Below are 144,179 nucleotides of genomic sequence, written 5' to 3'. Positions count from 1 at the left end.
TCTCAGGTTGTGGTGTCCTGTGGTGTTCTGAGATGTCTCTGGTAGTGGTGTCAGAGGACCTGGGTGCAGAAGATTTCCTGGGATGCCTGAGAATGCGGTATCAAATGCTCAGAGTGCAGCAGTTTTTGGGTATGCCTTAGGATATAGTCTTTTCTGGGGAGCAGACTAGCTAGCATTCTGTCCAAACAGAAAGGACAGGGAGGAAAAGGAGTGGTATGGTGGGCAGTTTTGGGGTATGGTGGGTCCCTGGGTCCACTGGGCTTACAGTGGCTGCTAGGAATCAGGAGGATTCTTACCAAATGTTCTGAGTAGATTGGAACCTCTGCGATGCCTCAGTATATGGTGTCCTCCAGGCAGCAGACTAGCTAACAGTCCTTCCCAGCAGAAAGAACCGGACAAAACGCAAGTTCATCTCTTATCTCTGGCCTTTTTATTCCTTCTTGGACAAAACGTTCTTTAGAAAAAGTACCTCATAGATAAAATGTTGCATAAGATTGGGGTAACAGAAAGATATCAATGACACGTTCAATGCAGTGTTTCATACCACAAGCTCATTATAAATTTAAAGGAACAATTTTTAAAAGTCATTGTCTTATCACAGTGCACATGTGTGGTTTCATCCTTGAACATAAATCTTTTTCCTTGAACACAAATTTGTCCCAAGCCTATTTATTCTCTTACTATAATTATGAAAGCTCAGTTTTTTATTATACAGTCTTTACTTACTGTATTAGGACTGGCCATATTTTATTCTTGACTCAGTCTGTATTACATATTTTTAGCAAAGCATCTGTATCTATCTCTTAAAACTTTCCTCTTAATGTTATTTGAATCAAATCAGGAATCTTATTGAATCATTATTTCTTCTAAAAAGCATCAGTTCATCTTTATGCTAATCTGTAGGAAATCTTAACATTAGGGTGGGCTAATGCCCAGAGACTGTTGTATTAATTTAACTATGACAGTGAAGGCATTTCATCTGCAAGGATCAATTCTGAGATGCGGTATCTTTGCGCCATTCCATAGAGATCACTTATAGCAAACCTGGCACAAATGGTTGGCTTTAACTTATTCTGAATGGCTACTAACACTGGTGGGGTTGCATACTAGTAAAAACACTCTGGAAATCAAGCTGGCAGTTTCTCAGAAAATTATAAATAGTTCATCTGAGGACCATACCATTCCTGGACACATACCTAAAAGATGCTCCATTATTCCACAAAGACACTTGCTCATCTATGTTTATAGCAGCTTTATTTATAATATGTATAACATAGAAACAGCCAAGAGGCCCTACAATAGAAGAATTTATACAGAAAATATGGTTAATTTACACAATGGAGGACAATTCAGCTATTAAGAACAAAGATATCATGAATTATTTTTTCAAACAAATTGATGTAACTAGAAAATACTGTCCCGAGTGAGGTAACCCAGACCACAAAAGACATGAATTGTGTGTATTCATTGATATGTGAATGTTACCCATAAAACACTGGATACCCATGATATATCATACAGATCCAAATAAAGTAAACAAGAAGAAAGTCTTAAGTGAGTATGCTGGACTTTAACATAGAAGGAGGAATTAAATAGTCACAGAAAGCAGAAGAAGGAAATTGGATAGGAGATGGGAGCAGGAGGGGAAAGGAGAGCAATGATCAGATATGGAAAGAGACAGGAGACAGAGCCAGAGGGCCAGAAGAATGAATGAATATCTGCTACTGCCTGGGGTCAGAGTATGTGGGTAATCTCTAGGAAATCTCAGAGATCTAAGGCTCCCAGGAGTCAATGTGGGTAACTTTAGCTGAGCTGATTAACAGTACAATTAACAATATATTGAACCACTTTCTGTAGTAAGACAGGAAGGGCAATGGAGAGATAAAGACACCAACCCAACAGAAACTTTTAGCCTAAATTTTCCCTGTCTAAAATAAATGCAGGGACAAAACTGAGCAGAACAAAAAGACTGAAGAAACGGCTAAGCACTAATTATTTCAACTTGAGACCAGTTCCATGGACAAGCATCAATCTCTGATACTCTGTCATTCTTATAGTAGCTAGCATACTGTCCCCTGAGAGACTCTACTCAGCAGCTTACTGAAGCAGATACAGATACCTACATAAAAACATGGATGGAGATCTGGGACTCTTATCTAAATGTTAGTGTAAAAACTGAAGAGCCTGAATGTAATAGAAACTCCACAGGAAGACCAACCGAGTCAACTAATCTGGATCCTTGGGAGTTCTGAAAATGAGCTACCAACCAAAGAGCATGTAGAAGCTGTACCAAGACCCCCAACACATATGTATCAGATGTGCAGTTCAGTATTCATTTAGGTCTCCCAACAACTGGAGTAGAAGCTGTCTCTAAAAGTATAAGCTACCTCTAATATTTGTTCTCAAATAGAGCTGCCTTGTTTGACCGCAGTGGTTGAGGATGTGCCTAATACTGTAGAAACTTGGTGAAACAGGTAGAGGTGATACCCTGGGGGATACCCTCTCAGAGGAGAAGTCTAGTGGATATAAGGGAGGAGCTTCATGAAGGAGTCTTGGAGGGGGCCAATTTTGGGATGTAAATAAATAAACAAATAAAAAACTTAAACTATCTGCAGTGAAAAAATAAATCAGGAGGACTTGATTGTAAAGTAATGTCAGTGCCTCTAAAATTTTAGAAACTGAGGTTACATGGATTTCTATATTCTGGACAGGCTATGTGATGAATAATCACTATTTTCTTTTTACAACTTTATTTAAAAAACATATGTACATGTACAGATCATTAAAATCATTTTAGCATAAAACTATATGGATATATTTTGTCAGTACTTGATTTTTTAAAGGATTGATAGTATGCATTGAAGTCTTACTAGTTACAAAGAATATAAAGTATATGTAAAACAAAACTTAACATGGAAATAGTAAAAGTAATCATTAATTTTGAATCATTAAATAAGTATCTTGCTCAAACATGTTTATAATATTAGGTATATCACTTGAATTAAGGGCAATTAGGGGGAACTTAAATGATTTTAAAATACCTGTCATTGGTAATTTTTCTCTGTGAAAGGACTCTTAGAATGATTTACTTAATCAACAACTAATTTGATTAGTTAAATCAATGAAATTGTTAGAGATAAAGAAGATAAAATTTTTAAAGTTGATAAAAATTTAGAAAATGTTGCGCATGATATTGGTATATAAACAAACAGGTTCATCAATGGACTTGTATCAGTGATACAGAAATAAAACCAAACACCTATGAATGCATGATCTTTGTAGCCAAAATTATACAATGAAATAAAGGAACCTTCTTCAAAAAATGGTTCGGGCCTAACTATCTGTCTGCATGCAGACATTTTAAATAAACCCATATTTATTACCATACACAACATTATGTACAAGTGGATTAAGGACCTTGCCATTAAACCAGATTCACTAAATATGATAGCAGGGAATCTTGGGAATGACCCTAACTCATTGATTTGGGAGAAAACATCATGAGCAGAATACCAATAGCTAGCCACTAAGATCAAGAATTAAAAAATGGGTCCTCATGAAACTGAAAAGCTTCTGTAAGGCAAAGGACACTCTCAATAGAGCAAAACAGAAATCTTACAGTTTGGGGAAAGCTCTTCATTGACACTACATTCAACAGAGGACTATTATCCATAAAATATAAATGGCCCACTAAGTTAGATGCCAACAAACCAAGCAGCTCAATTTAAAAATGTAGTACAATCTAAAACAAATAATTGAAACAGGAATTTTTGATAATCAAGGGGCACTTAAAGAAATGTTCAACATCCTTAGTCATCAGTCAAATTCAGATCAAAATTATTCTGAGAATTCATCTTAAACCCATAAGAATGTCTCAGGTACCTTTATTTACTCCCATGAGTGTTTTTTTTCTCTTTTGTTAGAAGGATTGAGGCATCCAACTTCTGGTATTCCTTCTCTTTGAGTTTCATAAGTTGTGTGAGTTGTTTTTGGGGTATTCAAGCTTTTTGGGTTAGTATCCACTTATAACTGAGTGCATACCAAGAGTGTTCATTTGTGCCTTGGTTACCTCACTCAAGATGATACCTTCAAGTAGAGGAGCAGGGATTGGAGAAAAGATCATCCAGAGGTTGCCTCACTAGGGGATCCACTTCAGATGCAGCCACAAAACCCAGGCACTATTGCTGTTACCAAGTAATGCTTACTGGAAAGAACATGATATGAATGCCTATTCAAAGCCTTTCCCAGAACCATACTGATACAGAGGACAATGCTTGCATCTATCCATCAGACTGAACAAGAGGACCCCAATGAAGGAGCTATAGAAAAGATTGAAGGAGCTGAAAAGTTTTGCAACTCCATGGGAAAAACAAAATTATCAACTAACCGAACTCACCACAGCTCCCAGAGACTAAAACACCAACCAATGAGTTCATATGGAGAGAACTATAGCCCCAGGTGCATATGTAGCAGAGGATAACTTTCTCTGCCCTCAGTGTGAGGAAAAGCCTTTGGTTCAGTGAGGGTTCATTTTTCCAGTGTATAGGAATGTCAATGTGCTGAGGTGCATTGTTGGTTATGAGAGGGAGCACCTTCATGGAAGCAATATAAGTGGGAGGGAGGAGGGGATTGGTGGAAGGAGATACCATCAGAAACATAAATGCAAAAAATATCCAATAAAAAAGAAGAGAAAGAAAAACAAAAGAATGGCTAAGGTCAGAAACTCAATGACCTGCCCATACTGGTAAGGATGTGTAGTAGTTGAAACCTTCCTGCATTGCTGATGGAGTTCAAACTTGTACAACCTCCCTGGAAATCAATTTTCAATTTCTCAAAAAACTCTGAATAATTTTGTTCCAAGACCCACCTATACCACTCCTTTAATGGGTGCAAAAGATGCTCTGCCATAACACAAGAATAATTGTTCAAATATGTTCATACTAGTTTTATTTATACATATAGAAACTAGAAACAACCTAGATTTTCGTTCACCAAAGTATGATTATACAAAATGTGACTCATTTACACAATGGAATACAGCTATTGAAACCAAAGGCATCATGAAATTTGCAGGCAAATAGATGGAAATAGAAAATAATCATCCTGATTGACGTTAAAAAAAAACCCACAAAGACATGCACAATATGTTCTCACTTGTAAATGGATATTATTCATAAATTCCAGGAAACCCATAGTAAAATCCACAGAACCAAAGCAAAATAACAAGAAGAATTCAAGTGAGGATGCATGAATCAGGATACAATAAGAATAAATAAATAAATAAATTTAGAAAAAACAGAATCTTTTGATAATAATTACCTGTTTTATAGAGCATGCTCAGGTCATTTTTAAATAAGTTGAGAAATATCCATTTTACCCAGATTCTAAACAATATTGTTTAGAAACAGCAATGTAAATTTTACTACTATTCTTTTAATAATAAAAGCTCCCTCCCATTAATGAGTAGAACTCTCAGTTTTAAAATAACACATTGGTAATGCACAAGAGCAAAATCACAATAATTAGCCCACAATGTTCAAAAATGTTTCATTACATATGTTTCAAATAGTTTCAAATGCATGAACTTTAAAACTGAAACATCATCTAATCTAAACATCAAGTGTCACAGAAACTTTAAAACACCAATATGAAAATCAAAGAATATTTTGTCTTAGGCGCTTCGTTTTTGGCTCAATTATCTTAGTGTATTTCTCCTAATTTCCAAAAAATCCTTAAAGAAAATTAGGCATAAATTCATGTCTTTAATTTATTAACAATGAATATTAGGTACTATTTCTTCATTGGAAAAACTGCTTTTTGATATCAAATATCCATAAAATGAATTTCCTTGCATAAACAATTGTATACTACTAGCTTTGAGCTATGCTAATATGTCTGTGTCAGAAAATATGAGTCATCACTCTAGAAATCAGAAAGCTCATTAATAGAAGAAATATAGGGAATAAAATAGGATTTGTTGGATTAATGCCCATAATTGAGGTATGACCAGAATAATTTAGATATGTCTTATAAGGATTATTGCTTGTGTCCTATGATGGCTAGAGAAAAACTAAGGTGGAGGTATTATAATAAGATTGTGAACCACCATTTCAAAGAATATTACAGAGAATACTAAATAACCATGACTCATGTAAGGATTATTTAAATATTAGAATGTTGAATACACAGGTCCCAGCTTTAAATAAAAAGCAAAATCGCCATTGGAAATATTTAAGTAAGTGTTGCATGTATAAGAAAGTTGAACTAATTAGGTTTTATTATTGACATAAAAATATAGTGAGCATTATGAACTTTCTTTTATTGTCACAACTGTATGTAAATTTTGGAAAGATATTTTATAACTGCGATGTTTGTCCATCGTTAATTAATAATATCACAAAGCACATTATTAATATTCACAGAAATATTCATCTTGTTGAAAATATTGCTTACTTTTGATTATTGCATAGACAATTTGTGCTTGACTTAGAAATGAACTAATAATAATCATTACAAAAGTGCCTGTCCCTAAACTTTGGAAATGGCTCAGCTAATGTGTTAATGGTAAAGGTGCTGAAAATCAGGTTAAAGTGCTCATGCATCTGCTCCACATCCATTCTTTGTCTTATTCAGGTGATGCTGACATGATCAAAGGTTCACATTTAAAAAGACTGAGACAAAACAGTGAATGAGGCTTTAATGAAATGAACTTGAGGTTTCAAAGTTATCTCACTTTGGTCAGATGGTTGAGGGTACATTTATGCAATAACAATTATTATGGGCAAGAAAACATGTTTTCTTCCAAACAAGCATGATAGATTTGAATCAACCTTGGTTTCAGTCCATTGGCAGCCATTTCTTCTTTTTTTTTTTTCTAGTGAAGTCTCTCCATATAATCTGATATTGTTTTCTACTTTTCATGCATCAATTCAAAAATATATTTTGTTTTTAATAAAATAAAATTCATTTTACAATATGAGATTTTATAAGAGAAATGATTTTCTTCACTTTTGCATTATTAAAATGTAAGTAGTCTCAATGAAATATTGAAAATAAAATGCATAACTCAACTTGCTGCTATGCAACACCCATCTGAAATTGTTATCTCTTTTGCAATTTAATTTCTTTAAGACAGAGCTTGGGGATTATCTCAATATAAAAACTTCTTTTTAAATTGAACAACTTTATTTTAAAAAACAAAGATAAATGTACAGATTTTAACCATTTTGCATGAAAGTATATGAATACATTTTTGTCAGTACTTGATTTTTTTAAAGATTTGATAGTATGCATTAAAATTTTACTAGTTACAATGAACATAAAGTACATGCAAAACAAGATGTAACCCAAAAATAGTCAAAATTTACTTGGTGTGTAAAAATTAAGCATAATGTTTTTTCATTTTCTTTTTTTCTTGCATAACTCTATTATCGTTACAAAATTTTCACATTTGCACTGCCATAAATGATTGTCACCTGAATGTATGTATCCTATTATTAATTTTTAAACCTTCACATGGCACATCATATTTAAGGATAAATGTACCAAAATATATATTTAATCCACTCAATGGTATATCATGCTATAAAGGATCTTTTAAGATATTGATTAAATATATAGTAAACAAATGCAAAGAGGTATGTATTTAACTATAAACTACAATTTTCTGAAAACTTGGATCTTCTGTCATGTTTGCTTAGTGATAACATACCTTGCATATAGTAAATATCAGTTTAAAATATCAATTTATATAACATAAAATACACACAATTGCACACAGTTTAGATATATTGTCCAATGGTTTACTTAGTATCCTAAAAATAAATCAATAATTTTTTAAAATATGTCTTTAATTATTGTGAGGACACTATTACCTATACATTTCTATAATTAAAAGGACACTTGAATAAAATTCCCATTGAAATATCTAGTGTAAGTTTATTAGTTTTAGAACCATTATTCAGAGAAATACTACTAAGTAAAGACTGGAGGGGGAGGGGGCTTAAGACTCTGAAAAATAATTAAAACTGAAGAGAAGCTCAATGTCATTAATTAAGATTCTATTTAACTACATTATGTAAGTGTACTACATTTTCTGTATCCATTTCTCTGTTGAAGAAAATCTGGTTTCTTACAAGCTTCTGGTTATTATAAATAAGGCTGCTATGAACATGGTAGAGCAAGTGCCCTAATTACATGTTGGAGCATTTTTGGGGTATGTGTCCAGAAGCTGTGTCTTTAGGTAGTACTATGTCCAATTTTCTGAGGACCCACCAGACTGATTTCCAAAGTGGTTGTAGCAGGTTACAACCCCACCAACAGTAGAGGACTGTTTCTCTTTCTTCACATCCTTGCCAGCATCTGTTGTCATCTGAGTTTTTGATCTTCGCCATTCTGGCTAGTGTGAGGTGGAATCTCAGGGTTGTTTTGATTTGCATTTCGCTGATGACTAGGGATATTGAACATTTTTTAGGTGCTTCTCAGCCATTCAATATTACTAAGTGGAGAATTCTTTGTTTAGCTCTGCAGCCCATTTTTAATAGGATTGTTTGATTCTCTGGAGTCTAATTTCTTGAGTTTTTGTATATATTGGATATTAGCCCTCTATGAGAATGTAGTATCTGTAAAGATTCTTTCCCAATCTGTTGGCTGCTGTTATGGCAAATGGATGAAACTAGAGAATATCATCCTGAGTGAGGTAACCCAGTCACAAAAGAACACACATGGTATGAAGTCACTGAAAATTGGATACTAGTCTCAGAAAACTGTGAATACCCAAGAAACAATTCACAGACCTTAGGAAGCTCAAAAATAAGTAAGGCCAAAATGTTGAGGCCTCAGTCTTTCTTAGAAGGGAGAACACAGCATTCTTGGGAGGAGATACAGGGTCAAGTAAAAGAGGAGGGGTTGAAGAGGCGATCTTTCAGGGGCTACCTCATCTGGAGATTCATTTCATGTTCATACATCTGGACCAAGCATTATTGCTGAAGTTGAGAGGTACTTGCTGGAAAGGAACCAGATAGGGCTGCCTCGGAAGGGGTTCTGCCAGAATCATGCAGCTGAGCATGCTTGCAGCTAACCATCAGATTGAGCACAGAGACCCTGCCCAGGGTGCTGGTGTGAGGTGCAGGAATGAAGGAGTTGAAGGGGGTTGCAGCCTCATGCTAAGAAGGACTATGTTGACCATTGAAATTCATCACAGCTCCCATGGACTAGATCACCAGCCATCAATTAGGCACTAAAAAGCCCATGGTGTCAGCTGCATATGTAGAAGAGAGTAGCAGTGTGTGGCATTAATGTGAGAAAAAACTTTTAGTCCAATGAGTGCATGTTTTCCCAATGTAGACATATGCCAAGGACTAAGGTGGAGAGGGTGATTGGGAGATAGGGCACCTTCTTGAAGACAAGTGGGGGGGGGGATGGGAGCGGGGTGGGTGAAGGGGATAATATTTCAAATGTAAATATAGAGTATCTAATAATCCCAGGAACGGATCTTGGATATATATTCTTTTTTTCCTTTTTTTTTTTCTTTTTTTTCTCTCTTACAATTTTATTTTAAAAAGAGGGGTACATATACAGATTTTTGAGGCCTTTTGGCATATTACTATATGAATATTTTTAATTAAACAACTTTATTTTAAAAAACAAAGATAAATGTACAGATTTGAAGCATTTTTGCATAAAAGTATATGAATACATTTTAATTAGTACTTAAATTTTTAAAAGATTTGGTAGTATGCATTAAAATCCTGCTAGCTACAATGAGAATAAAGTACGTGTAAAAGAAGATATAACCTGGAAATAGTCAAAGTCTTCTTGGTGTGTAAAGATTAAGCATAATAGTTTTTCATTTTCTTTTCCTTTGGGGGGTTTGTTTTTCTTGAAATTCATACAGTCTGTGAGTTGTTTCTGAAGTGTTCAGAGCTTTCTATGGTTAGTATCCAATTATCAGTGACTGCATATTATATCTGTTCTTTTGGGGTTTTTCTGTAATCTCTTTTAATTGAACAACTTTATTTTTTAAAAAAACAAAGATAAATGTACAGATTTTAAGCATTTTTGCATTAGAGTGTATGAATACATTTTTGTCAGTATTTGGTTTTTTTAAATGTTTGATACTGTGCATTAAGATCTTACTAGTTACAATGAGCATAAAGTACATATAAAACAAGATGTAACCTGGAATTATCAATGTTTTTTTGGTGTGTAAAGATTAAGCATAATGGTTTTTCATTTTCATTTTTTTCTTGAACTTCATATAGTCTATGAGTTGATTCTGGGGTGTTCAGAGCTTTCTGGGGTTAGTTTCCAATTATCAGTGACTGCATATTATATCTGTTCTTTTGTGACTGGGTAATCTCACTCAGGATGATATTCTGTAGTTGCATCCATTTTCTTAAGAATTTCCTTAAGTCATTGTTTCTGATAGCTGAGTAGTACTCCATTGTGTAAATATTCCAAAATTTTTGTATCCATTCATCTACCGAAGGACATCTGGGTTATTTCCAGTTTCTGGCTATTATAAATAGAGATGCTATGAACATTTTGGTGCATGTGTCTTTGTTGTATGTTTGAGCATCTTTGGGGTATATGCACAGAAGTGGAATAACTGGGTCTTCAGGTAGTACTACGTCCAATTTTCTGAGGAATCACCAGACTGATTCCAGAAAGGTTGTACCAGTTTACAACCCAACCAACTGTGGAGAAGTGTTCATATATCTCCGCATCCTCTCCAGCATCTGTTGTCATCTGAACATTTGATCTTAGACATTTTGGTTGGTGTAAGGTAGAATCTCAGGGTTGTTTGATTTGCATTTCCCTGATGGCTAATGATGTTGAGTACTTCCTTAGATGCTTTCAGTCATTCGATATTTCTCAATTGAGAACTTTTTGTTTAATTCTGTACCCCATTTTTAATAGGGTTGCTTGATTTAATGGTGTCCAAATTCTTGAGTTCTTTATATACCTTGGATATTAAGCCCCTATCTGATGTATGGTTGGTAAACACCTTTTCCTACTCTGTTGGCTGCCAGTTTATTTTCTTGACAGTGTTCTTAGCCTTACAGAAACTTTGCAATCTCTTTAAGTCCCATTTGTTGATATTTGACCTTAGAGCAAGAGCCATTGTTTTTCTGTTCAGGAAATATTCTTCTGTGCCTATGTGTTCTCATAATCCACCATATAAACAAACTCAAAGAAAAAAAAACACATGGTCATCTCACTAGTTTCTGAAAAAGCATTTGACAAAATTCAACATCCCTTCACGTTAAAAGTCTTGGAAAGAACCGAAATCCAGGCCCATGCCTAAACATAATAAAAGCAATATATAGCAAACCAATAATGAACATCAAACTTAACGGTGAAAAACTTGAAGCAATCCTACTAAATTCAGGGACTAGACAAGGCTGCCTACTCTCCCCCTACCTATTCAACATAGTACTGAAAGTCCTGGTGGGAGCAATTAGACAGCAAAAGGAAATAAAAATGATACAAATTGGAAAGGAAGAAGTAAAATCATAACTGTTTGCAGATGACATGATAGTGTACATAAGTGATCCCAAAAATTCAACCAGAGAATTCTACAGCTGATAAAAAAGTTCAGCAAAGTGACTGGACATTAAATTAACTCAAATATATAGCCTTCCTTTACTCAAAGGACAAAAATACTGAGAAAGAAATTAGGGTAAAGATACCCTTCACAATTGTCACAACCAATATGAAACACCTTAGTCTGACTCTAACTAAGCAAGTGGAGATACATTCTTGTCCATAATTCTACTCCAAAAGATCAGACTGCCATCTAGTTTTAATGTTATGAAAGAAGGGAACTGAAGCCTAGAGGTATAGAAAACAAGGACAATAAGCTTTGGGAATTAATTACAGTATAATTTTCTTTTTGCTTTCCTCTTTCAACTTCATTTTTTTAAAAGAGAGAAACATGTAGATATTTTAAAGGCATTTTGGCATAACACTATATTAATATATTTTTCTCAGTACTTAATTCTTTTAGAAGTTTGATAGTTTGCATTAAAATCTACTAGTTACCATAAGCATAAAGTACATGTAGAGCATAACATAACATGGAAACATTTAGAGTTTTCTTGGTTTGTATAGATGAAACATAATGATTTTTGAATACCAAAAATTTCCACAAGGCTATATTCTTAGCTCTTGAATTATTATTGACTTAAGGTCCAGGAGTACCACACTCTGAGATGGTGCTATATACTTATTTTTTTTTTCCTCAGAAGTACTAATGCTTTTGCTTTATGGCCTTTGTTCATCTTGAGCTTCCTATGGCCTGTGAGCTTTTTATGGGGTATTGAGAGCTTTCTCGGGATAAAATCCAGTTAACAGTAACTGCATGTTATTTCTGTTCTTCTATGACTTGTTTACCTCAGGCAGAATGATCTACTCTAGATGCATCCATTTTCCTAGGAATTTCATAAAGTTATTGTTTCTAATAGATGGGTAGTACACCATTGTTTAATGTCCTTCAATAGATGAATGAATACAAAAATTGTGGTACATTTACATAATGGAATACTACTCAGCCATCAGAAACAATGACTTAACCAAATTCTAAAGAAAATGGCTGCATCTAGAGAATATCATCCTGAGTGAGATAACCCAATCACAAAAGAACAGACATAATATGCAGTCACTGAAATTGGGATGCTAACCCCCAGAGACTCGGACTGCCCCAGAAACAAGTCACAGACTGTGTCAAGTTCAAGAAAAAAAGAAAAGAAACCAAAAAAAAAAAACAAACAAACAAAAAAAGTCATGCTCAATCCTTACACTCAAAGAACACGTTGACTACTTCTGGGTTACACCCTGTTATACCTGTACTTTTTGCTCATTGTAAATAGTAAGACCTTAATGCAGAGTATCAAAACTTAAAAAAAAGAAAAAAAAGTCAAGCACTGACACAATTGTATTTGTATACATTTATGTAAAAATGTTTAATTTTTTTTCTTTTATCTTTGTTTTTTAAAATAAAGTTTAAAAATAAAATACTACAGGGACACAAAGTTGAGTGGATGGGAGTGGGAGAAAATCTGGGTAAATAAGAGTAGATATGATCAAAATATATTGTATAAAATTCTCAAAAAGACAATATAAACACTTTTAATTAAAAAAAATAAAAATAAATATACCACAATTTTTGTAATGATTCATCTACTGAAAGACATCTGGGTTTCTTTTTGGGGGCACTCAAAACAATGAAATTTCGTCTTAGTACTACATTCATTGCATCCCATAGGTTTGGGTATGTAGTAATTTTATTTTCATTGAATTCTTAATTTCTATCTTTATTTCTTCTTTGACCATACTATTGTTGAGAAGAGTATTGTTCAGCCTCCAAGTGTATAAAGGATTTTTGTTGTTTTTGTTTTTATTAAAGACTAGCTTTGGTCCATGATGATCTGATAGGATTCATGGGAATATTTCAATATTCTTATATATATTGAGGCTTGTTTTGTGACCGACTATATGGTCACTTTTGGAGAATGTGCTGTGAGGTGCTGAGAAGAAGGTGTATTCTTGATTTTAGTGGGATTGCTTCAAGTTTCCCACCATTAAGTTTGATGTTGGCTGTTGGTTTGCTGTGTATTGCTTTTATTATGTTTAAGTATGGACCTTGGAAACCTGTTCTTTCCAGGACTTTTAACATGAAAGGGTGTTGGATTTTGTCAAATGCTTTCTCAGCATCTAGTGAGATGACCACGTGGTTTTGTTCTTTGAGTTTGTTTATATGGTGGATTACATTGATGGATTTCCTTATATTAAACCATCCCTGCATCCCAGGGATGAAGCCTACTTGGTCATGATGAATGATCGTTTTGATGTGTTCTTTGATTCGGTTTGCAAGTATTTTGTTGAGTACTTTTGCAATAATGTTCATAAGTGAGATTGGGCTGAAGTTCTCTTTCCTTGTAGGGTCTTTGTGTGATTTAGGTACTAGGGCTATTGTAGCCTCAAAAAATGAGTTAGGTAGTATTCCATCTGATTCTATTTTCTGGAATAGTTTGGAGAGTATTGGTGTTATGTCCGCAATAAATGTCTGATAAAATTCTGCACTGAACCTGTCTGGACCTGGGCTTTTTTTGGTTGGGAGGCTTTTGATGATTTCTTCTATTTCTTTAGGTGTTATCGGGTTATTTAGATGGTTTACTTGGTCATGGTTTAACTTTGGGATCTTGTATCTGTCTAGGAATTCGTCCATTTCCTCCAGTGTAGGAAGCCCTTGGCGCCAATAGATGGCACCAGCTTCCCGCCCATTGTACAGCCTACAAAAACCTTTCCCCTCGTGTTGCTTGGCTACCACATAAGTCATAGCCCAATCTCGGGGCACGTGAATGAGCTACTGGAGGCTGCACCAATCAGGTAACAACACAAGTCTCTTAGGCATATATAAGCAGTGCATTTCTTTCCCAAGTGGGAAGAATGCGGGAGATCCCACGTGGAGAGAGACTCGGTAAGAGAGATGGCAGAGAGATCCCACGTGGAGAGAGACCAGATAGGAGAGATTGTGGAGGGATCACACGTGGGAGAGAGACCCAGTAAGAGAGATCGCATGAGGAAGACCCGGTGAGGGGAGATCCCATGAGGGGAGATCACACGTGAGAGACAGAAGACCCCGGTAGGGAGTCCCCTGCTCAGAGAGAAGTTTCCTGCTCAGGAAGTCCCCTGCTCAGAGTGCTGTACAAAAAAGGTTGTCCACAGAAGAATCTTGTGTTGTTGCACGCCTGTTTCTGCCAGCGAGACGTGAGGCGCGGGACACTACATATTTTCCAATTTTGTGGAGTATAAGTTTTTGTAGTAGGTTCTGATGATTTCTTGAATTCCCTCAGTTTCAGTTGTTATGTCCCACTTTTTTTCTGATTTTGTTAATTTGGATACTCTCTCTTTGCCCTCTAGTTAGTCTGGCTAGGGGTTTATCAATCTTGTTGATTTTCTCAAAGAACCAACACTTGGTTTTGTTGATTTTTTCAATGGTTCTTTCTGTTTCTACTTGGTGTATTTCTGCCCTAGTTTTGAATATTTCTTGCCTTCTACTATTCTTGGGTATATCTGCTTCCTTTTGTTCTCAGGATTTTAGCTGTGCTGTCAGGTTGCTGATGTAAGCTCTCTCCAGTTTCTTTTTGGAAGCACTTAGGGCTATGAGTTTTCCTCTCAGTACTGCTTTCATTGCATCCCATAGGTTTGGGTCTGTTGTGTTTTTGTTTTTGTTGAATTCTAGAAAATCCTTAATTTCTTTCTTTATTTCTTCTTTGACCCCGCTATCGTTGAACAGAGCATTGTTTAGTTTCCATGGATATGTGGGCTTTTTGTTGTCTTTGTTGTTATTAAAGACCAGCCATAGACCATGGTGATCTGAGAGGATGCCTGGAAGTATTTCAATCTTCTTATATAGATTGAGGCTCGTTCTGTGTCTAATTATGTGGTCAATTTTCTAGAAGGTGCCATGGGTTGCTGAAAAGAAGGTGTATTCTTTTACTTTAGGATGATATGTTCTGTATATATCTATTAATTTTAGTTGGTTCAAAGACTCTACTAGCTTTGCAGTGTCCTTGTTCAGTTTCTGTTTCCATGATCTGTCCATTGGTGACCGTGGGGTATTAAAGTCTCCCACTATTATTGTGTGGAGTTAAATGTATTTTTTGAGCTTTAGTAGGGTTTCGTTTATGAATGTGGGTGCTTTTTTATTTGGAGCATATATGATAAGGATTGAGAGTTCCTCCTGACAGATTTCTCCGGTAATGGGTAAAAAGTGTCCTTCCTTATCTTTTTTAATAACTTTTGGTTGGAAATTTAGTTTATTTGATATTAGAATAGCCACTCCAGCTTGCATCTTGGGGCTGTTTGCTTGGAAGTTTTTTTCCCCACCCTTTTACTCTGAGATAGTGTCTGTCTTTGTCTCTGAGATGAGTTTCCTGTATGCAGCAAAAGGCTGGATTTTTTTTTATGTATCCAGTCTGATAGCCTATGTCTCCATATTTGGGAGTTGAGTCCATTTATGTTAATAGATATCAAGGAATATTTGTTTCTGTTTCCTTCCATTATTGCTTTTGTGGGTTGAGTTGTGTCTCTGTCTTTTCTTCTTTTAGTTTTTTGTTTAGGAGTTTTCTTATTTTTACTAGGCTGTAATTTCCCTCATTGTATTGGGTATTCCACCTATAATTCAATGTAGTGCTGGGTTTGTGGTCAGATATTGTGTAAATTTTGATTTGTTTTGAAATATCTTCATTTCTCCATCTATGGTGATTAATAGTTTTGCTGGGTATAGCAGCTTTGGCTGGCACTTGTGCTCTCATAGGGTCTGCATGATGTCTGTCCAGGCTCTTCTGGATTTCATAGTCTCTGTTGAGAAATCGGGTGTGATTCTGATTGGCCTGCCTTTATATGTTACCTGACCTTTTTCCCTTACTGCTTTTAGTATTCTTTCTTTGCTTTGGGCACTTGGTGTTTTGACTATTATGTGTCAGGGGGTATTTATTTTCTGGTCCAACCTATTTGGAGTTCTGAAGGCTTCTTTTATGCTCGACAAGGCTACCCTCTCACCCCCTACCTATTCAACATAGTACTGGAAGTCCTGGCTGGAGCAATTAGAGAGCAAAAGGAGATCAAGGGGATACAAATCAGAAAGGAAAAGATAAAAATATCACTCTTTGCTGATGACATGATAGTGTAGATAAGTGACCCCAAATATTTACCAGAGAACTCCTACACCTGATAAACAAGTTCAGCAAAGTGGCTGGATACAAAATTAACTCAAACCAATCAGTAGCTTTCCTATACTCAAAGGACAAACATGTGGGAAAACAAATTAGGGAAAAGGTACCCTTCACAATCGGCACAAAATCTATGAAATACCTTGTTGTGACTCTAACTAAGTAAGTGAAGGGCCTGTACGACAAGAACTTCAAACCTCTAAAGAAAGAAATTGAGGAGGATCTCAGAAAATGGAAAGATCTCCCATGCTCATGGAGTGGAAAGATCAACATTTTACAAATGGCCATCCTACCAAAACAATCTACAGATTTAATGCAATCCCCATCAAAATTCCATCATAGTTCTTCAAGGAATAGGAAAGATCAATGTGCAATTTCATATGGAATAACAAAAGACCTGGAATAGCTAAATTCATCCTCAACAACAACAACAAAAAAAAAAAAAAAAAAAAAAAAAAAAACATATGCGGGAATCACTATCTCTGATCTCAAGCTATATTACAAGGCAATTGTGCTGAAAACTGCATGGTACTGGTACAGAAATAGGCATGTGGATCAATGGAATAAAATAGAAGATCCAGAAATGAGCCCTCATTTATATGGTCACCTGATTTTTGAAAAAGGAGCAGTAAACATTCAATGGAAAAAGGACAGCCTATTTAACAAATGGTGCTGGTCCAACTGGCACTCAGCATGCAAAAGAATGAAAATAGACCCTTTCTTATCTCCTTGTACAAAGCTCAAGTGTAAGTGGATCAAAGATCTCACATTAAAACAGATACACTGAAACTATTAGATGAGAAAGTAGGGAAAACCTTAGAACACATAGGCACTGGAGAAAATTTCCTGAATAAAACACCAATGGCTCAAGCTCTAAGGTCAAAGATTAACAAATTGGACTTAATGAGATTGCAAAGTTTCTGTAAGGCTAAGGACATTGTCAAGAAAACAAAATGCCTACCAACAGAATGGGAAAAGATCTTTACCAACACCACATCAGAAAGTGGCCTAATATCCAAGGCATAAAAGGAACTCAAAAAGCTAGACACCAGAGAATAAAATAACCCGATTAAAAATGGGGTACAGAGCAAAACAAAACGTTCTCAGTTGAAGAACACCGAATGGCTGTGAAACATCTGAGGAAGTGCTCGACATCCTTAGCCATCAGGGAAATGCAACTCAAAACAACCCTGAGATTCCACCTCACACCAGTCAGATTGGCCAAGATCCAAAAATCAGATGACAGCAGATGCTGGAGAGGCTGCAGAGAAAGATGAACACTTCTCCACTGTTGGTGGGGTTGCAAACTAATACAACCACTCTGGAAATCAGTCTGGCGATACCTCAGAAAATTGGATATAGTACTACCTGAAGACCCAGCTATTCCACTTCTGGGCATATACCCCAGAGACACTTTAATACACAACAAAGATATATGCACCACAATGTTCATAGCAGCTCTATTTATAATAGCCAGAAGCTGGAAAGAACCCAGATGTCCTTCAGAAGATGAATGGTTACAAAAATTGTGGTACATTTACACAATGGAATACTACTCAGCCACCAGAAACAATGACTTAACCAAATTCTTAAGAAAATTGCTGTATCTAGAGAATATCATCCTGAGTGAGATAACCCAGTCACAAAATAACAGACATAATATGCAGTCACTGATATTGGGATTCTAACCCCAGAGGATTGTACTCCCCAGAAACAACTCACAGACTTTATGAAGTCCAAGAAATAAAGAAAACAAAATATATATATATATATATATATATATATATATATATATATATATATATTTACAAAACAAGAAGACTTTGACTATTTCCATGTTGCGATTTTTTTTTTTTTTTTGCATGTACTTTATGCTCATGGTAACTATTAGGTTTTCAATGCATACAGTCAAGCCCTTAAAAAAAATCAAGTACTGATTAAAAAATATATTCACAGTTTTATGTAAAAATTATTTTAATATCTAAAAAAACAGTACTGACAAAAATGTATAATTTTTAGCAAAAAATGTTTAAAATCTGTACATTTATCTTTGTTTTGTAAAATAAAGTCGTTTAAAAAAAAGAATGAAAATAAACCCTTTCTTATCTCCTTGTACAAAGCTCAAGTGTAAGTGGATAAGAGATCTCCACATTAAACAAGACACACTGAAACTATTAGATAAATAATTAGGGAAAGCCTTAGAACACATAGGCACAGAAGAAAATTTTCTGAACAAAACACCAATGGCTCAAGCTCTAAGGTCAAAGATTAACAAATGAAACTTAATGAGATTGCAAAGTTTCTGTAAGGCAAAGGACATTGTGAAGAAAACAAAATGGCAGCCAACAGAATGGGAAAAGATATTTAGCAACTCCACATCAGATAGAGGCCTAATATCTAAGGTATACAAAGAACTCAAAAAGCTAGACACCAGCGAATCAAATAACCCTATTAAAAATGGGGTACAGAACTAAACAAAACATTCTCAGTTGAGGAATATTGAATGGCTGAGAAATATCTGAGGAAGTGCTTGACATCCTTAGCCATCAGGGAAATGCAAATCAAAACAACCCTGAGATTCCACCTCACATCAGTCAGATTGGCCAAGATCCAAAACTCAGATGAAAACAGATGCTGGCGAGGTTGTGAAGAAAGAGGAACACTTCTCCACTGTTGGTGGGCTTGCAAACTAATACAACCACTCTGGAAATCAGTCTGGTGATACCTCAGAAATTTGGACATAATACTACCTGAAGACCCAGCTATTCCACTTCTGGGCATATACCCCAGAGACACCTTAGTATACAACAAAGATATATGCACCACAATGTTCATAGCAGCTCTTTTTATAATAGCCAGAAGCTGGAAAGAACCCAGATGCCCTTCAGAAGATGAATGGATACAAAAATTGTGGTACATTTACACAATGGAATACTACTCAGCCACCAGTAACAATGACTTGACCAAATTCTTAAGAAAATGGCTGCATCAAGAGAATATCATCCTGAGTGAGATAACCCAGTCACAAAAAATCAGACATAATATGCAGTCACTGATAGTGGGATGCTAACCCCCAGAGGCTCACACTGCCCCAGAAACAACTCATAGACTGTAGGAAGTCCAAGAAATAAAGAAAACAAAACAAAACAAAAAAATCTTAGACAACAAGGAAACTTTGACTATTTTCATATTACATTTTGTTTTGCATGTACTTTGTGCTCATTGTAACTATTGGGTTTTCGATGCATACTGTCAAACCTTTAAAAAGATCAAGTACTGACTATTCATATAGATTTATGTTAAAATTATTTTAAAATCTGAAAAAAAAGTACTGACAAAAATGTATTGTATAATTTTATGCAAAAATGCTTGAAATCTGTACATTTATCTTTGTTTTGTAAAATAAAGATGTTTAAAAAAAGAATGTGTATTCTTTTGATTAATGGTGAAATATTCTGTAGATGTCTATTAATTCCAATTGGATCATTACCTCTGCTAGTTTCACTGCATTCTTGTTCAGTTTCTGCTTTCATGATTTCTCTATTGATGAAATTTTGGTGGTGAAGTTTCCTATAATTATTGTGTGGGGCGTGCAGTGTATGTTGTGAGCTTTAGTAGTGTTTCTTCTATGAATACGGGTGTTCTTGTATTAGGAGCATATATCATAAAGATTGAAAATTCCTCCTGATTAATTTTCCCTGTAATGTAAAAAGTGTCCTTCCTCTTTCTTTTGATAACTTTTGTTTGAAAATCTACTTTATTCAATATTAGAATGGCTTTTCCAGCTTGTTTTTTTGTGGCTGTTTTCTTGAAAGATTTTTTTTCCCCCAGGCCTTTTTTTACTCTGAGATAGTGTCTGTCTTTGTCTCTGAGATGAGTTTCCTTTATGGAGCAGAAGACTGGATATTGTTTATTTATCATGTCTGATAGTCTATGTCTCCTTATTGGGAAATTAAGTCCATTTTTGTTAACAGATATTTAGGAATAGTGGTTGCTGTTTCCTGATATTTTTGCTTTTAGACTTAGAATTATATCTGTGTGTCTTTCCTCTTTTTGTTTTTTTGTCAGAGAATCAAAAAAATCCCATTAAAAATGGGGTACGGAGTTAAACAAAATTTTTTCAATTGAGGAATATCGAGTGAGTGAGAAGGATCTAAGTAGGTGCTCAACATCCCTAGTCTTCAGGGATATGCAAATCAAAACAACACTGAAATTCCACCTCACATCAGTCCGAATGACTAAAATCAAAAACTCAGATGACAGCAGATGCTGGCAGGAATACAGAGAAAGAGGAACACTCCTCCACTGTTGGTGGGGTTAAAAGCTGGTACCACCACTCTGGAAATCAGTCTGGCTGGTCCTCAGAAAATTGGACATAGTCCTACATGAAGACCCAGTTATTCCACTTCTGGGCATATATCCCAGAGATGCTTCATCATTCAGTGAGGGTACATTCACCACAATGTTCATAGCCACCCTATTTATAATAGCCAGAAGCTGGAAGTAGCCCAGATGTCCTTCAGTAGATGAATTTATACAAAAATTGTAGTATATTTACACAGTGGAGTACTTCTCAGATATTAGAAACAAAAAATTTATGAAATTTCTAGGAAAATTGATGCATATAGAGTATACCATCCTGAGTGAAGTAACCCAGTCACGGAAGAATATACATAATATGAAGTCATTGATACTTGGACACTAGCCCCTGAATGTTACGAATACCCCATAAAAAACTTACAGGCCATGAGAAGGTCAAGAAAAACAAAGACCAAAAAGTGAAAGTCTCAACCTTTCTTAGGAAAAAAAAAAGTGTGTAGGACCCTCTCAGTGTGTGGTATACCTGGACCTTAAATCATTAATAATCCAAGAGCTAAGAATATAGCCTTGTGGGATTTTTTGGTTCAAACATCATTATGTTTCATCTATACTCCAAGAAAACTCTGTTTCCATGTTATGTTCTGTTATACATGTACTTTATGCTTAGGGTAACTGGTAATATTTTAATGCATACTATCAAATCTGTAAAAGAATTCAGTATTCACAAAAATACATTCATATAGTGTTATAACAAAATACTGTTAAAAATCTATACATGTATCTCTTTTTTAAAAAAATAATGTTGTAAGAAAAAAATTGTGGTTCATTTATACAATTGAGTACTACTCAGCTATTAGAAACAATGTCTATACAAACTTTCTATGTAAATGATGGAACTAGAGAATATCATTCTGAGTGTGGTGACTCAGATATACAAGAACATATATGATATGCAGTCACTGATAATTGGATACTACTCCCAGAAACCTCTGATTACCCAAGAAACAATTCTCAGACCATATGAATTTCAAAAAGAAGTAATGCAAAAATGTGGAAGCCTCGGTCCTTCTTTGAGAAAAAAAAAGAAATAAAGAAACAGAAAATGTTTATTAATAACAGCAGGTAATAGGCCAAGTTTGTTTATAGTAATTGATTTTATATAAACAAATGAGTGAAGATGAACATTAAAAAAGCATAAGATGTGAGCCAAAAAAAGAAAATAAAAAGACTGTTAAGAGAATATCATGAGGAATAGCTTAATGTATTGTATCATATGGTTTTACATACATACATACACACGTGAGTGTGTGTGCGTGTGTGTGTGTGTGTGTGTGTGTGCATCACAGTGCATGGTAACAAACACAATTTGGGTGATGCTGTGTGAATGATGATATAGCTAATCTTGAAATAAATTCTAAGCCTGCAGTGGGGCAGGGTGCTAGATAGGTGGCAAAGCAGGCAAATGCACTTGTTCTTGTACAGAAGCTAGATTTAATTTTTAAAACCAATACCAGGCTCACAATTGTCTGTAACTCAATTTCAAGGGAAAACAAATTCTCCTCTGACATCTGAGTACCTTAGTCATTAACATGACATGCAAAAAAACCCAAGGAGTTCTTTTTAAGGAAATGATCCATATTACAAGAGAACATGCAGAAGTCTCGATTTCTAAACCCACCTTTACTTGCTGCAGTTAAGAAGAATGGAACTCAGAATACAGATTGAAAAATTCTGGCCCTGGTAGTTGGGAAATAATGTATCTGATTACTCATAAGTTTTGTTGTGATATAGGTTTCAACAAAAGATCTGCAGCTGTGGAAGTTTTATGATTACCAAAGTTCTTCACAGGTCAAGCAAAACTGTAGGCAAATGACTGTATATCAGTCTAATAACTGAAAATGATGAATGAGTTTTTGAAAATTAGATGATTTGAATGGTCACTGATGGTCCTAATATGTTCACTCTAATTTGTAATATAATGACCTCTTCATCTAAAATAATGCCTTAGTAGTCTTATTGAATTTGAACATAATGTCAAGGATAAAAAAGAAATTCTCATTATATTAGCAAGGTGAGTCTAATTTTATTTGTAAAGCCCTTAAGAATCTTCTGATATAAATTTATATTGACAGCAATATTTAACAGGAAATGTATAAGTCCTTGTGTTCTCTAAACAGGTAGACAAGGAAACACTTTGAAAATTATATATTGAAAGTATACCATAAATAAATTCAGCCTTAACTTGATTTTATAAATATCACCCAGTGTTAGGAGAAGGATGAAGAGAGGGAGGGGATATGGCCCATGGAGATACAGCAAGGCCTGAAGGTTAGAGAGATGCTTCTAGGTATCCATGTTGGGAATCCCTTCTCCCTGAGGCAAAAGTCATAAGATGGTATGGTGTAGAATAAAGTTTATTTAGGTCATAGGGGTGTTAAGAGGATAGGAGAGAGACACACACACAGAGAGAGAGACAGAGACAGAGATGGAGACAGAGACAAAGAGAGAGAAAGGAATACAGGAGTTGAGTAGAGGTTGGCACGAGCATGTGGCACAACAGGGGAGAAGGGAAGGGAAAGAGGAGGGGTATGGGGGGAAAGTAAGAAAGAGAGGAGGGTGCAAGAAGCCCTTTTTATAGTGTCAGGTCATGGGGCAGTGTATACCGGGCACCTGCCAGGTAACTGAGTGGTGGCAAATACCTGGCTGTTTCTAGGTTACTGAAAGGTAGGGTCTACAGAATCGTAACACCCAGTAAATTGCTTTAATTTAAAAAATTAAAAAGAGATGGACCTTAGTAACAGTGAGGGAACAAACATAGAATTCATTAACTTTTTCATTTTTAAAAAAATTACCTGAATACTTATATAAATATTATATTAGGCAACTTTTAAACAATATGGTAATGAATAAATATTTTTACTAAGGAATAGTTCATTTTGAGAAAATACCATAAAGACAAACATTATAAAACAGTATTAAAACTTATCTCAAATAAAATTCACAGTCTTATATGAAAAACTGAAGATTCTAACCTTAAATTTGTTTATAAGTACAATGACAGCGTATGCTGATAGTGAGTAATATATAAAATGTTCCAATAAAAATGTTTGGTTAAATCAATTGTGATTTCTTCTGTTGATTGAGGTTATTAAATTAAATCTAAAGAGTTATTTCAATATTGGTTTACATTTTCCTGATGAATAGCGATATTGAGCATTTCTTTAGGTGTTTCTCGGCCATTCAATATTACTCAGTTGAGAATTTTTGTTTAGTTCTGTACTCCATTTTAATAGGATTATTTGATTCTCTAGAGTCTAGTTTCTTGAGTTCTTTGTATATATTGGATACTAGACCTCTCTATCAGATGTAGGATTGGTAAAGATCCTTTCCCAATCTGTTGGCTGCCATTTTGTCTTCGTGATAGTGTCCTTAGCCTTACAGAAGTTTTGGAATTTTATTAGGTCCCATTCTTCAATTCTTGGTCTTAGAGAATAAGCCATTGGTGTTCAGTTCAGGAAATTTTTCCTTGTGCCTGTATGTTCTAAGCTCTCCTCTACTTTCTCTCCTAATACTTCAGTGTACCTGGTTTTATGTGGAGGTCTCTGATACTTGTACTAGATCTTTGTACAAGGAGATGGGAAAGGAACAATCTGCATTCTTTTGCATGCTGATGGCCAGTTGAACCAACACCATTTATTGAAGAGGCTATCGTTTTTCCATTGAATATATTTAGGTTCTTTGTCAAAGATTAAATAGCCTAGGCATGTGGTTTTATTTCTGGGTCTTCAATTTTGTTCCAATGAACTACCTGCTTTTCTCTGTACCAATAGCATTCAGTTTTATCACAGCTGATTTTAATGTAGCTTGAGATAAGGGATGGTGATTCCCATGAAAGATTTTTTTTTTTTTTTTTTTTTACTGTTGAAAATAGATTTCACTATTCTAGGCTTTTTGTTATTCCAGATGAATTTGCAAATTGCTTTTTCCAACTCTATGAAGAATTTAGTTGGAATTTTGATGGAAATTGCACTAAATCTGTAGATTGCTTTTGGAAATATGTTCATTTTTACAATGTTGACCCTTCCAATACATGAACATGGAAGGTCTTTCCATCTTCTGAGATCTTCAATTTTCTTCTTTAGGGTTTTGAAATTCTTGTCACACAGATTCCTCACTTGCTTGTTTAGGGTCACCCCAAGGTATTTTATAGTCTTTGTGACCACTGTAAAGGGAGTTGATTCTTTGGTTTCTTTCTCAGCCTGTTTATCCCTTAAAAGAGGAAGGCAGTTGATTTGTTTGAATTAATTTTATAACCAGCCACTTTGCTGAAGTTGTTCATTAGCTGTAAAGTATTCTGGTGCAATTTTGGGGTCACTTAAATATACTGTCATATTATTGGCCAACAGTGATATTTTGACTTATTCCTTTTCAATGTGTATCCCTTTGACCTATTTTTGTTGTCCAATTTCTATGGCCAGGACTTCCAATACTATATTGAACAGATAGTGGGAGAGTGGGCAGCCTTGCCTAGTCACTAATTTGAATTGGTTTGTTTCAAGCTTTTCTCCATTTAGTTTGCTGTATATTGCTTTTACTATATTTAGGTATGGGTCTTGGATTCCTGCTCTTTACATAACTTTTAATGCAAAAGAGTGGTGAATTTTGTCAAATGCTTTCTCAGAATCTAGTGATAAATTTGTGTGATAGGTTTGGTTCTAAAATAGTGTTGATAAACATTTAAACATTTGAAAGTAAGAAACAATTAAACAAATAAAACCTAGGAGCCATGCGTAACTTCTAGATATGGTCTCTGTAAGTTATCTCTACCATTTGTAAGGTATTTCACCTAATGTGATCCTAGTAAATTTCTGGAAGCCTCTAACTTTCCTGGCATCTGGGACTTTATGGTGGCTACTCCCAATTATCCATCCTTCGTTGCCACACACCTTTGTGCAGTTACCTGTCCCTGTGCACATCTCCTCTGTCTCCTATCATAACTAATACTGCTCCCCTTTCCACCCCCCTGCTCCTTTCTTCCCAAGTTATTGGCACCCTCTACTTTTCATGATCATTATGTTTCTCCTAAGTATGGCATGCACACTTTGGTCTCCCTTCTTTTTGATCTTCATATGATCTGTGAATTTTCTTGTGGGTATTCTGAGCTTTTTGCATAATATCCACCTATCCATGAGTATATACCGTGTTTGTTCTTTTGTGACTGGGCTACCTCACTCAAGATGGGGCTACCAACCTATCTTCAAACTTTTAACCCAGTATTGCTCCTGTCTAAGAAAAATGCAGGAACAAAAGTTTGGACCACAAACTGAAGGAGAAGCCATCTAGACATTGCCTACCTGGGGATCCATCCTATATGCATCCACCAAACCAAGATACCATTGCTAAAGCCAAGATGTGCTTGCTAACAGGAGCCTGATATATCTATCTCCTAATAGGTTTTGTCAGAGCCAGAACAATACAGATGCTGATGATCACAGCAAACCAACTGACTGAGGATGGGGACTCCAAATGAGGAGTTAGGGGAAGGATTGAAGAACAGGAAGGGATTTGAAACCACATAGGAAGAACAACAATACCAACAAACCAGAATCCCCAGAGCTCCCAGCGACTAAACTACCAATCAAAGAGTACATATGAAGCTACCCATGGCTCCAGCTGCATATGTGACAGAGGATGGCCTTATCTGACATCAGTGCAAGGGGAAGGAGGCCCTTGTTCCTGTCAATACTTCATCCCCCAGGGTATAAGAATGCTAGGGTGGTGAAATGAGAATGTGTGGGGAGCACCCTCATAGAAGTAGGGGAAAGAATGGTATACAGGGTTTACAGAGAGGAAACCGTATATGGGGATAATTTTGAAATGTGCATAAATAATATATCCTACAAAAATAAAAACAAACAAGCTATCAAGAATAATGATATCATGAGTTTTGCAGGCAAATGGATGGAACTAGAAAAAAAATCATTCTGAGTGAGATAATTCAGACCCCAAAAGATATGCATCATATGTACTCACTAATAAGTGGTTATATAGAAAAGAACAGATTACCCAGGATATAATCCACAGAACTCAAGATTCCCAAGCAGACGAGCCAAGTGAAAATGCTTCAAACTCACTTTGGAGTGAGAAGAAAGCAATCACAGTAAGGAAAGGGGAGGGAGAGACTTAGGACAGAAAAGGGACAGGGAGAGAAAGAGGAGAGCAAGATCCTGTGTTAGGTGAGATAAATGGGGGAAAACAGGAATGAAGCCCGGAGGGCCAACAGAAAAATGGAAACTGGACACCTCTAGAGGTGGGAGGTATGGGGACTATCTAAAATGTATCAGAGACCTGGGAGGATAAAGACTCTCAGGACTCAAAGAAAGGGGCCTTAGATAAAATGTCCAACAATGGGGAGAAGAAACATGTAATGTCTACTACCAGAAAAAAAACAGGGCATGAAGTGGAGAGATGAGTTTGCTATACCACAGTCAAGAACTCTGACCCAGAATTGTTTCTGTTTAAAAGCACTAACTCTAGGAAAAAATGGAGAAGAGTCTGACGAAAAGGATATCCAGTGACAGGACCAAATTGGGATTCAGCTCAAAGGAAGCTCCAAGACCTGACTATATTATTGATGCTTTATTGTACTTACAAACAAGAGTTTACCTAACATGACTGCTCTCAGAGACTCCCAACAGCAGTTGACCTAGACAGGTGCAGATACTTTCATCCAGCCAATGGGCTGATGTGGGAACTTCTGGTTGAATTAGGAAAAAGTCTGGAAGAAGTTGAGGAGGAGGACAACCCCATATAAAGACCAATAGTTTCATCTAACATGGACATCTGAGATCTCTAAGATATGGAGCCACCAACCATGCAGCCTATAATAGCTGGTATGAAGTTCTGGAAACAAATTCAGCAGAGGACTTCTTGGAATGACCTCAGTGAGAGAAGATGCACCTAACTCTGGATAGACTTGAGGCCCCACGGGAAGAGGGGAGTCCTTTGGAGTTAGGGTAGTGTGGAGGGGCTGAGGACATTGTCTTAAAGATGGAGGAGAAGAAATAGAATGAGAAACTATCAGCAATCAGATCTGGAGGGGGATAAAACCTGAACTGTAATAAAAAAAAAAAAAAACAGATTAAAGAGAATTTAAAACAACTACAACAACAAAAATCAAACAAGAAAAAAAGAAATAAAAATACATTCCACTCCATAACTTAAATTTTGTTTGAGCAAAAGTTATATACTAGAATTTCACCATTTATGAGAAGTTATAGATGAGTATAGATGATAACAAATAGTTCTCTCTCTTACTCTCACAGGCACACATACAGCTGTGTGTATTAGATTGACATGTATAGGAACTTTAATAGTGCTTTTAAAACCTGAATTGGCTACATAAGTTAGGGGTGGCTAGATAACAAATCTATGATTTTTTTTTTGTGATTTTGTATATGTATATATATATATACATATATATATATATGTATATACATAAAGTACTTAAAGTGTAAAGTATAAATACATACAGATATACTGATTGAACAATACAAAATATTCAAAATACTTGTTAAAGTGCAAAAATGAAGGACAACTTGACATCTGTGCAATTTTAAAGGAGTCAGATATTAGCATGCAATGTCTTTGCATATATATACTATAGTTAAGGAATTATGGGTATGAAGATCAGTGTGAAATAAATAAAACATTATGAGGGTCTGGGTGAGGTTCCAGAAGGTTGTGCAGGGCAAAGAAAGATATATGTGAATAGTAAATATGTAGTACCTTTCTAATACATACATACATACATACATACATACATACATACATACATACATACATACATATATATATATATCACATACTCTATATCCTATATCCACTTTCAGGCATCATATGCCATATATGTTCATATGTCATATATATATGAGTTAACTTCTAATGGGAGAATAATACTCTCATATATAATGTAGTCTACCAAACAAAAATATAGTTTTATATATATATATATATATATACATATATATATATATATATATATATATATGTATATATACACTATTCAATTGGAAATTTTTATAGGTAGGTTCCCATAGATCTCAAAATATTATAAGCTTTTTCATTGTCCCTGGTTACACTAGAGAACTTAATGTTGAGACTAATGACGAAGACAACACAGCCATAAAACTTGGAGAAAGGAAGGTTGTACTCATAAAGTTCTTTCATTGTTAGTTAGATTTCACAATGATAACATCTGTAATTGAAAAGGAAAAGTAATCAGAATTTTAACCCATCTGTGGTAACTAACTGTGGAGAATGGCTGGGCATGATGTATCCACTGCTGCGATACCTGTGTATCTGCCAAGGTATGGTGTGCCTTGGGCATAACCTAATTTTTTTTCTAATTTGGTTAGGACACACTCAACAAGATAAAACTCAGGGATTTCAGTGTTCTTCTGTAAGTCAAGACTTTTGATAAACCTATTGCTGTCAATCAGAAAACTGTATACTGTATTGAATTGACTTACTTTATATTGATAGATGAGTGTAATGCTCATTAGATTCTTTTAACAATACTTTCCAATTAAACAGAAACCTAAAAAGGGTAAAATACAGGCATTAAATAACTGGATAATTAATTGTATTTAATACATTTAACATTACATGGTGTATCTGTACCATACACCCACCTCTACAGTCATAGGTATCATCATAGAAGATAGGGTTGGGAAAGTAGAAGGGGGAAGGCAGGGATCTGGTCACTGAAACATTGATTTTCACAGTGGGGTAGTTGCACATAGAAACTCACATTGGTTTTTTCATTGTGTGCGATATTTGTGAAATACCAAAAACAAAGTCCCTCTTCAGATGGAGAAGGAGGTTATGATATCTCTCCTACCAGTAGCTGATTAGCCAGCTATTGGAAGTTTATGGGAAAAAGTGAGAGGGCATAAAAGAACATATGCGTGTGTGTGTGTGTGTGTGTGTGTGTGTGTGTGTGTGTGTGTGTGAGAGTGTGTTTGTGTGTGTAGCATACATCAGAGAAAAAAAACAGAGACATGGAGAGACAGAAACAGAGAGGGACCGAGACAAAGAGACAGAGATATAGTTTTCCTAAAGGATGTGGACCTGTTAGGCTATCATCTCTCCAGTGGATGGCCTTATACACATGTACATATTGATACTACTGACTGGACTAAATGAATGATACATGAAAGCAAGGAAACATGCAAAGTTATAGAAAGATAGCAAAATGGGAGAGGAATTGAAGCAGAGACACATTGTGCCTTTTGTGGTTTGTATTAGAATGTCCCTCATAAGCTAAAATGTTTAAATCCTTAATCTTAGTTGGAGAAACTGTTTGAGAAAGATTAGTGGGCTGTTTGGGACAGGCATAGACTTATTGGAAGAGGTGGATCACTTGGATAGTTTTTGAGGTCTTCAGGCTCATGATGCACATTCTTTTCCCATCCCTCTTGCCCTCCTTTCCTCACCTTCTCTTCCTTTCCATCTGATCCTCCTTCCCTTACCCTCCCTACCTCTATCCCTTTCCCCTGCCTCACCTGCCTTTCTCCCAGCCTGCAGTTGAGGATATAACATTTCAGTCTCATACTTGCTTGGGTATTTCCACTTCAAAGGATTTAATTAAAAATTAATTTAAAACAAATGCTTCACAGGTGTTTTAATGAATTCCAGATGCACTCAGGTTGGCAACCAAAAATAGCCAATCCAGTCTGTATTTCAGTTCTGAATAAAAAGGGAAAAACCAGCTTTGCCTCTGCCTAACTAGAGATGCAAAAAGCCAATCTACTTGAAGTTTCTGTTCTCTTCCATGCTGTGATGAATGGTACGCTTGAACTGTGAGCCAAAATAAACTATCACCTCTTTCCTGATGTTGCTTTTGTCAGTTTATGTTATAGCAAAAAAAAAAAAAAAAAAAAAAAAAAAAGAAAGAAAGAAAGAAACATAAACCATACATGTGCATATTCTGGGTAGGATATTCTCATTTACTAGAACTTGAGGAACTCACAAAAGTATGTGGCAGATTCAGGATTGAAATGCTGGATGTAATCCTAGTTTCTAGTTAGATTGATCCATGAGGCAGGTGGCACTATTAGTCTACATTACTCTCAATACTAAGTAACTGGAGGAATAGATGCTTCTAAGGACATACTAAAACTTATTTGGCTGCCAAGGTAGTTGGCAGTTACAAACATTGGACTTACTTGTATACATCATCATTATATTTATATAGGTTTTCAGTAGAGACAAGTGCAAATGTCATAAACCATTGGCATCTAAATCATCTAAAAAATTCACACAGTGGTATGAATTTATATCAAAGTCATTTATTTCCTTTGTTTTATTTCCTACCCAAAACTATTTCTTATATTTGTGTTTACTGAGTCTAATAGATATGATAGCATCCTTGTTCATTTACCAGAAAAACACATACCTTTTAAGAAAGCAGAACCATTTGGTGAGGATCATTTTTTACCACACTTTAGTTTATTATGAAAACTTTTCTGTCTTGTTCAGACTTTATACACTGTATAAAAGTATAATAGCTGTCACCATCCTTTCATCTTGTCTCCTCTCTCCAGGAAGGCAGATAGGCTCGTAATCGCAATAAAAATACCGTGTTTCAGTATCAGATGCAGTTACTACACTTACAACAGATGGGATCATTTCCCTTCCAACTAACTCTATGATGGGCTTGTTTCCTAGGTCACTGGTAAACTTTCAAATTGTCCTGATGTTGTCATTCCTTTAAAAACCATATCGGTATGCTCTTCTAAATTCTATTTTTTTGTTCATACGCATTGAGATTATGTATCCTCTTACTTTTACAGACACATTTAACATCTGGATAATATCATGTTCTTGCTATTTTTTCAATTTATAAACACTAATAATGACATATCTGATAAAATTATACTTTAATTTTACTTTTTAATTCTTATGCTTCCAACCCAAATATTCTTTCTATTTTTGAGTAGAATAAAATAAATATATTCTTTATGTTAAGTCAATCTTCTACTATAATAGAAAGGTATTACTTATTCCAGTTTTTTTCTGAAGAGACACTGGGATATCTTTGTAAATAAATACTGATAAGGTTTTCGTTGACTTTTGTAGAGATACAGCCTTTTTAATTGCCATACTTCTTTTTAATTTTAATTAATCTGTGTCATAGTTTATCTTGTTTTAAATGAATTGAAATCTAAGCTTTGCAAAAACCAGCCCCAGAAGGCATTCTTCATTACTTTATAATTAGCACCAACATGTCACTGTTAATAGTTGTTGAGTATAAAATGAGAACTCTATATATTGATATGATTATGTTTATTATTAAAATGCAATGTTCTCTATAGAAAAATAGGTACCATGATGAAATTAACACTAGTGCAGTTCTATAGTTATGAAAATAAAATATTTATAATTATAAGACACTTAAAGTGATACATATTATACATATTATAGAATTTATTTTCAATAACATACTAAGAAGTAAGCCACAAGGGAAGATGTGTGACTGTCATTCAGAAATGAAAATGAAATAGACCTTGTAGGTTGGTAAAGGGAGGAAGCAGGGTGAAAGCAAGGTGAGGAGGAAAACAGAAGGATGGGAATTAGGTGAGGGAAAGCTTACAGGAAGAATGGATATTGGTTTGGGGGGCATCTCTGGGACTATTCAGAGTACAGGGATAAGGGAGTCTTCCAGGGAGTAACCCTAGCTGAGGTTCCTATTAGGTAGGGATATAGATACTGAAATGGCTACCTCCTGTAGACAGGGAGAACTTTTGGTGAAGAGATAAGGTCATCAGCCCATGCACAAAACTTTCTACAAACATTTGTCTTGCCTACATGAAACACAGGGATAAAGACAGAACAGAGATTTAGAGAACAGCCAACAATGAAAGCCATAACTTGAGAACCCTGCAACTGTAGAGATCTGATGCATGACACCATTAAGGTTACTCTGATATGCCTGCAAAAAAGTGCCTAGGATAACTGTCTCCAGAGAAGCTTCATCCAGCAGCATATGAAAACAGATACAGTGACTGATAGGAAAACATTGAGAGGTGCTCAAGAAGTCTTAGGGGAAAGTAGGTGGTAGGATTAAACAAATTGAAAGAGTCAAGAACACCATAAGAAGACCTACAGGGTCAACTAGCCTGTACCCATTGGAAGTTATAGATACTGAATCAACAACCAAATAACATGTATGGATTTGTCCTAGAACTTCTATACATTTGTAGCAGTTGTGTAGTTTGGCTTTTATATGCATTCTCTACCAATTTGACCCAGGAATACATTTGACTCTGTTGCCTAACATTTGAAAGTCTTACTCTAGCTGGACTATCTTGTTAGGTTTCAGTGGCAGAGGGTACCCTTAGTACTGTTGTCACTTGATGTCAAAAAGAAGGGAGAAAGGAAAGCAGGGATTCCCCTTTCTCTGAAAAGAAGAGGAGGGAGTGATGTGGGAGGAGTTTGTGAGGGTGGGAATGGGTAGAAAGGAGCAGAGGTTGGGATGGTATAAAGGAAGGCAATAGGGCCAGGAAGATCAGTCAGTGGGTAAGGTACTTATGGTACAAGCAATACACCCTGAATTTAGATCCCCACCACCTCTGCCCAGTGTATATATGTAATTAATTATGTTCTTAGAATCAGATGAATTTCATTTTAGACTCTAGCTCAGTATTCATAACAGCTGATGCAGATTAAACTCAGATCAAGTGATCCCTGTAAACCTAACATTGGTAACCTCATCTGAGAGCCAAAATATTTTGCTTAGGATGTTTTTCAAGTTACCTATAATATTTTGCTAAAACACTGACTTTAATTCATTGAGAAATTATGATGTGTAATTGGATGTTGTGTTGATTAAGCAAAGCTGTACAAAAAATTAATAACATTTGAGATTCAAGTCAAATATATATATTTAACTTATAGCCAACCCCTAGCAGAAAGACAGGGCATCAAGTGAGTAATGGGGTTGATATCCAGGAGTCAAAACCCTGACAAATAATTGCTCTTGTCTGAAGGAACTCAGGTATAGCAAAGGAAAAGAGCCGGAGAAAAATAGGTTCAGAAACAGGCCCAGAGTGGGATCCACCTGAAGCGGAGTCCTCAAGGCCTGACACCATTACTGAGGCTATGGAGCGCTCACAAGAAGGGACCTGTCATGACTGCCTCTGAAAGAAACAAAAAGCAACTGAAAGAGACAGATGCAGATATTTGTACCCAAGCAACGGACAGAAGCTGCATACCCCTGTGGTTGAATTAGGGAAAAGCTGGAGGAAGCTGCGGAGGAGGGTGACCCTGTAGGAGGACCTGCAGTCTCAATCCAGTCTCAGCCTGAGCACTCGAGATCTCTCGGACACTGGATCACCAAGCAGGCAGCATGCACCATCTGATAGGAGGCCCACAACACATACACAGCAGAGGACTCATGGGTCTGGGTTCAGTCAGCGAAGGTGCTCCTAACTCTCAAGAAACTGGAGGCTCCAGAAAGTTTAGAGGTCTGGTGGAGTGAGTAGACTGGGGACACTCTGGTTGAGACAAGAAAAACAGGAAGGAGGTGTGGGATGTGAACTTGGAGGGGAATAAAATTTGGGGTGTAGAAAAAAGGAGAATTAACAATAATAGAATATCCAAGCCTATAGAATACTTGGCAAATTCCTTTGCTGACAATTTTTTTGTTGATGCCAATTGTAGACTTTAGATGTTTTAAGTTACTCCTTTATTGTTTGGGAAGGATAGGTAAATAATATTCCAAACCCTGAATAGAATGAATACTTCCTTTGGCTCTCTCCACACTACCAACCTTTACAGTAGTTGTGCATATCAGTGAGGCTGGCTCCTGGGGTGGTGATGCGGCTTGCATCATCTGTTGTTGCTCAGTGATGTTGTTCTTCTCTTCAAACTGCCTCTACCTTCTTTATCAGTCTTCTGGAAAAGATGATTTTGCCTTTAGATCCAGGATAGTAGGATTATGATTAGCACCTTTTATTTATGTATCCATATGGAGCACAAATTCTCTTTTAAGTGGTTACCAAAGCTTGGGAATAATTTTAAAATTATATATATATATATATATATATATATATATATATATATATATGTGTGTGTGTGTGTGTGTGTGTGTGTGTATGTGTGTGTGTGTGTGTGTGTGCGTTTACTGTGTATTCATACATATAGATGTTATAAACATATATATGTAAGATATATAAATGTATATGTATACTTATATTATTTAGCTGTGTTTATAACTTATTCTTCTATGTATATTATAGTGATATAAATAATTCTATAACCTAAAAATGCAAAATAACAATGAGGTAAGCATTTGAGAAAAATGATTTGGATCCAGTTTTTCACATTTGTGAAATGTCTTTATTTAGACATCCGTGTTTGAAAAGTCATTAGTAGTATCCATAAATACATGGTACTCAGTTCTGATGAAATATAAATACTACACTTGTCATCTCCCTATGCTCTGTTAATATTTAGAGAGACTCTATAATAATTCTGGAGAAAGGCGTTCCAGATTTCATAAAGTGAGACCCGCTGTGAAATACAAATTCTCTTTCAACTGGTTATTAACGCTTGAGAATATTTTTACAATCTATTAAGTAACTTATTTCCAGGAATTCTACTGCTTTGGCTTGAAGAGAAAATGTCACATTTATATAAGACTCATATATACATAAATATGCTTATAGTAAATCTTCACAATAATAAAAGTGTCTATTGGCTTAATGTGTAATATTTTTAAGCAAGTAATTAATTGTTCTAGACATAATTGGGATTCTCATCATTTCTTTTGTTCCAATTAGATACTCTCTGTATTTCATTTCAAATATTATTACCTTTCAGCCTACCCCATTTCTCATCCCTCCTCACCCTCCACATGTCTCCCCAAAGGTACACCCTCTCCCAATCACACTCTCTACCTCAGTGCCTTGGCGTTCTTTTACATTGGAAAAATGTGCTCTCACTGGTTCAAAGGCCTCTTTTCACATCGATGGCATACACTGCTATCTTCAGCTACATATGCAAGTGGAGCCATAGGTCTCTCTTTCAGTGTGTGCTCAGTGGTTGGTGTATTAGTCCATGGAAGCTGTGCGGGGTTTGGTTGGTTGATAATGTTGTTCTTCTCATGGGGTTTCAAACCATTTTTGCTCCTTCAGTCCTATCTCTGGCAGCTTCATTGGCATCCAGGTGTTCAGTCTGATGGCTAGCTGCAAGCATACTCAGTTGTATCTGTATGACTCTGGCAGAGGCCCTTAGGAGGCATCCATATTTGATTCCTGCCAGCAAGCACTTCTTGGAATCAGTAATAGTGCTTGTGTTAGGTGGCTGTATATGGTGTGGATCCCAAGGTGAGACAGCCTCTGAATGATCTTTTCTTCAATTCCTGCTCTTCTATTTGACCTTGTATTTCCTCCTGTGAATGTTTTGTTCTCCCTTCTCAGAAGAACTGAGGCATCCACCTTTTGGGCTTTCTTCTTTTAGAGCTTCATAATGTCTGTGAATTATTTCTTAGGTATTCAGAACATTCTGAGCCTAGTATCATTTTATTAATGAGTGCATACCATGTGTGTTTTTTTGTGAATGGGATATCTCACTCAGGATGATAGTGTCGAATTCCATCCATTTGCCTAGGAATTTCATAAAGTCATTGTTTCTAATAGCTGTGTAGTACTCCATTGTGTTTATGTTCTACAATTTTCTCTATCAATTCCTCTGTTGAAAGACATCTGGGTTCTTTCCATTTTATGGCTATTATAAATAAGGCTGCTATGAACATAGAGGAGCATGTTTCCTTGTTATATGTTGGAACATATTTGGGTATATACCCAGGAGTGGACTAGATGGGTCTTCAGGTAGTACTATGTTTAATTTTCTGAGGAAAAGCCAGACTGATTTCCAGAGTGGTTGTACCATCTTACAATCTGACCAACAATGAATAAGAATAAATATTTCTATTTTATCAGTACTTGACTTACATGGAAAATTTTTTTCATAATGAAAAATTTAGTGAACTAATTAATTTATTATCACAGAGATATAATCATAGGTATTAGAATACAATCAAAAGCAACAAGAAGATGAACATTGTGAACAATTTTGATATTGTTCATTCAGTTTTGAAAGTAAACTTTCAAGTAAATCATGTGAAATACCATAGATTTAACTTTCTGTACATTTGGGCATCTAGCTAAGTTGTATGGTATTTTCAACAATATTCTAAAAACAGTAAAATTGTGTAACATTTGTGTAATGTAGCCACAATATTAATATTAAATAGAAAAAGAATTAGTTGACCTCATGTGCTGCCTGAAGTTGAGTGCAATGTCCTCCTGACAACTCATTAATACTGCAGTGTGATGGTGGTCCATGCAGACTGAATTTGCCATGTAGTTAGGAAGGCTAATCAGGATCCTTGGATCCTATTCACACAGTCTGCGAGAAATGACACAAGCGCACTGTGCCAATTTGTTGCTTATTTAGCTCTTACATGTTTTGCTCCTGGTTGTTGTTTGGTTTAGGCAGTCTAGGCATGTCTAGCTTGGTAACTCCTAGAGGACTGCTTGCTGGATATGTTGATAAATACTCTAGGGGAGAGTTTTAGTTGGGTCATGTTTTGGAATTTGAAAAAGTCCTAGTGTCACTGAGCAGGAAGGTGAGATTACTCTCCACTTCCCGTTTAACATACATGAAGGCTTTAGTGTTTGCAGTCTTCATCAATGTTTGCTTTCATTTTTGTTTATATATAATATATATATTTGTGTTTGGACACATATATGGATTTTATCAAAATTCAAGGGGTATCATTTCCAAGAAGTTCACATTCTTTTCAAGAATTTTATGTTATTTTTCACTAGTCACTCAGGTTTTGAACTTTTTTTCATAGAATGCATCACATATCCTAACAGTTCCTAAGTTAAAATTTATTATCTGTATTTTAAACATGAATACTTTGGGCTTAGAAAATAAGTCCACCCCTGTAGTACTTAATATTATAAAAGTGTGCCTTTACATTAGAGCTATAATGTAGAACCTGAAATTAAAAAAAAAAAAAAAAAAAAAACTTATGTTTCTACTGATATGGTTAATCATTATAGTTTTAAATAAATCCTTTGAAAAGTAATGACTATTATTTTCTATATGTACTTTTAAATGTTAGTACACTTATTCAAAACAGCTTGCTACATATTCAGATTATCGCTTCAGTTAATATTTTATTTCACTTCTATCCTTCTAGTTATATCTTTAAAATTAGCTGTACTGGGTTAAACAAATCATGAAAATAGATGCAGAATTAGTTAGAAGAAGAGGCTTAGTGAGAAAGAAGAGGAGAAAGAGTAATAGAGAAAAAATTATCAAACTATATATATATATATATATATATATATATATATATATATATAATGAAACTATGAAAAATGTAGTTTAAAATTTTAGGACACTACTTAACATCAAATACAGAATAAAAATGCGTATGAAGTTATATAAGAAATTATGTGTGAACCATCTATACATTCATTTTAATCAATACCTAGTAACATAATTTAAATTTGACCTTCTTTTGTTTGATTATATATTTGATTTAAATTTTTACTACAGCCAATGCATAAAATGGCAACATTATGCAATATTGACTTTCATGTAAATTTCAATCCTTAATCCTGTAATTGTCTTAAAAAACAATACAAGAGAACATTCATGATATTAGGTTGGTCAAATAAATTATATGGATTAATGATATTTAGATTTGATTTAATATTGGCATTTTTAGATGGATACTGTAAAAGCAACAAAAGTAAATTTTCACATCATAAATGTGTCAGTTAAACACACAATATTTTATTTTACATTTAATGTATAATAACATAAACACAAATCTTAAAGAATTCTAAAATACAGTACTGAAAAAAAATTATGAAATTCAAATTTTGGCAAACTCTTTAAGCTAATATTACACCAAAGGCAACATCAATGTTTCAAACAGGAGTGTAGAGACACAATCTCACTAGTCAATCAATAAATAACAAATGAACCACTAACCAAATACTCTGTCAACTATATGAGGAGTTAAAATGTTATAAAGTAACCCTTTTCATTATTGGATTGGAAGAAATGAATCACCATTGAAATCAGAATGTCAGTTACACATAAAGATAGCAACCTAAGAAAAGTGTACATTGTATAAATTACATTATCCAAATTCTAGAAAATCTAAAAAGTATTATAATGGTACAACAACCTGTGCATTTCTGAGAATAAGGTAGGATTAATAGGAAGAGCACTGGGATTGACATTCATTTTGATACTGGTGCAGTATATTAAACAAATAAATATACTCTCATTACAAAGAAAGATAAGAATAATATATATACATATATATATATATTATAAACTTGTATGTGTGCATTTATGTATGTATTTATATTATTAATATTGATGGAGAAGATTTAAAATATTGTGATTCGCATGGTAATGTTATTTATCTTACATTACTCTGATTATATTTTGACCCATAAACAAAATGACTTAATTATGAGAAATTATTTCAAAGATTTTAGTGAATATAAGAGCAGATTCCATTAATGCTTTCATGTCATGTAATTACAAATGTGTATCTAACCACTGTGTGTTTCATTTTCAACTAAGAAGACAAAACATGCACATTATTCAGATAATCTCACAAAAGCTATCTTAACACTAAAAAAATTAAACTGAAATTAATTATAATTATTTTATGAAGTGTAATAATTTGTCAATTCTAAAGAATTTAAAGAATTTGAGTTATTCTGTCGTTATAAATCTGATGAAATTAGAAAAACCCAAAACCCTCAGACTTGAATTAGTTCCTGATCCTCTTTGGTTTTATGACAAAGTGCTAAGACATACCAGAACTCTGAGATGGTTACAAATATTCATTGTAATTTAAAATACTAGTTTGTAATCTTTTATCTTTCTCCCCCCTCCTGCTGTTTTGTAAACTGGTAAGGTTCAAAATGTAATCATGTCTTCTGCTGTAGCAACAGGTAATAGCATCTACCTAAGGAACTCATTTACAGAGCCCTGCCATTTGAACAGCAGGGAGCTAAGTTCCCTGAAGTGTCTGTAAGAATTTCAGGCTCTGTGAGTCAAAGCTAAATAAAACTCAGCTTCTGTGAGAAAAAAAAACAGATAAACCCACTAATGTGTGATTAACCATTTACATTCCTGCTCCTTCTCCAAGGTGCTTCAAGAATTTTGCATTACAATCTAACTGCAGCAAACCAGGTTACAGATCTTTTCTTGATTATTTCGTGTTATTGGGTAATGAGAGAATATTGGAAAACCTTATCAGAGTACTGGTGAAGAGAATGATGAGATATTTGATAGGAGAACAATTATATTTTCATAAATACACATTTTCTCATAGTACACAATGGAACTGTTGGTGTTCTTTTAACTCAATGATAGATTATTATTAAAAGTCACAAATTACTTCTCATCAATGACACTGTATTATACATTTATTTTGGACAGAGAATTTTAAAGCAGATGGAAAGAAAATTAGAGCCAAACCAAATTACACATAAAAAGACAGTCTATAGCTAATACATAGTTTTATGTGGAAAATGAGAATAGTTTTTATGGGCTGAATTTTAGATCTAAGAAAGAAGAAGATAAATTGCCTTTTTTTCTTGGGTGGATGTAGTTAGAACCAATCTCTAAAATCACACCCTCTAGGATGCAGGGCCTACAGAACAAAATAATGGAAGAAAGTTGGCACACAGTATTCCTATGTGACAGAGGGCATGGTATTAGGAGAAGCACACATTTCAGAAGACTATATACATTGAGAATTTGATCTCTAATCTGTGGACCGCTTCCAAGTTTAGACTTAAAGGCTGGAGATTATACAAGGGAGTGAATAATATGTGTTGCTCTTAAACACCTGGATTCACTTCCCAGCAACACATGGCTGCCTAATACATTCTTTCACTCCAGTTTCAGGGACTCTGACACTCTCTTCTGGCATTCATGAACAATTCACGAATATGTTGTGTATACCTGTATGCAGGCGAAGTAGCCATTACATATCTCCTTGGTTATCTCTTGGGATTCATGAATAGGCAGAACAGTTGCAGGTTATATATTTACATATTTAAAATAAATAAAACATGTTCCCATAATAATGGGATGAGTTCATGCATAAAGGTTTTGATTCCCCAGGGAATAAAAGATCAGATATTATTTTCAACCATGTTTAGCTATTTTATTAAAGATTGTTTGAAGAGGCCAAAGAAATTAGACCAAAGTTTGAGAGAGATATCCTACAGGAACATAGTCAGAAAGTGCAGATTTTTTCTTAGATATATCTTCAATATGAAGAAATTTCTAACATTCCAAATCTAAGTCAGAGTACTTTACAGATTAATGTTTAATGACCAGAGGTTGCCAACATCCAAAACACACACACACACACACACACACACACACACACACACACACACAAACATTGTTGAAAATCAACCAACAGTAATATCCACTGAGTATAACCAAACATTCCTTCCCATATAAAACTGCCTAAAACCAACCTTCAGTTTAGCTGTTATTTCAGAACAAGGTAGAAATAGAAGAACTTTCAGGAAGTAAGGTCACTCTAGAGAGTTGAGGATTAATTAGTTGATTAGTCGTTTTAGTTTCTTTTTCTACTGTTTTGATGAAATACTCTGCTGGCCAAAAACCCATTTAGAGGAGAGAATGGCTTGTTTCAGTTTTATATTTCAAGGTCAATGTTTGTGTAGAGAAGTTCTTACAGAATCTGAAGGCAGGAACCTGGAGGCAGAGACCATGGCAGAGGACTTGACTAAATGTTAATTCATGGCTCAAAGTTTAGGAAAGCCTAATAGAGAATGGTGTAGTCAACCCTATCTTTGTCGTTCTACATTAATTAATAGTCAAAGCAGACTGCTCAGATGTGTCCACAGGAAAATCTAACTTAGGAAATTTCTCAATTCATGCTTTTCACTTAAATTGTGTCCAGGCAATTTCAAGGTGCTAACTGAATCTAACTAACACAGTAGTGAACTTACTGTTAGCAATTATCACTCTTTCTATATTTAATATTCATTATCAGATATCAAAAACTTGGGAGGCAATCCTAAAGTTACTGAGTATATTAAAATAAAATAAACTGAAGACTTTAAAGTAATTTCACTTTAATTATTTTAAAAGGTAGTATGAACTAAGCAGCATACACCAGCTAATATGACGCCCCCAACTGATATGCAACAGAGAACTTCCAGGTCTGGATTCAGTCAGAGAAGGTGCACATAACCCTCAAGAGACTTCAAGTACCAAGAAGAAGAGAGGTCTGTTGGGGGGGAGTGGTTTTCTTATTTGAAAATGGGGGAGAGGTATGGGATTTGGAACAGTTACAGGGTCAACCAGGAGGAGGATAAAGTCAGGTCTGTAAAAAAAAAATAATAACTAAATAAAATTTAAAATGAAAAAATGAAAAAAAATCATAAACAATTTTTTTCTTAAAAAGTAAAAACATGATTTCAGAATTACTATCATTCGATCTCTGTGTACATCTTCAGATTAATTGTTTAGGCCATCTTCCAGACTTCCACCAGAAGAACACAAATTCACAACCTTCCATTTTTGTTTGCATCAATTACTGTTCAGACAAAATTTATTTGACTTTTTCTTGAAGTGATGGGGAAAAATAATTAAATATTTTTTGTTTTTTTTTTTTTAAATAGGCAGGCATGTTGACTTTATCTTTTTATATAATGAATGTTATTAAGGAAATAATATTTAGGAGAAATTCTTCATGGTAGTATTTACTTGCTTAATATGTTAAAAGTAGATATCTAAATGCATCATAGATAAAACTTGTTAATTACAAAGAGTAGTTATTTGGAGTACCCAAAAATTTGAAAAAGAAGCAGCAAGTTCCATATCAATATGTTTTGTAAGTGACATCTGAATATAAAATGTATGCTTCTATAAATGCCTTTGGCTTATTATACACGTGTTCATATTTACTCCTCCATTGCAATTACATTTAACATTGTACTTGCCTTTCATTGAACTTGAACAGATAAATCTTACCTTAAGAACTTCTGTTATCAAATTTTAAGTTTCCACAAAGATATATGCACCACAATGTTCATAGCAGCTCTATTTATAATAGCCAGAAGCTGGAAAGAACCCATATGTCCTTCAGAAGATGAATGATAAAAAAATTGTAGTACATTTACACAATGGAATACTACTCATCCACCAGAAACAATGACTTAACCAAATTCTAAAGAAAATGGCTGCATCTAGAGAATATCATCCTGAGTGAGATAACCCAGTCACAAAAGAACAGACATAATATGCAGTCACTGATAGTGGGATGCTAACCCCAGAGGCTTGCACTCCCCCAGAAACAACTCACAATCTGTATGAAGTCCAAAAAATAAAGAAAACAAAACAAAACAAAAAAATTTACAAAACAAGAAGACTTTGACTATTTCCATGTTGCATTTTGTTTTGCATGTACTTTACGCTCATTGTAACTATTAGGTTTTCAATGCATACTGTCAAGCCTTTGAAAAAATCAAGTACTGACTAAAAATATATTCATATAGTTTTATATAAAAATTATTTTAAAATCTGAAAAAAAGTACTGACAAAAATGTATAATTTTAAGCAAAAAATGTTTAAAATCTATACATTTATCTTTGTTTTGTAAAATAAAGTTGTTTTAAAAAAATTAAGTTTCCATTTCTAATTCTTCATAGCTATGAGAAAACATTCAAGTTGGTAATGTGTTTCATTAAGTCTTAATAAGTTTAATCAAATTATTCTACCTTAGTTTTATTTGCATTAGGACATTGTCCTTTTGTTTCCATGAATATTCTTCATAGATCTTCATTTCATATAATGCGAATTTATGTTGAATTTCCAGTCTCTATTATTCATTTACTTACTAATTGTATCTTGGGTAATCTGAAATATTGGGTTAATGTTTACTTATCAATAAGTGTATATACCATGTGTTTTTTTTTTTTTTTGTTTGTTTGTTTTTTGTTTTTTGTTTTTTTTTTTTTTTTTTTTTTTGTCATTTGGTTAGCTCACTCATGATGACATTTTATAGTTCCATTGATTTGCCTAAGAATTTCATTAAATCATTGTTTTGAATAGCTGAATACTAATGTATCATATTTTCTGTATCCATTCTTCTGGGTTCTCTCTAGCTTCTGGCTATTATAAATAAGGCTGCTGTGAATGTAGTGGAGTATGTGTACTTGGTAGATATTGGAGAATCTTTTGGGTAAATACCAAGGAGTGGTATAGCTGGATCCTCAGATAGTATTACATTTCCTTTTTCAAACAAATTGTCTCTGATTTTTTTCTCTCAGTGCCACTCTTCCCTGTTCCCATTTCTCCTATTATTCAAGGCCTTCATCTGTAATCATGTTTGCATTTCAGGTGATCTGAGAGGTTCGTCTTTCTTCACCACAATTCACAATGTGCCTAATTTTATACTTTCAAACCATTTTTTTTTTAAAATTACTTTATTGGATACTCTCTGTATTTACATTTCAAATGTTATCTTCCCCTGTTCCCATTTTCTCTTCTTCCTCAACTTGTCTCCATGAAGGTGCACATTCTCCCAGTCACCCTGTATACCTCAGTGCCTTGGCATTCACGTACATTGGGAAAATGTGCTGGACCAAAGGTCTCTTCTCACATTAATGCCAGACACTGCTATCCTCTGCTACATATAAGTTCTAAGCTTTTCCCTACTTTCTCAACTAATAGTTACAGTGTATCTGGTTTAATGTGGAGATCTTTGATTCACTTGCACTTCAGCTTTGTACAAGGAGATAAGAAAGGGTCTATGTTCATTCTTCTGCATGATGAGTGCCAGATGGACAAAAACCATTTGTTGAATGGGCTGTTCTTTTCTATTGAATGTTTACAGCTCCTTTATCAAAAATCAGGTGACCATATATGTGAGGGCTCATTTCTGAATATTCTATTCTATTCCATTGATCCACATCCCTATTTCTGTACCAGTATCATGCAGTTTTCAGCAAATTGCCTTGTAATATAACTTGAGGTCAGGGATAGTGATTCCCAAAGATGTTTTCTTGTTGTTGAGGAAAAATTGTGCTATTCTAGGTCTTTTGTTATTCCAGATGAAAATGCACATTGCTCTTTCCAACTCAATGTTGGAGTATCTCTGGGGTAAATTCCCAGAAGTGGAATAGCTGGGTTCAGGTAGTACTATGTCCATATTTCAGAGGAACCACCAGACTGAATTGCAGAGTGGTTATATCAGTTTACAACCCCACCAGCAGTGGAGAAGTGTTTCTCTTTCTCCATATCCTCACCAGCATCTATTGTCATCTGGGTTTTGGATCTTGGCAAATCTGACTGGTGTGAGGTGAAATCTCAGGGTTGTTTTTGAGAAGGTGTCATGAGGTGCTGAAAAGAAGGGGTATTCTTTTGTTTTAGAATGATATGTTCTATAGATATCTATTAATTCCAGTCGGTTCATAAACTCTGCTAGTTTTATAGTGTCCTTGTTCAGTTTTTGTTTCCCTGATCTGTCCATTGGTGAGAGTCAGGTATTTAGGTTTCCCACTATTATTGTGTGGGGAGCAATGTATTTTTTTTTTTTTTTTTGAGCTTTAGTAGAGTTTCTTTTATGAATATCTGTGCTTTTGTATTTGGAGGATATATGTTAAAGATTGAGAGTTCTTCCTGACAAATTTCTTTTGTAATGAGTAAAAAGTGTCTTTCCTTATCTTTTTTGATAACTTTTGGTTGAAAATCTACTTTTTCGATATTAGAATGGCCACTCCAGCTTGCTTCTTTGGGCCATTTGCTTGGAAGGTTTTTTTTACAATCTTTTACTCTGAGATAGTGTCTGTCTTTGTCTCTGAGATGAGTTTCATGTATTCAGCAATTTGCTGGGTTTTGTTTATGTATCCAGTCTGATAGCCTATGTCTTTTTATTGGGGAATTGAGTCCATTTAAGTTAACTGATATCAAGGAATAGTGGTTGCTGTTTCCTGCTATTTTTGCTTTTGGAGGTTGAATTGTGCATGTATGTTTTTCTTACTTAGAAGTTTTCTTGTTTTTATTAGCATGGTAGTTCTCTTGCTTTATTGGGTTTCCCCCCTATACTTTGTTTTAGTGCTGGGTTTGTGGTCAGATATTGTGTAAATTTAGTTTTGTCTTGCAATATCTTAGTCTCTCCATCTATGGTGATTGAGATTTTTCTGGGTATAGCAGCTTTGGCTGGCACCTGTGCTCTCTTAGTGTCTGCATGATGTCTGTCCAAGCTCTTCTAGCTTTCATAATCTCTGTTGAGTAATCAGGTGTGATCCTCATTGGTCTGCCTTTATATGTTACATAACCTTTTTTCCTTACTGCTTTTAATATTTTTTCTTTACTTTGGGCATTTGGTGTTTTGACTATTTTGTGTGGAGATGATTTTTTTTTCTGGTCCAATCTATTTGGAGTTCGTTAGACTGGTTTTATGATCATGGTCATCTCATTCTTAAGGGTAGGGAAGTTTTCTTCTATGATTTGTTGAAGATATTTTATGTGTCTCTTAGTTGATATTCTTCACCCTCTTCTATTTCTATTATCCTTAGTTGGTCTTCTCATTGTGTCCTGGATCTCTTGGACATTTTGGCTTAGAACCTTTTTGGTTATTCATCTTCTCTGACTGTTATGTCTATGTTTTCAATGTTAACTTTGGCCCCCGAGATTCTTTCTTCCATCTTTTCTAGTTTATTGGAAATGCTTGCATCTGTGACTTCTGTTTTCTTTTTAAGGTTTTCTACCTCTAGGTTTGTCTCTTTTAGTGTTTTCTTTATTTTGTCCATTTCCGTTTTAAATTCCTTTTTCCATTCCTTTATCTTTTTGATTTTGTTTTCCTCTAGTTCTTTGAGTTCTTTGGGTGTTTTAACTTGTTTCCTCTTTAAAAGCTCTGATTTTTTATGCTCCCCCCCCCCCGTTCTTGTTTAAGGATCTCTATCATCGTCTTGAGGTATGATTTTAGGTCTGCATCTTCTTTTTCTGGAGTGTTTGGCATTCTGCTGTTTGCTGTGATGGGAGAGCTTGGTACTGGTGTTGCCAGGTTTTCTTGTTTTGCCTGGGGTACGTTCTTTCTCTTTCCTCTTGCCATATTGTTGTCAGTCTTGTGTCCCTGGATCATCCCTGGATTACTGCTGTCTCAAGGCTGGTTCACCACTGGCTCACTGCTGGCTCACAGCTGGCTCACCAATGGCTCACTGCTATTCCAGTCTTTTGTCCCTGGCTCACCTGTGGCACATAGCACTGGATGAAGTATCTTGAGAATGATTTCAGAATTGACTCAGGGTTTCTCCTCCTCCTCCTCCTCCTCCTCCTCCTCCTCCTCCTCCTCCTCCTCCTCCTCCTGCTCCTCCTCCTCCTCCTCCTCCTCCTGCTCCTCCTCCTCCTCCTCCTCCTCCTCTTTCTTCTCCTTCACTTTCTCCTCTTCCTCCTCCTAACCTTCTCTTCCTTTTACTTCATTTCTGCCTTACTCTCATGGCTGACTTTTACATTTTCTCTGTGCTACTACACAAATACATTCATCTTAAAACTATGTGACCCACATGCTGAATCATGAGTACTGACTAACTTCCTTTGAACATACTTAGGAAACCAATCTTCAGTTTTTTTTTAAATTATATTTTGTCCTCTGTTTATTTTTCCAGTTTATGTTTTTTTCTTTATAGCTAGATGTAGTGTTAAAATGTCAACATTAACAGATTATCTTGATATATAATTATGGTATTTTAAAAACACACATTCTAAACTACATCTTATATGTACTACAAAACAAATGTAGCTGTATGTTACCCTATTTAAGTATGTTGTTAAGTGATTTGATAATAAACTGATCTCACTGGTTTTTAAAATATTTGATAATTGTCTCATGTTCCAATTAATGCTTTGAATAAAACTATTGCTTAAATTAATCTTTTTCTAATCCTGATCCAGGCCAGCAAATAACAAAAACTTCATGTAGATAAATGTTAAATTTCATTTAAACAATGATAGCTTGCTCTTATTTTGAGTAAACCAAATTTTCTATGTTATTTTGTAACCACTTTTTCTAAATCTTAGAAATATTTTTCTCCACAATTCCTAGTCATAAGCCTTATTTATATAGATAAATTTCACTTTTTTTATATTAGTATATAACTCTGCTCAAATAATCTTGCCATTCATTTTTGTAATGTTTTGAATCTCTTTTAGAAACTAAACAAGAGGTCATTAGGCATTAAGAAAAGGACCTTAGCTAAAAAACAGTTCTCAAGCTTCTAAGGGATGCATCAAGTGGATTCAACTGGTTTCATTTCAGCCAACACCAAAGAAAAGTAAATATTGTCAAGATGTGGTTGTACCACAATAGAATATAAATCATTCTTCAAATAACTAACAGAATAGTTGTTACTAGGCTGAAGTACTTTTTTAATAAAATTTGAGTCTTTAAAATCAATATTAAAAATTCTCAAGAGAAAAATCAAATATATACATGTACTGTCTTTTTAGTTACATTATTAAAACATGCATTTATAGTATTATTTTAATACATTTTTTGTAGGTATATATTTTTAGTGACACTTAATCATTATAAAATAACTAGAATACCTTTATTACTAATATCAATTATCAAAACATATTTAACCTAGTTTTTTTAAGATACTTGCATTTTACAGTTAGTAAAAATAAAATTAATATGTGCCAACAAGGCAATATCTCAAATAAATATATTACTCATAATTCATTTCAATGCAAAAATACTATATTATAGCATGACAATGTAAAGCCACTTTTCATATTCCTGTCTTCATATTTTACTTTTTGTCAATTAAAGACACAATTAAGTATAAATTTATTAGTTAAGGGAAAGGAAAACATTAATTTACATACAGCATTACAACTCTAAGAGAAAATGGTATTGTAAATTCAGAGATACCATAAAAATTCTGAAGTAGACTTTGTCTTTCTGGGTTTTTGCCTTAACATAACCTTATTTTTATGTTTGATACAGAGCTAGAATTTCAAAACATAGAAAACACAAAACATGCTAAAACCAGGTTCTAGCATCAGCTTAAGTATTAATATCCTTAGTTATTGATAATGAAAAGCAATTTTACTTATGTCTACATAACCTATCATTGAAAAACCATAGTTTATTCTAAAACAATCTTGACTTTCTAAATCCCCATTTTTGTTCACTTTAAATATAAAGAGTAGATTGAGGTACAATTCTAAGTAAATACATTGCAATAAAAATAATAACAGACATTGCCTTTCAGTGTTTCAGTGGCTAGCTAGACTTTTCCACTTATTTTTTTCCTTTGAGTTCATGGGAGCCTTCATCACAATATGCTTTCAGAAGCTCGGAGTAAAATTTTGATCTATCTAAATCTGAGTAAGAGTTAGTCTCTGTTCTTCTTTCCTGAATACTTACCTGTATAACAGTTAACTTTTCAATAGAAACTTTAAAAGCAAAGAAAGAAATATACATGAAGTTCTAAATACCACTTTTGCCAAATTAGTCTACATTACCTACCAAATAATTGCCAAGTTGAAGGGGACATAAACATTTCCTATTATTTGAACAAGTACAAATCATGTTTTACAAACAACCTCTACAGCCAATAGTGGATATAATTCTTGAGGCTAAAGACACGAATTATAGCCAATTAACAACAAATGAAAAAATAATGAAGTTACAATTATGAAACCAAAAATAAGAGTTAAAACACAAATAGCAACATCAAAATGAGAAAAAACAAACAAATATCTAAATAATAATTATATGTTAATGTTCAAAAGTAAAGAAAGAAAGGTTATTTGAATGGAACGAGAAATGAAAATTCATCTTTTCTTTTGATAAATATAAGAAGATATTTTGCCCTTAAAGATAGAAATAATAGGAGGAATATTTCAATGCAATTAAACCATGAACCAAGCATGGGTTACTATTCCAATAGCATATAAAATAGTCTTTGAACTAAAATTAATTAGTATAGATCAGATCACAGTACTTCATTCTGATCAAAGAAACAATTAAGACTAGTGACTTCTAAACGGATATAAAAAGAAATGAATTTGACTCTAAAGGAAACAATGATGTATCAGCCTGGAAGCTGCCATGTCTTCTGCCTTGAAGATAATGGACTGAACCTCCAATTCTGTAAGCCAGCCCCAATTAGATGTTGTCCTTATAAGATTTGCTTGGTCATGGTGTCTGTTTACAGCAGTAAAACCCTAAATAAGACAAAAAGCGCATGTGAAAACATGAATAAAAATTACTTATCAAAACCATAAATAAAACCTCAATATTAAAACTGTATTCTGTCTAAGTTTTATTAGTGAACAGTTTAGAAACTTCTGTGGCTACATACTGGCACACAAAGTTTAGTTACAGCTCATTTGTAGCAATCTGACCTTAGACCTTTGATCTAAGAGACAGCACAATATTGTATACAAATTATATATTTTTAGCAATTGAGTTCCTCATAGTACATATAATTCAGTAACATATATTAAATAAAGTCTTGTTTCAGATAGAAATGTCCTATATTTTAAATTGATAAAGTAAAATGTAGATGGCCTAAGATGCATCATTGTATTAATCAATGAAGAAAGATTTTGTTGCTCCAACACAATAAAACCATCTTCAAAATTATAATACAGAGTATATCTGTCATGAGATCTACTCATAAATATGTTTAAAATTAATATTATTTTCTTCTACATTTAAAATTAACAATAATTCAATTTCTAAGACATTACCTTAAATATGAACAACATATTTTTCTTCGTATCTTCTTTTTTTTTTTTACTTTTAAAAATAATTTCATTGGATATTTAATGTATTTACATTTCAAATGTTATTCTTCTTTCCCCCATCCCTTGCTTCCATGAAGATGCTCCCACTCCCAACCACCTGCTCCCACCTTAGGCATTTGCATTCCCCTACACTGGGAAAAGAAGCCTTCACTGGACCAAAGGCCTCTCTTCTGAGTAATACAAGACAAAGCTGCCCTCTGCTACATATGTAACTGGAGCCATGGGTCTCTCCATATGTACTCATTGGTTCGTGTTTTAGTCCCTGGGAACTTTGGAGTGTTTGGTTGGTTGATAATGTCTTTCTTCACTTGGGGTTGAAACCCCTTTCAGCTCCTTCAGTACTTTCTCTAGCTCCTTCTTTGAGGTCCCCATGCTCAGTCTGATGGTTAGTTGCAAGAATTCTCATCTCTATCAGTATGGCTCTGGCAGAGTCTCTGATGAGTTATCCATATTAGGCTCCTGCAAGTAAACACATCTTGGCATAACAATAGTGACTGGGTTTGGTGGCTGCATATGGAATGTATTTCCAAATGAGACAGTCTCTGGTTGATGCTTTACTCAGTCCCTGCTCCCTTTATTTGTCCTTGTATTTCCTCCAGTGAGTATTTTATCCTTCCTTCTAATTAAAAACAAAGTATCTACACTGTGGCCTTCCTTCTTTTTGAGTTTCATAAGGTCTGTGAATTGTTTCTTGGGTATTCAGAGTTTTTAGGCCAGTATCTGCTTATCAGTGAGTGCATAGCATATATGTTCCTTCGTGACTCGGTTACATCACTCAGGATGAAAGCTTCTATTTCAATCCATTTGCATAAGAATTTCATGAAGTCATTGTTTTTAATATCTGAGTAATACCCCTTGTGTAAATGTACCACATTTTCTGTATTCATTCCTCTGTTCAAGGACATCTGGGTTCTTTTTAGCTTTTTGATATTATAAATAAGGTTTCTATGAGCATAGTGGAACATATGTCATTGTTGTATGTTAGAACATATTTACGGTATATGCTGGTACCTGAGGTTGTACTATGTCCACTTTTCTGAGGAACCACCATACTGATTTTCAGAGTGGTTGTACCAGAGTGCAATCCCACCAACAATAGAGGGTATATGAGTAGCTGCGCTCCCCTGCTAGAACCTCCAAACAAACTCTTTGTATCTTTAAAAAAAAATTGGCTTTTTCTTTTTAATGAAGGACTGAATGTAGATTTAACAAAATGCATTAGGAGCATAAATAGAATAGTGTATTACATAAATATTTTAAAAGTTTGCTTATTTCATAGATATTTAAATGGTGTGGACTTTATATCTGATTCAATTATAATCCATGAAACAGTGTGTAAACTAAAATCCAACCAATCAAGACACTATGGGAAAAAGGCTTCCTTGTAGCAGGAAGATGGATGAGATAATGCTTGGTTTACCCTCTGCTTGTTTTTCTTACTAATCACTCCAGTAAATCATGGGGACACTGTTTGGCACTGCTTATCAATGTCACATGCCCAAGAGAAAATGTTCTCTGAGGAGTTAAAAATACGTAGGTTTGAGGCTTCCAAGTCAGCCTTGGTTAACTGAGTGAGAAACATTTTATAAACATGGCGAAGGCATATACAGTTCACTTTAAATATTTGAATTACTGTATCATGTATTGATATATTTTATATGAAAATTTCAGTCACTGCATATTTAATTATACATTAATCAATACCTTTTAATTTTTCTACGCTCTAAAGCATATGTTCTTTATTATTATTATTGTTATTATTATTATTGTTGTTGTTATTATTATTATTGTTATTATTATTATTATTGTGTTAATCTTTAATCTTTTTGTTTTTACATTCCAGACTACATTTCCCTCATGGTCAGCCCCAGAACACTCCTTCTCTCATACTTGCTACCCCCACTCCCTGTCTCCAAGAGGATAACCCCATCCCTAATCTGCATCTCACCAGACCTCCCTAATCCCTGGGACCTAACTTCAGAGTTAGGTGCATTTTGTTTCAACTGAGGCCAGACTATGAAGTTCTCTGCTGAATATTTGTTAAGGGCCTCACATTAGCTGGTGTATGCTGCTTGATTGGTGGCTCAGTGTTTGGGATATCTCCGGGGTCCAGGTCAGTTGTTACTTCTGGTCTTCCCACCTTCTTCCAGCTCTTGCCCAATTCAGCCACAGGGTACCCCAGCTCTGAGAGGCCCAACGAAAAAGTAAGAGTCAGATGCAGATCTAGCACCCAAACAATGGATAGAAACTATAAATATCAAGACAGTATATGTTCTTGACATAATCTTTGAGGGCTTACCAAGTAGAGATCCCAAATAACAATGTGGGTGAAAAAAATCCATACAGAACTTGCCACCTGATGAAATATACTCTTCTAAGTAATAATTATAGTATAGAGAGAATATTGAGATATAGTATTTTCTACTGTGGGTATTGCTATAATAAATTGGTCAAAGTATGGGGAGTTTCTATTTTCAAGTATTTGAAATTCTCTTTCAATAATAATACCATTGGTGTAAGCACAGGCTAAGAAAGTCTTGACTTGACAGAGATAAGCATAAGTGTTTAATTAAAATATAATAAAGTATTCTTGTTTTTTGTATACACTAAAAATAAAATCTGAGTAAATTTAATACAGTCAAGAATAAAATTATAGTAATAAATACTATAAAAGAGATTAAAGAAATAAAACAAACAATATATATGTGTGTGTTGTTGAATTACTACCAGGATTGGTTCCAATAACATATTAAATTTGTGGTTAGTAAACTAAAGGACAAGAGAAGTTGTGATATTTATTCATGAATTTTTTTCTATATAATGGCATCAATAATATAGCAAAAGTATGACAAGATTAAATGCTTTCTTCCTTTTCCTGCATAATTTCCCCTAGTACTAGCAGAGGTCTAATGGTATAAGTCCTATTTAAGTATGTGCAATAACAATTACTTCTTAGAAATACTTTGAACTGTTATGAGGCTATAGTGTAAGAAAATCCATTTACCCAAAGTTGAAAGAATCATAAATCTTGGATCATATACAAATATATAGGTATATATAGAATTACATATGCATATGCAAATATACAAATATATTGTAATATAATATGACTGTATATAAAAACACCAACTACAGGTTTAACTCAACAATGTACAATCTACCTAGCCAAGCATTTCCAATCTAATTAACATACAGCACCAAACATACATTTCTTTCTGGGGAATATGTTTCAAATCCAAATGAAAAACAACTGTTTATCCCATTACAGTCTTGATATTATTGCACCAATGAGATCATCTTGCCTGTCATTTCAATACTGTGTGTACAGAGCCCTGTGCTACATACAACCAATAGTGTCTTTTCTCTTTTAACAGACTGTATAGCACCTGCTGGCACTATGAAAGCCATTTAACATGGCGAAAGTTTTCCAGTCAGTTTGAGATTAATTTGTTTATGCCTTACAGTCAACGTGTGTGGTGTCATCAACCATATGGTCTACAGCAAAGAAAAACATCAAATGAATTTAGAGGTGGTGCTCAGAATGAGATATTCTTTGCCAGCTATTCCCCTGACAGATGACTAGGTGCTAAGTTTTAAAATTGTCTTTCATCAGACTTCTTAAAATTTCTAAATAAAGACATTTTAAATCTGTGCTAATATTATTGACCCTCACCAATCTTTATTTCATTACTTGATTCTGAAGAAATATTCATAGAAAATTTTATATGGTACATGAGCCTCAGTATTATATATATATATATATATATATATATATAATCTAAGTTCATGCAAATTCTTTCAGAAAAGGAAGGGTGTGTGGAAGTACTCCTGTCACTAAATCATAGAAATGCTAATTGATTTTATGAAGATGCAAATATAAAATAGTGTTTATATCGAGACTTGAATAAGGACCATTGCTTCTGACAAAAGGAGTCAGTAACAAATTATTAAATAACATTTTAAGCTTATTTAAAATTAGATCCTGTCAAGAATGTGCTTAAAGTTGATTGTGGAGGGATTTTCTTCTTCATGAATGTCTTAAAAAGACAGAGCTTATATCACTTCAAAAATATATTGAAATATATTTGTGAGTATGCAAGACATGAGATGAGACTACATTATGAAAATGACTGCCTAGCGTGCTCAAGGAACAGCACTGCATATGCCAGGGTGTGATATATCTAGCATGTTTGAGATAAAGGCAAATTAGAAGTTTAAGGTAATATATGTATGCATATAAGAGTACAACTCACAGACTATATGAAGCTCAAGAAAAACAAAGGCCAAAAATAAAAAAAAAAAAAAATAGAAGAAAGCAGCCTCAGTCCTTCTTAGAGAAAAAAAATAAAGGTATAGAATACTCTCAGAGTGTGGTACACCTGGACCTCAAATCATTAATAATCCAAGAGCTAAGATAATAAATAGCCTTCTGACAAGTTTTGGTAGCCACAGATCATTATGCTTAATCTATACCCAAAAAGAAATCTGTTTCCACGTTACATTCTGTCCTACATGTACTTTATGCTTATGGTAACTAGTGGGATTTCAATGCATGCTATTAAACCTCTAAAAGAATTAAGTACTGACAAAAATATTCATATAATGTTATGCCAAAATGCCTTTAAAAATCTGTGTATGTATTCCTTTTTTGTTAAAATAAAGTGGTAAGAAAAAATATTGTATATTTTTAATTGTAAGTAATATATTAGCATTTACAATATGCAGAATGTCTAAGGACAAAAAGGCAGGTGATAGCAGATGCTGGTAAGGCTTTAGCGAAAGAGGAGCACTCATCCATTGTTCCTGGGATTGCAGGCTGGTAAAAACGTTTTGGAAAACAATCTGACAGTTCCTCAGAAAATTGTAAATAATTCTACCTGCAGACCTAGCTACCAGTACTGGGCATATACCCAAAAGTTGCTCTAGCATATATCAATGACACATGTTCCACTATGTTTATAGCAGCTTTATTTAAATTAACCACGAGTTGGAAACAAACCAGATGTCCCTCAACTGAGTAATGAATAGAGAAAACGTGGTACATCTATACAATGCAGTACTAGTTAGGTATTAAAAATAATAACTTTAGAATATTTGCAAAAAAATGGATGGGATTAGAAAATATCATCCTGGGTGTGGTAACATAGACACCAAAGGACACACATGGTATGCACTCACTGATAGGTGGATATTAGCCAAGAGCTCACAGTACCCAGGATAAAACCCACAAAACATATGAAGCTGAAGAGGGAAGAGCGAAGTGGTGATATTTCAGTACCACTTAGAAGAGGGAACAAAATACCCACATGAAGTAGAACGGGATCGGACCTGGAAGGGAGCGAAGTGGGTGATGGGGCAGAGGCAGGAGAATCGGGTATATGAAGAGACAGTGGAGAGGTACAAAGGGTCAGGAAAATGAATAGAAATGTGTAGTAATGGGGATTGGAGAACTAGTGATAGCCACCATAAAGTCCCAGAAACCAGGAAAGCAAGAGATTCCTAGGACCCAAAGAGAATGGTATTAGCTAAAATACCCAATTAAAGGGAGACAGAACCTGTAAACATGACCTCCAGTGGACAGGCACAGTCCCCAGTTGAGGGTTAGGGTAACACACCTATCTAAAAATTGGTAATCCAGAATTGTTTATTTCTAACGAAAACACAGGTACAAAAATGTAGAAGAAACTGAAGGAAGGACATCGAAAAACCACCCCGCCTAGGGACCAATACCATCTGCAGACAACAAACCTAGGCATTATTGCTAATGCCAAAAAATGCTTGCTGACCGGAGCATGGTTTGTTTATCTGAAAGGCTTTGCTAGAACCTAGCCAATACAGAAACAACCACTCATAGCCAACCACTGTACTGAGACCGGAACTATATTCCTAACAGTGGAAGAGTTAGGAGAAAAACGTAGGAGATAAAGGGGATTGGAACCCCATAAGAAGAATAACAGTATCAAAATGTAACCGGAACCCCCAGAGCTCCCAAGAACTAAATCACCAACTAAAGAGTATAGGTGGACTGATCCTTGGCTCCAGCTATATATACAGTGAAGGATAGTCTTACCTTGCATCAGTGATAGCAGACACCCGTGGTCCTGTGGAGGCTTGATACACCAGATTAGGAGGATGCTAGAGTTGTGAGGCCTAATAGGTGGGTGGGTGGAGGAGTACCTCATAGAAGCAAAGGGGAAGGGGATGTAATGGGGATTTGCAGAGGGGAGAGATTGAGGGAGTACACCATCTGAGAGGTAAATAATTAAAAAATGTAAACCAAAAAAACCCTCAAACAGCAATACCAAGAATAAAACAATATGAATAATATATTTAAATTATATATAAGGGATTATTTAAAGTAGAAAAAACTTGAAAAGTTAAGAATACCTCTGGTATAAAGAAGAGACAAAACCATGCAACTGGCATGGATAATGTGTTATTATGCGTTTTTTTTTTTTTTTTTTTGCATAAAATTGTTAAAAAAGAGTATACAACCATTGCCATGTCAGAAGAAAATAGAATTTATTTTTCTAATGACTCTCTTTAAAGTGTTATTATGACATGTTATCATATGTTCAAATTATCAAAGTATGTGCCACCAAATGTAGACAATCAAATGGCTGCAAATTAATCATCAGTTTTGTATTCTTTAAATTTCTTTTTTATTGTATTTATAATGACCACTGTTGAGAGGCTACTTACAGGAGATGGGATGATTAAAAATCAACTGCATCACAAAACAACAGACATAATATGCAGTCACTGATAATTGGATACTAACCCCAAAAATCTCTGAACACCCCAGAAACAACTCACAGACTGTATGAAGTTCAAGAAAAAAAAAGAAAAATAAATAAAGAAAAGAAAACACCATTATGTTTAATCCTTACAAACCAAGTAAACTTTGATTAATTCCAGGTTACATCCTGTTTTATATGTAATTTATGCTCATTGTAACTAGTAAGATCTTAATGCACACTATCAAACATTAAAAAAAAAAGCCAAGCAATGACAAAAATGTATTTGTATACTTTTATGCAAAAATTCTTAAAATTTGTACATTTATCTTTGTTTATTTAAATAAATTTTTTCAATAAAAAAGTATTTATGGCAGGGGAAAAATTAGCTGCATCACTGAAAAATCACACACCAACATACGTGTTGACTTATGAAAGTAACCTAAAAGCAGCTCATATGTTCTGAGTATCTCCCCTTGGCAACTTAACTAGTCAGGATTATCTTCTTTAACCTGACATTTTCCACAGAGTTTAGGGTGGAACCTTGAAAATCTTACAGACTTCTTCTTACCTATGCACATGTTATTTTTCTTACTTCCAGTTCTGAAACTCTTCACTGTTGCTTCCAGGGGGGTAATGTTTTAATATAATAGTAATATGTGCTCTGCTTAATTTGAAAATCAGAAGAACCCATAAATAACAGAAGCTCTTTCAATATCTTTAAGATAACAGAAAGGTCTTTAATGTCTTGATTGCATGGTTTATCTTCAATTAAAGTTCAGTGATATTGTTCCACACACAACAACTGAACGTGAGTGTTGCTTAAACTTATGTAGTTACAGTCTAGAAGTCATTGTTCTATGCCTCTTACTTTTACAATATTCTGTGACCATGGTGCTGATAATCTCACCTGGAATTCTATGTTTAAATGTAGGATCACAAGAACATTTTGACTAACCAAAATGAGCTGAAGAAACACACAGATACCGTTTGTCTCCTGAGTGATTTCTAAGCAAGATAGGAAGCATGAGACCTGGGCACTGCTCACTTTTGTGCTGATGATACAGAAAGGCCTCAGAAATCTGACCAAATGATTATCCTCCTGTTGAACTATACTTGGAAGATTTCCCTAACAGAAAAAGTCACTATCTTAATACTAACATTTTCTTTTGGGACATCAAGTATTCTAACATTATAATTGCACTGGCATGTCTTGTATTTCTTTAGAAAATGTTAAAAAAATTTCAGATATTTTTCATCTTATACCACATATCCCAGATTATTTAATGGGCCATTGCTTTAGCTTTGATGTTCCACACTTTATGTAAAATGACTTGTGAAGTGATAATCAACTCTTATGACAGACATCAAACATCAAACACCTTTCTGAGTTTACCTGATTCCATTAAACTTGGTTGAGATTGCTATTGCCTTTTCAGACTTACCTATCTTTTTGTTCTACTAGGAGGCATATTTTCCTATAACTGTGCTGGTTCTCCCAGTCCCACTCAATTTTGTATTTTATATAATGCACTCTCCCTACACATGTACACACAATGTGTTTCATTTGGGTTAATTTTAATCGTGTGTGTGTGTGTGTGTGTGTGTGTGTGTGTGTGTGTTGTTCCTTGTTTCTTGAATTTCTATTCCTTAGAAAATTATACAATTTTTAGTGAAGCCTTTTGCTGTGTGTGCCATAAAAATACTACTTGTTGTTTGCCTTAAACTATACAGTTTTATTTTCTTGGAGTTTTTCAATGAAAATTGCAACATGAACAACCCAGAAATCATAGATTTTGTGAAGTATTTATTATTTCCTTAAAGAAATAGCTTTGGTATTGTTTTGCATTCATATTTCTCTGTGTTCTTAATGAAACTGACAAGAGACTATGAGAGAACACAGGCTAGAGTCAGGAAACATTAGCAAAACAAAATATCACAATAAGCAGTAATTTCAGGGCCAAACATGGTGGCATATATATATTAACTTTATTTTAAAAAACAAAGATAAATGTACAGATTTTTGAGAATTTTTGCATAAAAGTATACAAATACATTTTTATAAAGTTGTAATTAAGCATTTGTGGGTACATATACATACACATATGTATATATGTAACAATAGTATAGGAAAAGAGGTTATTAATTTGAGGAGATAGGAGAGAAACTGGGAGGGGCAGGAGGAAGGAAAGGGGGATGTGATACAGTTCTATTTTAATTATAATATATTCTTTTATTTGTTGAGCTTCACACAGTCTGTGAGTTGTTTCTGGGCTGTTCAGAGTTTCTGGGGTTAATATCCAATTATCAGTGACTGCATATTATGTCTGTTCTTTTGTGACTGTGTTATCTCACTCAGGATGATATTCTCTAGATGCAACCATTTTCTTAAGAATTTCACTAAGTCATTGTTTCTGATAGCTTAGTAGTACTCCATTGTGTAAATGTACCACAATTTTTGTATCCATTCACCTATTAAAGGAAATCTGGGTTCTTTCCAATTTCGGGCTATTATAAATAGAGCTGCAACGAACATTGTGGTGCATGTATCTTTGTTGTATGTTGGAGAATCTCAGGGGTAAATGCCCAGAAGTGGAATAACTGGGTCTTCAGGTAGTACTATGTCCATTTTTTGAAGAAACGCCAGACTGATTTCCAGAGTGGTTGTATCAGTTTACAACCCCACCAACAGTGGATTAGGGTTCCTCTTTCTCTGGAACCTCGCCAGCATGTGTTGTCCTCTGAGTTTTGGATCTTGGCCAATCAGACTGGTGTGAGGTGGAATCTCAGGGTTGTTTTGGTATTCATTCCCCTGATGGCTAAGGATGTTGAGCACTTCCTTAGATGTTTCTCAGCCATTTGATATTCCTCAATTGAGAAATTTTTGTTTAAGTCTGCACCCCATTTTTAATAGGGTTGTTTGATTCTCTGGTATCTTGCTTTTTGAGTCCTTAGATATTAGGCCTCTATCAGTTGTGGGGTTGGTAAATATCTTTTCCCACTCTGTTGGCTGCTGTTTTGTTTTCATTACAGTGTCTTTAGTCTTACAGAAGCTTTGCAATCTCATTTAGTTCCATTTGTCAATCTTTGACCTTAGAGCTCAAGCTATTGGTGCTCTGTTTAGGAAATCTTCTCCTGTGCCGATGAGTTCTAAGGTTTTCCCTACTTTCTCATCTAATAGTTTCAGTGTACCTGGTTTAATGCGGAGAACTTTGATTCACTTGCACTTGAGATTTGTACAAGGAGATAAGAAAGGTTCTATTTTCATTCTTCTGCATGCTGAGTGCCAGTTGGACCAACGCCACATGCTGAATAGGCTGTCCTTTTTCCATTGAATGTTTACAGATCCTTTGTCAAAAATCAGGTGACCATATACCTGAGGGCTCATTTCTGGATCTTCTATTTTATTCCATTGATCCACATGCCTATCTCTGTACCAGTACCATGCAGTTTTCAGAACAATTGCCTTGTAATATATCTTGAGGTCAGGAATAGTGATTCCTGCAGATGTTTTCTTGTTGTTGAGGATGGATTTCGATATTCTAGGTCTTTTGTTACTCATCACAGTCCACAAGACAGGGAAGACCAGAGTGGTATACATAGTAATTTTCAGATCAGTAAGGGATATATACTAAGACATTTATTATTTTAAAAAATGACATACACACACACACACACACACACACAGAGAGAGAGAGAGAGAGAGAGAGAGAGAGAGAGAGAGAGAGAGAGAGAGAGAGAGAGAGAGAGAGAGAGAGAGAAAGTAATTGTTGACTCCAAACCTCAATGAAAACCAAGATAAAAATTCCAAGGTCTGCAGTGTTTATTTCATTGTGATCCACTATCTGCTATTGGCTTTTATGTCTCCTTCAAATGTAGTAAACATACAACAGTCATAATAAAAAGCCATCTCTTCTTAATATTGGACATGTCTTTGCTCTTTATTTAACATTATAAACACACAAAAATTAAGTAACACACTGATCACATTCTGATCAGTTTTATCAAACCCTAGAGAACTTTTCTAATCCAAGGAGAATCTAAAAGTGCCTGGTCAGTATAACAATTGCTCTGTTTAGTACAGACATGAGTAAAAAAAAAATTCCTATTTGTTATTCAAGGTGTTTTCCTAAGATGTATCCCTTGAATGCTCACTAAGCATACTTACCTCAAGAACTATTGTCAAGTATTTTAAAACATTTTTTCTCTTGTATATAGTTTTCCCTCATATCTCTTCTTTAGTTTAAATATCAATTCTTTCTTACACATTTTAGGTATATGCAGTGCTAATCTCATTCTCCTTAACTTACAGAAAGTTAGCAATGCATAAAATGATACCAAAGGGGAAATCATATTTATTATGTTTCTTTATATTTAATAATGCTTAAAGTTTATCACTATTAACTAATATTACTATATTAAATTCATCTTATGACATGTATAAAATAACTGATAATTTATTGAAGTACATTTTATGCCAGCCACTTTGCCATTTATTCTCTACATATTCAGCCATTATATTAATTCTAAGGATTATTATTATTCTCAATTTGAAAATGAGTGAAACAGAAGGATCAGCTTGTCTCAGGCTACCTTGGATCTCAGGACCATGCTATGAATCTAGGCATTCACTGTCAGATTACACTGTATATTAAGATTTGCCTTATCTCATTAAAATAAATTGTCAAAATGTTTAGTGCATATGATTGTTCCGCAATCCTAACAAACACAGTAAACCCTTGCATGCATCTTGGGAATGTGTTGTTGAAGCCAAGCATGAACACTAAAAATTAAATTAAATGGTAGTGTTCAGACAAATGTTCTTACTAATAATTTTATCATGATTTGGATAAAAAAGTAATTATAAAACTGATATAGTTAATATTAAAGTGAACAAGTTAAATATTCAAAGGGTAATTACTCTTAAAAATAAACAAACTTATTTACAATGAACACTTCAGAATGATATTGATACTGAAACAAAAAGGTAGTAGATTTTATGTTATCTTAGACTAAAACTGAATTGTTTCAGTTTGCTTAAGTTTGTTAAATAGTATATTATCTTGAAGTCCCAAATTAGAATTGGGTTACAAATTACAAGATCAAACTATCTAGTTGTAGTGAAATTATGATTTTTAAAGGTAAATTATTTTTGTATGTTATAAGAAATTTCAAGTAAACAATGACAACAAAGTATTTTTATAGCCAGTACAGAAGAGATAGATTTCACTTAACCTAAAAACAAAATCTGATGTCAGAAACATTTATGTGTAGCTATTATTTCAATAATATAAAAATTAGACAAATAATGAACTCACAAATAAGGAATGAAAATGTTTTGTTAAAATAAATAATATATAATTAGGATAATTAAATACATCTTAAATTTTGACACAAAACATGGAACTTGAGGGACATCTGAGTTATCTCCAGCTTCTGGCTCCTACAAATAAGGCTGCTATGAATGTAGTGGAGCCTGTGTCTTTGTGGTATGGTGGAGCATCTCTACTGTATATGCCAAGGAGCAGTATAGCTAGGTCTTCAAGTAAAAATATCTCAATCATTTAAGAAATAGACAGATTGATTTCTAGATTGGTTGTACCAGTTTGAAATCCTACCAGCAATGAAAGAGTGTTCCTCTTTCTATACACATTTACCAGCATTTTTGTCAATTGAGGTTTTTACTTTTGCCATTCTGATTAGTGTAAGGTGGAAACTCAGTGTCCTCTTGATTAGCATTTGCCTTAAAATTAAGGATGTTGACCACTTCTTTAAGTGCTTCTCGGCCAAGGAGAATTCACCATTTAGATCTGTACTCCATTTTTTTTAATTTGATTATTTGAATTTTTGGAATCTAAGTTCTTGAGTTTTTTTTTTTTTTTTCAAATACAGAAGTCTTATTGATGGTGTCTTTTGCATGACAGAAAATTTTCAGTTTTATGATATCTCATTTTCCAATTAGAGCCAGAGCCATTGTTGTTCTCTTAATGAAAATTTCCCTGAGCCAATGCAATCATAGATATTTCTCATTTTCTCTTTTATTAGATCAGTTTATCTTGTTTTATGTTGAGTACCTTGATCCTTTTAGATATGAGCTTTATGCAAAATGATAAGTATGAATCAATTTGTATTCTTCTACAAGCAGACCACAATCAGACCAGCAGCATTTGTTCAAGGTGCTTCTTTTTTTCCAGTGTGTAATTTGATTTCCTTGTCAATTATCCAGTGATCATAGGTGTGTGGTTTATTTCTGGGTCTTCAGTTCTATTTCATTGAACTACTTGTCTTTCTCTTTACCATGCAGTTTTTATCACTATTACTCAACAGTACTTCTTGAGGTCAGTGATAGTGATTCCCCAGAAGTTCATTTATTGTTAAGAAATGTTTCCATTATCCTGAGTTTTTTGCTTTGCTATGTGAAGTTGAGAATTGATCTTTCCATATCTTTAAAGAATTGCTTTAGAATTCTGATGGGGTTTCCAATGGACTTGTAGGTTGCTTCTTGTAAGAAGGTAATTTTAATATATTAGTCCTGCTGAATTATAAATAAAAATGGGAGATCTTTCAATCTTTTTAGATCATATTCAATTACTTTTTAATAGACTTGATGAATAGATACATAAATTATGTTTCACTTATTCAATTAATACTATTCAGTTATTAAAACAAGGACAACAGGAATTTTTCAGGTGAATGGATGTGACAATGCAATTCATCCTAAATTAGATAACCTAGACCCAAAAAAATTTGCATGTCATGTTCTCACTGATAATAAGTATATATTACTCAAAAAGATGATACTACTCATGATAAAACTCATTGGCCATAAAACATTTATCAAAGAGGAAGGCCCAGTCTAGGATGCTTCAATCCCTCTTAGAAGGGGGCAAAAATAATGAAGGGAAGAAGGAGAGACTTGGCTGGAAGTTGGGTGCAAAAGGGGAACGATGAGGAGAAACAGATATGAGAAGATACAAAAGAGTAGCCCAGAGGATCAGTGGAATAAATGGAAATATGTAGCTTCAGGGGAAGGTTGGGAGCAGAGAGAATTACTAGGTCTCATATCCGGAGACCTGGGATATGTGGATGACCTTAGCCCAAATGCCTTACAGGGAAATTATAATCTGAAGAGACCACCTTCAGTAAATAGAAAGGGGCTCCAATAGAGGAATGCAGTCAATAATGTACCTTCAAAATAATTGACACAGAATTGTTCCTGTCTAAAGGAAATGCAGAGACAAATATGGTGCAGAGATAGAAAGAAATGCCTTCCAGTGACCACGATCCATTGCATAGGCAGGCATCCAACTCTGACATTATTACTGATGTTATGGTATTCTTGCTATAGCAAACTAGCATGCCTCTCTGAGAGGCCTTACAGCAACAGACTGAGAAAGATGCAGATACTTTCAGCCAACTATTAGGCAGAAGTCTGGGACCTCTCTGGAGGAGTTAGGGGAAGGATAGACGGAGATGAAGATGATAGTAACCCAATAGGAATACCAATAATATTAGCTAACATGGAACCCTGAAGATCCCAGAGACTAGGCTATCAACCAAGAGACTACTTGGGCTCTTCTGTAAGTTGTGGTACATAAGTTGTAGATAATTGGCCTCAGTGGGAGATGATGTACCTAATCCTGTAGAGTCTAGATGTCCTAGAGAAAAGAAATGCAGGAAAGTGAGGTGGGAGTCAGTTGGTGTATAAGTGTGTAGCGCTGGTTGGGTAAATGAATAAGGGTGCACCATTTTAGAGGCAAAGAGGAGGGGAATGAGGTGAAAAAATCTTGAAGGATGGACCTAGATAGGGAGCAACATTTGGAATGTAGATAAATAAGAATTAAAATAGAGGAGGAGGAAGAGGTGGAAGAGGAAAAACCAGAAAGGAAAACAAACCATCAAGAAATGGAGAAAACCAGGCATGGTAGCAACTGCAATATACAATAACTTAAAAACAAAAAAATAATTAAATAAACAAATGAACCAACAGAAGTTGCCTACTGTTCAAAAAAAAAAATTGCAAGTAGCATTGGTATTCAAGACTAAAGCCACAATTCAGTGATATCCAGTGTCCTCATATTTGACTTTTGAATGATCAGTGTATATTTTGACAATGATTTAAACTACCAATTCACAAATACAATGAACAAATATGTATGCTCTTCTTTTAGGTAAAGATTTTTGGTTTGCTTTTTTCTCTTTCTTTTATTGTTTTTCTCTCATTCCAGAGGCAATTAGTAAGATACTTGTAGGAATATAAAGAGATAAACTTCTGAAAATATTCTTGATATCATTCTTAATGTCCTGAAACTGCAAATTTAATTAACCTTCAATATTAAAAATTACCCATTGATGGTAATTATACTGGCTTCATAATTTCATGATTTTCAGAAATATGAAATTTTGAAATTATACAAACTTTCTTATTTATTAATACCTAAAATAATATATGTCTGCATTAACTCTGTCTGATGCACAGATTTCTATCTTAGTTCCAAACTGCTGGTAAAAACTTCCAGGAGATTCGAGTAATTTCTATACTCAATTCTTCTAACTAAAAACAAACTTGACTCATATTATCAATTCTTTATACCATCTTAAAACAAATAAATAAGCTTTAAAATTTTTGAAAACATTTTTTAAGGAATCAAATGGCTACTAATCTCTGTCTCTGTCTGTCTGTCTGTCTGTCTGTCTGTCTCTCTCTCTCTCTCTCTCTCTCTCTCTCTCTCTCTCTCTCTCTCTCTCTCTCTGTGTGTGTGTGTGTGTGTGTGTGTGTGTGTGTGTGTATGTGTGTGTGTGTGCATGGTTCCCTGTGTGACAGCCTTAGGACACCACAGCCAGACAGCAGAGGATATCTCTGTGTTTCTTTTGTTTAAGGTTCCCACACTTGAGACATCAGATGACCTTACACTGCCCTGGCCCTCTCTTGCTTAAAAAATAAAGACTTTTTAACTACCATTTAGGCTGATAGCCATAAACCTTTTAGTGGATTCTTGCCTAACACATTGGTGTACCACCTGTTGCAGTAAATGGGAAGAACAACATTGTTGACCAACCAAATCGTCCACAGCTCCAGTATAGTGGAGGAGAGCAGTATCTGACATCAATGTGAGAAGAGCCCTTTTGTCCAGTGAGGGCATGTTTTCCCAATGTAGGCATATGCCAAGGTACTGAGGTGGAGAGAGTGATTGGGAGATAGTGCACATTTGTGAAGACAATTAGAGAAGGAAGAGAGATGGGAGCAGGGTGGGCAAAGGGAATAACATTTCAAATGTAAATACAGAGAATATCTCTGTTCTTCTCCACTTCCCTTCCCCTGCTCAAACACCAACACTTGCCTTTATTTCACTATTTAAAATGGGAAGGTTCAGATGAAATCACCATCATGAGTATGTGACTAAGCATTAATAGCAAAATCCAGAGTGGCTGCAGGACCATTTACATGAGAAGAAATAGAGCGACAAGAGACGTAAGGGAATGCCATCCAGAGACTTACCCACATGGGGATCCATCCCATATGCAGCCACCAAACCCAGTCACTATTTCTGGTGCCAAGCGATGCTTGCTGACAGGGGGCTGATATGGATGCCACTTTAGAAGTTTTACAAGAGCCTTATTGATAAAGATGATGATCCTTGCATCTAACCATGGGACTGAGCATGGAGATCTCAAGAGAGGAGCTGGAGAAAGGATAGAAGGAAGGTAAAGGGTTTGCAAGCCTACAGAAAGAACAATATCAACCAGCCATACCCCTCATAGCTCCCATGGATTAAATCACCATTCAAAGAATACACATGGATCAAGCCATGGCTCCAGCCACACATGTAGCAGAAAACATCATTGTCTGGCACCAATAGGAGGAGAAGTCCTTGGTATTATATAGGCTGGTGTCCCCAGTGTAGAAGAATGACAAGTGTTGAGGTGGAAGTGTGTGGGTGGAATCATCCTCATAAAAGCAGGAGAAAAGGGGATGGGAGAGAGAAAAACTGGTAAAAGTAATAACAACTGAAATGCAAACACATAAACTATCCATTAAAGAAGATAAAAAGTGACATCAAAGAATAAGACTATTAATTTTATTCAGGGGCACTGAATGGGTGGCCATGCTGGTACATTTCTTTAATCCAAGTACTGAGAAGGCAGAGGTATAGAGACTTCTATGTTTCTGAATCCAGTTTAGAATATGTTACAAGTACTAAACCAGCCATGGCAATATAGTGACACATTGTCACAGGGACAGGAAACACAGAACCATAAATATAAATGAGTTATATATTGAATTATTTAATAGTAAACTGAATTTGATAATTTTTAATAGAAATGATACTGTTTGACAGTATCAAAATTTCAAAAGGCTGCAAGTATAACATTTTAGTACACCAATAGAGAAATCATAGAAAGCTATATAATTTTGATGGTTTTAGAGTTACTGTGAAACATGAATTTATAGTACATTATTCATTTGGAGGTACTATTAAAAAAGCTCTAAAGACATTAAAATATTAGCGTATTTTCTGGAATTTTAAAAGAAAAATAGAAAATAAATAAAATATAAGACCAATAGAATACTTTTGTAAAGGATGACAGTAATCATTACATCTGAGTGGTTAAAATGTTTGGTTACTTAATGCTGTTCTTTAAAAAATGTTAAACACAAATAAATCCATGTTGCTTATGAAATGAGGGTGTTTTTCTCCTATTGGCAAAATCTAAAGTAAAATTGTTGCTTAGATAAATCCTACTGAAATATTGTAATACATTTAAATAACCTCACTAAAATAATCCTGCAAAAATAACTCTAAAACACTGAATATAAAGGTAGGCATAATAGTATACAATGGATATTTAATATGGAGAATACGTAATACTCCTTTTATGAAATGACTACTTCCATATTATAGTTTCACATGGGGGAGATCCATGTACAGCACTCTACTCTCAGAATCTTTGACCTCAGTATGAGCTTACAGTGAAAATAAAATAAAACCCCCAAATCATCTGGGCCTCCTCCACTTCTACCCAAATGAAACAGTATAACTATCCTTTTACAGGAAGATTGTCTTACCTGATGTGACAGCAATAACAGGAAACCAGCATTTATCTCATTTATCTTCAAATACAGAAATCAGATACTGGGTTTACTTAAAAAAACAATTTTTTTTTTCTGAAATAATCTTAGTCGGTGATTATTTTACCTTGTATAGTTATCAAGATCATCTGTGATCTAATTACAAGGTGAATTTTCTCTCCACTATAGTAATATTGACATCTGAAGACAACACTTTTGTAAAATTACTTTTATTAGGAGAAAAATAATCTATTTAGGAATACATTGATGTGCTTCAGAGGGTCCTGACTAATGGTCTGCTGACCTGATCAAGTCTGGAGTGAGTGAGATACATTTCAAAAGATAGAATCAATAATGATGGGAGCAATTGGTGAAAAGGAGTGTAACAACTTGCCCCTCCCCATTTTGTAAAATTCATTCTCTTCTAACTATGTCTGTACTTCCTCTGATCTGCAGTTTTGAATCCAGGCAGCAGGAGGTCCCAACAGGAAGCCCCATGAGTAAAACTTCCTATACTCACAATTTGCAACGTTTATAGAAATTTTCATACCAGCTAAAAATAATATCATTGATGCAACAAGATTAAACCTCTCATCTTTATTTTTTACATAAATATTTATCATTTTAAGATAGTACATATGACTCCAATTCTAATGACCCCTAACTTATTTTAGTTTTTCCATAAACCATGTACAAGGAAAAACACCTATTAAGTGCCTCCTAATTATTCATCAGTTGCACAATGTTCATAGCAGCTCTCTTTATAATAGCCAAAAGCTGGAAAGAACCCAGATGTCCTTCAGAAGATGAATGGATACAAAAAGTGTGGTATATTTACACAATGGAGTACTACTCAGCTATCAGAAACAATGACTTTATGAAATTCTTAAGAAAATGAATGTATCTAGAGAATATCATTCTGAGTGAGGTAACCCAGTCACAAAAAAACAGACATAATATGCAGTCACTGATAATTGGATACTAACCACAGAAGCTCTGAACACCCCCAGAAACAATTCACAGACTATATGAAGTTAAAGAGAAAAAAAAGAAAAACCATGTTGTTTAATCTTTACACACCAAGAAAACTTTGACTAATTCCAGGTTACAACTTGTTTTACATGTACTTCATGCTCATTGTAATTAGTGAGATCTTAATGCACACTATCAAATCTTTAAAAAAAACAAGTACTCCCAAAAATGTATTCATATACTACTATGCAAAAATGCTTAAAATCTATACATTTATCTTTGTTTCTTAAAATAAATTTATTTGATTAAAAAAGCAATTATCCATCAGTTCTCAGCTTGATTTGTGGACTCAGGTAATTTAAGTTATATTTATTTACATATTTTTAGTTTGTCAGTGTCTGCATGCATGCATGCCTGCAAGAAGAGAAAAGCAGATAGTATTATATATGGTTTTGACCTATTCTGTGCTTGCTTGAAATTGAGTACAGTTCTTCTATGAGACTAGATAATGCTCTTAACCTCTGAGCCATCTCTCTAACCTTTGAGCCCAGTCAATTTATTCATGATATAGCTTTTTAAAAATTTAAAAAAAATTTGATTCCCGGTTATTGTTTCCTAAGAGAGTAGTATAATATTATTTTCTCCTACACATGAGTTTGAAATCATCAAAACAATGGATCTAAATGCCAGAGTTAATATTTATGGGTCAGATAGCTACAAGGAAATGAACAGGGTATACTGCATTAATTCTTTATCTGGAAGTAGATATTATAACACCTCATGAGGTTGTTGAAAGGATTAATAGAAACGATGCTTTTAGCATACTTCTTATTACACAGTTGGCATTTAATTAATTTTACCATTTATTATTTTATGTGAGACCTAGAGAAAGCCATTCTTCTTATCAAATGACCTGGAAAAATATTATCTTTTTTTTATAAAGAGTGTAACCTCAAGTAGATTGAAAAGTTAATTAATACTATGACTTAAGAAAGAAAATTGCATCATAAAATACCAAGAAAAGTCTTGGAAACCAATTTTAGGTGATACACACACACACACACACACACACACACACACGTGTGCATGCACACACACACACATCAGTTAGATACACAAACTATTGAAAGAAAGCTTTAGTATATTATATAAAATTGCTGTTATAATATATCTGAAATATTTATGGATAATATTTCAGCAACTATTGGCTGCTTACAAAATATTAAGTTTCTTTGCTCCATAAAATAAAAATTTACTTGTTTGCTATTTCAAACCAAGTTTCTTCATTTTATTAATTTATGTATCAACTATTACTGGATCAGAAGATAAAAGGTGACATCACCTGGCTGTACCTTCAACTCTAAGTTTTACTTACTTTTTTTTCATGTCTGAAGGATTATTCCACAAGTTGAAATAGACAGACACAGAAACTGGATACCTCACAGATGCTCTAAGCATATGGGGAGTGAGAGAATACTCTCCTTAGTGATATCAGCTGGAAATAATTGCCCATGAATCTTATCTTGGTTGGAATTTACATTGCTATGAACAGACACCATGACTATAGCAGTTCACATGAAGAAATATACTTATTTGGGGCTAGCTTGTAGTTCGGAAGTTTAATTTATTATTGTTTTGGTAAGAAGCATGGTCACATGGATGCACACATGTTATTGGAGAAGTAGCTAATTGATATACATCTGGATCCATAGGTACCATGAAGAGAGAATAATACTAGACTTGGCTTCAGCATCTGAGAAGTTAAAACCTACTGGAGATTGATGCACTTTCTTCAACAAAATTACATCTACATCAACAAATCCATACTTTCTAATAGTGCTACCCCATAAAGCCTATAAGGGACATTTTCATTCAAACCATCACAGAGATAAGTGTCTGAATATCATATTCTGTGAGTTACTCTTTTAATCAATTTTAAAATAATTTATTTTAAAATCACTCAATATAATATATATATTATAATAGCACCATATATTAAACTTAATAATATATTGTTTACATTTTGATAGTCATTGTAAGAAAAACAGCTCATGTATGAAACCCAATGTTCTTAAGTTATGTATACTATAGGCAAATAAAGTTAATATTTATAGGCTATTTTACATTTTAAAGGAAAAATTTATTATTCATGTTACAGACACAATAAATATGGTTTGAAGGAGAGGAAAAAAATTTTCCCATTGATTTTGCTGTTATGAATTACAAATTATGAATTGCATGATTACAAACATAAAATAGAGTCACCCATCCACATCTGATCCAAATTCATTTATGAATGAAGGACTAAGAGAATACAAATGATATAAGATCATTAAACACAGGATCATATTACAAATCAGCAGATAATACTATATACATAAAAAATACATCAAAGAAAAAAATTGCATGATCATCTTATTACATGTTGAAAAACGATTGGACAAAATTAAGCCCCTTTTAATGTTTAAAAGTCTTGGAAAGACAAGAAATTCAAGGCCCACACTTAAACATAGTACAAACATTATACAGCTAATTAGTAGCCAAAATGAAACTAAATGGAGCAGCTTGAAGCAATCACACTAAAATAAAGGACTAGAAAAAGCTGCCCACTCTATCCCTTTTGAATAAACAGTACAGAAAGTACTAGCCAGAATAATTAGACAACAAAAGAAGGCCAAATAGACACAAATCAGAAAGGGGGAAATCAAAATACCATTATTTGAAGATGATATGATAATATACTTTAGTGACCCCACAATTCCACTAGAGAACTCCTAGATCTGATAAACAACTTCAGCAAAGTGGGTGGATATAAAATTAACTGAAACAAAAAGTTACCTTTCTCTACTCAAAGGATAAACAGGCTGAGAAAGAAATTAAAGAAATGACACTGTTGTGGTATTAAAAAGTGGCTTAACCTTTCCCTCCCCTAACTTATGCCATCTCCCACAGGCACTATAGCACTGCAAGGATCTCTATCTCAGTGCTCTAAGCTGCCTCTATAGATTAAGGTACAGTTCACTCTACTGCCTCTGCTGCTTTTGTCGGAGGTGGATATGAGCAGCCCTGCACATTCTTTTCCTCTAGTTCCCAGGACAAACATGACTCCACAGCCTCGTAACTTATCAAACAGGTTTATATGTTAAATTCTCAATCCACAATCTCTGTATACAATAGGCTTAAAACAATTGGACAAAAATATAAACTGCCTATCTATATGAAATAAATAGATCCATATAAACCCTTAGAAATAATAGTAACAACCTCATCAAACTACAGATGCGAGCAAGAAACATACACATCAGCTTCCATGTTGCCTCCTTGATCTCTTTCTTCATCAATTTCTGCCTCCTGCCTCTTCTTCTGCTTCTCTAGCCTCTTCCCTGGCCTACATCTTCACCCTCCAATCATGTATATCTTTAACATAGTCCTAAAGACACCCTTCACAATAGACATAAATAATATAAATCAATTGGACTGACTCTAACAAAACACATGAAAGATCTGTACAACAAGAATTTCAAGTCTTTAAATAAAGAAATCAATGAAAACCTAAGAAAATGGAAAGATTTCCCATGCTCATAGATTGGCAGGATTCATATAGTAAAAATGACCAGCTTGCTGAAAGCAATCTACAGATTAAATGCAATCCCCATCAAAATTCTAACTCAATTCTTCATAGAGTTTAAAAGCAATTCTCAAATTCAATTAGAATAACAAAAAACCCAGGATAGGGAAAAAACATTCTCAACAATAAAAGAATTTCCGGGGGAATCACCGTCCCTGAACTCAAGCTGTACTACAGAGTGATAAGAATTGTATGGTATTGATACAGAACATACAAGCAGATCAATGAAATAGAATCCAAGACCCAGAAATGAATCAACACTGCTATGGTCTCTTGATCTTTGACAATGGAGCTAAAACCATCCAGTGGATAAAAGAGAGCATTTTCAAAAAATTGTGCTGGTTCAAGAGGAGATCAGCATGTAGAAGAATGCAAATTAACCCATTCTTATCTCCCTGTAAAAAGTTCAAGTCCAAGTGGGTCAAGGACTTCCAGATATAACCAGATACACTGAGTCTAATATAGGGGAACTAAAGAAAAGCCATGAATACATGGGCATAGTGGAAAATTTCCTGAATAGAACAAAAAAAAAGACTTATTGTCTACAATCAAGAACTGACAAATGGGACCTTAAAAAATTGCAAAGCTTCTTTCTGTGAGGCAAAGTAAACTGTCAATAGGTCAAAGCAGCAACAAACAGATTAGGAAAATGTGTTTACCAGTCCTCCATCTGATAGAGGCCTAATATCCAATTTATATAAAGAACTCAAGAAGTTAGACTCCAGAGAACCCTACTTAAAAATGGGAAACAGAGCTAAATAAAGAATTCTCAACTGAGGAAACCTAAATGACTGAAAAGCACTTAAATAAATGTTCAACATCTTTAGTCATCAGGGTAATGCAAATCAGAGTGACCTTGAGATTTTACCTCATACTTAGTCAGAATGACTAAGATCAAAAACTCCAGTCACTAGAGATGTGGGACATGATGCGGTAAAAGAGAAACACTCCGCCAATGTTGGTAGGATTGCAATCAGGTACAACTACTTTAGAAATCAGTCTCGGTACCTCAGAAAATTGGACATAGTCCTACCTGAGGACCCTGCTATACCACTCCTAAGCATTTACCCAAAAGATGCTCCAACATATAACAGGGACACATGCTCCACTATGTTTATAGCAGCATTATTTATAATAGCCAGCAGCTGGAATGCACCCAGATACCTTTCAATAGAGGAATGAATTCAGAAAATATAGTAAATTTACAAAATAGAGCTATTCAGCAATTAGAAACAATATCTTCATGAAATTCTTAGGCAAATTAATAAATTAATGGGACTAGAAAATATCATCCTGACTTTGGTAACAAGGTCACAAAAGAACACATGTGGTATATACAAACAGATATGTGGTATTTAGGAAAAGATCTGGAATAACCAAGATACAACTCACAGACCAAACGTAGCTCAACAGGAAAGAAAAAACAAAACTTTGATACTTCAGTCATACTTAGAAAGGGAAACAAGAATAATAAAGGGACACAAAAGATTGTAGTGACATGGGGTAAAAAAAGAGGAGATAATAAAAGAGGGGCAGAATCAGGTTTGGGAGGAGATGTAGGAGATGTACAGAGGGTTAGAAAATATAACAGGGGTATGAAGCAATGGGGGATGGAAATGGGTTTAGCAACCAGAAAGTCCCATCCGGCAGGGAACTAGTAACCAACCAGGAGACTAACAGGGATTACTGTAGCTGAAATATCCCACAACGGGGAGGAAGAACCTGTGATGACCATATTCAGAGGTTAATCATGGCTTCCCAGTTGAGGGCTGGGGCCACCCATACATCTCCAAAATATTAACCCACAATTGATCACATTTAAAAGAATACTGGGATAAAGAGTGGAGCAGAAAAGGCCATCCAGAGACTGCCCTACCTGGGGATCCATTCCACATGCAGACACCAAACACAGACACTATTACTGATGCCAAGAAGTGCTTGTTGGATACAGCTGCCGAAGAGAATCCTCCATGTCTTGACCAATACAGCTGAGGATACTCAAAGTCAATCATTAGTCTGATCAAAGATACCGCTTTAGAGGAGTTAGGGGAAGGACTGAAGGAGCTGAAAGTGCCTTATCTGGCAGCATGTGAGAGGAGGCCATTGGACATGTGAAGGCTTGATGATCTACACAGTGTAGAGGAATGGTATGGAGGTGAGATTAGGAATGGGGTGTAACCTATATAGAAGCTGGGTAAGTGGGGAGGAGACAGGGCATTTGTAGTGTGGAAACCTGGAAAGAATATAACATTTGAAATATAAATAAATAAAATATTTACTTAAAAATAAAAGATACTGAAATCAAATAACTTACAAAATATTAATATTTAGGTAGGTAAAACACAATAAAAACATCTAAATGCATATTCACACATTTTTTCTTATGACTGACAATCTGTTTAGATATTTTTTCTTACATTCCAGATTTTATTACCCTCACAGTCCACCATATGTTCCATATCTCATACCTTCTCCATGTACCTCTGTCTCCACAAGGACGTCCACACCTTACCCACTCTGCAAGACTTCTAAACACTTTGGTGCCTCCAGTTTCTTGGGGGTTAGGCTGATCTTCCCTTTTGACAGTTAGGTACATCTTCTTTGACTGAACCAGACATGTTAGTCCTCTGCTGTAAATGTGTTGGGAGCTTCATATCAGCTGGTGTATGCTGCCTGGATTCTGATCCAGTGTCTGAGAGGCCACAGGGATCAAGGGTAATTTAGACTACTGATGCTCTTACAGGTTTGCCCTCCTCCTCAGCTTCCTCCAGCTTTTCTGTAATTCAAACATAGCGCTCAGCAACTTTAGTTAATAATTTTGGTGGATATATCTACATCTGACTCTTTCAGCTGTTTGTTGGGTCTTTCTGAGGACAATCCTGATAGGTTTCTTTTAGGGAGCACACCATATTCTCAGTAATGGTGTCAAAATTTGAGGCCTCCATTTGAGCTAAATTTCCCTCTGTGCCTGTCACTGCACCTTCTCTTCCTCTGACTCTTCTACAATTCCATCCCTGAAGTTCTTTCAACTAGGAACAAAAATGGATCAGAGGTTTGAGTGTGGGATAGCAACTTCATTCCTCATGACACCCTGTCTTTCTGCTGGGGGTATTCTCTAGAACTTCCCTCTCTTCACTGTAGGGCATTTATCTAGGATCCTCCACCCTTTGATCCCTGAGGACCTCTCATGTCCAAGCTCTCTGGTACATTCTAGAGGGTTGCCACAACCTCCTACCTCCTGAGGTTGCCTATTCTCATTCTTTCTGTTGGCGTACAGGGCTTCAGTCCTTTTTCTCACCCATTACCAGATCATGTTCTCCTCCAGCGTACTTTTCCCTCCCAAGTTCATCTCTCCATCCTGCCTTGTGGTTGCTTTGTTCTCTCTTTCACGTAGGACTGAGGACTTCTCACTTGGGCCCCTCAGCATGTTGATCTTTTTGAATTCTGTGAACTATATCTTGGGAATTCTGCTTTTATTTTTTTTGCTAATATTCACATAATAGGGAATACATGCTATGCATATCCTTTTGGGTGTCAGGATGATATTTCCTATTTGCATTAATTTTCTTGAAAAACTAAGGATGTTATTGCTCTTAATGGCTTAGTAGTTTTCTATTGTACAAATGAACCATACAATAGCGAATATCAAATTAAATGGAAAGATACATGAAGAAATTCTATTAAAGTCAGGGACAAGACAAGAATGCCTATTCTCCCCATGTCTATTCATTATAGTACTCTAAGTGCTAGCAAAAACCATAAGACAACAAAAAGAGATCAAGTGGATACAAATAGGCAAAACAGAAATAAAGATATCACTATTTTTGGTGACATATAGTATGCATTAGCAACCAAAAAAAAAAAAAAAAAAAAATCTGCCAGAGAACTTCTTCATCTGATAAAGTACTTTATCAAAAATTAACTCAAATAAATGAGAGGTCTTCATTTATACAAATGATAAACAGGCTAAGAAAGAAATTAGGGAAACAACTCCCTTCAAAAAAGTCACCAATAATGTAAAATATTTTAAGGTAATACTAACTAAACAAGTAAAAGATCTGTTCAACAATAACTTCATGTCCCTCGGTAAAGAAATCAAATGTTTCAGAAAATAGAGACATTTCCCATGCTCACAGATTGGCATACATAACATAGTAAAAATGGCCGTCCTACCAAGGTGATTTATAGATTCAATGCTGTCTCAATCCCCAAATCAATTCTTCAAAACATGGAAAAAAGCAATTCTCAAATTCACCTGGAAAGGCAAAAAAACTCAGAATAGCAATCAATCCTTTACCTCAAGCTCTCCTATAGAACAATAGAAATAAAAATTGCATGCTATTGAAATAGATAGGTTGATCAATGTAATAGAATTGAAGACTCAGAATTAAAAACACACTTAGACAACTTGAAATTTGACAAAGAAACCAAAAATATGCATTGGAAAAAGAAAGCATTTTCAATAACTGGTGCTGGTCTAACTGGCTCTCTGCATGTAGAAACATTAAAAGAGAACCATATTTCTTAGCTTGCACAAAGGTCAACTCAAGTGGATCAAGAACTTTAAAAATAAAACAGATATACTCAATCTAATAGAAGAGAAAGTGGGAAAAATCTTGAACTCATTGGCAAAATGAGAGATTTCCTAAATAGAAATCCAATGGCTCATGCTCTAAGATCAAGAACTGATTAATAGGCAGAGTGGAGCCTGGCCCACCTGCCACCTGGAATGGCGGCTCATAGAGGCTGAGCAACTGCGATTGGGAACAGAAAATTAGAACATCTGTTTCCACCCGGAGGCGACTTCCGGACGCAGAGCGGAGCCTGGCCCACCTGCCACCCGGAACAGCAGCTCATAGAGGCTGAGCAACTGGTGAGTGGAAGACCTAGACAGCAGGGGAGCAGAGAGATCTCTGCGGAGTGCACCCGGAAAGTGCACACCCTAACTTTTCCCTGCCCTGCCTTGCCCGATCCAGCGATTGGGAACAGAAAATTAGAACTTCTGTTTCCACCCAGAGGCGACTTCCGGACTCAGAGCAGAGCCTGGCCCATCTGCCACCCAGAACGGCGGCTCATAGAGGCTGAGCAACTGCGATTGGGAACAGAAAATTAGAACTTCTGTTTCCACACGGAGGCGACTTCAGGACGCAGAGCAGAGCCTGGCCCATCTGCCACCCGGAACAGAGGCTCGTAAAGGCTAAGCAACTGGTGGGTGGGAGACCTGGGCTGCCGGGAGCAGACAAATCTCTGCGGAGTACACACAAAAAGTGCACCCCCTGCCTTGCCCTGCCCTGCCGTGCCTGATCCAGCAACCAAAAACAGAACATTGGAACTACTGCTCACACCCGACGACTCTGAGGCATAAAACAGGGCTCGACCCATCTGACACCTGGACAAGTGGAGAACCAGGGACACAGACCAGAGACAAGGAAAAGACAAAAACATATCACTGACAACAAAATGGCAAGAGGAAAGAGAAAGAGTATATCCCAAGGAAACCAAGACAATCTAGCAACACCAGAACCCAGCTCTCCCATAACAGCAAACATCAGAATTCCAAACACTCCAAAAAAAGAAGACACAAACCTGAAATCATGCCTCAAGACGCTGATAGAGTTACTTAAACAAGAAAGGGGGGAATAGCAAAAAGATTCAGAAGCTTTTAAAGGAGAAACAAGAAAAACACTCAAAGAACTCAAAGAACTAGAGGAAAACAGAACCAAAGAAATAAAGGAATGGAAGAGGGAAATTAAAACAGAAATTGACACAATAAAGAAAACGCTAAAAGAGATAACCCTAGAGTCAGAAATGCAAAAAAAAAAAGAAATCAAGAGTCACAGAAGCAAGCATTTCCAATAGATTACAAGAGATCAAAAAGAGAATCTCGGGGGCAGAAGACAACATTGCAAAAATAGACAAAACAGCCAGAGAAGATGCAAAAAACAAAAAGCTCCTAACCCAAAATGTCCAGGAAATCCAAGACACAATGAGAAGACCAAACCTAAGGATAATAAGAATAGAAGAGGGAGAAGAATATCAACTAAGAGGCACAGTAAATATCTTCAACAAAATCATAGAAGAAAACTTCACTACCCTCAAGAATGAGATGACCACGAGTATAAAAGAAGCCTTCAGAACTCCAAATAGGTTGGACCAGAAAAGAAATACCTCCTGACACATAATAGTAAAAACATCAAGTGCCCAAAGTAAAGAAAGAATACTAAAAGCACTAAAGGAAAACAGTCAGGTAACATATAAAAGCAGACCAATCTGACTCACACCTGATTTCTCAACATAGACTATGAATGCTAGAAGAGCCTGGACAGATGTCATGTACTCCTTAAGAGAGAACAAGTGCCAGCCCAACCTGCTATACCCAGCAAAACTATCAATCACCATCAATGGAGAGACAAAGATATTTCAAGACAAATCAAATTTCACACAATATCTGACCACAAAACCAACACTACAACGAATTGTAGGTGGAAAACCAAATACAATGAGGGAAAATACAGCCTAGTAAAAACAAGAAAACTCCTAAACAAGAAAACTATAAGAAGAAAAACACACAGACACAACTCAACCCAAAAAAGCAAAAATGGCAGGAAACAGAAACAACTATTCCTTGATATCTATTAACATAAATGGTCTCAACTCCCCAATAAAGAGACATAGACTATCAGACTGGATACATAAACAAAATCCAGCCTTGTGCTGCATACAGGAAACTCATCTCAGAGACAGAGACAGACATTATCTCAGAGTAAAAGGGTGGGAAAAAAAACTTCCAAGCAAACAGCTCAAAGAAGCAAGCTGGAGTGGCTATTCTAATATCGAATAAAGTAAATTTCCAACCAAAAGTTATCAAAAAAGATAAAGAAGGACACTTTTTACTCATTACCAAGAAAATTTGTCAGGAAGTACTCTCAATCCTTAACATATATGCTCCCAAAAAAAAAATCACCAACATTCATAAAAGAAACGCTACTAAAGCTCAAAAAATACATTTAACCCAACACAATAATAGTGGGAGACTTTAATAACCCTCTCTCACCAATGGAAAAATCCGGGAAACAGAAACTGAACAAGGACACTGGAAAACTAGCAGAGACTTTGAACCAACTAAAATTAATAGATATATACAGAACATACTATCCTAAAGTAAAAGAATACACCTTCTTCTCACCACCCCATGGCACCTTCTCGAAAATTGACCACATAATTGGACACAGAACGAGCCTCCATCGATATAAGAAGATTGAAATGCTCCCATGCATCCTCTCAGATCACCATGGTCTATGGCTGGTCTTTAACAACAACAAAGACAACAAAAAGCCCACATACACATGAAAACTAAACAACGCTCTGATAAAGGATAGCAGGGTCAAATAAGAAATAAAGAAAGAAATTAAAGATTTTCTAAAATTCAACGAAAACGAAAACACAACATATCCAAACTTATGAGATGCAATGAAAGCAGTACTGAGAGGAAAATTCATAGCCCTAAGTGCTTCCAAAAAGAAAATGGAAAGAGCTCACATAAGCAACCTGACAGCACATCTAAACAGGCTAGAACAAAAGGAAGCAGATATACACAAAAAAAGTAGACGGCAAGAAATAATCAAAATTAGGGCAGAAATAGACCAAATAGAAACAAAAAGAACCATTGAAAAAATCAACAAAAAAAAGAGTTGGTTCTTTGAGAAAATCAACAAGATTGATAAACCCCTAGCCAGACTAACTAGAGGGCAAAGAGAGAGTATCCAAATTAACAAAATCAGAAAGGAATGTGGTGACATAACAAGTGAAACTGAGGAAATTCATGAAATCATCAGATCCTACTACAAAAACTTATATTCCAAAAAATTGGATAATCTGGAGGAAATGGACGTTTTCCTAGACAGATACAAGGTCCCAAAGTTAAACCAGGACCAAGTAAACCATCTAAATAACCCTATAACACCTAAAGAAATAGAAGAAGTCATCAAAAGCCTCCCAACCAAGAAAAGCCCAGGACCAGACGGGTTCAGTGCATAATTTTATCAGACATTTATTGGGAATATAACAACAATACTCTCCAAAATATTCCAAAAGATAGAATCAGAATGAATATTACCCAACTAATTTTTTGAGGCTACAATAACCCTCGTACCTAAACCACACAAAGATCCTACAAGAAAAGAGAACTTCAGACCAATCTCACTTATAAACATTGATGCAAAAATACTCATCAACATCCTTGCAAACCAAATCCAAGAACACATCAAAACTATCATTCATCATGACCAAGTAGGCTTCATCCCTGGGATGCAGGGATGGTTTAACATAAGGAAATCCATCAACATAATCACCATATAAACAAACTCAAAGTTCAAAATCACATGGTCATCTCACTAGATACTGAGAAAGCATTCAACAAAATCCAACACCCCTTCATATTAAAAGTCCTGGAAAGAACAGCAATCCAAGGCCCATACTTAAACATAATAAAAGCAATATACAGCAAACCAACAGCCAACTTCAAACTTAATGGTGAGAAACTTGAAGCAATCCCACTAAAATCAGGGACTCCACAGGGCTGCTCACTCTCCCCCTTCCTATTCAACATAGTACTGGAAGTCCTGGCTGGAGCAATTAGACAGCAAAAGGAGATCAAGGGGATACAAATTGAAAAGGAAGAGATAAAAACATCACTCTTTGCCGATTACATGATAGTGTACTTAAGTGACCCCAAAAATTTCACCAGAGAACCCCTACAGCTGATAAACAAGTTCAGGAAAGTGGCTGGATACAAAATTAACTCAAACAAATCAGTAGCCTTCCTATACTCAAAGGACAAACATGTGGAGAAAGAAATTAAGGAAAACATACCCTTCACAATCGTTACAAAAACTATGAAATACCTTGGTGTGACTCTAACTAAGCAAGTGAATGATCTGTATGACAAGAACTTCAAACCTCTAAAGAAAAAAATTGAGGAGGATTTCAGAAAATGGAAAGAACTCCCATGCTCATGGTTCTTGAAAAATCAACATCTTAAAAATGGAAATCCTACCAAAAGCAATCTACAGATTCAATGCAATCCCCATCAAAATTCCAACCCAGTTTTCATGGAATTGGAAAGATCAATGTGCAATTTCATATGGAATAACAAAAGACCTAAAATAGCAAAATCCATCCTCAACAACAAAATAACATCTGTGTGAATCACTATCACTGACCTCAAGCTATATAACAAGGCAATTGTGCTGAAAACTGCATGGTACTGGTACAGAGATAGGCATGTGGATCAATGGAATAGAATAGAAGATCCAGAAATGAGCCCTCATGTATATGGTCACCTGATTTTGGACAAAGGAGCAGTAAACATTCAATGGAAAAAGGACAGCCTATTCAACAAATTGTGCTGGTCCAACTGGCACTCAGCATGCAAAAGAATGAAAATAGACCCGTTCTTATCTCCTTGTACAATGCTCAAGTGTAAGTGGATCAAAGATCTCCACATTAAACCAGATACACTGAAACAATTAGATGAGAAATTAGGGAAAACCTTAGAACACATAGGCACAGGAGAAATTTTCTTGAACAAAACACCAATGGCTCAAGCTCTAAGGTCAATGATTAACAAATGGGACTTAATAAGATTGCAAATTTTCTGTAAGGCTAAGGACATTGTCAAGAAAACAAAATGGCAACCAACAGAATGGGAAAAGATCTTTACCAACACCGCATCAGATAGAGGCCCAATATCCAAGGTGCAAAAGGAACTCAAAAAGCTAGACACCAGAGAATCAACCCTATTAAAAATGGGGTACAGAGCTAAACAAAACGTTTTCAGTTGAGGAACACCGAATGGCCAAGAAACATCTGAGGAAGTGCTCCACATCCTTAGCCATAAGAGAAATTCAAATCAAAACAGCGCTGAGATTCAACCTCACACCAGTCAGATTGGCCAAGATCCAAAACTCAGATGACAGCAGATGCTGGTGAGGCTGCGTAGAAAGAGGAAAACTTCTCCACTGTTGGTGGGGTTGCAAGCTAATACAACCACTCTGGAAATCTGTCTGGCGATACCTCAGAAAATTGGATATAGTAATACCTGAATACCCAGCTCTTCCACGTCTGGGCATATATCCCAGAGACACTTTAATACACAACAAAGATATATGCACCACAATGTTCATAGCGGCTCTATTTATAATAGCCAGAAGCTGGAAGGAACCCAGATGTCCTTCAGAAGATGAATGGATACAAAAATTGTGATACATATACACAATGGAATACTACTCAGCCACCAGAAACAATGACTTAACCAAATTCTTAAGAAAATGGCTGTATCTAGAGAATATCATCCTGAGTGAGATAACCCAGTCACAAAAGAACAGTAATAATATGCAGTCACTGATAGTGGGATGCTAACCCCAGAGGCTTGCACTCCCCCAGAAACAACTCACAGACTGTATGAAGTCCAAGAAATAAAGAAAACAAAACAAAACAAAAAAAATTACAAAACAGGAAAACTTTAACTATTTCCATGTTACATTTTGTTTTACATGTACTTTAGCTCATTGTAACTATTAAGTTTTCAAGGCATACAACCAAACCTTGAAAAAAATCAAGTACTGACTAAAAAATATATTCATAGAGTTTTATATAAGAATTATGTTAAAATCTGAAAAAAGTACTGACAAAAATGTATAATTTTAAGCAAAAAATGTTTAAAATCTGTACATTTATCTTTGTTTTGTAAAATAAGGTTGTTTAAAATAAAAAGAACTGATTAATAGCACTTCATGAAACTGGAAAGCTTCTGTAAGCAAAAGACATAGTCCAAAAGAAAAATCGCCAACCTACAGACTGGGAAAAATTTTCACTAACCCCACATCAGATAGAGGGCTAAAATCCAAAATATATTAAGAACTCAAGAAGCCAATCACTTAAAAACCAAACAACCCAATAAAAAAATATAACTAAAACAAGAATTCACAACATAGGGATCTTGAATGGCTGAGAAGTACCTAAAGAAATGTTCAAAGTTGTTAGTAATCAGAGAAATGTAAGTCAAAACTACCCTGCAATTCCACCTTACATCAAACAGAATGGCCAAGAACAAAACAGGTGACAAGGCATTCTGACAATGATGTGGAAACAGAGAAATACCTTTTCATTGCTGGTAGGATTGCATATTTGTACAATTACTCTGGAAATTAATGTGGAACTTTCTGAAAAATTTGGAAATAGATTTACCTAAAGAACCATCAATCCCATTCTTGGGAATATACCCAAAAGATGCCCTACCATGCCACAGGTACATGTTACACTATGTACATAGCAGCCTAATTTGTGAATAACAGAACCTGGAAACAACCTAGATGTCACAAGATAGAAGAATAGATACAGAAAATGTGGTTAGATATATATTTTAAACAGATAATAGAATACTCAAAGCATGACATAGAAGATATAGAGTATTGTGGGATACTCATTGAGAAATATATGACTCAGAAGCAAGGCAGAGACTGTGAAAATATAGAAAATAGATATTAAATCTGAATTCTGAGTAAATGATACAACATTGTGGACAAGATGATAGACAAACAAAATAGGCTAACACACACCCACTCACACACACACACACACACACACACACACACACACACCACACATGACACATACACGTACAAATACATATAAAATCAAACTAATTTGTATGGAAACACATGTACATGCACCAATTTGCTGATAGAGCACACGGCCATGTAAAACTATACATATATATACATGCATAAACATACATTCACACATTAAAACACATACACATAAACATAGACTTTGAATAAGAAAAGAGTATATCTTAAGTCTAGAAAGTAATAAAATCAGCTCAAACATTCATTTTTTTAATCTTATAGTCAAATTGTAGCAGACAGATGTAATTCTTTATGTGAAAGTGGAGAAAACTATATCAAACTCATGAAAGCTTAGCTTATCTTCCTGGAAAAGAATAAAGAGCAACATAAAAAAGAAAAAAAAAGATGCATTCAAGGAAACAAGGTCATGACTGCTTCTAGGATGCAGGAGTGGAACGATTTTTTTTTTTTTTTTTTTTGTTTCTATTAATGTTCCAAGGTTCAACTGGAAAAAAATGAATGTTGTGAAACATAAATAACCTTTTATTTATGTAACAATATTGCATAATACCTCAAAAGATACATATTTCAAATTTAGTGTGCAACTAAATAGGTCTTAATCATTGGATTTGTGATATTATCTGGAGTTGTCAGTGTCTAAATAATTGTAGAATAAAGACACAATATTTTGTCATGTGAGGTAGACAGCTAAAGAGAGAATACTATGCATTTATTTCAGTGGAACCTACACTGACTTTCATGATACTTACAAAATTATTTGCTATACACACAACAACATTTTTGTGAGAATTTATAAAATATACAATTGTCCTCTAATAATAACTAATGAATATTAAGGTCATTATAAAAGGCCACAGGCCATAGCAAGAGAACTAGCTCTTATTTAGTGGAAGGACCACTAACTTACTTTTAAAATTTATTATTCCATACTTTCACATTTAACCTATTATTCAATCTGTGATTGTATGTGAAAATGGCTTGAGATTACCTAGTATTTTATATGATTTTTAATTTTTGACCCTCATAAACAAGGGAAAATAAGGCAGATAAAATATTTAGACAGTGGAGAGTTGATGAAATAATTATATGATCTTTTGGCAGTTGTTTAAATGGTCAAACCAGGACTTTCAAAACTCAAGAGGATGCTGTGGTCAAATGAGTGAAATAAGGGTAACCTTGAGAAAGATAAATATCTGAATCCATTGAAGGTGATTTACATTCACTCTAATGAAGCAGTTTCCAGGTAGCAGAGATTTAAATGGTGTGGGGAAAAAAAGATAGCTGTGGTTACTAAAAATGAGTATACTATTATATCAAAAACAGTATTGTTCATTTTTTATTTGCTCCTTATTGACCTTGAATACTTTATTGTATGTAAATTAATGAAATGAATGTGTTATCCCACTAGATTTTTACAGTACTATGTATTGCTGCTGATATTTGGATAAATATCCAACGTCCCATGGAGACAAGTGTCACATGAGAAACAAGATTATGTGAGGAAACTGAAATTGAATAAAGAGACACAACCTACCCCAATAACAATGCCAAAATCAGTTGCCAGAGACTTTTTTTCTAGAATTCTTATACCCAGATTAGTGGTTTTCCATAAATTCACACTTACAGAGAAGATTTAAAACATAATTCTTGGAATTGGGATATCTATTATGTTTTGCATGTTATTGGAAAAAGACCTCTTTATTCCCTATCTAATGTCTACTCTGTAAATTATTTTGCAAGTAGTTAAAATATTAATTTTGTTGATATAATGACTAAATTCAGTAACTTCTTAATTAAAAAACAAAGGGTTTTTAGCATTTAAAATTTTTTAGCATAAAAAATTATTTTAAGAAAGTGTAAGAAAGTTCTTTGGTCTATCTAGAAGAACAACAAGAAAAAACACAATTAACAAAAATAAAATATTGAGCAGGATCCCATTCATGAAATGGCAGTCCATAACACAATAGCAACTGTAAAACTATATATTAGAGATTTAATCCACTTTTGTTGGTAACATTGCTAGTTCCCAACTTATTGCTCTACTGCTATAAAAATTGAGCTTGTAGAATTTTAAAATAGTGGCCCACAACTAGGCTTTTATCATTGAGGGAGGAAGAGATCTCCAGCAGGAAATAATCTACTGATTAGTACTGATGGCCTATATATATATATATTGAGATTTACTGAATGAAGAAAATATAAAGTCTTGGATATTTTAGATACGCATATGCAACCTGTCACAAAGGAGTCATCAAAAGTAATGGAAATAATAAAAGAAAAAGCTGACTTTAGAAGGTAAGATCAAATCAAAGAGCTTGTAATTTGCAGATAAATAAACAGGTGGTTATTACAGTGTTAGCAAATTGAAGCAAAGGTTAGAAGAAAAAACACATTGTTCATGAAAAATCCACACATCTATGTGATAGTGAATTTCTCAATTTTTTTTTTTCCCAGTTGTTAGGATGCTATATTGGGATGAAACAATGAGGGACTCCAAACAAAGAGTCATTTGTCAGGTGTTATATCTAACCAAAGAAACAAAGTTACTCTAAACAGAAGGACACTCAGTTCAGATGCTGGATGTGGAGAAAGAAGAACACTCCTCCACTGTTGATGGGGTTGTAACTGGTGCAACCACTCTGGAAATCAGCCTAGTGGTTCCTCAGAAAATTGGACATAGTTCTTCCTGAAGACCCAGTTATTCCACTTCTGAGCATATACCCTAGAGATGCTCCAACATACAACAAAGACACATGCACCACAATGTTCATAGCAGCCTTATTTATAATAGCCAGAAGCTGGATAATTCAGATATCCTTCATTAGAAGAATGAATACAAAAATTGTGGTATATTTACACAATGGAGTACTACTCAGCTATCAGAAACAATGACTTTTCGAAATTCCTAGGAAAATGGATGTATCTAGAGAATATCATCCTGAGTAAGTTAACCCAGTCACAAAAGAACAGACATAATGTGCAGTCACTGATAATTGGATACTAACTACAGAAAGCTCTGAACATCCCAGAAACAACTCACAGGCCATATGAAGCACAAGAAAATCAAAGGCCAAAAAATGAAAGCCTCAGTTCATCTTAGGAAAATGTATAGCACCCTCACAGAGTGTGGTACACCTGGACCTTAAAATATTAATAATCCAAGAGCTAAGAATATAGCCTTGTGGCAATTTTTGGTATTCAAAGATCACAATACTTAATCTATACTCATAAAAATATCAGTTTCCATGTTACATTCTCTCTTACATGTACTTTATGCTTATAGTAACTAGTGGAATTTCAATGCATGCTGTCAAACCTCTAAAAGAATTAAGTACTGACAAAAATATTCATATAGTGTTATTTAAAAATCTGTATATATAACCCTCTTTTTTAAAATAAAGTTGTAAGAGAGAAAAAAATAAGTAAATTGTTCTAAACAATAAAAAAAAATCTTGAAGGGGCAGCAAACCATCATTTGAAGACAAAAGACTTCATATTTACTTTCATCCTTTCTACAATATAAATACGTATATTTGTTTTCTTTTGAAAAAAAATAATCACAATATTTCTGAATATAAAAGCATAATTATTAGAAAACACAACTCAAATTGGGTAGAAATTGAGTCTTTGGAGCAAGCTCAATTAGCAAGCCTGTTATAGATGAATGTTTTATAAATTGTCCAACAGATAATTATCTTCTTCAGCAGATACTGTGACCAGGAATAAACATCCAGGCAAAATCAAGAACAAACATGCTGTACAAACATACATGCAGGAAAATTCTCATGCATGTCATTTTCAAAAATAATTTTATCACAATATTGTAGACACCAAAAAATCATTTAGCAAAATATAGTAGGGATCATATATCTGTTTTTACTACCAGTGTATTAACTAATAATAAACTTGTTGAGTTAAAATATTTTGGGACTATTGAAAATTGAAATTGGATATGGATTAGATAAATAAATTGATATTTATGGAAACTAAAATATTTGAATACTGTGTAACAAATACCAAAATGTTAGAAAGTAAAACATTTCAAAAAGTGCAATTAAATTAGTATACCAATTTAGACTATATTATTTACCTAACATTTCTCTTGAAAAATCATAAAATAGAATGTTTAATTCTTTTCTCTTGTTTTACCTGGATATTCTGTGTATATTCAACCAAAACAAAATAAATACTTCATAGCTATAACTTTATTCAAAAGAGTAATATAACTTTGAACATTGATCCAAAGACTTCTCACAAACTTGTAAGGAATGAGGTGAACATTTAAATTCAACTATATTTGCCATTATGTTGGATCAAAAAACAAAAAAAAAAAAAAATCAAAACATACAAGTGTCCATGAACAGTATTCATGAAGGGAATAAATAGCAGAAAAAAAAACTACACACACACACAAAAAAAAAAAAACTATTGTAATGAGCTTAAACATTTTAGATAGAAAAATGTTTATATTTCACAAAAAGAATACTGAAGAACAAGAATAATAACCAAGATTGATGAATCTTTCCACTGGTAAAACTTGTTAAAAATAAAATCACCACTGAGAAAATCAAAGTAAGATATAGAAAAGAAGATGTATTGAAGTAAATCTTTGAACATGAGTGTGGGAGGTGAAATATAGTCTGTTGGTTAACTCAATAGTGAGAACCTATTAAAATGAAAGAATTAACATAGAAAACCAGAAGTGAGCAGCATCCACTCTGGTATTAAGGGAAACATCCTGAGTTACTCACTACAAAGGACAACTCGAGTTAAAAATTACTTTAGAATTCATGATCTTGAGGATTAAAGAAAAAAGAACAAACTAACAAAAAGTAATTGGCATTCTACAAGGATCTATACATATAAAAAGCCACAGGTTATATTTTTATTTTTTAATTCTTTGCTTCTGAACATATATATGATGTACAAGTTTAAAAGCCCTTTTATGAAGAAAGGGAAGACTACTTAAATCATGACTCAACCTCAAATCTGATTCTAATAATTATTCTATGTTAAGAAATGGAGAATTAGTTTATTAATTTATCAATATTTCCCAATGTTTGGAAAGTAAGGTCACCCAGAGACTGCCCACATGGAGATCCAGCCCACATAGTCATCAAACCTACACAATATTGCTGATGCCAAGAAGTACATGCTTACAAGAGCCTGATATAGCTCTCTTCTTAGAGGTTCTGCCAGATCATAACAAATACAAAGGCAGATGCTCACAGCAAACCATTGGACTGAGAATGAGGTCCCTAGTGGATGAGTTAGACAAAGTATTGAAGGAGCTGAAGAAGATTGTAACCCATTACAACAACAATGCCAACCAACCAGAACTTCTAGGGACTAAATACTATTCAAAGAGTAAAAATGGATGGACCCATGGCTCCAGCTACATATATAACAGAGAATGGCCTTGCTGGACTTCAGTGGGAAGAGAAGCCCTTGGGCCTGCCAAGGATTGATGCCCTAGTGTAGGGAAATGTCAGCATTGGGAGGTAGGAGGGGGGAGATGCGTAGGGGTACCCTCATAGAAGAAGGGGAGTGGGATGGGATAGGAGGTGTATGGAGGGAAGACTAGGAAAGTGAATAACATTTGAAATGTAAATAAAATATTTGAAATGCATGCATATATACATACACACATATATATGTTCACAAGTAGCTAACATTTTCAAATATTTGCATAAAATAGTAAATAGGCAATAACATACATTTAGTACATTCTGATGTCATTAAATAACTTTTTAATGTAAGTATAAAAATATAGACCCAGTGAATTTTTATGTTTCTCCTGCAGTGAATTAACTAGTGGAAGATCATAACCTTTTTTTGGACATTGGTCTCTTTAGGCCATCCATTTCCAAAGTAGGGGAATGCCAAGGCAATGGGAGGTGAAGAGGGTAATTAAGATGGAGTGCACCTTCTTGAAAGCACATGAAGGGAGAGGGATTGGAGCAGGGTAGGGGAAAGAGATAACATCTCAAATGTAAATATAGAGTATCTAATAAACAATGAAAAAACCATAATGAAAATGCACTGAGGAGGTAGAATTGGTACATGAATATACAGGACAGATAGACTGCAGACATGATCTGATTTGTTGAAAATATGTAAACAACAAGTTAACTGTTTGACATTATATACTTATTTAAATTGAAATTCAGCTTTAAAATGTAGTGCTATATTATTTGAATAACTGTTACAGAATTTGACAAAATTCCTAAGTTTAAATGACAAGGGTAACAATGGGACTAAACAGGTAAAGGTATTTTTTAAGAGAACAATGAATAACTAAAATGAAAACAAACAAAAAACAAATAAAAAAGTCAGAACTAAGTTAAACAGCACAATTTCCCTACTCAGTGTTATGATGTTTGCTTTACATTGTAAACTAAGAAAATATCAATGCATCATTTTTTGGGGGATTGTATGTGTACTGTGGCATAGATCAGCCTTATTTGTTCTCTTTCTGCACTTCAAAAATTCAAGGGTTATGCTTTAAGATCAGTAAACAACAAACAGGAATTCGTAAAATAGAAAATCTGTAAAGCAAAAGACACTGTCAAGAGGACAAACTGGCAACCAATATATTGGAAAAAGATGTTTACTAATACTACATCCAATAGAGGGGTAATACTCAACATATACAAAGAACACAAGAAGTTAGACTCCAGAGAAACAAATAACCCTATTTAAAAAGAGCTACAGAGCTGAATAAAGAATTCTCAACTGAGAAATATAGAATGGCTGAGAAGCACCTAAAAAATGTTTAATATCCTTAGTCATCACTGAAATGTAAATCAAAACAACCCACAGAATTCATCTCACCCCAGTCAGAATGACTAAGATCAAAAACTCAGTTGACAGTAGATGTTGGTGAAAATGTGGAGAAAGAACACTCCTCCATGCTGGTGGGATTGCAAGCAGGTACAACCACTCTAGAAATCAGTCTATCTGAGGACTCAGCTACACCACTCTTGGACATATACCCAGGAGTACATGTCCAGGTTAATACCCAAAAGATGCTCCAACATCTAAGAGAGATACACCTGCCACCATGTTCACAGAAGCATTATTTGTAATATTAAGTAGCTGGATAGACTCCAGATGTCTTTCACCATAGGAATGGATACAGAAAATGTGGTACACTTATATAATAGAGTACTACTCAGCTATTTTTGTTTTTTAAAATTTTTTGTATTGGATATATTTTATTTATATTTCAAATAATATCCTCTTTTCCTCTTTCCTACTTTTCCCTATATAATCCCCTTAGCCCATCTCTTGAAAAAAAATCATTTTTTCTAGGTCTGCTACACATTTATAACAAGTGTGCCCTCTGGCCTTCATGTGCATCCCCTAAGAACTGGAACGTGGATATCTCTGACTCTGATATCTGCCATTTGATCCCCTTCCCTTGCAGAGCTGCCTGCCCAAGCCTCAATGGGGAGGATGTCCCTGGAAGATGGCCTGCTACACAAGGAAGAGTGCCCCTTCTCCTCAGAGAAGACTTGTACAAGAGTCCAAAGAAAGGACATAGGGTGTTCTGACCAGGATATAAAGTAAAAAGTAAATAAATGAAAAAAGAAAAACCATTGTTCTAGGAAAACCTTGCCTATAATTCCTTTTCAAATGACCTTGTTCACCACAATTAAAATACTTGATATTTTGATTTTTCTTAAAACATTTAGAAATTACTTCTATCCGAATAGCATTATAAATGTGAGATCCAATATCAACCCCCTTTCTAGTCCACTCACCTTAGTGCTCATCTTGTATTCATATGTCGATCACACTTTTGAATTTTGAATTAGCATTTTTTAAAACCAAAGTTTCTATTAGTAGATTTGATTTCTGCATCTGATATTTTTTTATTTAGAGCTGAAATAAATCTTTGGAAAAAATAAATGAAGGCTTCATTTTACCCTGTGTAATTTTAGAAAATTACATGGACCTCTTTTTTTTTTTAATTCCTTTCCCTAATCTCAAGCATTTAGAGATTTAAAGATGTTAAATGACACAGAACCAAGGTAAATATATACCATAAGAAATAATTACTATGAAATTCCTAGGAAAATGGATGTATGTAGAGAATATCATCCTGAGTGAGATAACCCAGTCAAAAAAGAACAGATATAATGTGCACTCACTAATAATTGGATACTAACTCCAGAAAGCTCTGAACTTCCAAGAAACAACTCACAGACCATATGAAGCTCAAAAAATAGAAGGCCAAAAAGTGGAATCCTCAGTCCTTAGAAAAAAAAATGTAATATGTATATAGCACCCTCTTACAGTGGGATAAACCTAGACCTTAAATCATTAATAACTCAAGAGCTAAGAAAATAGCCTTGAATCAATTATTGGTATTTAAAAATCATTATGTTTCATCTATACACACCAAGATAATTTTGCCAATTTTCTTGTTATGATTTGTTTTACATGTACTTTATACTTATAACTAGTAAGATTCCAATGCATACTATCAAACCTTAAAATATCAAGTACTGACAAAAATATATTCATATAGTTTTATGCCAAAATACCTTTAATTTTGTACATGTATCACTGTTCTTTAAAATAAAGTTGTAAAAAAAAAGAAATAATCACTTCCTTAAATCTCCTTAAAGCTAACATATTTATAGGGTTCTATTTAATTTCTTCATAGCCTTGGGTATGCCTGTTGTCTGATGGTAGGTCTTTTAGTGTAACTGGATAAGATACAGTCTATTTTATAACAACCTCATCTGCTCTTCTTCAGTTTCATCATTTGGTGATGCAATTGGTTCTCACGTTTATTGTTCTGTGTATGAGATTTGTTTGTTTCTTTGTTTTTGTTTTTATTTTTTAGTTTTTACTTATAAGACTTTTTGAAGCTTATCTAAATTCCTCTGCCTGTATCTGAGGATTTTTCTTATTTTTATTTATACATCATTATAAGATTTGTATGTTACAAATAAAATTTTCCTATCTGACACAATCTACTGTAATATGGAGAATAAAATGTGAATTACTAGATTATAGTAATTACAGTCAGTATTATGTCAGTCTCAATTAAGCCATTTTTTTTCATTTTCTGTTTCTATTTTTAAACCATCCAACATACACAGGGTTCTAAGGCCTTGTATTACTGTATTTTCCACCATTAATTGGCTCCTTGATGACTTCCCAGGTGACCTTGTAAATAGTTTGTCTGCAGCTGGTGTAATTTCCCTGTCCATGTGGCTGTGTCACATGTTGGATTGCCAAATGTTCTTAATAGAATATCAAACATCAAATTTTTCCAGTTACAACTTGAGGGTCATATGCTGGTGTGAAAGCCTACTAACTCAGAGAAGCAGAGAAAGCAACCAGATAACAGGGAGTGACCATAGGAAAAGAAGGGTAAGAACAGGTTAAGAAGACCGATAGATAGACATAGAGAAATTAGTGGGTAGCAAAATTCAGGATGAGTATTTTGAGAAGGCCTGGAGAAACAGAATGCTCTTTTGGAACATTGGCTGTAAATGGAAAGTTAGTTGGCTGTGTTCTCTGCTTTTTGGGGTGGCAAGCTGTCACCCCAGTATCTTGACCCTGAGTCTTTACTGACAAAAATCAATCATTTCAGAATTTGTCAAAAACAACAAATATATATTAGCAACTTTAAAATATATAGATAGATGTCTCAGAAGTTAAGAGCAAGATATGTATGTTCTTCCAGAAGATCTCACTCAATTTCCAGCACCCACATGGGAGTCCTCATTTTCTGTAACTACTGCTCCAAATAATCTGACATCCTCCTCTTTTCCTTCTGGAGACAGCAGCTGTGCATCTGGTACACAAACATACAAGTAGTCAAAGTACTGATACATAAAAAACACAAGAGAATAATATGGTATGCAGTCACTGATAAGCAGATGTTAGTCACCAAAAACTCTGAGTACCAAGAAACATGTCACAGAACTTATGAAACTCAAAAAAAAAGGAAAGCCAGAATGTGGATGTCTCTGTTCTTCCTAGAAGGGAGAACAAAACACCCATGGGAGGAAATACTGGCTCAAATAGAGGTGCAGGGATTGAAGAAAAAATCTAGAGAATGATTTACCTGGGAATCCACCCCATATGCAGCCATCAAACTCAGGCACTATTTATGGTGCCAAGAAGTGCTTACTGGCAGGAGCCTGATATCCATGCTTCCTCAGAGGCTTTGCCAGAGCCACACAAATACAATTGAGGATGCTTGCAGCTAACCATTGGACAAAGCACTGGAATCCCAATGAAGGAACTGGAGAAAGGTCTGAAGGAGTTGAAAGGGTTTGCAACCCCATGGGAAGAACGACATTATTAACTAAACAAATGCTCCAGAACTCCTAGGGACTAAAACACCAACTAATGAGCACACATGGAGAGACCCATGGCTCCAGTTGCATATATAGCAGAGGATGGCATTGTCAGGGATTAATGGGAGAAAAGGCCTTTGGTCCAGTGAAGGAATGTTCTCCCAGTGTAGGGGAATGCCAGAGAGCTGAAGTGGGGTAAGAGGTTAGAAGACAGAGTACCTTCATGGAGGGGAAATGGGAGTGTGGGGAAAGAGGATAACAGCAGAAATGTAAATACACTGAATATTTGATAAAAATCATAAAAACGATAATATTAAAAATAAAGAGATATGATTGAAATAAAAGTTCAAAACAACATAAAAATTGAATACTCATAAATTGTTCAATGTTTAGAGAAGACATGACTATGAATTATTCATTAATAAATAGATCATCTATACCATACATTTTTATCCAAGTCTCAGAGAACACTGAAGAAGTAAGGAGTGGAAGAGACTAGAAATATTGAAAGAGACAAATGGTTGTGGAAACATCAGGGAAAGATTTACTTTTGGACATGAATGGCTCTTACTCTAAAAAGTATAAAAGAGTTAAGCTTGTTTTTTATAATACCTGCATGAAATCAAGTTAATGAAAAGTTCCATCATGCATCATGGAGAGGCTATCAAGCCCAATATCAAGTTGAGAAGTTACAGATACTTCAAGATTTGGGGAATGAAAATCACTTTCCATGTAGACATTGTTCCTAGTAGATTATCCATTTACGTGCTGAAGGTGATATACTCAGTAGGTTATTTACAATTTACATAAATATAAGAGAATATAAAACAGGAAAAAGCAACTGATTGGGGTATTTTGTCACAGTTGAAGGCATAGAAGTACATATAATATAAACAGTCTATAATGCAAATTAAGATAAAAATCATTAAAACTTGTAAAACGGCATGTTAAATTTAAGCCCGTGTGTATCATATCTTGACATTATTGTGTCTCTGAAAGTCTATAAACTCTCAAATAAGAGTACTTTATGTCATGTAAGCATTGTTAATACTTTCCCTTTGTGTTTCCTTCTTTGTGCTTAGAAAAGAAGTTGCCCTGAGTTAGCTGAGATAAACTGATGTGAACTTATTGACTGTATGTCAAATTTTTTTAAAGTCATTTTTAAATGTCAGACGGTCTCCGTTTTTCCACCTTGAGATTCGTGTCTCTATTCTTTGTCTGTATTTCATGTACGCCTGTTCTTTCAACCCTCTTGGAGTGCAGCCAGGCACTGCAGCCTAGAGTGTGAATATGCAGCTCTATTCCTATTTGATCTTCTTCCCTTGATGTGTCAGTTTCTTTGTGGGCTGCCTACTTGTCAAACCATTTTTATTCTTCAAAACTCCATACATAATTTTAAATAAGCTCTGCAGATCTTGAGATGCTAGATGAATTTTACACCAGTTAATCACACTCAAAAAACATAAACACTGTCATTTATGTGCAAACATCCTAAAAGCAAACACGTGTTTACTTTGCCACAATAAATTATGTGAAAATACTCAAAATATAGGGTAAAGAAAAGTTCCTTTTTTAGATTAGTAAAATGAGTATATTTAAAAAGCCTATGCAAAAATCAGATAATACTCATAGGCCTAGAAAAATCGATTATATATATTTACTTTTCTGAAATGTAAAAGACTGATTCAACACATACTGTTTAATGCTTTTTGCATAATGGTATAAGAATCTCAAGTGAAACATCTGACTGTTATGTAGCCAAATTATTTTTCACATTTGAGAAAATGTTCTTGTTTACCTTTTTACACACTGTAAGCGAGATGCTTTGTAATCAGATATTTTGAAAAATGTGGCATCTGCAGGGGCAGAGGATGAACTTTAATGATGTGTTTCACACAGCCTGAGGTCAGAGGCATCAAATAATTGTAAAGAAATGTAAAACCTGCTGCATCTTAGAGCATAAATCATTCTACACAAAGTCTTGGCAAATTATAGTGAACCTATACTAATCAATGGAATTAAATACAATCAAAATGTGTATTCAGTGCATTATTGATAATGTGAGCCTTGAGGGTGGCATATATATATTCAAACACACCCTCAAGGGCATCATATGAGTTAAAAAAAAAAAAAAAAAAACTTCATGTGAGAGCAAAATAATCCATCTTAACCCAATCTAGTAAAGGTCACATAAAAGGGAATTTAAGTAAACTGGGCACTTTTATAAGCCATTGTGAAGGTCAACCGAAGTTAATATTTCTTTGTCCTGAAGTAGTAACAGTAGCAAAAGGGCAGATATGTCCAGGAACAATAAGTAAAAATGTTTTATCATAAATCAGGAAATGATTTATTTTCATTCTCAGGTTCTTCTTCACTAGGAGTGTAAACATCACTCTGCAGCTATGTTAATGTATTAAATTCATCTCAAAAAATTTGACAGGTACTTGCTGAAAGCTACAAGACATTTGGCACTCCAAGTCAGTACACTTTGTTAAGTGTGCCATGGTATAGGATTAAAATTGACTGTGTAAAGTCACTGGGCTAAGTAAGTGCCAAGACAAGACTCAGAAACCATCTGCACAGCATGGCTGAATGCAGAGGTGGCAGGCATGGTGAAGTCAAACAAAATGGGCAGAGTCTTGTTTATAGGACTGAAATGGCATCTGAGGACAGGTTGCAGGAAATACTCAGAAGGTCAAACTACACAAAAGGTAAACTTCAACACAAACAACAAAAATAAGCAGAATTATTTTTTCAAGTGTGCTGAGATTCAGAGAGAAAAAAACTGAAATATGATTCTACTTGATGGACAGAACAAGACTTTTGATTTTTCTTATGTATAAAAGTATTTGGTTACTGTGTAGTGAATTATCTTCTTCAGCTACACATGCAAATCCATAATCAAATGCACAACATAAGAGAAAGCACACAAATATGCATGTGCACATCCACATATGGAAAAACAACACAGATTTATATTATACTGAAAAACTACAGGTTCCTTTATTTAGATTGAGAGACAGCTGGGATTATTCTTAGAAAACATTAGTATTTTATTTTCTTTTTTTGAACAAATTTATTCTAAAAAACAAAGATAAATGAACAAATTTTAAGAATTTTTACATAAAAGTATATGAATATATTTTTGTCTGTTCTAGGCTTTTTTTCTCCCAAAGGTTTGATAGTGTGCATTAATGTCTTACTAGTTACAATGAGCATAAAGTACATGTAAAACAGAATGTAACCCAGAATTAGTCAAAGTTTGCTTGGTGGGTAAGGAATGAGCATAATGGTTTTTTCTTTTCTTTTTTATTTTTCTTGAACCTCACCCAGTCTCTGAGTTGTTTCAGGGGTGTTCAGAGGTTTCTGGGGTTAGTATTCCATTATCAGTAACTGCATATCATGTTTGTTCTTTTGTGACTGGGTTACCTCACTCAAGTTGATATTCTCTAGATGCAATCATTTTCATAAGAATTTTGGTAAGTCATTGTTTGTGATAGCTGAGCAGTATTCCATTGTGTAAATGTACTACAATTTTTGTATCCATTCATCTATTGAAGGACATCTGGGTTCTTTCCAGCTTCTGGCTATTATAAAAAGACCTGCTATGAACATTGTAGTGCATGTATCTTTGTTGAATATTGGAGTGTCTCTGGGGTATATGCCCATAAGTGGAATAGCTGTATCTTCAGGTAGTACTATGTCCAATTTTCTGAGGAATCGCCAGACTGATTTCCAGAGTGGTTGTATCAGTTTACAACCCCACCAACAGTGGAGAAATGTTCCTCTTTCACCGCATCCTTGCCAGCATCTGCTGTCATCTGAGTTTTGGATCTTGGCCAATCTGACTGGTGTGAGGTGTAATCTCAAGGTTGCATTGATTTGCATTTCCCTGAGGGCTAAGGATATCTAGTACTTTCTTAGATGTTTCTCAGTCATTAGATATTCCTCAATTGAGAACTTTTTGTTTAGCTCTGTACCCCATTTTTAATAGGGTTGTTTGATACTCTGGTGTCTAGCTTCTTGACTTCTTTGTATACCTTGGATATTAAGCCTCTATCTGTTGTGGGCTTAGTAAAGAACTTTTCCCACTCTGTTGGCTGCCGTTTTGTTTTCCTGACATTGTCCTTAGCCATAAGGAAACTTTGCAATCTCATTAAGTCCCATTTGTTAATCTTTGACCTTACAGCACTAGCCATTGGTGTTTTTTTTCAGGAAATTTTCTCCTAGGCCTATGTATTCTAAGGTTTTCCCTAATTTCTCTTTCAATAGTTTCAGTGTACCTACTTTAATGTGGAGATCTTTGATCCAATTACACTTGAGCTTTGTACAAGGATATAAGAAAGGGTCAATTTTCAATCTTCTGCATAATGACTGCCAGTTGGACCTACACCATTTGTTGAAGGGTCTGTCCTTTTTGCACTGAATGTTTACAGGTCCTTTGTAAAAAATTAGGTGACCTTATATTTGAGGTCTCATTTCTGGAACTTTTATTCTAATCCATTGATATACTTGCCTACTTCTGTACCAGTACCATGACGTTTTTAGCACAATTGCCTTGTAAAATTGCTTGAGGTCAGGGATAGTGATTCCCGCAGTTGCTTTATTGTTGGTGAGGAGGGGTTTCTCTATTTTAGGTCTTTTGTTATACTAGATGAAATTGCACATGGCTCTTTCCAACTCAATGAAGAACTGTGTTGGAATTTGATGGGTATTGCATTGAATCTGTAGATTGCTTTTTGTAAGATGGACATTTTTACAATGTTGTTCCTTCCAATCCATGATCATGGGAGATCTTTCCATTTTCTGAGATCTTCCTCAGTTTTCTTCTTTAGAGGTTTGAAGTTCTTGACATAAAGGTCCTTCACTTGCTTGGTTAGAGTCACACCAAATTATTTCATAGTTTTAGTGACTAATTTGAAGGGTATCTTTTCCGTAATTTCTTTCTCCACATGTTTGTCCTTTGAATATAAGAAGGCACTGATTTGTTTGAGTTAATTTTGTATCCAGCCACTTTGCTGAACTTCTTTATCAGCTGTAGGAGTTCTCTGGTGGAATTTTTGGGGTAGCTTAAGTACACTATCTTGTCATTTGCAAATAAGGATGTTTTTACATCTTCCTTTCCAATTTGTAACCCTTTGATTTCCTACTTTGTCTAATTGCTCCAGCCAGGATACCAGTACTATGTTGAATAGGTAGGGGGAGAGTGGGCAGCCTTGTCGAGTCCCTGATTTTAGTGTGAATGCTTCAAGTTTTCCACTGTTAAGTTTGATGTTGGCTGTTGGTTTGCTGTACATTGCTTTTATTATTCAGGTATGTTCCTTGGATTCCTGTTCTTTCCAAGACTTTTAATATGAAGGGGTATTGAATTTTGTCAAATGCTTTCTCAGCATCAAGTGAAATGACCATGTGGATTTTTTCTTTGAGTTTGTTTTTATGGTGATTACATTGATGGATTTCCATATATTAAACTATCCCTGCATCCTAGGAATGACTCGTACTTGATCATGGTGAATGATTGTTTTGATGTGTTTTTGGGTTCGGTTTGCAAGTACATTGTTGGTTATTTTCACATCAATGTTCATAAGTGAGATTGGTCTTAAGTTCTCTTTCTTTGCAGGATCTTTGTGTGGTTTTTGAATGAGGGTTATTTTAGCCTCAAAAAATGTGTTATGTAGTATTTCATCTGATTCTATTTGTGGAATAGTTTGCAGACTATTGGTATTATGTCATCTATGAATGTCTGATAAAATTCTGCACTAAACCCATCTTGACCTGTACTTTTTTTGGTTGGGAGGCTTTTGATGACTGCTTCTATATCTTTAGGTGTTATGGGATTATTTAGGTGGTTTACCTGGTTCTGATTTAACTTTAGTACCTTGCATCTGTGTAGGAATTCATCCATTTCCTCCAGATTGTCCTGCTTTGTTGAGTATAGGCATTTGTAGTAGGATCTGATGATTTTTTGAATTTCCTCAGTTTCAGTCATTATTTCTCCAGTTTCCTTTTTGATCTTGTTAATTTGGATACTCTCTTTTTGCCCTCTAGTTAGTCTGGCTAAGGGTTTATCAATCTTGTTAATTTTTTCAAGAACCAGATCTTGGTTTTGTTGATTCTTTGAATGGTTCTTTTTTTTTTTTTTTTTTTTTTTTTCCCATTTGGTCTATTTCTGCCCTAAGTTTGATTATTTCTTGCTGTCTACTCTTCTTTCTTTTATCTTCTTCCTTTTGTTTTAGGGCTTTCAACTTTGCTGTCAGGTTGCTAGTGTATGCTCTCTCCATTTTCTTTTTGGAAGCACCCAGAGCTATGAGTTTTCCTTTCAGTACTGCTCTCATTGCATCCCATAAGTTTCAATGTATCATTTTTTCATTTTCATTGAATTCTAGAAAATCCTTAATTTCTTTCTTTATTTCTTCTTTGAAACTGCTTTAATTTAATAGAGCATTTTTAGTGTCCATTTGTATATGGGCTTTTTATTATCTTTGTTGTTATTAAAGACCAGCCTTAGACCATGGTGATCTGAAGGAGGCATGGGCATATTTTAATCTTCTTTTATCAATCGAGGCTTGTTCTATGTCCAATTATGTGGTCAATTTTACAGAAGGTGCCTTGAGATGCTGAGAAGAAGGTGTATTCTTTTGTTTTAGGGTGATATATTCTGTAGTTATCTATTAATTCTGGTTGGTTACTTGTCTCTGCTAGTTTTACAGTGTCCTTGTTCATTTTCTGTTTCCATCATCTGTCCATTGGTGACAGTGGGGTATTAAAGTCTTCCACTATTATTGTGTGTGGTGAAGTGTACTTTTTTAGCTTTAGAAGGGTTTCTTTTATGAATATGGGTGTTTTTGTATTTGGAGCATTTATGTTAAGGATTGAGAGTTCCTCCTGACAGATTTCCCCTGTAATGAGTAAAAAGTGTCCTTCCTTATCTTTTTTGATAACTTTTGGTTAGAAATTTGCTTTACTCGATTTTAGAATAGCCACTCCAGTTTGCTTCTTTGGGTTGTTTGCTTGGAAGTCCTTTTTCCCAACCTTTTACTCTGAGATAGTTTCTGTCTTTGTCTCAGAGTTGAATTTCCTGTATGCATCAAAATTCTGGGCTTTGTTTATGTATCCAGTCTCATAGTCTACATCTTTTTATTGCGGAGTTTAGTCTATTTATGTTAATAGATATCAAGAAATAGTGGGTTTTGTTTCTTGCTATTGTTGTTTTTGTAGGTTGCATTGTGCCTGTGTGTCTTTCTCCTTTAGGTTTTATTGCTTAGGAGTTTTCTTGTTTTTACTAGGATGTAGTTCCCCTCATTGTATTGGGTTTTCCACCTATAATTCGTTGTAGTTCTGGGTCTGTCATCAGATATTGTGTAAATTTAGTTTTGTCTAGGAATACCATAGTCTCTCCATCTATGGTGATTGATAGTTTTGCTGAATATAGCAGCTTATGGTGGCACTTTTGCTCTCTTAGGTCCCGATGATATCTGTCCAGGCTCTTTTAGCTTTCATAGTCTGTGTTTAGAAATCGGGTCTGTTTCTAATTGGTCTACCTTTATATGTTACATGACCATATTCCCTTAATGATTTTAGTATTCTTTCTTTGCTTTTGGTACTTTGTGTTTTGATTACTATGTGTCGGGAGGAATTTTCTTTCTGGTCCCAAATATTAGGAGATCTGTAGGCTTCTTTTATGCTCGTGGTCATCTCTTAAGGGTAGGGAAGTTTTCTTCTGTAATTTTGTTGATGATATTTACTGTGCATTTTAGTTGATATTCTTCACCTTCTTCTGTTCCTATTATCCTGTCTTTTGGTTTTCTCCTTGGGTCCTGGATCACCTGGACATTTTGGATTAGCAGCTTTTTGGTTTTTGCATCTTCTCTGACTTTTTTTCCTATGTTTTCAATTTTGTCTTTGGCCCCCTAGATTCTCTCTTCCATCTCTTGTCATCTATTGGAAATGCTATCATCTGTGACTCCTGATTTATGCCTCTAGTTTTGTCTCCTTTTAGTGTTTCCTTTATTGTGTCCATTTTCATTTTAAATTCCTTCTTCCATTGCTTCATCTCTTTGGTTTTGTTTTCTTATAGTTCTTTGAGTTCTTTGAGGGTGTTTCTTGTTTCTTCTTGAAGAGCTTCTAATTCTTTATGCTTTTCCTACAGTTCTTGTTTAAGGATCTCTATCATCATTTGAGGTAGCATTTCAGGTCTGAGTCTTCTTTTTTGGAGTGTTTGGCATTTTGCTTTTTGCTGTAATGAGAGAACTGGGTTCTAGTGTTGCCAGGTTGTCTTGGTTTCCTGGGGTATGTTCTTTTGCTTTCCTCTTGCCATCTTGTTGTTAGTGATTGGTTCTTGTCTTTACCTTGTACCTGGCCTGTGTCCCTGGATTCTGCTCTTCCTGGTGGTGGATGGTCCTAGTGCCTGTTCTGCACCCAAAAGCCACTGGCTGGTAACAGAGGGCCCAATGCTGGGTTCCTGGTCCCTGGATCAAGCAGGTCAGGGGCACACTTTCTGTGTGCTAGGCAGAGATCTCTCTCTGCCCACCGGCTAGTTGGAACCCCTTCTCACCAGGCCTGTGTCTCTGGTTCTCTGCTATTCCTGGAGGCCTGTGTCTCTGGTTCTCTGCTATTCCTGGCGGCAGGTGGTCTGAGCACCTCATGGTGGATGATCCGAGCGCCTCTATTATTTTAATAGTAGTATTTTATCTATACTCCCCTGCTTTTCACTTTAGATAGTATTATACATTTAAAAACCTCTTTACTCTCTCTCTCTCTCTCTCTCTCTCTCTCTCTCTCTCTCTCTCTCTCTCTCTTTGTGTGTGTGTGTGTGTGTGTGTGTGTGTGTGTGTGTGTGTGTGTGTGACTGAGTGTGAAGATTATTGGACAACTTGCAAAAGTCAGTTCTTTTTTACCATGGTGTACTGAGAATCAAGGTTAGTTCATCCGGCTTGGTAACTTGTATTATTCACTATTGAGGTCCAGACCCTATGTATTACAGTTATTAATATAATAAAGTATATTCCCTCTTTGTATTAAGATACATATATTATTGCAATTGTGCTTTTATATTGAATGCTGACCCCACTATGTGATATACAAAAAGCATCACACATTTACTACATATCAAACCATGTTCATTATCCATTGCAGAATATTATTATATCTTTTGTTTGTTAATTCATGAAGGTAAAAATTCAGTTTTCTATGAAATCAGAATAAACACCCTGGAAATTTGTGTTGTTAGAGAGATCCATGGCTCCAGGTACATATGCAGTAGAGGATAGCATTCTTTGTCATCAATGAGAGGAGAAGATTTTGGTCCAGTGAAGACTCTTTATGCCAGCTTAGGGGAATGGCTAGGAGCTGAAGTGGGAGAGGGAGGTTGGGAGTGGGAGCATCTTTATGGAGGCAATGAGAGGGGGATGTGGGATGGGATTGAGGGAAAAGAAATAACATTTGAAATGTAAATACAGAGAATATCTAATAAAAAGAAAAAAGAAATTCATAGCCTTTGAATGTAATATTTCCATTATGGTTGTTTATATAAGTTTATAACATAAACAAACTCACAAACAGGAATTCTCTGAGATATACTAGATTCACAAGATATCACTGTTCTGGGGATACATGTCCAATAATTGCTACATAGGTGAGTGAATGCTTCCTTCTGTCAGGCTTTCTACAAGTGATGCATATCTCCAAGGAAGTGGGTCTCAAGTGATGTTATTTATTTGTGAGTGAGTGTGTTGGTGATGTACCTAACTTTGAGGTGTCCATGTTCTTATAAGTAACTCTTAATTAATTACATGAGAGAAAATCTGGTGTACTTATCAGTTCACAAGGTCGGACTTTTCTGAAATATGTTATTTCACCTGTGAAGTGCAATTTATTCTTTGATTTACCAAGAAAAGTCAAACAATACAATGTATAACTAAACAGAGATAAATAGAACCAAAGATGAGTTGGGAGGAGTGTCTAGAGAGACCACAATCTGTTCTTGGATATACATCTTTCAGATGTATCTCATATACTATATTTTCCAATGTAATATTAGGCAATGTTCTTGTTTACTCACCTGACAGGGATGGCTGAATGAAATTAAAGCTTACATATATGACAGGGAATTTTCCTTATGGAAAAATCCAAAGTAACCATACATTTTCACTTGGTACAGAATGACATGTCTATTTGATGAATGGAGCTCTCTAATGAGTAAAGGTGTTTCTCAAAGCAGATTATATACTGAGGATTAAGAACACAGTGAATGCCTAAACAAAGCTGTAATATTAAAAAGAAATGGATAAGGAGGACAGGAAATGAAGAGAAGTGGGAGAGAGAGTACATATATGAATTGTCTTATGAAAAGCTCTATGGAAATCAACTACTATAGAAACTTTCTAAAATATAAACCTATATGACGTTCATTTAAATGGAGTTACCATATAAGACTGAAAAAATGCCCCAATAAGGAATCATAAGTCACAAAGTTTAACCCTAATGGCAGAAATGCTGAACATCTGATTGAGTTGTTAAGGAATAGCATCTCAAACACAAGCTCCATCTTCCAAAAAGCCATTGGATACTTTCCCAAACCAGAAAGTAAAGTCCTGTTGCTGAAGATGAAACTTGCTTATGTAATCAAACATGGAAAATTTAAGCTAATGCCCATATAGGACCTTCAGTCCTGCTAACTTCAGTTCATAGCACTGTCCATGCTAGCAAGAGGATGACAGAAGTCATTGGTATCACCCAGGTATAAATTCTGTGACCTATATAATAAATCTGAAGCAAGATATACTGGTGCTGTAGTAGCATAAATATTATGGAAATAATTAAGAACTTTTAACTTATGAACACATACATATATTTTGCCACTGATAAAATGTTCATAAAACCTGAAACTGGATAGATAATGGTCTCAAAGTAACAATATACTATTATTAGTTTGCTAAAGGAACATAGCAATATAAATATTACAAATGATATATTGCTATACCCATAAATATAAATGTTGTGCAAACATCACCAGAGAAGTTTCTTCTTGAAGTGGACAGTATTTAAAAATGGAATCCAAACTTGAAAATGTGCAAGAAAAAGAGACATTGTAGTACTCAGGTCCAAATTGAATATCTTTATCAATAGGAAAATTATTTTTCTCCAATGGATTAAACCAGGTATATGTGCCACTATGCAGAGGGCCATTTTGTCCAGAAAAAGATGGCCAATGCAAAACAAACTATGTGTTTTTTCACATGGTTTTCCTTTGATATTACTTTTCTATTGGTTTTTGTTTATTAAATTATATTCATGACTCTTGTGGTTTTCTGATTTTAGTTAGAGAGACAGAGAGACAGAGACAGAAAGAATATGAAATTGAAGCTGGGTGGGAAATATTACAGTGAGTTATTGGCACAGAAGAAAATATGCTCAAAATACACTAAATATAATATTTCAATAAACAAAAGAAATAAAATGTGAGGATTATTATCCAGATATTACATACTACAAATATTGAAGAATTTACACACAAAAACACACACACATGCACATATCACACACACACACATATGTACCTATACACTCTGTTAATATTTATGACTATATTTAAAATATATATGTAAAATCATATATTTTTCATATATAAATTATAAACTATAGATTATTTGTCCAAAAGAGGAATTTCCTCATGGGCAAAACAATCAATATCTATTTCTTGCAGTTGTCTGTTCATAGTTTCACCTTAGTACTTTCAGGATGAAAAAGTTGGCTTTTTGTAAGCTCTGAATATAAGTTTGAAAATAAGCTTGTTTTTGTTGTTTTGTTTTGTTTGTGATTTTTAATTTTAGAGGGAGTTGTTTGTTTTTATAACTGTTCAAATAGTGTAAAGGAAATCATTTCAAGAAAGAAACATGTTTTTAAAAAGTACTATGGAGCAAGGAAGCTGATTCAGCCAGTTAGATTCTAGCTGTATAACAAATCACACACCAGTTTGATCTTCAGCATAAGTTTTTAGAGGTAGTTTAATTCGCATGTGCTTATAACAATGCCCAGAAGTTTCCACCCCATTGCCTTTTCATTCCTCTACATTGGGAAAAGTTGTCCTTTCTAGAACAGAAGCCTCTTCTCATATTGATGACAGACACTGCTATCTTCAGCTACATATGCAACTGGACCAATAGGTCTCTCAAAGTGTGCATAAAGGATGGTATTTTATTCCACAGGGGTTTTGGAGGGTTTCGTTGGTACATAATGTTGTAATCTTCCCATAAGGTTGCAACCCATTTCAGATCCTTAGGTCCATTTTTAGCAACCTCATTTGGATTCCCGAGTACAGACTTATGGTTAGCTGTAAGCATGCTCAACTATAGCTATATGATTTTAGCATATACCCTGAGGGTGCATCTCTGTCTGTTTCCTGCCTGTAAGTCCTTTTTGGGACCAGCTATATGCTGGGTCCCAAAAAGTATATATATGCTGGGATTTGGAGACTGCATAGGTGGTGGATCACCAGGTGAGACAGCTTCTGAGTGATCTTTTCTTCAATCTCTGTTCCTCTATTTGACCTTGCAATTCCTCCCATTGAGAGCTTTGTCTTCTTTTCTAAGGACTGAGGCATACCTGTGGGGAGCCGAATGCGGACACCATTACAAGATGGTGCTGGCTCCCTCATGGTTTGAGTTAAACAACTCCATGTATAGTAATTCTCTTGACAGCTAAGGCACTGCACCCTGCGCATGGGCAGTACATAACCTATCTCTGGCCAATCCCGAGGCCTCTGGTGTCAGCAGACTGGTGACAACCAATCATGGCAAGCCCCATATGTGCTTCTCCCTATATAAGCTGACAGCTAGGGTATTTCGGGGCCCCTTGCTTCCTGCTCTCCCCTTCAATCAAGAGGCTCCCACAATAAAGCGTGATCTGAGAAGAATCCTCTGGTGGTGGTCGTCTTTCCTCGATGGTTGAGGAGCCAAAACCCAGGAACGCGTGAGGGGCTGAAGAGGATCCAGAACTCAACATGTGGGAGTGGCGACGTCCGTAAGTCAAATTTTCCCAGGTATGTTGCTTGCTGGTCTCGACCCCCTGGTTCTCTGTGCTGTGTTTGTGATTTGGGTGATTGTTGTCTTTGCCTGCTGCTTTTGGTTGTGGTGTAGGGAAGGATGCAGAGCATTAACCAGGTACCAGGATAGTTTGTCAGAGACCTCATAAGCTGAATTAAAAGGGGAAAACTTGGGTAGGCCTAATAAAAAAGAAACAAAGGAAAACAAAGACAAAAGGTTAAAAGTAGTGCCTGCAGGTGAAAAAGAAAATGGAAAGGTGGAAAGACTGCTGAGAGAGGAGAAGATTGTGCCCTAAGAAACAAAGTACAAGTTTCCCTGAGAGGATTCTTTGTATCCACTAAAAGAGCAAAAAGAGTTAGAGCTGGCAGAATAGGAGTTAGAGGATAAATTGTTTGAGTTTGAGGAGGGAGATTTAGAGGAGGAGGCAGAGAAATTTGAGGCAGAGGGGTTTCACCGGGTGGAGGACTTCTATAGCGAAACCCGCTGCTTAAAGCAGCTGATGTCTCTGCTCTTCCGCTTTATCCAGAGAGTAAGTGTGCGTTCTTTTGTTCACCGGAGACATGCCATGCCATCAGGCAAATGTTTCCCCTGTTCGAGGAGGATAACAGTGCTCGTAGTTATCACCCTCTCGAGCATAAACAAGTCAAAGAGTTGGCAGAGTCAGTCCAAACTTATAGAGTCACTGCTAATTATACAAAAAACCTAGATAGGCTGATGCCACTTGGATTGCTGGTTGATGGCCTATTTCCCAGCCAAAGGGTAATTTGTCTATTCCAGCCCAACCTAAGTGGTCACCTTTCTGCACAGGAAGAAGAGATTCAGCCCTGCCTCTTTAGACTGGCTGTCAATCTCAGGGAGTACGTTGGGCAGTTAAGGGCCTCATTACCTGTTCTCTTAATATAAAAATTGTTTAAAATAATACCTTAGAGAATTGATCTGGTTCAAAAACAGATAGATATATTGTGGCAGTTTGCCCAGCTGGGCTGCCATTGGAAGTTCTCAGGATTATGTGTGACCAGTATTCAGTATGAAAATCTTACTAAAGCTGCAAATTATTCTAAACAATTATCACAGTATCTTTTACATGTGTCCATTTATACCTGTTCAAGAGTCATTTTTGCTTCTCCTTTATCGGGAGAAAAGGTTTCTCATGTTATTACTCATTGTCTTGAAGTGTGGAGTATATGGGGCATACCTAAAGTGTTAAAACCAGATAATGGTCCTGCCTATATTTCGTGAAAATTCAAGCAATTTTGCCATCACATGGGAGTTTTACTCCTGACAGGATTGCCCTATAATCCTCAAGACTAAGGCATTGTTGAAAGGGCCAATAGAAATCTTAAAGGATGTTTACAAAAACAAAAAGGAGGTATAGCAGAAGGAGCTGCTCCCCCACCCTCCCGGGAAAGAGTCTCTCTTGCACTCTTTACCCTTAATTTTTTGCATCTAAATGATGATGGAAAATCAGCCGCAGACAGGCATGCCTCCGAGGGACCACTGGATGAGGAGAGGCTAGTTATGTGGAAAGATGTGCTGGATAATAAATGGTATGGACCGGATCCCCGTTATATCGAGATCCAGGGGAACTGTTTGTGTTTTCCCCCAGGGAAAGGAAACACCTCATTGGGTCCCAGCCGGGCTGATGCGCCCCGTCAAGAATGAGTCAACCTTGGTGGAAGATGTACAAGTGCTAAATTTCACTGAGGCCTGCTGGACCCTGAAAAATCCTGTGGTCGAGACTAAAAATTACTCTGCCACTCCCGAAATTGGTCTGAAAATTTTAATGTCAACCTTGACAAACTAAGAATAGCAGTGACTTGCGTAGATCCTGGATTTGCTGAGGGACTTACCTCTTGGCTCTCCTCTGCTGTGTCCTACTTTAAAAAAAGGGTGGGGGTGGGGTTGTTTATAGCTTGCTGTCTGGGAGGTTCCATACTTTGTCTATGGTTGGTGTGCCGGCTGCTCGCCCAGAATCAGCAAGATAAGGTTGCTATTACCCAGGCATTTGCTGCATTGGAGGATGGAGCCTCGCCCAAAATTTGGCTCTCAGCCATAAAGAGCACTTAAGTTGGGTTGCACATGCGGCCTTTGCACCCCCAGAAGACCATGTTGTCTCATTGCACTGGGGAAGGCACGTGTAAAACCTGGTCTTTGGCGTAGCCTTTGCACCTCCCTGGGCTAGTTCCCATTGCACGGGAGAAGGTGCGCCTTGTACATAGCCTCCTTTGAGCAGTCCACACATCATGAGGTGGGGACTTGAACTGGAGTAAGTCCGATGTTGCTTGTGCTCAAGTTAAAACAAAAGGGGGAACTGTGGGGAGCAGAATGCAGACGCCATTACAAGATGATGCTGGCTCCCTCACGGTTTGCGGTAAACAACTCAATGTATATTAATGCTCTTGTCAGCTAAGACGCTGCACCCTGCGCATGCGCAATACATAACCTATCACTGGCCAATCCCAAGGCCGCTGGTGTCAGCACACTGGTGACAACCAATCATGGCAAGCCCCGTATGTTCTTCTCCCTATATAAGTGGACAGCTAGGGTAGTTCGGGGCCCCTCGCTTCCTGCTCTCCCCTTCAATCAAGAGGTTTCCACAATAAAATGTGATCTGAGAAGAAACCTCTGGTGGTGGTCTTCTTTCGAGGAGTGCCCCGCAAATACCCATTTTGGTCTTTCTTCTTTTTGAACTTCATAAGGTCTGTGAATTGTTTCTAGGACTAGTATCAGCGAGTATATACCATGTGTATTCTTTTGCCAATGGGTTACCTCAGTCATTATGATAGTCTCTATTTCCATCCACTTGCATACCAATTTCATGAAGTCATAGTTTCTAATAGCCAAATAGTACTCCATTGTGTAAATGTACCTCACTTTCTTATCCATTCCTCTGTTGATGGATATCTGGGTTCCTTCCAGCTTATGGCTATTATAAATAAGGCTGCTATAAACATGGTGGAGCATGTGCCCTTATTATATGTTGGAGCATCTTTGGGGTATATACCCCGGAGTGGAAAAGTATGATTTTTTTGTAGTATTATGTTCAATTTTCTGAGAAACCAACAAATTAATTTCCAGAGTATTTGTACTAGCATACAATCCCACCAAGAGTGGAGGAGTGTTCCTCTTTCTACACATACTCTGAAGTATCTGCTATCACCTGAGTTTTTTTTTTTTTTTTTTTATCTTAACCATTTTAACTGGTGTGAGGTAGAATCTCAGGGTTGTTTCAATTTGCATTTCCCTGTTAATAAGGGATGTTGATTATTTCTTTAGGTGCTTCTCAGCCACTTGATGTTCCTCAGCTGAGAATTCTTTGATTAGCTCTGTATGTACCTCATTTTTAATAGGATGATTTAATTTTCTATAGTCTAGCTTTCTGAGTTCTTTGTATATATTGGATACTAGCTCTCTATCAGATGTAGAATTGATAAAGATTCTTTTCCAATCTGTATGCTGCCCCTTTCTCTTCTTAACAGTATCTTTAGCCTTACAAAAGCTTTGCAATTTCATGAGGTCCCATTTGTTGATTTTTGATCTTAGAGCATAAGCCTTTGGTGTTGAGTTTAGGATTTTTTTTCCTGTGCCTATGTGTTCTAAGCTCATCCCCACTTTCTCTTCTAATAGTTTCAGTGTGCCTGGTTTTATGTGAAGATCTTTATCCACTTGGACTTGAGCTTTGTACAAGGAAATAGGAAAGGATCGATTTGCATTCTTTTGCATGCTGTTATTAGGATGGTTACTTCAGCTTGTTACTTGGGACCATTTGCTTGGAATGTTTTTTTTCCCAATCTTTTACTCTGAGGTAGTGCTTGTCTTTGTTGCTGCTATGAGTTTCCTGTATGCAGCAATATGCTGGGTCCGGTTTATGTATCCAGTCTGATAGTCTATGTCTCTTTCTTGGGGATTTGATTCCATTGATGTTAAGAGATATTAAAGAATGATGATTGTCGTTACCTGCTATTTTGTTGTTAGTTGTAGACTTGTGTATGTTGCCTGGTTTGTGGCTCAGTGTCTGACATATCTTGGTGGTTTTGTTTAGTTTAGACTTATAGTCATCCTACTGAGTTGCCTTCCTCTGGTAGTTTCTTCCAACCTCTTCCTAGTTCAAGCATTGCAGTAGCTTGCTTCTGTCTATTGATTGTGTGCAATTGTGTGTCTCTGGCTCTTTCAGCTTCTTGTTGTGCTTTTCAGAAGCCTGCCATGCTATGCTGCTGTCTGTAAGCACACTGTGGCATAAGAAATAGTGTCAGGCCTTGAAGCCTCCACTCAAGCTGGATCCCATTTTGGACCTATAGCTGAATGTCCTTTTCCCCAGGCTTCTCACGATTTTTATTCCTACAATTCTTTTAGACAGGAAAAATTGTGTATCAGAGTTTTGAGTCTGGGACAGCAACCCCATCCATCCACTTGATGCCCTATCTTTCTACTGTAGGTAGACTCTACAACTTCCCTCTTCTCACTTTTGAGTATTTCATCTAATAAACTTCTCTCTGAGTACTGAGTGTCTCTCACCTCTCATGTCTCAAGCTCAAGGACAAGTGGATCAAATACTGTAGCATAAAACTGGATATACAAAATCTAATAGAAGAGAAAGTAGGCAAAAGCCTCAAACTCATTAGCATGGAGGGAATTTTTCTAAATTTAGAGGCTCTAATGGCTCATGCTCTAAGATCAGGAATTGATAAATGGGTCCTCATGAAACTGGGAAGCCTTCTAAGGCAAATGGAATAGTCAATAAGCCAAATCTGCAACCTAAAGATTGGGAAAAACCTTCACTAACATGTATCCGATAGAGGGCTAATAACCAAAATACATAGAGAAATCAAGTAGCTAACCACACAAAAACAAAACAAACCAATAAAACATACGGTTATAGAACTAAACAGAGAACTCACAACAGAAGAATCATGAATGGCCTAGAAGCACTTTAAGAATTATTCAAAGTCAAACCAAAAACACCCTAAGATTCTACCTCATACCAATCAGAATGGCTGAAAGCAAATACTCAAGAAACAGTACATGCTGGCAAAGATGTGTTGAAAGACAAAGAGAAACATTCCTATGTTTTCCCTCTAGTTCTTTCAATTGGAGTAGAACTAGAAATTATAGCATTTCCTATGCATCATTTATATTTTAGTTACTGCTCCATCATTCCAATGCCTTTTCCTCTGTTACATATTTACTTCTTCTCTCCCTATTTTGACTCTATTTTCCAAATAAAATAACATCCAAGAATTGGAGCCCATCCATGGTTAACTATCATTCAATTGCACACAAAATTGTTGTTTTATAGTAATTTTTTGAATGTTTATCTAATTTATTTCATGTATTTAGAAAATAAGCCTATTGAAAATAATAAATAAGCTATAATTCTGAAATTCTGATGTTACAAAATTTATTAAAAACACATTTCTACATCATCCGTAAACATTTTACAAATTATTTTCATTTAGTAATAATGTGTCCACAGATGTGCATATGAACATGCTATTTAAATATTTAGGGCAATTTTACCTATAATGCTGAGTTACAACATAGCTAGTTATCAACCTTTTTTTCTTTTTTTAACAACTTTATTTTACAAAACAAAGATAAATGTACAGATTTTAAGCATTTTTTTTGCATAATATTATACAATACATTTTTGTCAGTAGATTTTTTTCAGATTTAAAAAAAATTATTACATAAAACTATATGAATATATTTGTTAGTCAATGCTTGAATTTTTTTTAAAGGTTTGATAGTATGCATTGAAAACTTAATAGTTAAAATCAGCATAAAGTACTTGTAAAACAAAATGTAACATGGAAATAGTCAAAGTTTTCTTGTTGTATAAAGATTTTTTTATTTTGTTTTGTTTTCTTTATTTCTTGGACTTCATAAAGTCTGTGAGTTGTTTCTGTGGCAGTGCGAGCCTCTGGGGTTAGCATCCAATTATCAGTGGCTGCATATTATGTCTGTTCTTTTGTGACTGGGTTATCTCACTCAGAATGATATTCTCTAGATGCAGCCATTTTCTTAAGAATTTGGTTAAGTCATTGTTTCTGGTGGCTGAGTAGTATTCCTTTGTGTAAATGTACCATAATTTTTGTATCCATTCATCTTCTGAAGGACATCTGGGTTCTTTCCAGCTTCTGGCTATTATAAATAGAGCTGCTATGAACATTGTGATGCATATATCTTTGTTGTGTACTAAGGTGTCTCTGGGGTATATGCCCAGAAGTGGAATAGCTGGGTCTTCAGGTAGTATTATGTCCAATTGTCTGAGGTATCGCCAGACTGATTTCCAGAGTGGTTGTATTAGTTTGCAACCCCACCAACAGTAGAGAAGGGTTCCACTTTCTCCTCAACCTCGCCAGCATCTGTTGTCAACTGAGTTTCGAATCTTGGCCAATCTGACTGGGTTGAGGTGGAATCTCAGGGTTGTTTTGATTTGCATTTACCTGATGGCTAAGGATGTTGAGCACTTCCTCAGATATCTCTCAGACATTCGATATTCCTCAACTGAGAACGTTTTGTTTAGCTCTGTACCCCATTTTTTAATAGGGTTATTTGATTCTTTGGTGTCTAGCTTTTTGAGTTTTTTTGTATCTTAGATATTAGGCCTCTATCTGATGTGGAGTTGGTAAAAATCTTTTCCCATTCTGTTGCCTGCCATTTTGTTTTCTTGACAATGTCCTTAACCTTACAGAAACTTTGCAATCTCATTAAGTCCCATGTGTTAATCTTTGACCTTAGAGCTTGAGCTATTGTTGTTTTGTTCAGAAAATTTTCTCCTGTGACTATATGTTCTAAAGTTTTCCCTACTTTATGATCTAATGGTTTCACTGTATCTGATTTAATTTGGAGATCTTTGATCCACTTACACTTGTGCTTTGTACAAGGAGATAAGAAAGGGTCTATTTTCATTCTTTTGCATGTTGAGTGCCAGTTGGACCATCACCATTTGTTGAATAGGCTGTCCTTTTTCCATTGAATGTTTGCGTCTCTTTTGACAAAAATCAGGCGACCATATATGTGAGGGCTCATTTCTGGATCTTCTATTCTATTCCATTGATCCACATGCCTATTTCTGTACCAGTACCATACAGTTTTCAGCACAGTTGCCTTGTAATATAGCTTGACGTCAGGGATAGTGATTCCTGCAGATGTTTTCTTGTTGTTGAGGATGGATTTCACTATTCTAGGTCTTTTGTTGTTCTATATGAAATTGCACATTGATCTTTTTAATTCCATGAAAATCTGTGTTGGAATTTTGATGGGGATTGCATTGAATCTGTAGATTGCTTTTGGTAGGATGGCCATTTTTAAAATGTTGATCTTTCCAGTCCATGAGCATGGGAGATCTTTCCATTTTCTGAGATCCTCCTCAATTTCCTTCTTTAGAGGTTTGAAGTTACTGTCGTACAGGTTCTTCACTTGCTTAGTTAGAGTACACCTCAGTATTTCATAGTTTTTGTGACAATTGTGAAGGGAACCTTTTCCCTAATTTCTTCCTCCACATGTTTGTCCTTTGAGTATAGGAAGGCTACTGATTTGTTTGAGTTGATTTTGTATCCTGCCACTTTGGTGAACTTGTTTATCAACTGTAGGACTTCTCTGATGGAGTTTTGGGGACACTTAAGTACACTATCATGTCATCGGCAAACAGTGATGTTTTTATCTCTTCCTTTCCGATTTGTATCCCCTTGATCTCCTTTTGCTATCTAATTGCTCAAGCCAGGACTTCCAGTACTGTGTTGAATAGGTAGGGGGAGAGTGGGCAGCCTTGTTGAGTATCTGATTTTAGTGCGATGGCTTCAAGTTTCCCACCATTAACTTTGATGTTGGCTGTTGGTTTTCTGTATATTGCTTTTATTATGTTTAAGTATGGACCTTGGATTCCTGATATTTCCATGTCTTTTAACATGAAGGGGTGTTGAATTTTGTCAAATGCTTTCTCAACATCTAGTGAGATGATCATGTGATTTTGTTCTTTGTGTTTGTTTATATGGTGGATTATGTTGATGGATTTCCTTATATTAAACCATCCCTGTAGCCCAGGGATGAAGCCTAATTGGTAATGATGAATGATCCTTTTGATGTGTTCTTGGATTCGGTTTGCAAGGATTTTGTTGAGTACTTTTGTGTCAATGTTCATAAGTAAGATTGGTCTGAAGTTCTCTTTCCTTGTAGGGTCTTTTGTGATTTAGGTACAAGGGTTATTGTAGCCTCAAAAAATGAGTTGGGTATTATTCCATCTGATTCTACCTTTTGGAATAGTTTGGAGACTATTGGTGTTATATCCACAATAATTGTCTGGTAAAATTCTGCAGTTAACCCGTCTGGACCTGGGCTTTTTTTGATTGGGAGGCTTTGGATGACTGCTTCTATTTCTTTAGGTGTTATAGGGTAATTTAGATAGTTTACTTGGTCCTGGTTTAACTTTGAACTCTTGTAGCTGTCTTGGAATTCATCCATTTCCTCCAGATTTTCCAATTTTGTGGAGTATAAGTTTTTGTAGTAGGATCTGATGATTTCTTGAATTTCCTCAGTTTCAGTTGTTATGTCTCCACTTTCCTTTCTGATTTTGTTAATTTATATACTTACTCTTTATCTCTAGTTAGTCTGGCTAGGGGTTTATCAATCTTGTTGATTTTCTCAAAGAACCAACTCTTGGTTTTGTTGATTGTTTCAATTGTTCTTTTTGTTTTCATTTGGTCTATTTCTGCCCTAATTTTGATTATTTCTTGCCGTCTACTCTTCTTGGGTATATCTGCTTCCTTAGGTTCTAGGGCTTGTAGCTGTGCTGTCAGGTTGCTGATGTAAGCTCTCTCCAGTTTCTTTTTGGAAGCACTTAGGGCTATGAGTTTTCCTCTCAGTACTGCTTTCATTGCATCCCATAGGTTTGGGTATGTTGTGTTTTCGTTTTCATTGAATTCTAGAAAGTCCTTAATTTCTTTCTTTATTTCTTCTTTGACACTGCTATCCTTTAACAGAGTGTTGTTTAGTTTCCATGTGTATGTGGGCTTTTTGTTTTCTTTGTTGTTGTTTAGGACCAGCCGTAGACCATGGTGATCTGAGAGGATGCATGGGAGAATTTCAATCTTCTTATATCGTTTGAGGCTCGTTCTGTGTCCAATTATGTGGTCAATTTTTGAGAAGGTGCCATGGGGTTCTGAGAAAAAAAGTGTATTCTTTTATTTAGGATGATATGTTCTGTACATATCTTTTAATTCTAGTTAGTTCAAAGTCTCTGCTAGTTTTGCAGTGTTTGTTCTGTTTCTGTTTCCATGATCTGTCCATTGGTGAGAGTGGGGTATTAAAGTTTCCCACTACTATTGTGTTGGGTGAAATATATTTTTTGAGCTTTAATAGGGTTTCTTTTATGAATGTGGGTGCTTTTTTATTTGGAGCATATATGGTAAGGATTGAGAGTTCCTCCTGACAGATTTCCCCAGTAATGAGTAAAAAGTGTCCTTCCTTATTTTTTTGATAACTTTTGGTTGAAAATTTACTTTATTCGATATTAGAATAGCCACTCCAGCTTGCTTCTTGGGGCTGTTCACTTGGAAGTTTATTTCCCACCCTTTTACTCTGAGATAGTGTCTGTCTTTGTCTCTGAGATGAGTTTCCTGTATGCAGCAAAAGGCTGGATTTTGTTTATGTATCCAGTCTGATAGCCCATGTCTCTTTATTGGGGAGTTGAGTCCATTTATGTTATTAGATATCAAGGAATAGTTGTTTCTGTTTCCTGCCATTATTACTTTTGTGGGTTGAGCTATGTCTGTGTCTTTTTCTTTTGTTAGTTTTCTTGTTTAGGAGTTTTCTTGTTTTTACTAGGCTGTATTTTCGCTCATTGTAATGGGTTTTCCACAGATAATTCATTGTAGTGCTGGGTTTCTGGTCAGATATTGTGTGAATTTTGATTTGTCTTGAAATATCTTTGTCTCTCCATCGATGGTGATTGATAGTTTTGCTGGGTATAGCAGCTTGGGCTGGCACGTGTGTCTCTTAGGGTGTGCATGATGTCTGTCCAGGCTCTTCTAGCTTTCATAGTCTCTGTTGAGAAATCGGGTGTGATTCTGATTGGCCTTCCTTCTTTATGTTACCTGACCTTTTTCCCTCACTGCTTTTAGTATTCTTTCTTTGCTTTGGGCACTTGGTGTTTTGACTATTATGTGTCGGGATGTATTTCTTTTCTGCTCCAACCTATTTGGAGTTCTGAAGTCTTCTTTTATGCTCGTGGTCATCTCATTCTTGAGGGTAGGGAAGTTTTCTTCTACTATTTTGTTGAAGATATTTACTTTGCCTCTTAGTTTATACTCTTCTCCCTCTTCTATTCATATTATCCTTAGGTTCAGTCTTCTCATTGTGTCTTGGATTTCCTGGACATCTGTGTTAGGAGCTTTTTGTTTTTTGCATTTTCTCTGACTGTTTTGTCAACATTTGCAATGTTGTCTTCTGCCCCCCCGAGATTCTATCTTCCATCTCTTTTAGTCTATTGGAAATGCTTGCTTCTGTGACTCCTGATTTTTTTTCTTTTTTTTCTTTCTTTTTTTTTTTTTTTTTTTTTTTTTTGGTGTTCTGCCTCTAGGGTTATCTTTTTTAGTGTTTTCTTTATTGTGTCAACTTCCATTTTAATTTCCCTCTTCCATTCCTTCATTTCTTTGGTTCTGTTTTCCTCTAGTTCTTTGAGTTCTTTGAGTGTTTTTCTTGTTTCCACTTTAAAAGCTTCTGAATCTTTTTGCTTTTTCTCCTGTTCTTGTTTAAGTATCTCTATCAGCATCTTGAGGTATGATTTCATGTCTGTGTCTTTTTTTTGGAGTGTTTGGAATGCCAATGTTTGCTGTAATGGGAGAGCTGGGTTCTGGTTTTGCCAGGTTGTCTTGGTTTCCTTGGGATATACTCTTTTGTTTTCCTCTTGCCATTTTGTTTTCAGTGATATGTTCTCACCTTTCCCTTTTATCTGGTCTGTGTCCCTGGATCTCCACTGGTCCAGGTGGCAGATGGGCCCAGCCCTGTTCTATGCCTCAGAGTTGCCGGGTGGAAACATATATTCCAATATTCTGTTCCTGGTCCCCGGATCAGGCAGGTCGGAGGGCTCACTCAGCGTGTACACTCCGCAGAGATCTCTCTGCTCCCTGGCTGCCCAGATCTCCCACTCACCAGTTTCTCAACCCCTAGTGACTGGCGGTCTGTGTGGCAGATGGGCCGGGCTCTGTTATAGTATTTTTTATATTTCTTTCTACCTTGAATTTTTGTGAAAACTTAAAGAATATTTATTTTAAAACTGAAATTGGTTGCATACATAGCTTTATGAAATTAATACTTGTAGTTTTAAAAATGCTTGTAAATTTCAGTTGTTAAAAAAGAATATGGATGAGTGAACAAATTATCCATAAATCTGAATTAAATATTCACAAATGCTTGACAAGATAATAATTACTCAACCAAGCATCCCAGAACAAATGATACTCATTGTGTGTGCAATGTAGCAAAGTATAATATGGAGTATTGTACTTATAGAAAATGGTTCACACTTTTAGAAGTTAATATTGTATCGGCAATCAGCAAGAAAATATTCTCTAAAATATAAAATAACCTTAATTATTTTATCTATCAATAGTTTATATTTAAATAAAATATTAGTAAATAATTCGGTTTCATTGTTGGGTACATAACTCTGATTCTTTGTTTAAATATGATGAAACATGCTATGAAGCAAATATTCATATTTAGGACTTTTAAAAATATTAAAAAAATCTTGAAAAATACTGTGAACATACTTAGTGATAGTGTTAAGCTAAAATAGCTACTTCTAACCTTTATTTTAAATATTCCCCTCAAAAGTACTTTACATATTATAACAAATGTTATGTAATAACATTGAATTTTACATTAAAACATAGATATATGTTATATGTATGTATCTCAATTTAATATGCAAAATTTTATATCAGATTCACATTTTTTTGCTTCACAATGCAATACAAATACTAATTAAATTATTATCATGTTATTATAGCAGTAAAATCTGTTTTCTCACAACGCTGACATTTAATTTGATGGGTAGTTGTAGGCTTATTTATAACTAAGCTTTTAACTGAACATTCACTCCTCATTGCCTTTCCCAAAATCATACATTGTCTATGTCTCTACTGTTTATCAGTTTAGGAGAGAATACTGTCTGCTGCTAGGAAGGAAGATTGCTGAATGTAAAATCTTTTTTATTTAAGTAGAAACCCATGGAGCAGTCCAAATAGTACTCTCCTGGTTAAAAGACAAATTAAATTTAGCATAATTGAAAATGTCTTAGTTAGAAGTTTTCTAAAGGCTGCCCAAGTATATCCAATAAATCAATGATATTCATATTCTATATTTTATGTTTGCATTCACATAGAACTTCCGTGTTCTCCAGACTACAGAGAACTAAGCTTTCTCTTTGTCACTCCTGTTTAATAGTTCACAGAGGTTCAAACTTCAGAAAGTTGAATGGTGAAGGAATAAGAAAATATTGAAAAAAGTTCAGACTTTCTCAGTTAAAGGACCTGAAAAGTACATTTAATACATCTACTCCTAAATTTTTACTAAAGCCAAACTATAGCATATCATGTAGCCAAACCATAAGGAAGAAGAATTAGGAGGCTAGATAACAGATCCTCTAATCCACTCCGTCTTATTATTAAGAGCATATGAATTACTTTCCTTATCTTGGAAAAGAATCTTAGCAAGTGTGATTAAAGCTAAATACCTTCAGATGTGAAATTTAACCTGCATATCTTAGGTGACCCCCATATTTTAAAAGAAAATCTACAAAATTAACAATATCTACCCAGGTTGTTCAAAAAATAGAATTGGCAATGGAATAATAGCAGATAATGGTGATGTAAGAAATGGTAATAGAATATTGGGAAATGGAGGAAGGAGTCATGAGCTATGCAACATGAGAAGCATAGTAATGTTGGAGAGGATCAAGTCTCATTTCCAATTCTTACTGCCTTAAAATTACCTTTATTATACCAATGCAGGGCTTCTGATTTACATGTCATTATGATATTAATCTAATATTGTTTTTACTTAGGAAGAGGAGACACTTGGTGTCTTCTCAATTAAGTTTTAGTTAAGAAATTATAGAGAACAGCTACAGTGTACTCAAGAGTCTAAAGTCAATCTCCATTAACCTCTGCAATAGCAAAATATTTCTCAAAGGCAAGTGAACCATTCAATTAAAGATATCAAATAATTATGGAATCTATAGTTCAGACAAAATTATTCAAAGCTATTCACTGTTTTATAAAATTTATTCTCAAAATCTTTATCTTAGTGCCTTAAAATTTAAATATCTCCATAAATATATAACCAGAGTACTATCTATTGATCCCTTTAACAGTCACCATCTTGTCCTGAAAACTTCATTCCAATTTCTCTCATCATAAGATTTGTGGATATTATTCCAATTATATCATTACTAATTAGTGATGTTTGTGAGTCTGCTGTTCATTAACTAAACCTCTGAATTGTGCATTTTTATCATGCCTTAAAGAAAATTAATGTCAACAAATTAAATATATGACCTTTGTTGTATAGTCTCATACCTCTGAGATTTGACACAGAGGAAAATTTTGTTAATGTATTGAGAACTGAAAGTGTGTTGACTTACAATAAATAAGCTATAGCCTAAGTGCAGGGACACTAGGTTGCTCATGTATTCAAAAAACAATATTTTATCTAGTTGTAATAGAAATAGACATGTGATAACTATGATGTGTATTTATTTACCTGTAGATATTAGCCATTAAGTAAATGATAACATATGCAAAATCTGTAAATATATACAGAGGGTAGCCACAGAGGAAGTGACTGGAGGATACATGAGACTTCCTGGGAGGGAAAAATAATTGTATGCATTTTCTGGGTTCACTGGCGCTAGTATGGGGAATGAGAATGGGAGGGTCAGGAAGTGAGGGGAAAACATGACGAGGAAGGAGAAGAAAAACATAGAGGAACAGCTAGAATTGAAGGAGATCAAAAGGTTGCTATGGAAACCTAGTGCAGAGGAAACTTCATAATTTATATGAAGATGATTCTAATGAAGTCTTCAAATAATGAGGAAGTTGGAGCCCCAAAAGGCCACCTCTTGTCATTAAGCAAAGCTTCCAGTACTGGGACTGGTTTATGACCAATTCATGCTTTGGACAAGTAATTCTGTGGAATAAATCAACAATGCAGTCTGTTTCCAAGGCAAGTTACTCTCCACAAACTAATGGCAAGGTCCCATTGCTGAAAATCATGTCTGCACAACCAATTGCACAGAAAAAGATCCAGTTGGTTCCTATATAAAATCAACATCTTAATCATGTACTGTCTTTAATACTGAAAGGAACTCTGCAGGCTACTAAAAGAAAAATATAAACACCAACCAAATCTTACTATCAATATTCTATCCTATCTGAAAAAAATGCACTAGATTAATTGTGGCATAAGCTTGTTGAAATATCCAAACAAAGCCTGATTTGACTAAAGACTCACTTCATGAAGTGCAACCAAACTGACAGTAGATGTGTCGCCACGAACCAGAGAATAGATACCCAGAGACATGAGGACAAATCTAATTATTATTGATTCTAATAAATAAAATTGAAATCAAACCTAATGATAGTTTATTATACTTATTGAACCATCATTAAGGAAGCTCCCTTATCTAGAAGATGATAACAAATATAGAGACCCATAGCCAGATATTGGAGAGATAGAAATAGGAAGGAGGGGTAAAAGAGAGCAAAACATGTAAACCCATAAATACTAAAACACCAGACCCTCTGTGTATATGTTATAAATTTCAGTTTAATAGTTGTATGGGAATGAATGTGTGAATAATTTGTATGTTCTTGAATGTTTAAATACACAAATCTGTGATTCTTATTTCTTTTTCTGAAGTCTTCCTTCCTGTGAAACTTCAAGGTGATCAAGATGATACTTTCTTCTATTGTTATATTTTATCTGTTTTGTTTTGTTATCTCATTAAATCCTGCTTTTGTTCTAATTAGATACATAAGGTGAACATACTAAAATGAAAATCTGAGGTGGTAGTAGCTGAGGAGGGGGGTAGTAATTTGATGGACTTGAGGGAGGAAAAACTGTAATCAAGATATTCTTTGAGAAAAAAAAAATAGAAAGAAAAACCAAAGACTTAAAAGTAACTTAAAAATACAGAAATAAAATAACCATGGAATCATTATTCTGTGACAACATTTCTTCCTACACTTTTCTTAGATTTCCTTTAATAATACCCTCTGTTGTGATTTTTGGGACAGCTCACAAACTTGTCCATAGTATTATGTAATGTCTGTGGTATGTAAAGGAATATTGAATAGAAGATATATATTTCTCTTTCTTTTTCAATTATAAAAGAGTTTACTGAGCACTGGTTTACAGTTTCAGAGTGCAAGGCTATAATCATTATGGCTGAAAGTCTGTCAACATGCAAGTAGTGACAATGAAATATATATTATGTTCAAACAGGAGAAAAAGAGAGGGAAACACAGGGCCTAGCTTAGACTTTTTGAAACTGCAAAGCTCACCTGTAGTGATGTACGTTCACCTCAAAGCCACACCTAATAACAATTCCCAAAATATTTTCAGCAATGGGAGACCAATCATTCAAATAGATGAGCATGAGGGAGGAGCTGAGTTTCTTTGAAACACCACAATTTTTTTTTCAGAAATTCTTTAAATCTACAATGAAATTGTGTACAGATTTACAATTTCATTTCAGGGAGAATGATTTTCTAAACCAAACAGTGAATTCATATTGATATAAGAACTTTTAAACATAAGCTATTTTGGTAACATAAGTTATCTCAGGCTTAGCATGGCAATATATGTAACATATATATATATATATATATATATATATATATATCTTTGGATAGTTTATGTTTTCTCATTTCAAATGTTATCCCCTTTCTCAGTTATTCACTCTCCCATATATCCTCACCCTTCTTTTATGAGGATGTTACCCCTCCCAAACATCCACTTCCAATTCACCAACCCTGGCATTTCCCTACATTGGGGAAACATGCCCTTTCTGGAACAAAAGCCTCTTCTCACATTGATGCCAGACACAGCTATCTTCAGCTACATACAAAACTGGATCAATAGGTCTCTCAAAGTGCATACAACAGTTGGTGATTTACTCTATGGGAGTTTTGAAGGGTTTGATTGGTACATAATGTTGTTATCTTCCCATGAGATTACAACTCCTTACAGCTCCTTAGGTCCTTTCTTCAGCAACTTCACTGTAATCCCTGAGTTCAGACCTCTGGTTAGCTGCAAGCATGCTCAGCAATATCTGTATGACTACAGCATAGTCACTGAGGGTTCATCTTTGTCTGGCTCCTGACAGTAAGTATTTTTGAGATCAGCTATAGTGCTTGGATTTGGTGACTGTATATGTGGTAAATTCCCAGGTGAGGCAGCTTCTGAGTGATTTCTTCTTCAGTCCCTGTTTCTCTATTTGACCTTGTATTTCCTCCTATGAAAGTTTTGTTCTCTTTTCTAAGAAGGACTGAGGTACCCCGATTTGGCCTTTCTTTTTTCTTTTTTTTCTTTGAACTTCATAGTGTCTGTGAATTGTTCCTTAGGTATTGGGTATTCAGAGCTTTCTGGGCTAGTATCCTCTTATCTATGAGCGCATACCATGTTTGTTCTTTTGTGAATGGGTTACCTCTGTCATTATAATATTTCCATTATCTCTATTTCCATCCATTCACGTACAAATTTCATGAAGTCATTATTTCTAATAGCCAAATAGTACTCCATTGTTTAATGTACCACCGTTTATGTATCCATTCATTTATTGATAGACATCTGGGTTCTTTCCATCTTCTGGCTATTATAAATAAGGCTGCTTTAAACATTGTGGAGCATGTATCCTTGTTATATGTTGGAGCATCTTTGGGTATATGCCCAGAAGTAGAATAGCTGAGTTTTCAGGTAGTACTATGTCCAATTTTCTGAGTAACTGCCAGACTGATTGTCAGAGTGGTTGTGCCAGTTTACAACCCCACCAAGAGTAGCAGACTCTTTCTCTTTTTCCACATTCTTTCCAGTACCTGCTGTCATTTGAGTTTTTTGCTTTTTTTTTTTTTAATTAGCCATTCTGACTGGTGTTAGGTGGAATCTCAGGGTTGTTTTAATTTGCATTTCCACAATGACCAGCAATGTTGAGCATTTCTTTGGGTGCTTCTCAGGCATTTGGTGTTCCTCAGCTGAGAATTCTTTGTTTAGCTCTGTACCCCATTTTTAATAGGATTATTTGATTCTCTATAGTCTAGCTTTCTGAGTTTTTTGTATATATTTAATACGAACCCTCTATCAGATGAAGAAGTGGAAAAGATCCTTTCCCATTTTTTTGGCTGCCTTTGTGTCTTCTTAACAGTGTCCTTAGCCTTACAGAAGATTTGGAATTTCATGAGGTCCCATTTGTTAATTCTTGTTCTTAGAGCATAAGCCATTGGTGTTCTATTCAGGAATTTTCCCCTGTGCATATGTGTTCTAAGCTCTTCTACACTTTCTTTTCTAATAGTTTCTGTGTAGTCGGTTTTATGTGGAGATTTTTGATCCACTTGGACTTGAGCTTTGTACAAGGAGATAGAAAAGGATCAATTTGCATTCCTCTGCATACTGACTGCCAGTGGTTACAGCAACATTTGTTGAAGAGGCTGTCCTTATTTCATTGAATGTTTTTAGCTCCTTTGTCAAAGATCAAGTGACCATAGTTGTGTGGGTTAATTTCTGGGTTCTCAATTCTATTAGCTTTCCTCTTGCCATCTTGTCTGTGATTATAGGTGCTCTTGTTGACTGTGACTGGAGTCTTTCTCTCATGTGGATCTGATGAGCCCTGTAGGCTCAGAAAAGAAACTGCTTTTGGGTGTTTGTCTCTTTGTGGTCAGATAGTGATTTCAGATTGCAGTGGCTCCTTTTTGTCTCTGTAGGCTCAGGTAGGAGAGCTTTTGCAAGACTTCTCTGGGAATCAGCCATGTGCAGGCAGTTAATGTATCTTAATGGCAGGTGCCTTGCCTTCTTGCAAGGGGGGCTGGAAAGGATCGACTCCCAGAGGGCACCACTCTAGCTGTCCTCTAGGAGCTTTAGGCTATCTCTCCTAGGACAGTCTGAAGGGTGTGTGACAAGCTTCCTGTGGGCTCAGAAGGAAGAGCACTTGAAAGGCTTTTCTGGTATCTCAGCTATCTGCAGGCAGGTCTTAAGTCCTGATGACGCTCACCCAGCTCTAATACTGGGACAGAGAGGACCTGATCCCACAGTTCATTTCCCTACCTGCTCCGGAGAAAACCAGGTGTTCCCTCCCTGGACAGCAGGTGAGGCTAAGTGGAATGCTTATGGTTTACTGTGGACTCAGGTAGAAGAGCACTTGCAAGTCTTCTCTGGGGCTCAGCTGTGTTCAAATGGGTCCTGAGTCTTTAAGGTTTATCTTTCTATAAGTGCTAGATAACCTCATCCTCTGCTACATATAGAACTGGAACCATAGGTTCCTCCATGTGTACTTTTCAATTCAAGGGTTAGTCCCTGGGAGATCTCTGGGGTCTGGTTAGTTGATATTGTTACTTTTTCTATGAGATTGCAAACCCCTTCAGCTCCTTCCTTGGTCTAAACTCTCAAGTGTGGTGCCCCACTTAGGCTGATGTTTAACTACAAGCATCTTTTTTTTTTTTTAATTGAACAACTTTATTTTATAAAACAAAGTTAAACGTACAGATTTTAAAAGCATTTTTGCATAAAATATATGAATAATTTTTGTCTATACTTTATTTTTTGAAAGGTTTGATAGTATGCATTAAAATCTTACGAGTGACAATGAGTATAAAGTATATGTAAAACAAGGTGTAACCTGGAAATAGTCAAAGTTTTCCTGGCTTGCAGAGATTAAGCATAATGATTTTTCTATGTCTTTTTTTTTTTTTATTTTGGCCTTAGTTTTTCTTGAACTTCATATAGTCTGTGAGTTGTTTCTGGGGTGTTCAGAGCTTTCTGTAGTTAGTATCCAATTATCACAGACTACAAATTATGTCTGTTCTTTTGTGATTGGGTTACCTCACTCAAGATGATACTCTCTAGATGCATCCAATTTCTTAAGGATTTCCTAAGGCCATTGCTTCTGATAGCTGAATAGTACAGATAGTATTCCATTGTATAAATATACTACAATTTTTGGATCCATTCATCTACTGAAGACATTTGGGTTCTTTCCAGCTTCTGGCAATTATAAATAGGGCTGCTATGAACATTGTGGTACATGTGCCTTTGCTGTATGTTGGAGCTTCTCTGAGGTATATGTCCAGAAGTGGAATAACTGGGTCTTCAGGTAGCACTGTGTTCAATTTTCAGAGGAACTTCCAGACTGATTTCCAGAGTAGTTGTGCCAGTTTAAACCCCACCAATATTAGAGAAGTTCTCCTCTTTCTCTGCATCCTCACCAGCATCTGCTCTCATCTGATTTTGATCTTAGCCATTCTGAATGGTGTGAAGTGAAATCTCAGGGTTGTTTTGATTTGCATTTCCCTGATGGCTAAGGATGTTGAGCACTTCCTAAGATGCTTCTCCTCAATTTGATAGTCCTCAACTGAGAACTTTTGTTTAGCTCTGTACCCCATTTTTTAATAGAGGTCTTTAATTCTCTGTTGTCTAACTTCTTTAGTTCTTTGTATACATTGGATATTAGGCCTCATCAGATAGGGAGTTGGTAAAGATCTTTTCCCAATCTGTTGGCTGCCATTTTGTTTACATGACAGTGTCCTTAGTCCTACAGAAACTTTTCAATCTCATTAAGTCCAATTTGTCGACATTGACCTTAGAGCATGAGTCATTTGTGTTCTGTTCAGGAAATTTTCTCCTGTGCCTATGTGTTCTAAGGTTTTACATAATTTTTTTCTAATTGTTTCAGTGTATCTGGTTTAATGTGGAGTTCTTTGATCCACTTACACTTGAGCATTGTACAAGGAGATAAGAAAGATTTTCATTCTTCTGCAGGCTGAATGCCAGTTAGACCAACACCAATTGTTGATGGGGCTGTCATATTTCCATTGAATGTTTACAGCTTCTTTATCAAAAATCAGGAGACCATATATGTGAGAGCTCATTTTGGGATCTTCTATTCCATTCCATTGATTCACATGCCTATTTCTGTACCAGTACAATGCAGTTATTAACATAATTGCCTTTTAATATAGCTTGAAGTCGGGGATGGTGATTCCCACAGATGTTTTATTGTTGGTGAGGATTAATTTCACTATTCTAGATCTTTTCATTTGTACATTGCTCTTTCCAACTCTACAAAGATTTGGGTTGGAATTTTGATGGGGATTGCATTGAATCTGTAGATTGACTTTTGTAAGATGGCTATTTTTACAATGTTCATATTTCTAATCCATGAACATGTGATAGCTTTCCATTTTCTGAGATCGTCCTCGATTTCCTTATTAGAGATTTGAAGTTCTCATCGTACAGGTTTTTAATTTGCTTAGTTAGAGTCACATCAAGGTATTTCATAGGATTTGTGACTATTGTGAAGGGTATCTTTTCCCTAATTTCTTTCTGTGCATGTTTGTACAGAAAGGCTACTGATTTGTTTGAGTTAATTTTATATCCAGCAACTTTGCTGAACTTTTTTTTCAGCTATAGAAGTTCTCTGGTAGAACTTTTGGGCTCACTTAAGTACACTATCATGTCATCTGTAAACAGTGATGTTTTTACTTTTTCCTTACCAATTTGTGTCCCTTTGATTTTCTTTTGCTGTCTCAATGCTCTGGCCAGAATTCCAGTACTATGTTGAATAGGTAGGGGGAGAGTGGGAAGCCTTGTCCAGTACCTGATTTTAGTTTGATTGCTTCAAGTTTCCCACCATTAAGTTTGATTTTGGCTGTTGGTTTGCTGTATATTGCTTTTATTATGTTTAGGTATGGGTTTTGGATTCCTGTTCTTTCCAAGACTTTTAACATGAAGTGGTGTTGAATTTTGTCAAATGCTTTCTCAGCATCTATTGAGATAACTATGTGGTTTTTTTTCTTTGATTTTGTTTATATGGTGGATTACTTTGATGGATTTCCATATGATAAACCATCCCTGCATTCCAAGGATGAAGCTTAATAGATCATGGTACATGATTGTTTTGATAGGTTCTTGGATTCAATTTGCAAGGATTTTGTTGAGTATTTTTGCATAAATGTTCAAAGTGAGATTGGTCTAAAGTTCTCCTTCCTTGTAGGATCTTTGTGTGGTTTATGATCAAGGGTTATTGTGGTCTTGAAAAATGAGTTAGGTAGTGTTCCATCTGACTCTATGTTGTGGAATAGTTTGGAGGGAATTGGTATTAAGTAGCCCATAAATGTCTGATAATTTTCTGCACTGAACCCATCTTGTCCTGGGCTTTTTTTGGTTGGGAGGCTTTTGATGACTGCTTCTATTTTTTTAGGTGTTTTGGGACTATTTAGATAGTTTATCTGGTCTTGGTTTAACTTTAGTGTCTTGTATTGTTCTAGGCATTTATCCATTTTCTCCAGATTTTTCCCTGTTATTTAGTATAGGCTTTTATAGTAGGATCTGATGATTTCTTGAATTTCCTCAGTTTCACTTAGTGTGTCTCCCTTTTCCTTTCTGATTTTGTTAATTTGAATACTTCATCTTTGCCCTCTAATTATTCTGGCTCAGCGTTTATCAATCTTGTTAATTGTCTCAAAGAACCAGCTCTTGGTTTTGTTGATTTTTTTGAATGGTTCTTTTTGTTTCTATTTGGTCAATTTATTCTCTGATTTTGATTATTTTTTTTCCCCTCTATTCGTCCTGGGTGTATCTGCTTCCTTTTGTTCTAGATCTTTCAACTGTGCTGTCATGTTGTTAAAGTATGTGCTGTCCAGCTTCTTTTTGGAAGCACTGAGAGCTATTGGTTTTCCTCTCAGTACTGCTTTTCTTACATCCCATAGGTTTGGGTATGTTGTATTTTCATTTTCATTAAATTCTAAAAAATCTTTAATTTCCTTCTTTATTTCTTCTTTGACAATGCCATTGTTTAATTGAACATTGCTTAGTTTCCATGTGTATATTGGCGTTTTGTTGTCTTATATTTTATTAAAGACCATCCTTAGACTATGGTGATCTGCAAAGATGCATGGGAGTAAGTCTAACTTCTTTTATCTATTGAGGCTTGTTTTGTAACTGATTATATGGTCAGTTTTGGAGAAGATGCTGTGAGGTGCTGAAAAAAATAGTGCATTGTTTTTTTTTTTAAGATGAAATGTTCTGTAGATGTCTGTTAATTTCAATTGGTTCATTACCTCTGCTAGTTTCACTGCGTCCTTGTTCAGTTTCTGTTTCCATGATCTGTCCATTGATGAGAGTGGATTGTTGAGGTCTCCTACTATTGTTGTGTGGAGTGCAATATGTTTTGGGTTTTAGTAGGTTTTCTTTCATGAATATGGGTGTTCTTGTATTTGGAACATATATGTTAAGGATTGAGAGTTCCTCTTGACAAATTTTTTCTGTAATGAGTAAAAAGGATCCTTCCTTATCTTTATTAAAAACTTTTGGTTGAAGATCTACTTTACTTGGTGTTAGAATTGCCATACCATCTTGCCTCATGGAGCCCTTTGCTTTGAAGTTTTTTTTCCTAACCTTTTACTCTAAGATAGTGCCAGTCTTTGTCTCTGAGATGAGTTTCCTGCATGCAGCCATATGCTTGATTCAGTTTATGTATCCAGTTTCATACCTATGTCTTTTTATTAGAGAATTAAGTCCATTAATGTTAACAGATATTAAGAAATAGTGGTAGCTATTTCCTGCTATTTTTGCTTTTAGAGGTAGAATTGTGCCTGTGTGTATTTCTTCTTTTGGTTTTCTTGCTTAGCTATTTTCTTGTTTTTAGTAGGATGTAGTTTCCCTCACTGTATTGGGTTTTTCACCTATACTTCATTGTAGTGCTGGGTTTGTGGTCAGATACTGTATAAATTTAGTTTTGTCCTGGAGTACCTTGGTCTCTCCATCTTATTGAGAGGTTTGCTGGGTATAACAGCTTTGCTGAAACTTGTGTTCTCTTAGCATCTGCATAATTTCTGTCCAGGATCTTCCAGCTTTCATAGTCTATTGAGAAGTTGGATGTGATTTTGATTGGTCTGCCTTTATATGTTACATGACCTCTGTCACTTACTACTTTTCATATTCTTTCTTTGCTTTTGGCACTTGGGGTTTTGACTATTATGTGTCTGGAGGAATTTCAATTCTTGTCCACTCTATTTTGAGTTCTGTAGACTTCTTTAATGCTCATGGTCATCTTATTCTAAGGTTAGGGTGGTTTTCTTCTACGATTTTGTTGAAGATATTTACTGTGCCTCTTAGTTGATATTCTTCACCCTCTTCTATTCCTATTATTCTTAGGTTTGGTCTTTTCATTGTGTCCTGGATCTCCAAGATATTTTGGGTTAGGAGATTTTTGGCTTTTGCGTCTTCTCTGACTCTTTTGTCTATATTTATCATGTTGTCTTCAGCCCCTGAGATTCTCTCTTCCATCTCCTGTAGTCTGTTAGAGATGCTAGCATCTGTGACTATTGATTTCTTTTTTAGGTTTTCTATCTCCAGGGTTGTCACTTTTAGTGTTTTATTTATTGTTTCCATTTCCATTTTAAATCCCTTCTTCAGTTCCTTCATCTTTTGGTTCTGTTTTCCTCCAGTTCTTTGAGTTATTTGAGTGTTTTCCTTGTTTCTTGTTTAAAAGCATCTGTTTCCTTGTGCTTTTCCTCCCATTCTTGTTTAAAGATCTCTATCATCATCTTGAGGTATGATTTCCGGTGTGTGTCTTCTTTTACTGGAGTGTTTGACATTCTGCTGTTTGCTGTGATGGGAGAGTTGAGTTCCGGTGTTGCCAGGTTGTCTTGGCTTCCATTCTCTTTGGCTTTCCTCTTGCCATCTTATTGTCTGTGATTATATATGGTCTTGTTGTAAGTGATTGGTTCCTGTCTCTCCCCTGTACCTTGCCTGTGTCCCTGGATCTCTGGTCTTCTAGGTCGTAGATGGCCTAAGCGTTTGTTCTGCACACACAGGCCTTCTGTGTGGAAACCGTTTCCTTAAGGCAGAGTTCCTGCTCCCCTGAACCAGTGTGGTGGAGGTGTGCTTTCAGTGTGCTCTTCCCAGACCTCTCTGTGCCCCAGCTACTGGCATTGCAGTCTCACCAGACCTGGGTCCCTCGATCTCTGCTGTTTCTGGTGACAGTAGGCCTCAGCCAACCACAAACATCTTAATCTGTATCAGTAATTCTCTCCCAGAGCATCTCAGGTGACATTCATATCTTGATCCTGTCTGCAAGCTCTATTTAGCATCAGCAATACTGAATGGTTTTGGTGGCTGCATATGGGGTGGATCCCCAGGTGAGACAGTATCTAGATGGCCTTTCCTTCAGTCTCTGCTCTACTTTTGGTTCCTGTATTTCTACCATGAGCATTTTGTTCCTGCTTTTTTTGTTTTCTTTTTGATCTTTGAATGTTTTGTTTTTTAATTGGATATTCTTTGTATTTACATTTCAGATGATATTTCATTTCTCCAATCCCATCACCTCTCCCTCTCCTATTGTTTCGTGAAGGTGCTCCCTCTCCCAAACTCCGGCTCACACCTCAGTGACTTGGCATTCCCTTATACTGGGAAAATGAACCTTCACTGAAACAAAGTCCTCTCCTCTAATTGATGCCAGAAAATGCTATCTTCTGGTGCCGATGCACCTAAAGCCAAAGGTTTCTCCATGGGAACTCATCAGTTGATCTTTTTAGTCTCTGGGAGCTGTAGTGTATTTGGTTATTTAATAATTTTGTTCCTCCCCTTGGGTTGCAGACCCTTTCAGCTCCTTCAGTCCTTTCTCTTACTCCTTCATTGAATTCTCAGTTTTCTGAAGCATCCACATTTTGGTCTTCCTTCTTCTTGAGCTTCATATGGTTTGTGATTAATGTCTTGATTGTCCTGAGCTTTTGGGATATTATCCACTTATCAGTCCATGTGTGTTCCTTTCTTTCAGGATTATCTCACTCAGGATGATAGTTTTTAGTTCCATCCAAAGTTTTTTTTTTTTTTAACGACTTTATTTTGCAAAACAAAGATAAATGTAAAGATTTTAAACATTTTTTGCTTAAAATTATACATTTTGTCAGTACTGTTTTTTCAGACATTAAAATAAATTTTACATAAAACCATGTGAATATATTTTTTAGTTAGTACTTGATTTTTTTCAAGGGCTTGACAGTATGCATTGAAAACATACTAGTTGTAATAAGCGTAAAGTACATGCAAAACAAAACGCAACATGGAAATCCATCCAAAGTTTTAATTGAAACAACTAGTAGAAAGATCATGAGGAGAAGGACATCTGAAAATTATAAATTTTAAAGTACATAATGTGTAATGACTATAGGTTAAAAACATAAGCAATAAATAGTGCTTTATTTTTTCTAATTTGAATTTATTAACCAATACAATTTCAGAAAAAAATTTAAATCTTTTAAAAGTTATATATAAAATGTAAACTGCATAAAGAAAGAAGAAATGCATTACTTGTTTTCCTTTCAATGAAGCCAAATAACTCTAAAAATGTTATAAAAAATGGAGGCTAGACGTTCTTTCAATATTGGTGTAATCTGAGCTCACAGAAAAAGTAGTAAGTACTGACTGAGTGAAAGGTAAGAAATTTTAGAATAAATAAGCAAAGTGTAACACGCTTATATTCCATCCATTTTATTTCAAATCAGTCACTTTGATAAATATTCACATAGGTGTATAAAGAAACATTTTCATGTGAAATCATGAACCAGATCAAAAACATTTTAAAGTGGTTCAACTTGTGTCAATACTCACAATGCTAGACTCAACTAAATCAGAAGAGTTTATGGAGCAACATGGTTACATGTTAAAATATGACTGGATGAAAACAATACAAATATATAAAATGTAATATTATTATTATTATTATAAATTCTAAACAATTAAAATGACAATACATAAATCTAGATAGAAATAGAAACAAATAGAAAATCTACTTAAGAATAATAAATACTTATGTCATAAAATTAAAGTGTTGGCAGATACACAAAATTTACCAAGAGCAAAAAAAAAAAAAAATAAACAAAGTGAAAATGCATCAAAATATACAACTTGAACTTCTTGTTTTATATAATGTATGTACACAGATCTATATATGTATGTATGCATGTGTGTGAGTTTATGCATGCATATATTTTGTGTTCTATGTTAGAATTTTGGCCTGCAAGCTGATATAATGTTAGACAAGTAGTTGAGAGTTCTGGATCTATAGGCAGCAATAAGAGACAATGAGACACTCTCTGTCTTAAGCTTCTGAAAGTTCAAATCCTACCCTAAATGAAATAATTCCTCCAACAAATCCACACCTAATCCAACAAGGCTACATTCCCTAATAGTGGCATTCCTTATGACTCTATTGGAGCCAATTTTATTCAAAGTACCACAGTAGCTACATATTACATGTCTTTGTTTTCTATATCAAGATATTTTGCCTTTCCAAATACAGCTAATGTTTTATGTAGAATAATAAAACACTGCAATATATAGTATGCAATAACTTTGAATCTGTATGTGTTTCAGGCTACATTCACCTTCATCTGTATTGCATGATAGGTGATTATGTGTAGAGCAAGACTCATACTATGTATATAAAACACAGGAAACAGTGAGAATGCTCCCAGAAAGTTCTTGGACTCATTATATTTGTTCAGGAATTCATTTGGGGAGTCAGTGTATATTCAGAGGCATTTTCTCTTACCGAACTTTCTCAATTCCACATTCAGTTATGCAGCTTTGTATTAGGTCATGGTCATAAATTAGGTTGAAGAACTTGTGCTCTGTATGAAAGCAGGTGAAAACACTGGTGTGATGTAGAAAATTGTTTCAGTGCTGCTCTTTATAAAATTAGAACACACTCTAAGATCAATACGAGAAGACATTCCCTGATATAATAAAAGCCATATTAAATTTCAGTTCGAGGTTGTGATACTAAAAATATTATGTATGAGATGAAGCACAATTCAAGCCTAAGAATTGGTGGAGAGAAAAAAAGTTAATTAAAATTTTCAAAACCACCAGGAACAGTGGAGATCCAGAGAGGCATGCCTGGTGAGATGGCACAGCGAGTAGGCAGGGTGTAGAGAGGTCTGGGCTGAGACACAGAAAAGGACAATCACCCCACTGGTTCAGGGGAGCAGGAACTCTGCCATAGGGACTCGGTTTACACCTGGAAGGCCCGTGCATGTAGAAGAGGTACTCAGACCATCTGCAACTAGGAACAGCAGAGATCCAGGTACACAGGCCAGGTACACAGGAGAGACTAGAACCAAGTATTGACAACAAGACCACCTATAATCACAGACAACAAGATGCAAGAGTAAAGCGAAAGATCTTACCCAGTGGAAATCAAGACAACCTGGCAACATCAGAACCCAGCTCTCCCATCACAGCAAACAGAGAAATGCCAAACAGAAATGCAGTCACTGATAGTGGGATGCTAAACCCAGAGGCTTGGACTGCCCCAGAAACAACTCACAGACTGTGAAGTTCAAGAGAAAAAGAAAACAAAAGAACACAAAAAAAAAAAAAAAAAAAAAAAAAAAAAAAAAAAAAAAAAAAAAAAAAAAAAAAAAAAAAACATGCTCAATCATTACATACCAAGAAAACGTTGACTAATTCCGGGTTCCATCCTGTTTTACATGTACTTTTTGCTCATTGTAACTAGTAAGACCTTAATGCAGAGAATCAAACCTTAAAAAAAAAAAAAAGAAAAAAAAGCCAAGCACTGACAAAAATGTATTTGTATACATTTATGCAAAAATATTAATTTTTTTTTCTTTTTTCTGTTTTTTAAAGTAAAGTTTAAAAAATAAAAATAAAATTAGATGTTTAGTAATTTTTTAAATGTATGTGATATTATCATCAGTCTAATTTACTAGCTTGTGTGAGACTGTCATAACTTTTGCTATGTAAGCATTCTCAAAGAATTTGTGGGGGGGATAAACTTACACTTTAATTATTATCATATAAACATTTTAAGATTTTGAAAACAAAAAGAAGCACCATGTAGTGGCCATTTCAATATCAAATAAAGTAGATATTCAAACAAAAGTTATCAAAAAACGATAAGGAAGGACACTACTCATTACAGGGAAAATTTGTCAGGAGGATCTCTCAATCCTGACCATATATGCTCCAAATACAAGAGCACCCATATTCATACAAGAAAACCTACTAATGTTCAAAAAATACATTGCACCCCACACACTAATAGTAGGATACCTCAACACTCCACTCTCATCAATGGACATATCATGGAAACAGAACGTGAACAAGGGCACTGTGAAACTAGCAGACGTTATGAATCAATTGGAATTAATATACAACTACAAAAATATCATTGTAAAACAAAAGAATAAACCTTCTTCTCAGCACCTCACAGCACCTTCTACAAAATTAACCATATAATCGGTCACAGAACAAGCCTGAATAGATATAAGATGATTGAAATATTCCCATGCATACTCTCAGAACAACATGGTCTAAAGTTGGTCTTTAATAACAACAAAGACAACAAAATCTTTATAAACAAACAAACTAAACAATGCTCTATTAAATGATAGCATGGTTAAAAAATAAATAAAGAAATCAATTATGGATTTTCTGGAATTTAATGAAAATGAAAACACAACAAACCCAAATCAATGGGATGCAATAAAAGCAGTACTGAGAGGATAGCTTCCAAAAAGAAACCAGAGAGAGCATATTCTATTAACTTGACAGCACAGTTGAAAGCTCTTGAATAAAATGAAGCTGATACTCCCCCAAGAGGGGTGGATGGCAAGAAATAATCAAACTCAAACCAGAAAATGACCTAATAGAAACAAAAAGAACCATTCAAAGAACAAAGTCAAGACCTGGTTCTTTGAGAAAATTAATAAGATTGATAAATCCTTAGCCAGACTAACTAGAGGGCAAGAGAGAGTATCTAAACAGGCACAATCAGAAAGGAAAGTGGAGACATAACCACTGAAAGTGAAGAAATTCAAGAAATTATCAAATCCTACTACAAAAGCCCATACTCAATAAATCTGGAAATCTGGAGGAAATGGATGAATTTCTAGACAGATACCAGATACTAAAGTTAAACCAGGACCAGGTAAACCATATAAATAATCCCATAACACCTAAACAAATAGAAGCAACCATCAAAAGGCTCCCAACTTAAAAAAAGCCCAGGTCCAGATTGGTTCAGTGCAGAATTTTATCAGATATTTATTGACAACCTAAAACCAATACTCTCCAAACTGTTCCACAAAATAGAATCAGAAGGACCACTACCTAACTCATTTATGGAGACCACAATAACCCTCATTCCTAAACCACAAAAAGATCCTACAAGGACAGAGAACTTCAGACCAATCTCACTTATGAACATTGATGCAAAAATACTCAACAAAATCCTTGCAAACCGAATCCAAGAACACAGCAAAACGATCATTCACCATGATCAGGTAGGCTTAATCCCTGGGATGCAGGGATGGTTTAATATATTGAAATCCACCAGTGTAATCCACCATATAAACAAACTCAAAGATCAAAATCACATGGCCATCTCACTAGATGCTGAGAAAGCATTTGACAAAATCCAACACCCCTTCATGTTAAAAGACTTGGAAAGAACAGGAATTCAAGGCCCATACCTATATATAATGAAAGCAATATACAGCAAACCAACAGGCAACATCAAACTTAATGGTGGGAAACTTGAAGTAATCCCCCCAAATCAGGGACTAGACAAGGCTGCCCACTCTCCCACTACCTATTCAACATAATACTGGAAATCCTGGCCAGAGCAATTGGACAGCACAAGGAAATCAAAGGAATACAAATTTGAAAGGAAGATGTAAAAACATTACTGTTTGCAGATGACATAATAGTGTACTTAAGTGACCCCCACAAATTTCACCAATGAACTTCTACAGCTGACAAACAAGTCCAGCAAAGTGGCTGGATATAAAATTAACTCAAACAAATCAGTAACCTTCCTGTACTCAAAGAACAAAAATGTGGGGAAAGAAATGTTGGGAAAAAAAAAAACCCTTCACAGTAGTCGCAAACAATATGAAATACCTTGTTGTGATGTTAACTAAGCAAGTGAAGACCCAGTTATTTCACTTCTGGGCATATACCACAGAGGAGCTCCAAAATTCAAAAAAGACGCATGCACCACAATGTTCATAGCAGACCTATTTATAATAGACAGAAGCCAGAAAGAACCCAGATTCCTTCAGTAGATGAATGGATACAAAAATGTTGGTATATTTACACAATGGAATACTACTCAGCTATCAGAAACAATGACTTTATGAAATTCTTAAGAAAATGGATGCATCTAGACAATATCTTCCTCAGTGAGATAACCCAGTCACAAAAGAACAGACATAATATGCAGTCACTGATAATTGGATACTAACCCCAGAAAGCTCCGAACACCCCAGAAATAACTCACAGAGTATATGAAGTTCAGGAAAAACAAAGACCAAAAAAAAATTGAAAATAAAAAACCATTATCCTTAATTTTTAAACAACAAGAAAACTTTGACTATTTACAGATTACATCTTGTTTTACATGTACTTTATGCTCATTTTAACTAGTAAGGTTTTAATGCATACTATCAAACCTTTAAAAAATCAAGTATTAAGAAAAATATATTCATGTACTTTCATGAAAAAAATATTTAAAATCATTACATTTTTAAAATAAATTTGATCAATGTAAAAAAAACAAAACCTTCAACACCTTAATTTAAATATGAAAACTATGAATAAATGGAATTGGGTGACAATGCTTTATCCCTCAAAGAGCTGAAAGTCTTAGTTTCCTTTTGTTCTAACCACTCTTCTGAGATACTCAATTATAAGAACAATAGAAAAGTAGAAATATTTGATAATAAAAAAAAGATATCATGAAACATAAAATCTATTATATTGGCAATAATAGCAGATGATGGGGTATAGATGTGTCTGTTTAGAGGATGGCTTAAACTAATTAATATATAAACTAAGTTATTTTGCGTCATTAAACAATCATGTGTGAGAAAAATAATTGTTTAGTTGAGTTATCTATGGTTGGTCAATGCATTATTTCATTATTGGAAGATTTACTGTATTCATGTTAAGTCAAAACTGAAGCAAAGTATGGTACCTAAATAACCTGTTGAATGGACTTCAAACATATTTGTATAAGAACAATGTAGTAAAACTGAAACTTGAAAAGTAAAGCTTCATCTTAAAAACAGCGAATTGTTATATTTTTTTCTTTAAGTGTGTTATCTCTCTGTTTGAAATTACATATATTTTTCTTTAAATAATTTGTCAATATTTCAACATTTAATTAAATTAGTAAATAAAACAATAATTATATTTTTATATTTTGTTTTTTTTTCTACTGCCTTATATGAAATTGCTTTTGATAATGTTTTTCTATTTGCATAGAGATTAGACATACTTTTCCAGATAAAATAAACCAATAGTCATTTTATAGTTACATAAAATATGAGTTGAATTATGGGACTTAGGGCCTCATATCAGGTAGTGCGTGATGCCTGGTTGGTGACTCAGTGTCTTAGGGATCTTCGGGCTCAGGTGAGTTGGGACCAATGTTCTTCCTATAGGGTCACACTTTTCAGCTTCTTACAGCCTTCCTCTGATTTTCAACTACAGGGGTCCCAGGCATCTGTCTATTCGTTTGGAGTAAGTATATGCATGTGGCTTTTTCAGCTGCTTGTTGGGCCTCTCTGAGAGCAGCTACACTAGGCTACTGTCTGTAAGCACACCAGAGCAGAGGACTAGTGTCTGGCCTTGGTGCCTACCCTTGAGTAGGATCCCAATTTGGGCCCGTTGCTGAACTCTTTATTTCCAGTCTCTTCTACATTTTTGCCCCTGCAGTTTTTTGTTGGTTTTTTTGGTTGGTTTGTTTTGTCATGTTTTAGAGAGGGACAATACTGTGTCAGAGTTTTTGACTGTGAGAGGGCAACCGTCCCTCATTTCATGCTCATTTCTTTCTACTGGAAGTGGACTCTACACATTCCCTTTCTCCACTGTTGGGCATTTATTTTATCTAGGGTTCCTCACCCTGAGTCCTAATCATCTCTCATCTCCCTAGATTCTGGTATGTTCTGGAGGGTTCCCCCAAATCCTACCTCCAAAGGTTGCTTGTTTCTGTTATTTCTTCTGGTCCCGTGGGTTTCAATTCTAATTTCCTCTTCCAATTCCTAATCATGTTTCCATTTTCCTTCCTTTTCCTCTCACTCAGGTCCCTGCTTCCCTCTGCCACCATGATCTCTTTCTTCTACCTCCTAAGTAGGATTGAGGCATCATCACGTGGGCTCTTAGCCTTGTGAACCTTCTTGAGTTTTGTGGATTTTATCAAGGGTATTATGTACTCTTTAGCTAATATCTACTTACTAAGAGTATAAACCATACATGTCCTTTTGGGTCTGTGTCACCACACTCTGGATGACATTTCTTTTTCTTTTTTCTTTTTTCAATTTTATTAGATATTTTCTTTACTTACATTTCAAATGACATTTCCTTTCCCGATTTCCATGCTGGAATTCCCCTATCACATCCCCTCCCACCTTGCCCCTGGAAGAGTTTTCCAACACAAACCCATCCACTCCATCTCACCTGCCAGCCCTGGCATTTCCTTACACTGGGGCACCGAGCCTTCACAGTAACCAAAGCCTCTCCTCTCCTTGATGGCCTCTAAGGCAATCCTCTGCAACATATGCAGCTGGAAACATGAGTCACTCCACGTGTATTCTTTGGATGGTAGTTTAGTCTCTGGGAGCTCAGAGGGTTCTGGGTAGTTGATATTATTGTTCTTTGTATAGGGTTGAAAATTCCTTCAGCTCCTCCAGTCCTTTTTCTAACTCCTACATTTTGGACACAGTTCTGAGTCTAATGGTTGGTTTAGAGCATCAGATTCTTTACTTATCAGGCTCTGGTAGAGGCTCTCAGGAGACAGCTATATCAAGCTCCTGAATGCATGCCCTTCTTGGCATCCAAAATATTGTTTGAGTATGGTGACTGTATATGTGATAGATCCCTGGGTGGGTAAGTCTATTGATGACCATTCCTGCATTCTCTGCCCCACACACTGCTCTGTATTTCCTCTTGTAAATATTTTGTTCCTCTTTCTAAGAAAAACTGAAGCGTCCACTTTTTGCTCTTCCATCTTCTTGAGCTTCATATGTTCTGTGGATATTCTGACCTTCTGGGCTAATATATACTTATCAGTGGGTGCATACCATGTGAGCTATTTTGTGATTGAGTTACCTTACTTTGGATGGTATTTTCTAGTTCCATCCATTTGCCTGAGTATTTCATAGATTCATTGTTTTGAATAGCTGAGTATTACCCCATTGTGTAAATGTACCACATTGTCTGTATCCATTCCTCCGTTGAAGGACCTCTGGGTTCTTTCCAGCTTCTAGCTATTATAAATAAGGATATTATGAACATAGTGGAGCATTTGTCTTTGTTATAAGCTAAAGTGTCTTTTAGGTAAAATGTTCAGGAGTGAGATTCCTGGGTCCTAATGTAGGATGTAGAATGATTCAAATTGACCCATTCTTATACTCTTGTACAATGCTCAAGTCTAAGTGGATCAAGTACCTTCATATAAAACCTGATACATTGAAACTAATAGAAGAGAAATTTTGGAACAACATTGGCCATACAGGCACAGGGGAAATTTTCCTGAACAGAATACCACTGGCTTATGTCCTAAGATTAAGAATTCACACATAAGAACTCTGGATAATATTTCAAAACATGGTGTATAGAACTAAGAAGATAATTCACAACAGAATAACTTTAAAAGCCATTAAAGAAATGTTCAACATCTTTATTCATCAGTGAAATACAAATGAAAGCAATCCTGGGATTCCACCTTATTCTAATCAGAATGGCTAAGAGAAACAGTAAGGTGACAGCACATGTTGGCAAGAATGTGGAAAAGAGCAATCCCATTGCTGGTGGGATTGCAAACTGGTGCAACCACTTTGGAAATCAAACTTTAAGTTTCTCAGAAAATAGGAAATAGATATACTTGCAGACCCAGCCCTACCACTCTTGGGCATATGCAAAAAAGATACCTCACCAAACCCTAGGGGCATAGATGTTCCACTATATTCAGAGCTGCCTTATTTGTGATAGCCAAAAGCTGGAAACAACCCACATGTCTCACAATGAAAAATTGATATAGGAAATGTTATTCATTTAAACAATAGAATATTATTCAGCTAATAAGAAAAAGGACATCATGAGATTTCCTGGGAAATGGGTGGAACTAGAAAATATCATGTTGAGTAAATTATAATTTTGAAACGACTTTCATAAATCTGTGTAGGCTTTAGTGGGTTTACTTCCATCACATTTATAAAAGCTGATATTTAGTGAGTCTATTGATAAATATTCTAATTTCTCTAGAAAACATGCTAAGCTTAACCAATGGAAGAAAGTTATCCAGCTAAGTGTATCTTTTTATGGAACTCAAGATAATAATAATACTCTTAATGAATTGTTCTGATAAGTCAGTCCTGAAGGGACATCAAAATCACATTCACTTTAATCATCACAAGAATGAAGTCTGATGTAGAATAGGGTTTTTCAATCTGAGGTTCTTGACACATTTGGCACAACTGCATATCCAACATATTTGCATTATGATTCATGACAGTAGAAAAATTACAGTTACGAGTAGCAATGCAAATAATTTTGTGTTTGGGGTCACCACAACATGAGAATTATACTAGAGGGTTTAACTATTAGGATAGTTGAGGAACACTGAAATAAATAATCTATTGGAATTTGATCTTGTTAAAGGTTGAGATATAGAGGAGTTCTTTATTAGAAAATAAAGTAATTTGTACACTAGGTATTTTAGATTGAGGCACAGAGTTAAATCATCTATATTTGCCTGTTTCCTTTTTAAGGTATGTTTTTCAGTGGTTAAAGTCAAAAGCATGTACAGTATTCCAGCCATAATTCTTTCTCCATGTTGGATGTTTCTCCACAGAGGTACAAGTAATGTCAAAAGCTGGTATTTTCAGGTGTTGAAAAAAAAACTACAACAATGAACAACCTCCTTAGAGACCTCATTGTCCCTTAACTATGTGCATAAATGAAACAAAACATTGTTTTTCAGTATCTGTCCCTAGAGCATATATATACAGAACTATTTTTAAGAAAAAGCTCACCAAGACACTTGACTGGGAAAATTTTTAAATTGTTCATGGTTATATCTTTCTGTACTCCTTTCTGAACTACAGAAGAACACAACCTTTCCAAGGCTCGTGGTCTTTAGATATGTTATTTTAAGTTTATGGATGTTTTGCATATAAAAACATCTGAGAACTACGTAAATATAGTATCCTTGGATACTGCAGAAATGATCATTTCCCTTGAGACAGAGTTACATGCATTTGTGAGCTGAAACCATGTCTTCTGGAAGAGCAGCCAAAATAGTTTTAATCACCTACTCACCTTTATAGCTTCGATTTGAACTTCTATCAAATATTATTTTAATAATTTTCCTAATTATTAAACTGTGTCTCAAGTTTTGAAAGTGTTTTCCATTATATCATGAGCTAAAATGAATTCTTTCTTGGATAAACTAAAACTGAATGTTTGCC

This window comes from Micromys minutus (assembly GCF_963924665.1).
Source record: "Micromys minutus genome assembly, chromosome: 4".
In the NCBI taxonomy this organism is placed as follows: Eukaryota; Metazoa; Chordata; class Mammalia; order Rodentia; family Muridae; genus Micromys; species Micromys minutus.
Note: the sequence above shows the minus strand (reverse complement) of the source record.